Genomic DNA, 115,324 nt, shown 5'->3' on the forward strand with positions numbered 1-115,324 from the left:
CCAATATATGAACTGGGAATGAACAAGGTGGGAACATTTCTTGATTTATCTCCCTAACCCATCAACTCTACTCCCAACCCCCTAAAATCTGCATGCAGGCACACACAAACCCCTAAGTCACTACCTTACATTTCCTGACCTTTTTCCAATCATCATCTCTCCAGCTGCCCCACTTCGATACACACCGATAACAGACACGCATACAGATACTGTTACTGTACAGTGTTAGCTCAGCTGCCTCAGGCTCACCGTGCGAGTCTCTCCACTGGGAGGGATACAGGAAGGGAAACGCACATCAAGGCGGCCCAGTCAAGCAATCAAGGAAAGCAAATACAGATGGAAGACTTGGATACCAAAAAATGCCAGGGAGCCACATATCTAAAAGAAATATTAGCTGAAGGAGTTTCTTTCACTCGTCAAAAAGGTGCCGATGACTCCGTCTGTTAAGATCTCAACAGAAAAGCTGAATGTGCCAGAGATTTAATGCAACTGGCAGATAAAAGAGGAGTGAGATCAGATTAGAGGGAGATAAATATTTGCAAAGAAATAAAGCAGAATTGGTGAAACTTTGAGCAAACGAGGGAGCAATAAATTAATCGAATGAATCTTCATTAATCCCAAAATGGGAAATTGTTTTTGCAGCATAAAGAATCAAAACAGTTCAGTTATTAGTCACTGAAAATGAAGTCACTATATGGAGTTACTGCTGAGGGCAGGAATTACCTGTTACAGCCGGGCTGAGGAAGCCTCTGACTGAACACACTTCGCTGTGACGGCTGTATTTAGGACCCAAAAGCAGCACTCTGGAAATCAGGAACAGTTGGGAATTACTTATTTTCATACCAGCAAAACAGGAACTTGAGCAGTTTGAGGAAAATTGGCAAACAGTTCTTTAGCAGCCCGTAGTAAAGGGAAGGTGCTTATGGGAGACGAGGTAGGCGAGGTGTCCAGAACATCCAAACGCCAGAGACGCTGAAGCAGAACACGTGGTCAGGGGAAAGAAGGCAGGTAAGTTCACCGGGAAGCAGGTCGGACACAGGCAGGGTCGGCAACAAGAGATCAGGGGTTTCATGAACGCTTGCAGGGAAGCAGTAGAACAATCTGGCAAAGGTGAGAGGCTTATATGCAGGGCTGATGAGCCGCAGCTGAGCTTGCAGGTGAGAGTAGTTGGGCTGATTAGGTTGGAGTGGCTGGCAGGTGAGTGGAACATAACTGAGGCAGACGGATAGGAGGGGGGACAGGAAGGATGAACTGTGACACTTTGCTGTCTGATCACCATGTGATCCAGGAGATATGCAACATTTTCTAATGAAGGCTAGCCGCAAATTCAACATGGCAGACTCACCAGCTGTGGCCAATCACTCATCAACCGTCAGATCCAGATATAAGGCGCTCCTTCCTGGGTTCTACCTGTTCGCCAGCAGCTGCATCCCACCACCTCCCCATCTCCACCCGGTGTCTCAAGGTCCTCGGCATCTCCTTCCTTCGTACGACTCCGCCACCAGGTTCGGGTCCCGGGGGGGAAGATATCCAGCATCTATCTCCCTATGCCGGACTTTCAAGCTCACAGCGGTTCAGCTTGCATGTCCTCAGCCGGGGCCCGAGTGCCAAAGAAATCTTGTCAATTGAACCTTGCAATTGTCTCCCTCTCTCTCCGTGTGAAGGCGCTAGCATGGTTGACGCGTCTGTCACGGCGGTGGCGGACCGTGACGTCAAAATGACATATCAGGGATGGCGCTTCCCTTGAAAAGACGGCGCTGCGCTGTGTCGTGCACCAGTCGATTTTTGTAACTTTGTAACGAAAAACCAGATGGACCGTTGTGAGACCAGGCTCATTCAGGAGGTGCGTTTGTACAGGCAGCTGTACGAAACTGCAGTGAAACAGCACAGGGAGCACGTAAACTCAAAACTGGTGCACAGAGACCGGCAGAACTTTGGGGAAAGAGGGAGAGTTCTGTAAGAATGTGTGGAAGAAGCTACGGGACAGATACGTGAAGGCAAAGAAGAGGGCAGAGACTCTGCTGATGCCGGGGGCTTCAAACCTTCACCTCTTTTAACTGAATTGAAAAATTAAAATTATCCAAATACTGCAGCAGTATCATTAATGACAGTGTTCCTGCTCTTCATTGTTTTCTTCTCCACTTTCGTGGTTGTAGAGTAGCGGTAACCTTAACGTAGCAGCGCCACCTCTGTGACGGAGAAAATTGCAACTACTGGCGCATCGACTTGCGCCACTATACATGGCGGGCACGAAATCGTGACGTCATCAACATCGCTCGCGCGAGCAGACGCGGTAACCATGCTAGAGCCTTGAGTCTCTCCAGGTTGAATTATGTTAAGCAGATTTTCTTTAAAATGAAATGAGCCTAAAGGGATGGAGGAGATGTCTGTGGGGATTTTTAAACTAAGAAAAATGGCATCATCTTATTTTCAGCTTTGAGTTCAACATCAAATTAAGCAGGAAATATTTCTCTCATGTTCTAAAGGTAAACAGGTGAAATGTTCAGAAATATACAGCCACCCAGAAATGATACAAAGACATTCAAATTATGTGACTTTGTTCAGTGATAGAAGTTGGACAGTATTATTATTATGCGTGATTTAAAACGACAGAGAGAAGCGCTAATAAACCGATTTCTACTGCAGCTTTCATCACTTTTTCATGTGTGAGGCAGCCATGCTGGATTATGAGGTCGGGGCTGGTGAGGATCCTCCAACTCTTTGAAATGGAAATCTGACTTAACAGAGCATTCTAGCTGAACTTTACCTTCAGGAATTTGGAAATTCAAACTTCTGAGTTTGAATTAAATGCACCACTGGGCTGCAGCTTCACACTGTTTCAAACTCTGCTCTCAGGGATTCTATCGAAGTTTGTCACAGTTTAATTCATGAATTGGTTTGGTTCATGCCAACGTTATTCCATTAAAGGTGAAGAGCGTGACATCCAACACTACTCGTCACATCTCTGTAAATATACAAACCTTCCAGCCCTAAAAACGAGCACAACATCTGGATTTAAAACCAAAGCCCTTGATTTTCTTTCCTTCTATGAGAAGAATCACAACTTCTCCTGTTTTGATGATAATTATGTCTGCCTTGTCAGAACAGTCATTGGGCTGCAGACAAATGGGCAACTTTGCATAATCATATCCGCGAATACTAAATATGTAATCCTAATGAACAAAGATGAACTTTTAAGGGTTAACTGCTTACAACAAAACCGCCTCTGATAACCGAATGTACAGACTGATAAAAAGTAAAGTTGGTCATAGGGGCCAAATAAAAAGAAAAACTCTATAAAACATATTAACAACTGCCTTAAAGCTCAAGTCAGTGTGCTACAAATATATATACAGATGTATATAATCGATAGATACAGTGCAACATGAAAGGTAGAATTGAGATTTAAAAATGCATCAACAAGTAAAGAAAGAATCCCAACGTCAAGGACAGAGCCAGAGGATTGTGAGGGGTCAGTACAAACTGTCTGCAGCTCAGCTAAAGATGAGGGAAATGTATTTATCTGCTAGTAAAGTAATCAGTTTGGTGTGTTGTAGAGTGAACCTACAAGCGGGGTACTTCATGCTCTGTCATAAGCCGCTTTCGGACTGTAGGAACCTTTGGCAGTTCTAATAACCTTTTAATCCGCGGGGCCGTTTTCTCCCATGTTCGGACATACAGGAACTCGGGGCTATCGCCCTCAGTTCCTATAACTATTTCAGCTCCTTCTCCGAGGTCGGGTCTTTTCAGGGTTCTATAGGAACACATCTGATGGAGGTGTTTGGTGGTCGGTAGCTACGTCCCTTGTCATGCTATCACGGCTGAAATGTTTCATCATACGACACAGACAGAACCGGCGGGTGTTTAATAAGTTAAACTTACACGTTGTCTCCTTTGTCTGCAGCGCTCTGCTCTCTTTTCTTCCTTCATGAAACGAAGAAGTATCGCCTGCGCTCGATCCTTCGTCTCCTGACTCTCTCTTTGTGCTCTTCCAGCCTCGATATTAGACGCCTGATGTGATCGTCCATGATTAATATCACCATCATGCAGACCATGAACACGGTGGCCTCCCCGCTCTCCATATTAGCGTCTTGGTGGTGTTTTTTTCTTGTCTCCTTACTTTTACGGGGTTTTGTTTTGTTTTGTTTTGTTGTTTAATGTGGCGCTAAACGGCTAACGTAACACGTCACTGACGCAGACGGCTGCGCGCGGCGCATTAAGGGCCGTGTATACTCTCGCAGCAGTGTGTCGCAGTGAGCTTGTCGCAGGTATGACGCAGTTTGAAGCGCGGTCTGCGCTATGTTAATTCCACGCCACAACGCAAGAGGGACAATCACGAACAAGCTAGGATTGTGGGTGTGGTGGGTGGCGTGTTTCTCTTCCGGTTACGGAGGTCATTCAACAACAATGGCGACTGGACGAATGCTCACTTTTATTGAGATGCAGCTGATCGATCTAGAAATAGAAGAAATATTGCTACTACTGGAGCTGGCAGAGAGGCGAAAGAATCGGCACGGTTAGCGTCACCATTAGCCGGTTAGCAAACCGGAAATACGCATAGTGCAGAGCGGATGTAGAGTTCAGAGGCCTCCTTTCTCTCCTCCCTGTGACGATATCTGCGGCACTGTCTGCGGTCAGTTACAATTTTGGGGAGGTGCACCAGAGGGTCTGCGGAAGGGGGGGGGGCATGTCTGCGTTAACTGCGACACACACGCAGACGACCTGGTTTCCGACCATAAACTGCCCTTCAGTCCCGACCTGGTCCCGACTCATGTGCGAATGCAGACTGAAACAGTTCCGCTGGGGAAGGACAGTTATCAGAACGAAATTCGAGTAGGACAGTTCTGATAACTGCGTTCTTAGAACGGCTCTGTCCGAAAGCGGCTATAATGTGCTTCGGGGGTCGTTATACACACCAATCTTAAAAGAGCCACAACCCACCAAAAAGAAGGGTGGAGAGGATTTGAGTGGGTCACTCCACCACTTCAGCTGCTCTGAAAAGAGGTGCAAAGACATTGGGAAAATGTGTTTACACGTGTAATCAAATAGAATCAATTCTTTTATTCATAGGTACAGAATTTCTGACAATGGATGCCCAAAGTTCTGCGGTGAAATAGAGTGAAATGTGAACAAGAGAGGGGCAGGGAGCCATCGACAGGAGTTGAGAAAAAATATCACTGAAGCTTTGTGCCCCCGGGTCCCCCGAAAATGTTTTATTTAATGTCCGACAGAGGCAGAAGGAGGTTTCGCTTCACAGTCTGGGTCAGTCTGCTCAACACAGCCGGAGGCTACAGTCCTGCAGGACTCACTGGAGCCATGATCTGACAAACACTGAGACTGTTTTCACTCATATTCACGGTTTAATTTAAGATTAAGATTAAACTCTGCTCTCAGAGAGATTAAGATTAAGATTACTTTGCTGTCACGTTCACACGAATGTTAACAAGAAATTACTCCTGCATATTTGACCCATCCAGGTTGGCACCTGTTGAACACACACATGCACACGCTCACACACTCATGGAGACAGATGCCATACACTGGAGCGGTGGGCAGCCAATCACAGCGCCCGGGGAGCATGGGGGTAAGGGTGCCTTGCTCAAGGGCTCCTCAGTCGTGGCAGGGAGGTGGACTGCCACCCCTCCAGCTGTCAGTCCATCAGTCTTTTTGATGTGGGAGTAGGAATCAAAGTCAAATTTATTTGTATAGCACATTTCATGTACAAAAATATTCAAAGTGCTTTCAAACCACCGACCTTCCGGTTATTGGACGACCCACTCAAACCACTGAGCCACGGCCGCCCCCGTGGCTAACCCTAATGATATCAGTAGGGATGGAAATCGAGAACCGGCTCCCAATAGTTTGATTCCGTGCCCAACGATCCGGTTTATAGGTTTTGCTAACGTCTGACGCATTTGCGCGATGACGTCACGTGCACGCTTCGTATTTTGGCTCAGAATGTTTCCAACATGGCGTCGAGGCAGAAGCGCTCCAAAGTTTGGTTATATTTCACCAAAAAGGACGAAACTAGGGCCAGTTGCAACACGTGCAGAGCTGTGATCACATCAAAGGGGGGAAATACCTCCAGCATGCTGAAACATTTGACCACACAGCATGCAGTTACTTTGCAAAAGTGTAAAGTCTCTAACACGCTGCTCAGCGATGGCGGCAACTCTCACGGGGGAGCTCGTGGCACAACGTCTTCCGTCTCAAAGGTCCCAGGTAACGTAAAACTTCCAGGTTCCTTGAAGTTGAAACAGGACTCTCAAGTCTCACGCATTGAGCGTGACAGTCACGCTTTTGGGTCTTTTGTCCCGCACTCCCGCTACACATTGTATTTCTCATGCCGAAAAAAAAAATCTATCGCCACTATCACTATAGAAACGGCAGGAAACAAGCATGGCTCCCATGAGTCTGAGCAGAGCAGTTATTAATAACAACAACACTAAAATCAATATCATTCATTACTGTAGATCCCTTTGATCGAGGCAGGGAAAAGGAAAATAACAGAGGCGAAAATAGATAAAATGGTGGTACACACTTTAAAGTGTTACTGCAAGCAAAACCATTTCTACTATATATATATATATATATATATATATATATATAAAAAACGGGATGAGAACCGATAAGGAACCGAATCGATAAGCAGTATCGATAATGGAACCGGAATTGCTAAATTCTTAACAATTCCCATCCCTTGATATCAGCTCAGATACATGCTCATCTTAAACCAAAACTAAGCATCTTATATTTGTCACCTCATACATTAAAGGTTCAAATCAGTAACCCAACGATAAAGAATACTTGTTAAGTAGCTTTTCAATTGTTGCATTCAGCCTTTTCTTTGATGCAAATACATATCAGTATATGTCCCAACAAATAAGTCAAGTTTTTGGAATTCCTTTTGGTGTCTCTACGAGTAAACATCGTGAAATTGGACCCGAAATGCAGGACTGGAGGTGAAGATGAACTAAGACTTTATGTGAAAAACAGTAGTAAAAGAATGAACAAACTAAAGTAAAAGGACAGACTGAGAAATGGAACGGACAGAGCTACAGCAGTTCAGGAGGGATAGGGAAGAAGATCAATGAACTGGCAAATGAAAACCAAGAGAGATATACAGAGCAGGGTGATGCAAAAAGTGGAAGCAGGTGTGTAAGGGTAAATATCAACAGGTGGGACTGATTGGAAGAAGAGCATCTACAGATGAAGGCAGGAAGCTGTGTCAAAACTAAACAAGAACCAAAAACAAGACATAAAGACAGTTTTTTATTTGTTGGAAAACAGTAAAAATGTCACAGTCCATGGTGGCAGAAGGAAGACCCAGACAAAGGACAAAATAAACCTTATGGGAAAAGTCATTATTTCAAACCTTAAATGGTGTTGCGAAGGCAGTTAAATACCAGGAACAAAACAAAAACCAAGCAAGAACACAGGCAGGACTGACGCACGGGCACAAGTTGCACTGAGGCTCAGACAGAGAAGAATGAAAACCAAGTATATATGCTGGGTGGGTGATTAGGTGAATGGATGCAGGTGAGTAACGAGTACAGGGTGGTAACCAAGTGGTAACATGGTGATCAAGTGAAGAGTCGAGACAACCAAGGAAATCCAGATATCCTGACAGGTAGCACGAGAGAAAACCAAACTCAGAACCTGCCTTATCCAGCCGTCATTGAGCGAGAGGCGGGTCGCCAGTCCATCACCGGGCCACACAAAGACAAAAGAGACAAACGCACTCCTAGGGACAATTTAGAGACACCAATTGACCTAACATGCTTGTTTTTGTACAGTGGGAGGAAGCCACAGAGAACCCACGCATAAACGGGGAGAACATGCAAACTCCACACAGAAAGGCCCCGGCCGGGAGTTGAACCTGGGACCCTCTTGGAGCAAGGCGACGGTGCTAACCACCACACCACCGTGCAGCCGCCCCCACATGAGAAGACTGAAAATACTACTGCAACCTGAGTAGTTTCTGATAAAAAATGGCATAGATTTAGCATCCGATGAAACAGTTTGATCATCAGATCATGCTGGGTTTGAAGTTGGGAACTTCCAGCTATAGGCCAGATTTGTTCAGCCTGGGCACACGCACACGCACACACACACACACACACACACACATATGACAAAAAATAATTAGCCCAAAATGAGATGAGTAAAAAATGTCCTACTGACAGTGATGGAAGATAAAACTACTGCAGCTCAACCCTGCGGTTAGCACACACACTGAATTATACCTTCAGCAACAAGTCGCGTCCTTGTGGCTCCATAAGATTTTAATGAGCGTGGCTGCTCCCAACAGAGCTCATCGGCCCAACCTTGGGCCAACTGCCTCTCCAACATCCTCCATGACATTTCAGAAGCGTTTTTGCAAAGGGCAGCAGAGTTTGTGCACCAGCATGAAGTCGACTGAACCGGTCTCCATAATTGAAGCTGAATTATTTCCATTTGGCAAAATTTAAGGAAGTGGCATTGGTATTCCAGTGGAATTATAATCAGAACACAACACATATATATAGTTTAATTACACACTTTTAAATTAATTGTCTGTCTTTTCATTGATTTAGAGATTTTTGTGCTGGCGACACAATGTTTCTACCTCAGGCAAGCAGCACCTTTGTTTTTACTGAAAATATAAAAAATATTCTTGCAGTAGGTCAAGGTTTAAGTCCCAGCCTGCGGCTCTTTGGTGTATATCACCTGCCTCTTTCTGCCCTCTATCCAATGTAAGAAAAGGCAACCAAAACTTTAAAAAATGTGCATATGGAAACATATTCTCCCCAGGCTGCTGTCGAGCCACTTGCTGCCCCAGAACATCTACTCCAGTGAGTTCAGCCAGATATTTCACAGCGAATCCTCAGCTTCTGCTTGCCTTTACACGACTCTGAAATCAGATAGAGCAAAAGAAGTTGTACAGTATGTATTCAAAATGAGTCTGAGTTCTGAACTATACTGGTTAGACAGTAATTAATGGTACATTTTTCAGATAAAAAAAACTTGTTTCTGATGCGCAAAGCTTAAAGTGAATATCTGGTCTGAGCTCCTTTATTCTCCAGCACAGCCTGAACCCTCTCAGACGAGCTTTCTGTCCTTTCTTTAAGGAGTCTTCAGGAATAGTTCTCCAGGCTTCTTGAAGGACATCCCAAAGCTCTTCTTTGGATGTCGGCTGCCTTTTGTTCCGTTCTCTGCCAACATGATCCCACACTGCTTCAATAATGTTGAGCTCCGGGCTCTGGGGAGGATTCATCCCTCCATCAGACCTGTTGCCACTGATTTTCAGTCCACTTCTTGTGTCCTTTGGCACAGCTCAGCCTTTTCTCCCTGTTTCCCTTCCTTAAGAACGGCTTCCTGACAGCCACCCTTCCATGGAGCCCATTTCTGATGAGGCTTGGGCCAACAGCAGATGGATCAGCTGAAGGTCCAGATGCATCTCTCAGCTCCTGTGTCAGGTCTTTGCTGGATTTTTTCCTCTTTCTTAAGGACATCACTTTCAGATCCTGTTCATCTGCTGTAGATAGTTCTTTAGGCCTGACACTTCTTCTTTTGTCCTCCACTTGTCCAGTTTCCTCAAATGTTTTAAGGACACACTGCACACCATGCTGAGATATGCCAAGTTTTCAGCTAACAGCTCTTTGGGAATCACCTTGTTGCTGCAGAAATCCTATTTTTTGTCTGTTAAACTGTGTTATCTTTGCTGTTTTTCATAGATGCAACTAAAGAAATGGGAACAAATGATGTGTCTCTGTGACAGGCTGCTGGGAACAAAGTGCCTAAAGATCCAATTTAAAATGGCTCCTTTGCTAAGTTGTCTGTTATGTGTGGACTCAACACTGGTTCATCCCTTGAGTTAGGAGCCTTTTTAATGCCTGAATGATTCATAGCTCAGAGTTAAGTTCCTCTGAAAATGGTCAGGTACTTTAATTCCCACAGAATTGGAGAATCTACAAGTGTTCTTGGGATACGTGGATAAGTCATGTTTTCACCACATGACTTTTCACCTGCAGAGGTTCAATGCCCATCATCAAATGTGCCTGCAGCCCGTTGAGCGAGCGTGAGGGTAAAAGCTCGGTTATGGCCCAGAGGTACCTGCTACAGCCCTGCTGACTCAGCACAAAGCCTCTCTCCCTGTCTCAGTCTCTTTGTAGAGAGGCTGATCAAAGCACGGAGCGTGCTCAGAGGATTCACAGGCAGCTTCCGAGCGGATGCGCACGGACATCCCATTATGTTACCAAGACAGGTGCCGAGGGACATGAAAGTGCACACATTGTGAGAACTAACCTGTGAGTGTTAGCTCACTCGAGCATCTCCATTTCCATCCTGAAGGTTCAATTCTGTGCACGTATGAAGATACTTGGGTTTGGAGAGTGAAACTGAATGACGATTATGTTTTTGAAGCATCGGAGTGTGCTAATGGTCTGCAGCCTTCATCTGTAATTAGGATGGCAGGGTCAAACTCAGCAGCGCAGCCTGTTATTTCAGATGAGAATCACAGGATCAAAGGTTTTTCTCTTGCTCTTACTGCCTGTGTATCTCTGCTTAACCCGAGGCGTCCTCGGATCGCCTCTGCCCCGTCCACACCCCTCTGAAAATGCAGAGAAACTGTCAAAAGGCTCTTAAACTCTTAAACTTTCCCCCTCTGCTGCAGCAGAATGGAGTTCTTTACCGTCACAGCGAACAGGTTCAGCCTCGAACTGCTGACCTCTGACCTCACAGATATCAGGACCTCTGCTGTGTCGACTCTAACCGTTTGGTTATTTCATTGGTTATAAGCCTCCTCTTAGATTTACTTGAAATTTGAAATCATTTCTTATTTCTGAAGGCCCCTCTGTCTTCTGTTCATCCTCCATGATAAATTTGCTCGGCTTGATTAGCTAATTAGATTCGAGCGATTAGCTTCTCTACCAACAGGCTGTCCTTTACTTTGGGATTTGGGGAATTTCCTTGATGACTCACTTGCTGTGGCTTTTACGCTTATTTTAGGAGTGGAAAATCACTCCAGTGACAATGTTTTTACAACGGTTGTGTGTGTCGGTGTGTAGCTGTGACGATCCACATGTGGCCGCTGAATATTTTGTCACTTACATCATTCTGTGATGTGTGTATCGGCAGCTGGGAAGTGTTTGCGTAGGTATTCTCTGGAGCGACAGTCGGCCTATGGAGGATGAGCATGGAGGGAGAAAAGAGAGAAAAATGAATTATCTTATGAGTTTCTATTGCTCAAATGATTATTAATTTACACAAATGTGTTTTATAGCTGTACGATTAAGTCAATTACAATAAAAATCAAGTGTTGCGATTCATCAGCATTGACGTGAACTCTGATATCAAAAGAATAAAATATAGAGTTGATAGAATGCATATGATGATAATGAGATATGATAATAATACCGAACATTAAGAAAAAAAACACAAAAAAAACAGCATTTTTTAACATGACAGCCATAATAAAGAGATGCACTGTTAACTGTCATAACTGCAGAATAATTTAGGAAGGTCACCTGTGGTGTACCCCAGGGATCTGTGATCGGTCCAAAACTTTCTTTGCTTTATATTAATGATATTTGTAACGTTACAGATCTGTTCAATCTTATTATTTTTTGCAGTTGATACAAACATGTACTGTTCTGGCAATAATTTACAGGAACTTTTGTCCTCTATTGAAAGAGAGCTAAAAATCCTCAAAACCTGGTTTGGAGTTAATAGATTGTCACTCAATATGAAAAAAAAACTAAATTCATGGTCTTTGGAAATCGAAAAGAAATTGACAAGGACATGAAATTAAAAATGTGTGATGCTGAAATTGAAAGAGTGACAGAGATCAAATTTTTAAGGGTGGTTATTGACCATAAATTAACACGGAAGCTACATGTTAATTGTATCAAAGGAAAGCTTTCCAAGACGATAGCAATTCTGTAAAAATAAAGAAACATATTAAATTATAAGGCCTTGCAAATTATTTACTGCTCACTTATACTTCCTTACACATCATATTGTGTGGAAGTCTGGGGCTCGACATAAAACAACTGTTAGCGCAATAGTTCTCCTACAGAAACGAGCCATACAGATTATTAACAAGGTTGATTACTATGCACATACTCCCCCACTGTTTATGAAATCACATTATTATGAAATTCAATGATCGGGTATATTACAAAATAATGCAAATAACGTATAGAGCTAAATCAAAGTTACTCCCAGTCAGGGATTGGAATCGAGAACCAGTAGTTAGATTCCATGGAATTGTTAATCCGCCTGCCTAACGATCCGGTTTATAGGTTCTGCTAACGTCTGATGCATTTGTGCGATGACGTCATGTGCACGCTTCGTATTTTCGCTCAGAATGTTTCCAACATGGCGTCGAGGCAGAAACGCTCCAAAGTTTGGTTATATTTCACCAAAAAGGACAAAACTAGGGCCAGTTGCAACACTTGCGGAGCTGTGATCACATCAAAGGGGGAAATACCTCCAACATGCTGAAACATTTGACCACACAGCATGCAGTTACTTTGCACGAATGTAAAGTCTTTGATCGCTACTAAGCGATGGTGGCGACTCTCACGGGGGAGCTTGTGGCACAGCGTCTTCCGTCTCAAAAGTCCCAGGTAACGTAAAACTTCCAGATCCTGTTGATTGGTACTATATGAATAATTTACATCTGATATTAACATTTAGTTGACGAGGACTGCAGGAGTGAGGCAAGATCAGAGGCAGGCTCCCGCATACCTGTAGTGACCCCCTTCATCGAGGCAGGGAAAAGAAAAATGACATGAGGCAAAAATAGGTGAATGTCACCGAGCAGTTAATAGATTTGTGGTGAAAGGTTTGCACCCTTTTGCCACGGTGGAAGCCCCTGAATTTCAGTTGGATATTTTGCTGCTTATTGTTTGGCTCAACTGAAAATTAGAATAGATTAAGTGTTGGTGCATCCTTGAAATTAAAGTGTTACTGCAACCAAAGCCATTTGTACTTTATATGTATTATATAATGGGATAAGAACCGATAAGGAACCGAATCGATAAGCGATATCGATAATGGAACCGAAATTGCTAAATTCTTAACAATTCCCATCCCTACCCAGTCAGCATACAAGGGTTTTTCTCATCTCAAGAAACAAAGTATAATTTAAGAAACATGTGCAAATTTACTGTAGCAAAGGCCAAAAAAAGAAATTAAAAGGAGATGCGCATCTGTTGTTGGGGTTTCATTATGGAAAGATGACTTCTGAAGCAATTTCTGAGGGCTAAAAGTATTAATAATATGTGAAGGATTTTGTGTTTATTTATGATTTTGCTTCATTATTCTTCTATTTTGACTGTCACTTTATTGGATACAATTCTGTTTTTATTTGTTTTTTTTTGTACTATTATTATTATTTTCTACTTTTGTACTTGTAAAAAACATGTTGATGGGTAGCTTAATTTTGTTCAATAGGACAGGCTTAAATATAAGCATTATGCTTCAGCCTGTGCCTTTTCAGTCACTTTAAAATGCTATGATTGTACTGAACACATTTGTTTATTGTGTGACTGAATAAACAAATAAAAAATAAATAAACAATAAGACCCAATCTGATTATCTTTCAGCTGTTTTCTTCCTCATCAACACACTGATTAAACAGGAGTTTATTTTGTTGTTTGATGTGAGATGCTCATAAGAAAAGACAGGAGTGTGAATGTGTGTGTCTCTGCACATGTGTGTGTAAATCAATGATTAAATAATATCGTCACTGCCTGGATTTGTTGAAACACACACGCAGCTTCATTCTTGACAGCTTCTTGAATGAAAGCTCTTGAATTTCCATCAGCACGGCAAGGCTGCGTACAGTGAAGCTTAACTGCTGTACCGTTTAGTGTCACTTCCTCGGCTGGTGGCTAAAAATACTCTTATTTACATAAATAAATGGAGAAACCTGATAGCTGAGGGGTTAGGGTGAATACCACACGGGCGCCAATTTCCTGAGCCGGGCCATTTTTGCTGTCCGGTTATTTCCATATCATCGACGCTGACTATCAAATAAAGGCAAAATACCCATAAAAAAGGATTAACATACATAAAGACAACTTATTTTAACTTAACTTAATTTAACTTATTTTATTTCAACTTATGTTTATAATGTCTTGTTTTTGTCTCTGTTTTCTGTTTGTTCCTTATGTAAAGCGTCGTTGAGCATTTGGAAAAGCGCTATATAAAACTTATATATTATTATTATTATTATTATTTACATTGTGCACCAGAGAAAATGAATGATACGGCCCCATAGCTGCTTGAGATCAGCTTATTATGCTTGCAGACTCACGCATGGCTGCAGAGAGGTGTTTCCACAAAGAAACCCCTTTTTCCTTTCATTCATTTCATCCGTGCACGAGTCGGACGGCAAAGTTTCATCTAAATGCAAGTTCTCTCAGTGATATTTAAAGGTGCTGATATATGAAGAAGATTAACGAGTAATGTTTGAATTTTCAATGTCACAAAGGTTGGAAGTCCTTTAAGAAATAGATGCAGCGTACATTAATCTAACGTTTGCATTTACATTCGCATTCACCAGCTGGTTTCCCCTCAATCAGCCTTAAAGGGATAGCATGAAGCTGTATGACATCCCATACTAGCAATATCATTTATGAACATTGACTTACCCCCTGCTGTTCCCTGTGAGCCGAGTTCCAGCTGAGTTTTGGTGTTGACGAAGGTAGTCCGGCTAGTTGGCTGGGGACACAAAAATAAAGCGTTTTGCTTCTCAAAACAATATGCGTTCAAAAGAGTAATACATTTGCATCACAAAATTGTTGTCCAGGAAAAAGTCAGACCTCACAATCGCTTGGTGCTATTTTCTCTCCCTTCGTATCACTTTTGAGAAGCAAAACGCTTTATTTTTTAAACCCCAGCCAACTAGCCGGACTAATTTCGTCAACACCAAAACGAGGCTGGAATTCGGCTCACAGGACGCAGCAGGGGGTAAGAAAATGTTCATAAATGATATTACTAGTATGGGATGTCATACAGCTTCATATCAAAAGAGGCGAACTTTCCCTTTAAGGACAGAAACCACCTGCAGAAAACAGTGACTGTCTGCTCCAAAATAATTGGTTTACCTCTCAGATCGTCTGTGAACATCTCACATGCAGGTAAGGGTGGGTGCGAGGCGTGGAAGGATACGGATGCAGATACTTCAAAAACAAAACTTGGTTTATTTTCACAAAGAGAAGGGCAACATAAAGCGCGGCTGAGCCGGATACCAAGTCCAGTAGAGTTAAAGTCTTGTCTTGTCTTTTCTTTGCCATAGGCATGTTTTGTTTCGTCACAGTTTAGTTTTGGCAACTTACTGTGACTGTGACAGGTGAGGATCTGGCAATGAGCATGAACAAACTGGGAGACTAAATACTGTGGAGGGTGATTGGTGAGTGAGTGCAGGTGATGGGGGGAAAACACAGGTGAAGGAAGTGAAGCTGATGGCAGGGCAGGAGAAAAACTGAGGAAAAAAGTGTCATGGCAAGGCAAAACTAAATACAAGACCTGAACCTAAAACTTAACAAAACTAAGACATGAGAAAAGTAAAACATGGCAAAAACCCACAGACATGACATTCTCATGCAGGTTAAAGGCTGATTTATGCTTCAGACGCAAAGCCTCTGACGCTCGGACGCAGAGCGTCTGCGAGCGTCAAAATCTTGACCACTCCCCCACGCAGAGGCTCTGCGCGCGTTCTCGTGCACCTCAGAAAAATCCTGGCTACGCGACAGACGCACGCAGACCACCAACGGAAGTGCGCAGACAAAAGCGGCTGTGATTGGTCCTCGGTGTGCCTTTCCGGTTGTCTGTGTGGCTTCCTCCTTTGCATTTTCGCCAACTCCAATAAAAGAAGCTGTTTTTCTTCGATGTCGAGCAACTCCAGATCCATATCTTGCATACACTTTTTTTTTTGAAAGATAAACACTTCCGCCGGCGCCGCCGAAGTTCTCGCGAGGGGAAACTGCTGTGCGTCCCGAGAAATTCCAGACCGAGGTTGCAGAACCATAACATGAAAAGTGGTTCGCGACCAGAGCAAAGCAACACGTCAAGACGATAGACGCAGAACTATAATCCGCCCTTTACAGGCTGCATTGTTCAAGACCCCCTCACATGCTCTGTTCCCAAAGTTTGAGGGGCTCGCATCAGGCCGCCGGCTTCGCTGCCCCGTCTGCAGAACTCAGAGGAGGAAAGCCACCTTTGTGCTCCTAAACTCTAAACACCCAATCTTTACTGCACCTTATCTTGCCATTTTGCACCCATCATGCTGCTCCCCAGCACTCAGTATTTTTGGTACTTTAGTATTTCAGTATTTTAGAAGTTAGAAATTAGTTATTATTGTGTTTCCCGGTTCAGGTATTTAAGCTTTTTAACATTAGCCTAAATTTGTGCAATCACTGAACTCTGTGCGACTATTTTCTTTGTTGTTTTAGTGTTTACATTGTTACCTTGTTTGCTGCTCTATGTGCCTTTAATTGCCCTTCGTGGGTTAAATGTGGATTAAAGGCTCAATGTAAAAATGTTTTGTTTTAATCAGCATTCATTTTGACTGACGTTATTGTACACATGGAGCAAAAAGAATTTAATTTCTGTCCCCAAAGGTACAGTTCTCAGAAAAGTCCTTTATAAAGTGCAGAAATAATACTTTATGTATATTCTGTGGAACGTAGGCACAGAATCATCACTGACAACAATAAACCCATATCTGTACTGTAACTGGATCGTTCCACAAATTCAGAAACAAACAGATACCTCAGCAGATTAAACAACATAAACGTGATCCCATAGGCATCCAGGAGTAAAAAGTTGGAGTCATTTTCCAAACTCTGAGAGGAGGCTCAGTATCTCAGACATTAGAAACCTTTAAGCAACACTATAGAAGTTTGTAAACCTTAGAACTATGTGCTTCTGACTCATTTTGAAGTACAATGACCTCAGTGATGCACATCTCCAGCCCTGAAACTGCTGCGACACTGCAGTTTAAACTCTGGTTTCCGGCCCTGCAGACACTCAGTGTGTCTACATGATGAGATTAATTACATTATAGCTATAGTTGGGTTATGCTCCTTATTTGAGCAAGGGTAATTATCCTTGGATATATGGTGGTGAATGAATGAAATCATAGGCACAAAGCATGTCATACCCCGGTATGATAGGTGGCACTGTACCCATTTCAACTATTGCTAATAGAGCCACTTCCTGTTGACCTCTTCACCACCAACAACAACAACAAACTCAGGCATTGGACAAAGATGGAGAACGAAGAGCAAGATGAAGCTACGTCCCTCTACATTTAGTCTGTGATGAGCTGCTTGTTGCACAAACGTGATGCACAACGGAGCATTCTCCATCGCGTTGTTTGTTTGTTTCTTTCAGACGACAACAACAGTAATATCGTCTGCTTTGACTTCCGGGACACGACCCCGGGAAAAAATCTCGAGCATGCGCAGTACGCAAAGTCCAATTCACCACGTGCTTCACCGTCTACAAGCAGGTTTAATTTGACTTTCAACCGAGTTATCTCGGGGTCTTAATCCGACCACGAGGAACCCGATCCGATCCAATTTCTTGTCCGATTAAGGTCTCTACATGAACTTAATAACTCTTATCTCTTAATAAGTCTTATTGTAATTTAGCCAATTATCCGATCCTTTAAGTGCCATGTAACCCCACTGACTGTTTTGCTTTACGGTTGCTTGATATTTTTGTGGGCTTTTGATGGTGTCTTTGCGGCGTCTTCAACAGGACAGCAGATTCATGTGAATGCCTGTACGTGTGCAGGGCTCACATGGAGGTTGGTTTTATGTCAACCTGTGGGAGGAGCCAAAGAGCAAGGTGAAAGAAACATGTAGGCTGCATGGAGGTGCTGTGGTAGCCTGACTACGTCATACTCACGATTCTAGTCAGAATGTGAGTCTGATACCGCTCAACAGAGTTTTGAGTATGGGGCGTGTTTCAACCGAACCAGGAGAAAAAATGCCTCTTCGCTCAATTGGATAGACCTACAACCAATCAGAGCAACGTAGTATGTGACGTAGATTAAGCAACACACACTTGTTGTAGGAAGGACGGCAAAAACATCTTTTGTATCGATAAAAGCCTTTATCGCGTTCCTCTGTTCGTCTTTCAAAATGAATGCAATGTGGAGATCCTGTAGAACAGACTCGATGGCAGAATCTACACACCCTAGCTCTCCAGCGGCAGCCATGTTCAGCTCTTTAGTGACGTACTCGATAATGTCCCTGTTGATCATCTGTCCATCATCGTATAAAGCCCGCCCTGGCAATCTGATTGGTCCGACCAATTCTTGGTCGGGCATAATGATTTCCCAACTGAGCAGAGCCAGACCGAACTTCCCGACCAAATCTTTTATGGGCGGGGCTAAGTTCGGCTGGCACCCAGGCTAGTGCTGTGGTCTGTCCGGTCACTTTATAACCAGATAGTTCCGGGGTTGAATCTTGGCCGGGGATTTTTTTTTATTGGGAATTTCTGTTAGTTCCGTTAAAAGTCGTTTTTTATCTGCTTTTTAAAAGAGTTCACAGATCTCAGGCTCAGCTCCAGAGTCTGGGGCTCACAGTTTCCTTTGGTTCTCAGCCTTGTATAAGGTACAACCCTGATCACATGACCTCAGGAACCTGCTGGGGACGTATGGATGTAAAAAGTATACCAGTAAAACCAGTATCTTAAAGTGAGATCCAGTGCAGCTGAATGTGAGAACTTAGAGGACTTAGTTAGAAACCTCATTATGAACAACCTGCAGATGTCAGACTTACAATAATCCAAACTAACCATTTTCAGTTCAGAGCATGATAAATGGGACTTAACTTTGCAATATTTCTTAAGAGATAAAAACAAGAGATGGAGAAAGTTACCTCAAGGTTTCTTATAGAGGTTTTTCTGAAGCAAACGGGCCAAGAGTTTCCATGACCTTAGACTTCTGTTTCTCCTCGTTAAGCTGGAGAAAGTTACAGATACGGTTCATTTCTGAGAACACTGTTTATACCCTTTTAGAGTACAGCTGGAGGGTCACCCGAAAGAACAGTTTGGTTCAGGGTGCTTCCTGGATTCACAAAACTCCAGGGCAGTCTCTTTTAAAGCTGCAGTCTGCAAGATTTGTTGTTGTCATACGTAAAGTCCTACTTTTTGGCATTTTAAGAGTTTACATGATCTATCAGAACGCTTGAAGTTGAAAACGGTGACCTCCGTAGTCGCAAAATGCAAGAAATGCTTATTTTTTAACCGAAAAATAAAAAGTTATTCAACTTCCTGTCCCGCCCCTTCAAAACACATGAGAACTCGTGCACGTCTACGTGCACGCCAGATGCGCCTACACAACTCCTCATTCATCAACTCACCTGTCATTTGCGATCATGGAAGACACAGTAAGTAGACTAGCCCGAAATGAAGTTCAATAGTCCAGATAAATAAGCGTGGGGACGAGCCTACCTTGTATCGCGCGTGCACAATCGGTGATTGACAGGCAGCAGAGCCCAGCTCGTAACCTGACTGGTTACCTTTTACCGGTCCGGTCTGCAATTTTGTAAACAAACCTGCTGGCTTTGGAGGGACCTAGCGGGACATATAGGGGACCTAGAGAACTCTTTTTTTTTTTGTATTGGGGTATTTAATGTACTACTTTCAGAATCCCCGGACAGTTCCAGGCATTATGCTTGAAAAAGAGTTGCAGACTGCAGCTTTAAAAGATCATTAAAAAAATGCCTGTATTTTCATAGCATAGTGACAGTGACTTCTACAGCACCAGGATAACTGGTCTTCTTTGGGGGAGTCCAAGGCCCTATTCTGGTGGAATTCCAAGAGTAGGAACAAAAAAGTGGACCTTACAATAGTGGTCAATAAAGAACACCATAATGAATAACCTTTCTAATTACAAGAAAAATGTATGAAGACAGAGACCAACGTGGTACCAAACCAATATAAATGGTTACTCCTCAATTATTATGGGCAAACAGGCCCAATTATGTTATATTGTCCATGTATTAAAGTTCTATAATATCGCCTAAAACAAATCTTAAAGCTATTTTATGTGACAGAAACGAGACGCCTTGCAGTTTATGGCAGAAATAAACAGGGTTAATGGAAGGAACCCCTGACCCGGGGGTCATTTTTTGCGTTGCGAAAACACTCGAGCGGCTGGATTTTGATGAGTAAACCAATGTGAATCTTCAGTTGGTGTTTGGTCTGAACGTTGGGAGGTTCTCTGATAGATGGCTACCTCGTCTCCGTGTTTCCTTCCTCTCCACCAGGGTTATTCCCCTTTATGGTCACAGCAGACTTTCAAAAGATAATTTAGCCTCAAAGGGCCACGTTTGCACTATGTATCCAATTTATCCACCATCTTCCATCTTAATTCAGCTGCCCTGGTATTAAGCTTATCAGGGCCTTGTAGTCATTCTCGGATGGCGGGGATGATGATGATGATGATGTATCCCCCCGAGCTGTCGTCCTGGCTTCCCCTTGCTGTAGCTTCTTTATTGTGTCTCATCAATCTCTAGTTGTGGAAGCAGATTCCCCTTTCAAACAGAACACTGAGTTACTTCTTTCTGTCTTTATATTTCCACATTTACGTTAATTTCTGAGCACATTTTCTCATCTTTTTTCTTCTTTGTGGCACTCTTTTTATTCCAGAGGAGATAATTGGTGGGAAGAATCGCTTCAGAAATGCTGTCCTCTGAACTAAGTTCATGGCAATGTGGGAAAGCAGAGGTAAACAGCTGCATACTTTTGGTTCTGCAGGAGATGTCGGTGCACGAACCCTCCCACATAAGCAGAGTTAAGGCTTTGGTCCAGTGGCCTGGGGCAAGTCTTTACTCTCCAGCCCCTCCAAAGGCTCTAAAGCCCTGCAGCTATACCCACTCCCAGGTCCTTTCTAAATCCCTCCATCCTTTTTCATATAATTTTCATAATTCTCCTTCTCCCTGGAATTCACCTTTCCTCGCTTTTTAAAAACCAAAACCAAATCCTTTTATCACTCTATTCAAACTTTTTCCCATCCAGATCTCCTCGTTCCTATCCTTTTTCTGTCACATCCAGCCCATGACTGCGTTTACTTTTCTCTTCAACTCTCTTCCTGTCTCTCTGTGGACGTCCACAGTCCAGTGGCTCCAGCACCACAATGTCAGACAGCCATATATTAACATTTAAACAACCTCAGGGCTCAACGGTGAGCTCTGCTTTAAATCAGTCACATCCTCTTGGAATATTGAGAAAAGTTACAAAACCAACTGGTAGGCGGGCACATGTGTCAACCTTCATGGATGTTTTCCCTTATCATTTACCCAAGGTGACTGTTTTACGGCTGTGTGGGCTTCTCTTTCCCTCAATTTATTTTCTTAAACATGTCTGTTCCTTTCGACGTCGTGAACACACTGTCTGCTGCTGCTGTCAGTGTCAACAGGCACAACGGAGACTCTGCTATTAGAGATGAACGAGCGGGAAAAGTTTTTTGTACCGCTGTTTTCATTTAATTTGTCAAAAGTTTTCTTTTTTTTCTACATAAAATGTCACAAAAACAGAAAACACCCATCGCTGTTTCACAAATGCAAAGAAGAGATGTTAAAATTCTGTTTTGTTTGAAAGCCGAAACCAATGTCAGGCTGTAAAACTGTCACCTGGTTTAGATCGAATATGTCCAGAAAATATTTCTTAATGATGAAATGTCTGCATTTCTGTCAGGTGTTCGGGGCTTATTCAATTCAATTCAATTCAATTCATTTTTATTTATATAGCGCCAAATACAACAAATGTCATCTCAAGGCACTTAGATAGTAAGTCCAATTCAAGCCAATTGGAATTCAATTAATTAATAATAATCATAATTCATAAAATAATCCAATTCGTTCATATAGAGCCAATTCAAAAACAATTTCCTAGCTAAGAAAACCAACAGATTGCACTGAAAACTTTTTGTTTTTCGGTCCAATCTCCCGTCCTGAGCGTGCCTGAGGCGACTGTGGAGAGAAACGACTCCCTTTTAACAGGAAGAAACCTCTGGCAGAACCAGACTCAGGAAGGGTGGCCATCCGCCTCGACCAGCTGGGGTTTGAGAAGACAGAAAGGGGGGGAGGGGGGGAGGGCCGCAGCGGCGGCGGCACTGTAACACCATTCAAAGGATATCTGTTGGAACAGGGAAACACGAGTTAATGACCACAATAATATCACATATACATAAAGAGAGTAAAGTGAGGAAAGGTGTGACAGATGAGGCCCCCCAGCAGTCTAGGCCTATAGCAGCTTAACTATGGGATGTTTCAGGATTACCTGAGCCATCCCTATTCAAGGTAAACACAAGAAACTTGTGCTAACGAAAAAATAAATAATAAAATAAAATAAAGGACCAGACTCAGTGAGTAATTCCCTATACTCCCTATATAGATCTGCTCCTCACACCACAACAACCATCTTTTTACAGCCACAAGCTACCTCAGCCTCTCACCAACTGCACACCAGTCACAGCGGGGTGGGGATGCAAACCCTGGTTCGGGTAGGGGGAGAAATAAAAGAGGTAAGATAAGCGGGAATGGGATTCAAACCCTGGTTCGGGTAGGGGGTAATGAAAGTATAGAGGGTGCCAGAGGTGGAGGCAGAACAAGACACACTAGCAGATACACTATCAGATTCAACAGACCTAACTATAAGCTTTATAAAAAAGGAAAGTTTTAAGCCTGGTCTTAAAAGTGGAAAGGGTGTCTGCTTCCCGGACATTTACTGGCAGCTTATTCCACAAGAGAGGGGCCTGATAACTGAAGGCTCTGCCTCCCATTCTACTTTTAGAAACTCTGGGAACCTCAAGTAAACCTGCAGTTTGGGAACGAAGTGCTCTGTTAGGAAAATATCTTACAATGAGATCTTTAAGATATGATGGAGCTCGGTCATTAAGAGCTTTATATGTAAGGAGAAGAATCTTAAATTCTATTCTGAGATCTTATCACTCCCTAATTAACAGGCTAAACAAGATGGTAAACGTAGCAACATGGTGTCACCTACACATAGAGCAGCTTTGTCTGGATACTTTGGCATCATGTGGAAATACCAGACATAAAAAGAGGTATTTGAAGGACTAAAATTGAGACTGCAGCAAAATGTCCTCAGCCAGTGATGTCACTGCTGTGGAATATATCTCCCACAGTTAACACTCTCTGCAAAAAGTGAGAAACGAGCCTTATTACCTGTGGTTAATACCGTCAAAGGGTGCATTTTAACCCAAATCAAACTGCAGACAAAAATCTTTGTGGAATTAAAGTAAAAATCAAACCTAACAATAACAGACATTTCCAATGTTGCAACACAACTCAATTTCAGGTCTTCTATTGAGAATTCCTGCTTCTTATTTCTCTTATTTTTCTCTTATTCTCTTATTTCTTATTTCCATCCTGGTAGATCCCAAAGGCGGACGTCAGTATTGTTCCACATGGCCCATGTGGCGTTTAGTTTATGCAGTCAGGTACGGCCAATAAAAGAAAATGCATATTTCAGTGGACGTGAGAGCAACTGTTTTGGAAGGGTAGTGACATGTCCACAATGGTGGCAGCTGTACTTTAGACATTAGAGCTGCATGTAGGGTTGGTACTTTAGGAGTCGTATTGAAGGGTTTGAAGAAATGACCTCTATGATTGTTTAAATTGGAGGACTTGGTGGTATATAAAGTGTGACACCCAGGGGCTCCTGACTAAAATGCAGCTCAATGTTTCCACGTCTGCTCCCGGTTTGTAACTTAAATGTCATCCCCCTCATCGGTCAATAACAGTCTACCACGTTTCTCTGACTGCGTGCAGCCCACATACTAACATCTATTACCATGTGGGCTGAGCGTGCTGTCATGGCGTACACCTGGATCAGTCTCCATGCTGAAAAACAGCAGACCAGACCAAGAGGACGAGGAGCAGAATAACAACAGGGGACGATTGTTTTGTGCTTTCAATGTACATGGAATGCCAATGCATGGGAGGCTTTGGCCCAGCTGACCTAAAAGACGAACTCGATAGAGTCCCGATCAGTTTGTGGACATGGAAAAGAACGTGTTGGCTAAATGTTAACACAGTGATGTCCACATGTGGTCCTCGAGGGCCGCTGTCCTGCAGGTTTTAGATGTTTCTCTGCTTCAACACACCTGATTCAGATCAGTGCATCATCAGCAGGCTGCTGCAGAACTTAATCTTTTGAAGAGATCCATTTCATCTGAATCAGGAAACATCTAAAACCTGCAGGACAGCGGCCCCTCGAGGACAGACTTTGGACATCCCTGTGTTAGCGGAACATTATGAGGACAGCTGCTGCACAAAGACATGAGCATGGCGACAGATATCAGCCGTATCCTTGGGCAGAAATGGCAGCAAAAACACAAACTGCAACACAGCAATCTGTTGGAAAAACACGACATTGTTCAACACTTTAAGAAATGTGTGACTTTTTTTAAAGTTTTGGGTTGAATTCTTTAATCAACATTAAGATCAGATTTATTGTCATGCAGATAATTTTACCCATCCACCGATAACACTTTTTTTCGATTTACAATACCGATACTTGGATCTGAGTACTTGCCAATACCGAGTACCGATGCTGATACTTCTACCACAAAAAAATGCAATGAATTGGAAGACAGGTTTCGGTCTCACTAGCCGGACCACACTGTTCCTGATTAGCTCGACATCTTTGCCGCCAATCTAAAAAAATACAACAAAAATGACAAGCCACCCTCTTCATGCAATAAATTGGTATCGGTTAACTTTAACGAGTACGAGTATATTAGAATAGTATCAGCCCGATACACGATACCAGTATCAGTGCATCCCTACATCCAGGTTGGCACCTGTTGAACACACACATGCACATGGCCAGAGACAGATGCCATATACACTGGAGCGGTGGGCAGCCATTCACAGCGCCCGAGGAGCATGGGGGTACGGTGCCTTGCTCAAGGACACCTCGGCCGTGGCAAGGAGGCAATCCTGTTGAGTGGCGAGTGGGAATCGATAACCTTCCAGTTATTGGACGACCGACTCTAACCCCTGAGCCACGGCCGACCTTGCTCATGACCTTCCTTCCGAAAAACAACAATCTGTAAGTGTTTGAAAGAAAGCGACTTCCTGGTCAACGTAGACGATAATTTTGTAGCTCAAGAGTTAGACGTTTCTTTTAGGAGTTGTTGCAGTTATTTGCACCTTTAAATCAATCACCTGTTGATGCGTGACGTCTGCGGAACAGACATAAAACTACCCAAATAAGCACTACAGCAAATGTACTGAAATCTAGAAGAATTCTACAAACTCAAGGCTGACTAATGACTAATATGTAAATGTCTTTCAGTATTTTTCAGATTTTACAGTTTACTTAGTGACAGATTCTTGATCTCAGTGGGAAGGATGAGCACAAAAAGACACAACTTTGCACGTAAAATCAAACAAGCAGAAGCTCGGTACTCTGTGTGTGTGATCAAAAGACAGCGCTGGAAGTTTCCAAGTTGTGTCTTTTCCCACAAGTTCCTCTACAGTAAATGTGTGAAGTAAGACTCAGTAGTGAGAAAGCAGAGAGACAGAAAAAGAGCAACACGATGCCGTGAAACCCCACCAAGGATGATCCTTCATATTTAGTGAGTCTCAGTGGTCTCGTGCTGGCACGGCTGAGTGAGCTGTGTTTGTGTTGCTGCAGCAGTGACAACAATCAGAAATACAGTAGCCCTGCAGGCCTGAATAATTCAGACAGGAGGTGGCGTAGCGGGTGGTGGAGGTGCAGATAAATGGATGGACGGATGGGAGGAGACAGAGAAAGCACGGTGAAGAAGAAAGCCAGCGATGGCAAGAAGTTGAGACAAATTTGAAGATATGGGGACTCGTTAAAAGCAAGCCATTCACACTCGCCCACATACGGAGAAAACAAACCTATGTTTTACTACAGCCTGCGGGTGGGGGTTGGTTATAATCTCACACCCACACACTGCAGGACGAGAAAACACAAAACAAAAAACAAAAAACAATAAAACAAGAAATCTTCTTACTCGTAAATATATTCTGGGCTTCAATAACTGCACACAAAACATTCATCAGCAATACTTCTCCCTTAAATACAAACACACTGCAGCCTTCCTCCTTCTCCTCAATCTCTTTTATTCTGCGCATGCCGGCTCCCTATTGCCCATCACTCACATTGAAATTCCATCTGATTTTGCAATCTGGGAGCACAGCTGTAGAGCTTTAGCATTTACTGTCTCCTCACCCGGCGCAGGGGGGATGTATAGAAACCCAAAATGGAGACTCTTACTGGGGAAATTGTATGCAACCGATATGTAAAGAACCCTGCGGGACTGTGGAGGATGTTTTCAGCACTGCTGGCTCCCAACAATGATGTACAAGTCAAAACATGAAGCCAAAGACTTGTTTGTGCACTTATGAGAACTAATGTTACACAGATGAAACTTAGATGAGGAAGACTGTGAGGAAGAAGGACGATAATTAGTGACTTCTGCCCTGTACTGAGCACTCAGACAGAGAGTAGTGTCCTGGAAATAAGCCGATCTAAAGCAGATCCACAGAGTCCCATTACCAGTGGATGCATTCCCATTAGTGTGAGGGGAAAGAGAGGGGGGGGGGCTTGGTGGTGATAGATTTTAATCTGGACATAACAAGTGATGGACAAATTATGGCAAAAATGAAACACAACACAATTTAGGGCGAACATGGGGTCAATTTTAATTATGATGCAATTTAGGTTGGTAGATTAATAAAGATGAGCTAAAGAGAAGGAAAGTCAATGTCTCATTCAATCTATCCACTGACGTGACAAAACCTATTAATAACTGATGAATGTGATCAAATTAAAGCTTCTTTAAAACACTCTCAGCACAGTAAATCTGACAAAAGGATATTCTTCAGGTATTCTTCATTTCACTCATTTTTTTTAGAAAGCCATTCAAAGTAAAAAAGCTATTTGTTCGCATCATGTGAGCTGCAGCTGCAAAGTCTCTGAATGCCTTCCAGCCCCAATTCCAAACAAAGTCGTGATGATGTGTAAATAGTGTAAATAGCGTCAGGGCTTTTTCCTCACAAACCAACATTTTATTCACAATAAAACAAAGGAAACATCAAATATTGGAAAGGGAAACATTTGACTATTTAATGAAAAATATCAGCTCATCTTGACTCTGATGGCAGCGACACGTCTCTAAAATCTTGTGACGGGTCCATGTTTCCCACTGTGTAGCGTTCCCTCTTCTTCTAACAACATCTGTAAACATCTGGGAACTGAGGAGACCAGCTGCTGGACCTTTGGGAGGGGAATGTCGTCCCGTTCCTGTCTGATACAGGATTCTAGCTGCTCAGCCATCCTGCGTCTTCTTTGTTGTAAATCTAAATGTTGGTGAAAGGGCTGGACTACAGGCAGGTCAGTACAGCACCCAGACTCTTCTACCACGAAGCCGTGCTGTTGGAGTAGATGCAGGATGTGGTTTAACTTCGTCCTGCTGAAATGTGCAAGGCCTTCCCTGAAGAAGTCATCATCCGGAAGGGGGCAGACGTTGCTCTTAAACCTGTTTACAGCTTTCAGCATTGATGGAGCCTTTCCAGATGTGCAGGTTTCCATTGGCACTAATGTACTCCCAGAATCATGTCTGGTTCTAATGCAGAGCTGCCCGAGGGCCTAATGATTCACAGACGTCCATTATTGATTTTCAACCGTCTCCAGATTCTCTGAATCGTTTGATAATATCATACACTGCACATGATGAAATATTTAAGACTTCACTTTCGTATGTTGAAGGACATTATTCTGAAATTGCTTTACAATTTGTTGACACAGCTGAACCTCTGCCCATCTTTAGATTAGAGAGACTCTATCTCCCTAAGTTGCTCTTTTCTGATCTGTTATCAATTAAACCAATTAGTTCCTTTAGTACCACTTAGTTCTCCAGCCTGAACACGTGATGCTAATTAGGACTAATTAGCATCACTAATTAGTTTACACAGCGTCCCACCTTTTTTGGAAATTGGGTTATTTAATGGTGATGTTGATCCAAATCTCATAAATGGCTTTATTTCAATTCATAGGAACGTCCATGTACTTTGTCAGCATGCTGTCTTTCATCTACAAAGGTGTTCCAACGTGATGTTGTCCACTTTTCGTGTTCATTTGACCACAAATGCTGACACGAGGTGTCACGATCATGCTTGGCTGTTGTTTTGTTTTGGTCTCCGAGTCTTAGGCGGGCTGAGCAGGGCTTCCCGAGAGCCTTGGGGTTAGGGTTATAGCTAGCAGAATAGTACTGAAAAGCATGAATAAATACAAATGTATTTACCTTTCCAAGATATAAACGTTGCAATCAGAAACCTGACTGTCTCTCTAATGGAAACAACTGATTAAGGACAACAATTATATCATTTCTTTAACGCCCCAAGTTTTCAGATAAGAAAAACTGGAGAGTAAATGTTCTCTAACGGCTCATTTTCTTGCTATTACCATTAAGCTGTTAGCTTTAACCTGCAATCCATTACAACGGCTCTTCAAATTATTATTTTGTACCCATTTCCGACTGAGGCAGGCCAGCTAATTACTGCTGAAGCAGTCTGACAGGATACCAGTAAGTTTGTCAAGGAACATTAGCTTGAAGAAAATTAGGTTTCCGTTCTACTGCTGTGCATTAGAGCTCTTAACTGACTGCCGAAGGAAAGGTAGGAGGGAGCCGGAGATGGGCCTGTTTGTGTGTGAATGTGTTGATTGATGGCGTGCACGTACACATGTATCTGTCGACAACCGGTCTGAGCACAGAGGTCAAAAGAGTGAAGTACAAACACAGAGAAGGGAAAAAGCTCCTCTTTACCTCCATGTTTCTCAAAAGTGTTAAAATGAAATTGGAGAAATATGGTAAAAAAGTCTGATTGAATAGTTCATTTTTTTATCAAGAAGACTAAACTCCTGGTAAACTGGGACACAATAAACAAAAACCCATTCAATATTGAGGTCAGGTGAAAAAGTCATGTGGACTTAAACCTGTAAAAGTAGTAAAACTTGGATCTAACGACGTCATCATGTACAAAACAGAGCCCAATAACTCCATTTATATTAGTGGATGACAGAAAGTTAACCATAAAGAAACAATATATGTATGCAATTCATTTTTATATCTTCAAATTACTCTAATCATGTAAATTGGTTCACCCAGAAAATATCAGAAACTGTCTCAGTAATAATGTTTAGTAATATATTCAGTTTAAAATCACGTAAAACAAAGAAAATTATAAAACATTCACATTCAAGAAGCTGGAAATAATTAATATCCAGTATTTTTGGCTGAAAAATGTAAAATTACTTACAAAAACTGCAGTTCAGTCAGAACAGCCTGATGGATCATTGCTGCAGAATGATTAGAAATATTGTGGTTATGTGGACATGTGATTTTCATTTAATTTTCTTTCAAACTAAAGGATAATGATGTATTGTTTCAGATCTGAACTCTAAAAAGGGAAAAAAAGGGGAATTAAATAAAAAATATTTGTCTATTTTGAGATTTTCCATCTGTACAATGCACCTTGTTTGTGGCTTCATGTCTTTTTTTATCAACTAAAAGTCCCAAACTTCACAATTCTTCCCACAAAGTTTCATATAAATTGCTAAAAAAAACATCCGCTTGGAACATATTGTGCTGTGGAGTGATGCAGGAAACGCCAACAACAGACCCATCATAATGAAGGGTTGAAAAGGTAAATTGTGTTATTCTGAAGCTTGCAGTTAAATCCGTCAACATTACTCCGAGCGTGACGTCATCTCTGCTAATCAGAGCTAACAAGTCCCACAGAAGTCCGTCCTCAGACGATGGCAGCGCTGCATTAGCGACGCTCGATCTGAGCAAAGCAGCCAAGTTCTGAGACACTAGTTTCTACAAGTCAAAAGCACAGGGATTATATTTGTCATCTCAGATCTGACATGAGCTTCCCCTTTCTGCCCTCTGCTTGTTGCTCTCGCTGTCATGGTGACTGCAGAGGATGGGCAGAGTCAGACGCCCGCTTGCCTCTGACTTTCATCACATGTTCAAGCGCGAGACGCTAAAGCAGTGTGAGAATTTAATGGTGTGAGGGAGCACAACTGAGGCGGGGTGTGAATTGGCTCCCGGTGTGCTCTAGTCATCTTACTATGAGATTCTGCTGCAGTGCATTCACACATCAGCCGTCACTGAAGAATCAAACCGTGATGATGTCATCTATTCCTTTCAACTTTCTGTTTCTGAACCCCTCGGGCTGTGGGGGCGGGGTTTATTTCATTTGAAGGTGAGAGGATTTTATCAGGAAGGAAAAAGGTTCATCTGCTCTTACCCACCTCTATACGAAGAACAGAGAAACAAGCACTCAATTAGCTGATCAACACTATCAGAACACGGATAATTAGATGTGCACATTTCTCATATACCAGCATCTTTTCAAGGATGTTTAAATGAAGTGGAAAGATATAAAAAAAAAGAGAATAAATAGGAAGTAGAGGTGTCTAGCTCTCCATTACAAGACCTATGAACATGTTGTACAACTCCAGAATTATATATTTCTAAACAGACCTATATGATTTGATGATGAGAATAAAAAGAATTTAGCATTTCACAGCACAAGCAAACAAATACTTGTGATTCAAACATATGCATCCCAAAGTAAAGAAATCACTGATATGACACAAATGTTTTTGGCAACTTTTTCCCAGACAAAGGAGCTACCTTGTAATCTGCGTTTCTAAGACAAATACATGGCGCCAACAAGAGAGCTGGTGGTGGAAACGATGGAAAGGAAAGGAAAGGTCAATTCAACTCAGGGTTCGGCAACAGATGCTGGTTGTTCCCAGTCAGCCGTGTCTAAAATATGGAGGAAGTACAACCAAAGTGGGAAGGTTGTAAAAGGGAAACATTCGGGTCTGAAAATAGAAAATTGACAGCTAAAGAAGTTAAAAACAAATGGACAGAAACAGGATTCGATGTTTGTGAGCGAACTGAAAGAAACCGGCTAAAGGAAAATGGGATTTTCACCAAGAAAAGACTAACATAAACCATCAGTAACACCTAAAGAGAAGAAAACCAGGTCACAGTGGGCTGAAGAGAAGCAGCCATGGACTGTGTATGGCTGGATGGAAGTGAGATTCAGAGATAAATCACCAAGGAGATGATGCTGGAAGTTTAGTTTGGTCCAACGAAACATAGAAAGATGACTGGCTGAAGAAAACAAGCTCATTTCCACCATCAGTGATAATATGGGGCTGATTCCATCAGTCTAAAGGTTTAAACCCTTCTTCTGGGAGGACATATCCCCCCCTGTGACATGACCAGGATCTAAATCTGACAAAACATTGACGGTGAAAAGTATTCAATGACAAGGCTTCGTCCCACAAAGCTGATCTGCCACCTGCGGTACAAGAAAGTTGGGCCTGATTTCTGAATAATATAGTTTTTATCAGAGAAGAATTAAAGCTGTCAGAAAAGACAGGGGAGCTGAGAACATTGGTTCCACCATTTCATCTTAGAACAACAGTTTCATGACCATACGTCACAATCTTTTACCACGGGTTGTAACACTACTGTGTATTAGATAAGTGGACAAATGCACCTAGAACACATTTCTATTGCAGATAGTCGCTGCAGGACTAACTTCAACAGCCAAAATTAAAATACTGAGAGCTGCAGGGATGTGCGACACAACTCAAGGGTTAGGTTTGGAGTATTTACTCAGTGGTCTCCCTCTGCCGCTCGATAGCTGCCGTGGAGTTTGGTGTAGAGACCTGAGGGTTGCACACTCGACTCAAGATCTGGCTGGTCATGCTGTGTGTATTAGCTCTTTTGAAGTAACTCAGGGGCCGTGGGAAACTTTGTGGGATGGGTTGAAAGTGGGTGCAATAGACAAAGGGTCCATATATATGTATGTTATGTGCTGCCAGGGGTGGGGTGGGGGAGTTGAAAGATTTTACGGCGAGGGCTGTACAAAGTTATTATTGAAATTATTAAAATTAATTTTCCAAATCATGGCATGGAGGGCCAGGGTTAGGATTAGGACCAGGGTCCTGTGACCCTTAGGGTTAAGGATATGTGGTAGGGGAAGGCATAAAAAAAGAAAAGGTAGGGGGTCTAATTTAGGATATATAGGTTTTTGGGGAAAATTATCAAAACTAGTGGTAGGGTAAGCTAACCCTAACCCTAACCCTTACCCTAATGGAAAAAACAGGGGAGTATGGACTTGTCTGCCACATTATTAGACTTTAAAAATCTTAGTAAAACATAATCAGTGCAGTATTTTTACATCAGACCGTCCCTGCTCAGGTCTGCTCCATCTTCACAGCAGCACTCCCCATGAGTGACCTGACCTACATGTTTAAAATCAGTGCCTCGTTAACCTGAACATCACTGACTGAGAAAATGGAGCAACAGGAACAAATTAAAGAGCAAATAGCAGTGATTTTTATGTCGGGGATGAAGAAATGCGTGAAGGGAACTGAAGCAGATGAGGCGTACAGACAAAAAACACCTGGAGTCCTTGGATGTTGCTGCCAAATCAAAGATGGGTGAGAAACTCAAAAGAAAAATTGGCGAAAAACTCAGGAAAAATGCAGACGGATGAAAATGTTGTCATTTATCAACCCAAAATGTCAAAGCAACACTACAGAAGTTTGTGAACCTTAAAACTGTGTTTCTGCCTTGTCCCATCCACCCATCCATCCATTTTCTATATCTGCTCAATCAAACTGTCGGGTCGTGGGGGGGCTGGAGCCTATCCCAGCCTATCATTGGGCGAGAGGCGGGGTACATATGGCTGGAGAACCCGGTGAAGTCTCACAGCGTTAATAACACCTTGGATACTGAGATTGTGCCAAAGTCTGACCGCAAGGAGGAGGAGAATCACATCCTCATTGTGGAGGGCTTCCTGCTTTACACCTACGGACCTTTGATCGACGAGCTTAAAGGTGGGGTCTGAGATCTTTGAAAAACGGTTCCTGCAAGCTATATTTTTGAAAATACACAACCTTGCCTCTCCCTTCAGCCCACCCCTCGAAACCACGCCTTCAAAACACATAAAAGAAGTCACGAGTCTGTGAACGCGCAGGGGGGAGGGGTGATGGGGGCTGACGGTTGATTGGCATGTCAGAATCCAATAGAAGTAACTCTCATCATTACTTCTATTGGTCAGACATTTCCTCTTGCTACACCCTCTACAATGGACTAAAAGATTTAGTTTTTTTTCCCAAACATTCTATTTTAGTGGGTGCAATGAGGTCGTGAGGAGGTTTTCAGAAAATATGATAAAAAATGCTCCAGAAAACATCACAGACCCCACTTTTAACAAACACTACTTTATTTCCATCCCCTATGAAGAAAGCAAAAAGAGGAGGTGCTGGAGGAACTACCTGGTGCCTGTTTGATGGCCATGTATTTGAAACAGGAGAACATCGACCCTGGACAGGTGGCCAGTCCATCACAGGGCCACACAGAGACAAACGACCACACACACTCCTAGGGACAATCCAGAGACACCAATTAACCTAACATGTATGTTTTTAAGATGGTGGGAGGAAGCCGGAGTACCCGCAGAGAACATGCAAACTGCACACAGAAAGGCCCCGGGCGGGGATCGCTTTGCAGTCGCTTTACATTCTTGTTTTTTTGCTTTGATGACATTTTTGTGGCAAAAAATTAGCAAAACATGAAGGGCCGAATTCTCTAGTGTTACTTTAAGTAGTCACAGAAACTTAACATACTGGATTTGAGCAACTGAACACAAATATTAAAACAAAGAGAAACACATCTTCACCACAGTTCATGAAATCATCACAAAAATGACTGTTCAGTCACATTGAAGAGTCGGGTGGGAGGGGAACACCGATGTTTTACAGTAACTTTAGAAAAGGCCAGGCTGGATTTTAGGACCTCATTTTAGAAAAGACATCACCTTGATGGTAAAACTCCAACATCCACCTCTGCATCAGTGGCACCTTCACACAGATGAAGCCATCCCTGCCATGGACCCTTTCTGCAGCCCCACACCATCACAGACGCTGGCTTTAAACCTTTCTGAGAACAGCCTGGATGCTCTTTCTCATCTTTGTAGAAGCAGACGTCAGTTTTTCCCAGAAGCAGCTGAAACCTGGACTCATCTGCACACAGAACACGTGTCCACTGTCTTTCTGTCCATCTGAGATGAGCTGGTGTCCAGAGAACTGGGCCGTGTTTCTGCACAGAGCTGATATCTGGCTTCCTCCTTGTGTGATACAGCTTCAGCTCACATTTCTGGATGTTGAGTGTTGAGTGGAAATGGTTCTCCGAGCTCCTCCTGAGCCCATGTGGCTGTATTGATCATGGTGGCGTGATGACGGTTTCTCATGCAGTGCTGCCTGAGGGCTCCCAGCTCATCCAGCAGTGCTTTCTGTCCTCGGCCTTTCCACGCTGAGATTTCCCCAGACTCCCTGAATCTTTTCATGATATTCTGCTCTGTAGTTGCTGAAAGACCAAAGTTCTTTACACTCTTGCATTTAGAAATATTGCTTGAACTGATTCTCTAATAAATTTGGCATAAAGTGCTGAGCCATGAGCCAACCTTTTGTTGGATGATCCTTTTATACCCAGTCATGACACCCTCACCTTTTGCCATTTATAATAGAATTTTTCTCTCCTGAATAGATCTATTTGGTCTTCCGTGATAACCTCCACTGCTTTTCTGCTTGTTTCCTCGTGATGAACCACAGCACACAATCTAGTTGCGGAGTCCTTACGGTATCAGAGAAACATTTAAGTTCATTAACGCGTATGACTTATTTCTTTAGTAAAACTTTGAAAAAGGATGTCTTCGTGGTTTGCGACTCAGCTTTTGCAAGCCTCAGACACATCAGCTCTTCTCACCAAAGAGAAACCCAAGGTTAGTTCTGACCACGACCGCACCTTTACTGCACCCGTGACGGTGTGTTTTTGCTGTGACGTCAGCAGCAAAGAGGATGGAAAACATCAATGGCGGCAACAGAACAAGTGAACACGGGAGACAGAAAAAGGAACGGAGAAAGTCAAAGAATAAAAGAGGGACAGCTGGACAGAGGAAAGATAAATAGGAAGGTGAGAGTGTCCCTGGTTCTGATGTCCACATCCAGTCCCCCCTGCCTCCCAGCAGCTACAACACATCACACTTTGATGAAATAAACACACACACACAGGAGGGATGAGCTGGGCCCAGCTTCTGCAGCTCCCTTGGTGAAAAACTGATTTTGAGGTGTATTTGTGTGTGTTTGTGTGTATTTGTGTGTGTGTTTTCTGTGCAGTCGGGGGCTGGATGATAGAACAGCAGCAGCACAGCGCAGCCTAGTGGCAGGAAGAGAAACAGCCCGAGGCATTGGGAGGAATCAGCTCAGCTTGGGTTTTTCTACTTTAAATCAGCTTGTTGGGGTTTGGAAAAACTTTAAGACTTTTTGTTTAAGCAGAATGATGCCAAATCTATGATGGCTCATTTGACTGTAAAATCATGAAAGCTGTTGTTGGCTTCTTCTGCACAGTCATTGTTTTAAAGACCTTACCCAGTGCATGCTGGGCAGGGAGTCCAGTCTATTAAAGCTTGGCAAAATGAGGAAGACAGACTAAAAGATTCTGGGGTCTTAATTGCCACCAGTGGGCAACAGTTTTGTTTAATGGACTGTCTTAAACTCTTGCAGCCTGCGGTTACGCATAAAAAAAATGATAAGAATCCACAGAATCTTAACCTCTCTCACATTTTTACTTCAGGAGTGGGCTCATGTCTGTGGTTTTGAGGATAAAGTCCTCATACTGACGAGCAGAACAACATCTGGCGGCTTCAGACACGATACGATGGACCTGAAAACATTTCTTCAGTGCAAAGCAAGACCTGCGTTACCATGGTAACAGCACATAAAAAAATGCAGCAGCCAGTAGATGGCCCAAACTTTGCTGTTTGTCAGCTTTTTAATGACACATGCATTAGTTATGATTGCTTAACACAGAATTACACTTCTAGCGCTCTCTTCTTCTAGCGAGCTTCTCTGCCTGGGTGTGCTGGAGGCCAAGGAGGATAAGAGTTAAGCTCAGCCGGCTTTGACTTGAGAATATTCAGTTTCAGGTAAATTAAGCACAATGGATGAGATTAGGGGTGTAGCAGCAGGAAATCAGAGACTGTTGGCTCATCTAATTGGGCTAATTTGTGCTTCCTTGTTTCCTCCATCATCCAGAAATCATTCGCAGCAAAGCATATCAAAGGCTGTCTCAAGTTCTTCGCTGCACACGGAGGAGAGAGGAGGCTTATCGCAGGAGCTGTATGCGAGGCTATGATGCTAACGTTTGTTGTTATTTTTTTGCAACTGCATGTCTGAAAGGGGCGTGGCCTGTTAATATTACACTTTAATTTAATTAAAAGCAAATATATAGACAGATACAGCAGCAGTATGGCTCATGTACTCCATATACCGGGTTGAATGATTGTTCGTCAGGCAGAATAATCTTCAGCATCTCATCTTTGTCACACTTGTCGCTGACAGATGGGGTCTTGTTATTGTCTCAAAGTGTTTGCACATTTCTTTGCATTTGTGATTGAATCTAAAAAATCCCCAAAGCTTCAGAAGGTCCCTAATTTGGCTCTGTACTTTGATCCCTCCACTTCTACATGTCTCGCAGGCCTTGCTGCCAAGAAGTGCCAAACAGCATGATGCTCGCATCGCCTCGCTTTACAGCAGGACGCCGACACACAAGTGATGAGCGCCACTCGCTCTGCCTCACAGCTGAGGAGTTCAGCTTCAGTTTCCACTGATCACAGAGAAATTGCCTGCCTCGTCTGATGTGCTACGCTGACCTGATTGGTGGTTGTACCGCTGCAGTGTGTGCGTACCTGTCTGATGGGCTCAGGTACCCGGTAGCGGCAGCACGAGTGTGTAAGGCGGACAGCTGTGTCCAGACTGATCTTGTGGCCCACAGACACATACACTGGCTTTGAACTCTTGTCAGAGCTTCGCAGAGCCTGAATGCAAAGACAAAAGTTTGTTTGTAACTTATCAACAATCATCTCTGTGCGACTGAGCTCATCCTAAAATAACTTGACTTTTGGCAGGGTGTGTGTTCTCTGGAATCGGCCACAACCTAAAATGCTTCCACTTTTTGTGCATCTGCCCTTTGACCCACCTTTCCGAGCACTTTGCCTGAATCAGCAGTGAGTGGGAAGCCGTCTCCTCCTTTTTGCAAAGCAGCAATCTGAAAGAAAACAGAAGAGATTAACGGCGTGCCACTCTCTGCACTTTCTCTTTAACCTCTGAGTGACTCGACTTTTAAGTCCAACTGAAGACGTGCTTCAAAATGTGAAAACTACTCTTTTTGAAAGGATGGCTTTGACTGACAAATTGCAGTAATACTCGCTCCCGCTGACACCATCAAAAAAAGTAAAAATTGATACATAATTCAGCTCTGACAGCTTCATCATGACTTCTGGCTTTTATTAAAAAATGCCTTTGTATCTGTCTTTAATCCATCCATCCATTTTCTATACCCGCTGAATCCGTCGGTCGGGGTCGCGGGAGGCTGGAGCCTATCCCAGCTGTCATTGGGCGAGAGGCGGCGTACAACCTGGAGAGGACGCCAGTCCATCCCAGGGCCACACAGAGACAAACGAGACTCCTAAGGACAATTTAGAGACACCAATTAACCTAACATGCATGTTTTTGGACGGTAGGAGGAAGCCGGAGTACCCGGAGAGAACCTCACGCATACACAGGGAGAACATGCAAACTCCACACAGAAAGGCCCCAGCTGGGAGTTGAACCTGGAACCCTCTCGCTGTGAGGCGACGGTGCTAACCACCACACCATCCCCTGTCTTTAATAAACAGAAAAAAGATGTGTTGAAAATGATGATGAGAGCCACGTGTTGCATCATCCACATCGCCAAAACGTAGCCAGACATGAACGTCTGCATGTTGTACAAGCAGCGCAAAGACCAAAACCGACTGCCTCTAAAGACACAGAACATAGATCTGTATGCTCGTGCCACTCAAATGCACGTCTACATGTTTCAGTGTTTTGCTGCCACGTCTGAGCTGTGGGCTGCTCTTGGTTCTGCTGGTATCGTTGTTGGTCCTTTAGATTTTCTCTACTGTGGCAAAGACAGAAGGCAAAGTGAACGACGATCTGCTTTGTGATGGAGTGAAACTAAGTGTTAAGATAACGAAGGATGTCCAGTTACTTCTTTGCCATTTATTGGTTTTTGGCGGTCTGTCATATCGGTTGTGAAATCGGCTGTTCTAGACCCATCCCGGCTCAAGATAACTTTCAACAAATCCCCATCGATCCTCTTTTTTCAGAGGACTCCACGTCTGTCTGACAGGGTTGAAAAAATGACGACCTACATGGATTCCTCCGATAATGTATAAAACTCTTATGTGACGTTGTTGGGTTGCAAGTTCAGTGTCAAAACACTAAGTACAATCCATCACAGACACCTATTGGACTAATGGTTTTTAACAGATTGTTCTTTATACTTAAAGAGCATTGCAGGTAATTCTTTACAAATATGTTTTACAGCTAAGTTGCACAGTAACAGTGTCAAAATCTAGGGTTCAAAATGTGTCCTGTGAACATGCGGTTTTCTGTGTTTTTGTGTAACATATCAACCAAAGCTTGTATGTTAAATCTAATTCTAATCATTTGCAGATTGAAGTAAAGTGGAAAGGTAACACGTGAGAAGTTGTAGTTAAAGAACAAAAGTTAACATGAAGAAAGAATTAAAGTAAAATTAGTCTCAAAATGGCAACATCTCGCAAGAAAGTTCCTCGATTGGTCAACCGCATCGTCCTTTAACATCGTCATGATGACGACATTTAATGCAACGTCAACATGTTTCCAGACAAAAGTTGTGTTTCAGTCGGGAAATGAGAGAGTAAAAAAAGAGGTTGTGTTATCAATGCTGACAGCAACGTGAATGATGGACAAAAACATTTATAAAAAAAAACACACTGTATCAGCAGCTGCTGAATAGGTGTAACACTATCCTTAATAAATCCATCTTTAAAACAGGACACAACCAAATGAAACATCACCTTTCTGGTCCACAGCTGCTTTTATGAATGAAACTTCATGCAGCAGCTTGCTGCCGAAAATAGAAGCCTTAAATTCTTCATTAAAGGACGACGTAGTCAAAGTAACTGGATCGAAAAAGACCACCTATTTTCTCTATAGGAGCGTAAAGTTTTGCTCTCACAGTCAAAGAGACAGCACAAAGTCAGATGTGGTGACGTGGGCTGCTGTTGACAGGTGCACCGTGGGTTAGGGGCCAAAGCGATGAAAGGAGTTTAGCTTCCGTGATGGATGGGGTGTCTGCTCCACTATGACTGATTACAGCAAGTAGCCAGCAGGGAGACAGGAGGGGCCGCAGAGAGCCTCCATTCCCAGCTGGGATGAGGCCAACAGTGCGTGAGATGGAGGGCGGTTTGGCTGCTCCGATGCCAGAACGCAACAGTAGTCAGAAACACAGAGTCAGTGATCAATAACACACTAGTTTGAATTAGAGCCAAGGCTATCAGTGAGACGGAGAAACAAAGGTGAAAACAACGAAAAGGCAGAGAAAGTGGGAGAAGGAAGGGGACGGGGGACGGGGGAGGAGGGAGGAAAGACCCACTAAAAGTTTGAAGAAAAAGAGGAGAAAAGTGCAGGGGGTGTAAGATCTGAAGGACTCTGAAGCCAAAGGGAATCACAGCTCTGTTGAAGACGCACTTCCGGAGAATTTCTGTCATCTTTCATCGTGCTGCGTCGCAGTCTCAGATGAGAAAAAAGCCACGCTTTATGCTTTTATGCCACCTCAGAAACCTTAAATTCCGAAGTGAAGCAACACACAACAAATGGAGAACAGGTAGAGCTGCACTGATATGGTAACAGACACTTCAATGGGATGCAGAGGACACGTCATTTGATCTGTTATTCACAGACTTTTTCTCAGTTTGCGGCTTATTTCTCTTCAGGTATCTGAACAAATACTTCAAACAAAGACGAGCACACTGGCACATCCCTCATATCTGTTGCTAATGGAGTACTCCAGTCAGCAATTAATAGGCAACAGACTTCAAAAACACATTCTCATTTCCAACTCATCAGTTTTTAACACACCGGGTACCCCTTTACCATCAACAACAGAGGCATAACGTCAGCTACCCTGTTTGAGTCACCCTTCACTTGGAGGCCACTAACCCTAAAGCCTGATTTATGCTTCAGACGCAAAGCCTCTGACGCTCGGACGCATAGCCTCTGCGAGCGTCAAAATCTTGACCACTCCCCCACGCAGAGGCTCTGCGCGCGTTCTCGTGCACCTCAAAAAAATCCTGGCTACGCGACAGACGCACGCAGACCACCAACGGAAGTGCGCAGACAAAAGCGGCTGTGATTGGTCCTCGGTGTGCTTTTCCGGGTTTAACAAGTGTAGCAAACTCCCCAGTCTCTTCCCTGGTCTGGTTCAACGGGTGTACAGACCACCTACACTTCCTCCTTCGTCTTTTCGCCAACTCCAATAGCAGAATCCTTTCTTCTTCAAGGTCGAGCAACTCCATATCCATCTCCATAGTATCTTGCAGACGCGCCATTGTTGTTTTGACCAGGATCAGCGTGTCAGCGGAATATATACACTCCCCCCACCGAAGTTCTCGCGACTCGCGAGAGTCATGTTATGGTTGCAGAACCATAACATGAAAAGTGGTTCGCGACCAGAGCAAAGCAACGCGTCAAGATGATAGACGCTGAACTATAATCTGCCCTTCACCCTACAGGCTGCTGACACTTTGTAGCCTGTCACAGAGACACATAATTTGTTCCCATTTCTTTAGTTGCATCTATGAAAAACAGCAAAGATAACACAGTTTAACAGACAGAAAGTAGGATTTCTGCAGCAACAAGGTGATTCCCAAAGAGCTGTTAGCTGAAAACTTGGCATATCTCAGCATGGTGTACAGTGTGTCCTTAAAACATTTGAGGAAACTGGACAAGTGGAGGACAAAAGAAGAAGTGTCAGGCCTAAAGAACTATCTACAGCAGATGAACAGGATCTGAAAGTGATGTCCTTAAGAAAGAGGAAAAAATCCAGCAAAGACCTGACACAGGAGCTGAGAGATGCATCTGGACCTTCAGCTGATCCATCTGCTGTTGGCCCAAGCCTCATCAGAAATGGGCTCCATGGAAGGGTGGCTGTCAAGAAGCCGTTCTTAAGGAAGGGAAACAGGGAGAAAAGGCTGAGCTGTGCCAAAGGACACAAGAGGTGGACTGAAAATCAGTGGCAGCAGGTCTGATGGAGGGATGAATCCTCCCCAGAGCCCGGACCCCAACATTACTGAAGCAGTGTGGGATCATGTTGGCAGAGAACAGAACAAAAGGCAGCCGACATCCAAAGCAGAGCTTTGGGATGTCCTTCAAGAAGCCTGGAGAACTATTCCTGAAGACTCCTTAAAGAAAGGACAGAAAGCTCGTCTGAGAGGGTTCAGGCTGTGTTGGAGAATAAAGGAGCTCAGACCAGATATTCACTTTAAAGCTGCTTAGAATTGTTCAAACTCAGTTTTTTGCCTTATATAATTACATGTTCCAATGAATCGCTGCACCCATTTCTTGTTTACCCGTTAATATCTAAAACATTGAGGCTTCTGCACGGTGCTGCTGATGATGTGTGGATACAGAACATTCATTCTGCAGTAAATGATTGGTTGAAAACATCCACATAATCTTGATCTATACAGCTCGTCAGTGGCACGAGTCACTGAGCGAGCGAGCAGATCCGGTAAAAACCTAATCTATTTTCTAAAGAGCTCATTTTCTGAAGTCTGGAAGAAGAGATACGGCTTGTGTTTCACACATTACTCCACAGCTAAAGGCTGGTGTTGTTACAAAGAGGTAAATTACAAAGAGCATCAATATGGAATGGGAGGGAGCTCTAAAATCTCACTGCAGCTGACCCAAAGATGGAGCAGCATGGCCAAATCTGTCCGACAGCAGTAATAAACAGGAGGCTGGTATTTGGACAGGGATTGTTTAAGTGGATATGTGTGACTCTATCCTCAGGGTTAACCACGTCTCCGTAAATAAAGATCGATTGCCTTACATGGCGGAGAGGAGATAACATTTTCTGACGCTAATTGCGGGAGATGGAGACGCTCCTTCAGAGAATTGAATTAGCATGTTACACAGACTGTTTGGGTGATAAGCAGACAGTGTATCACATGCTAATTGAATAAGCAGTTGATCAGATGTTTGTTGGATGTTCACATTGGCTCATTTGGAAACTTTGGATCTGCACTCAGCTTTCCAGGAAATGTCCATTACTTCCGTAGAATGGGAGGCAGAGCCTTCAGTTATCAGGCCCCTCTCTTGTGGAATAAATGTCCGGGAAGCAGACACCCTTTCCACTTTTAAGACCAGGCTTAAAACTTTCCTTTCTGATAAAGCTTATAGTTAGGGATGGCTCAGGTGATCCTGAAACATCCCATAGTTATGCTGCTGTAGGCCCAGACTGCTGGGGGGCCTCATCTGTCACACCTTTCCTCACTTTACTCTCTTTTTCCCCTGTTTAATTTCTCTAATGATATTATGTACATGTGACATTATTGTGGTCATTAACTCGTGTTTCCCTGTTCCAACAGATATCCTTTGAATGGTGTTACAGTGTTTGTTGTCCCCTCTTTTCTGTCCTCTCAAACCCCAGCTGGTCGAGGCGGATGGCCGCCCTTCTTGGTTCTGGTTCTGGTTCTGCCAGAGGTTTCTTCCTGTTCAAAGGGACTAATTCCTTTCCACAGTCGCCTCAGGCACGCTCAGGACGGGAGATTGGACTGAAGACAAGTTTCGGTGCTGTCTGTTCGTTTCCTTAGCTAGGAAATTGTTTTTGAATTGGCTCTCTATGAATGAATTGGATTATTTTGAAAATAATTATGCTTACAATGAATTGAACTCCAATTGGCTTGAATTGGACTTTATTATTAAAGTGCCTTGAGATGACATTTGTTGTAATTTGGCGCTATATAAATAAAACTGAATTTAATTGAATTGAATTGAATTCTGTGAAGATTCAACCTGTAAAGATTCTGCATGCCGCCGCTTCCTCCTTTTCCCCTCAGACCAAGATAAGAGCATTTAAGTGCCTGAGGAGTCCTCCTGGAGGCTTAACTCACACAAACTCCATGAAATCTTGCCTATAAATGCATTTTAAGTCCTCTTGTGAGGAAAAAATCCTTTAGATGCTACAGGAACTCCCCTGTTCTCCATCCTGCTGAGCAAACGGCAGCCTGATGCTCGCTCGTCAGGTAGATCTTTGACTTAATTGTTTTTTTTTTTCTTCCCTTACCAGGTCACTGAGGCTCCAGACTGAAACAAAGCAACCATTTGCATATTAATGACATCCAGATTTTGCCGTCCCACTGGTATACTTTCACCAATATAGATATTTGTTCCAGCTTGATTTGTATTCAGGAAGTCACGTTAGCATTAGGAGGCCTTGGCTCGCAATAAAAGTCAAAACGGGACGAAGCAACACAAACGCACTCGTACGGGTAAAGCGATTCTGTCCTTTGCGTCGCCCTCTCTGACATCTCTTTGCTTTTTAACATGAAGCGAATCGACTTTCAAAAACTGAAATAATTCATCTGCCGGCTCTATTCAAGGTTAGCAGCTTTTTTATTTTCAAGGAGAGGCATATGAACTCTGATAAAAGAAGCACTAAATACGAAGCGGCTTTGCATCTTCTTTTCTGTTCATCCTTTCATGTTCTCCAAAGCAAACCACAGACAGACGAGGCTCTGCAGCACAGGGAGGAAAAACGCATGCAGCCTGCAACTCATCCTGTTAAAGTGGCCCTTTGATTCTCACCAAGTGTGACTATAGATGTTGAAGCTTGGACACTCCTGTAAAACAACTTGCTTGTTCTTTCAGCTTTATGAAACGGGACTAGGGCGACGGTCTCACTTGTGATTGGTGCTCCTCGTTCTTATACACTCCCTGCACCTGCAGCAGGTTCTTGGCCACGCCCACACAAGGAAGCCCCGACAGCACTCCCAGGTGACACGCAAGTCCGAACTCTGCAATGGACCCAACAGTAACAGTCAGTTCAGATCTCAGGGAAATTACGGTGGATGTTTGGCTACAGCAAACAGAGCAAACTCGGTAGAAGTGACCTAAAGGATACTTCAGTCTCAGACTTAACAGTTAGTCTGATGAAAGCAGGATTTATTCAGCTTATTTGCTCAGTTTTCTGGGCTCACCCTGAACTTTTGGCTAGAATCTTTCTCACAAGAGACGAGGCTAGAATCAATTTCCTGATCAGAATGAAAATGTTCTGGGTCAACTGCTGGAAAAGAATTTAAAGGGATAGTTCACCTCTTTTCCCATGAAGCTGTATGACATCCCATACTAGCAATATCGTGCATGAACATTTTCTTACCCCCTGTGGCGTCCTGTGAGAAAATAGGATGTAAAAATGATCAGTCTGTGGCTTACTGAGTGGAATGACCCAGAAGTATCAAAGCAGCAGACATGATAAGACCTGGTTGGATCCTCTAAGGATTGAGGAAAGGAGTCAGTGCTTCTTTTATTATCTTCCTCAGCGTCGGAAACACTGAAGCATCCTTTATGAAAAGGAAAGGAGATCATTCTGTTCCATTCCTTGTGGCTGCCGCACCAGATTACTTTGATGCAGTCGTACTCACAAGGATTGATATCAATGAATATGAGGCCAGGAGGGTGAGTGTGAACACATGGATGAGGCAGGGCTGTGACACCTTCACTTATTTGGCTTTTTTATGTTTTTGAATAACCAAACTAGCTTTAGATGCAACATGAAGTATTACTCCATCACTTCTTGTGGAGTATTTACTGAGCAGCTGCAGTTTTACTGATGCAGACCACCTTTAAACTATCATTGGACTACAGTCGTCCTCTCCTAACATCCTTGACCTCGTCGCATTTTCCAACGAGGTCAAGCACAAGTGTTTTGGAAAAGACTATCAGAAGCGGGATCATTTCCATCAATCAATTTAAGACCGTGTTTAAAAGTTTAAAAAAGATCTAAAGGGTTTGCAGACTCTCGAGCACGGTGGGAACTTGTTTGTTACACTGAATATTTGCAACTTATGCTGGATCTCATCTATAAGAAGCCTTTAGGGGCTCGTAACTCTTGTTATAGTCTTCCTCTGAACCCAGCTGAACACTTCTGACTCCAATTACCTCTGACTCCATAAGGCTGGAACTGATATCAATCATCTCATTATCGAAAGAAGGCAAATAAGCCAGAATGCTGAACCACACAACTTCTGTGTGTAGGACCACAGTTCGATAGATGTTAATAAACTAAACCTTCCAGGTACCATAAATATTAGGGGTGGGCGAAAAAAATCGATTCATGTACATATCGCGATTTTTTTATGGGATGATTCTAAAAAAAATAGATTTTTCTCCCCTGAATCGATTATATTACGTCCGTGTCCAGAAAAACTTCATCAATTCATTACATTAAGTTATGTTAAAACTAGCTCACATTTGTGCTGTGTGGACATTTCAAACTGTAAACTTTAAAAAATGCTGTACATGTTGTCTCAGTTGAAATAAATGTCAGCTGCTGGACTGACTGACACAGACTGATGTGCATTGTCTATGGGAACGACATTCATTCTAGAAGTGTATGATTCAACTTGTTTGTTTTTTAAGGAGGAAGAAAATTGCAATTAGTGATTATATCGAATCGCAATGCTTGTAGAATCGCAATTATCAAGAATCGTGATACAAATCGAATCGTGACCAAAGCATATCATCCCACCCCTAATAAATATTGCTGATGATTTGAAAGCAATTAACTAATTTCACTGAAGACATTTTTAACTTTTCATTGCAGGAAAAGCAACAGCAAAATAGTTTTGAATATTTGTCGCCTCACCTCTATAGTGGAAGAGACCATTCCCATCCACAAACACCACCTGTTGACAAAGAGCACAACACATGTATTAATTTTAGGAAATGCCTCATATAATATATATATATATATATATTTAAATACCTGTGTGACTGAGATGTATTGAGATGGATACAGTCAAAAATCATATAACAATGAATGAAAAGAAGATATTACAAGTGATGCTGTTTAGGGCTGAGCAATTTTATCGATACTGCGATATATATCAATATTTTGTTTCAAAAGATTTTTCAGCCGCAAGTATCAATTTTTTTTCATTTCTTTTTTTTAAAGAAAGAAACAACATACAATATACAGAAAAACATAGAGCAAACAGTTGGTCACCTACACATTCATACAGACATTATGCTGATGAAGATACAAGTCGGTTCGTACAGTAATGGCTCAGTGAGCATCTCTTGTGGCCACAAACACAATCCATTTTTCCCAGTATTGCGAATACTTATCGCTCCGTAGACTTAGCGAAGAGGTCATCCTTTCCATATTTTGAATATTTGTCACAACATCTATCCAGTCTGTCTCTGTTGGGGGTGAAGCCTGCAACCATTTCCGGGTTACAGCTTTCTTGCTGGCTGCTAATAATATTTTTAAAAGATATTTGTCTCGCATCAGTAAATGGGGTGCAATATTGCCAAGATAGATTGTGGAAAAAGAGCGGTGAATTTCATCACCAAAAATATTTTGGATTATCCACATAATCTCTTGCCAGTATGGTTGAATAGCTGGGCAGCTCCAGAATATATGAAAATGGTCTGCTAGCTGTTCTCCACAGTTTCTCCAGCATAAACCTCTTACTGTCTCCCCTGTCTGCACATGTTTTAACTTAGGAGTTATGAAATATCTGATCTTCATTTCTTTTTTAAAGCAAACTTTATTGAAAAGTCAGACGTTACAATTAGTGAAAACACAGAACATTAATACAATACAATGCCAGGGGCTCACATTATACAAAACAGTGATAAATTAGTTCATAAAAATGTTATATAAAGTGCATAGCTCTCACGTTTGTGACGTGTTTCATTTGTTTCTGTTTGTCTGGCGGTGTTGTCCTTCCGGTTCAAAGGACGGACCACCAGTCCAATCAGCGACGATTCATGTCAAATCACACTGTCCTCTTTTTTATTTCAGAAAATGATATAAGTGTATCAAATCGAATCGTATCGTTGGCTGAATATCGTATGTCGTATCGGGAGATTAGTGTATCACTACAGCCCTAATGCTGCTACATAAAAACTATCAAACTTAGTGAGGGGGCGCTCATTCTGTTCTAATATGATAAAACAAAATGGAATGAAATGGATATTAAAGACTACAGGTTTCAATCCAAAGATGTCCTTTGCTTAAATGCATTTATACTGCATTTCCTGGACACAAATAGTCTTTTTAAAAGCATTCAATGAGAGCTTCTTAGTACAGAATTTGAGTAAAAAGGAACAAATAATTGTTACAGACAATTAGAATAGTTAACAGAGTCATCTGAGTCTGTCATACACTGAGCAATAATCCATTACTGGTAATATTAGTTGTGAAGCAAATCCTTATCTCACTCACATCAGGTGTAAATCATTGCTGTAAGTGATGGAAAACCGTAATTTTGTCTTTTTATACCGCGCTTAATATGAACCTTAAAGGAACGTTTAAAGCAGATAGAACCAAAGGGCTGGAGCTGATGTTAAAGGTTCTACCTCACAACAAAAAAGAACTAAAGTCCATATTTGTTTTGTCAAACAATAACTTTTTTGGAAGATAGCCAAGATTGAGGCATATCAAAATAAAGTTGTGGGCTCTAAAGTGTTAAATCACATCAATGCATATTGGGAAAGAGCAACAACAGCATGGAGCTTATCATGGATAAGGTAATGATCCTGAGACCCACCATAAATATACCTGATATGCAGGTCGAGATGTACTTGGAAAACTTTTTGTCTTTATCTACAATTTTTGACCTGAGCTCTTCCTTCGGTGAGCAAAGTCAGATAAGTGTGACATAAGTGTGACATAGAGTGTCTGAAAGTCGTCCTGATCTTTGCACCGACTCACCAATAAAGTCCTGATTTCACAGACTTATTTCTGCAGTGAAGATAAGTCAGATTGGCTGTGTGCGTTTGTGCATGTGGCATGTGAAAGTGTGTATTGTATATTTCTGTACACCTTCCTACACGGTGACTGTGAGACAGAGTGGGAGGAAGCGGGGGAGACACGTGGGAAGCGACGAACAGAAGTGAGTGGGAGATGATGATTTAGAGCCGACGGATTGAGGAACAGCGAGAGGGAGAAAAGAGGAGCTTTGTCACAGTTGTCACAGAGTCTGTAGTTCACTCAGTGTGCATGAAGTCAGGCTGGTTTTACACCATTTGAGCAAGCTTTGTAATTCAAAACTAACTAAAATGGGTTTAGTATATTTTATTTATGTTGCATTAGATTTGGTTTAAATGCAGTTGAGAATTTAGAGTGTGTTGAAAACGTGTTGATTAATTGAATTACAGCTTCTAATAGCCAGAATTAAACTTTCCAGTTAGTGCTTCTGGGTGATCATTTTACATGTAAATAATGTCAAAATAACAACAAAGCTGCTGTCTATCAAGTAGACCAGCTGTTTAAACATACAGTCTTAATTATCCATTTTTCAGTCACATTGTCAGACTTGTTTCACCATCTGGCCACAGCCACAGAAAAGATTGTAAAAGAAAGCAGCTTTATTTGTAATTTTGTCTGTATTGATATGCAGTTTATGTTAGCACAGAAGTAAAGGGATATTTTTTTGGCTAACATGCTAAAATTAACATTAGAACTCACAGTTAGCATGCTAGCCTTTTGTCTGCTAATTTTAGCATTGAGACCAAAACTGAAAATAAAAGCTGAACAGCTTTAGCAAAGTTGCAAACAAGAGGTCAACAAACTGTCTTATTATCACCATTAGTTATTGAGGATATAACATTGCAATAAAAACAATGTATTTCTGCAGGAGCATCCTTTAAAATTAAAATAGAAGGACTGTGTAACACGTACACTAAAGACGGCAGATGAAGTTTCAGCATTGCTTCAACAATAATAACCCAGGTTGCCAAATATTAGGATTGACATTTCATTCGTTTTATTCATATTCACGTACAGGCTAAACAACTAAAATGGAAAAAGTGCTAACTTGAAAGCTTAAAGGGGAACTGCGGTATTTTCAACATTAAGCCTCTTTTCTGAGTCGTCTGCAATGTTTTAGAACCCCCCTCACCGCTTTTTTGATGTTTACTGCTGTCTCCGGTATTTGCCTAATTTTGATTCTTCTCAACCTGCTTCAGAATGGCAAGTCATGTGCATGTCCTAAAAGGTCCGTAAAAGCACCATAAACGTCCGTTTTCAAAATCATCAACTCACCGGAGTGGTTACTGGTGTGCACTGGTAATCCATATCAAATTTCGTTGCGAAAAGTTGCTTCTGTCGTGTTTTATTTGACATTTTGTACTGGATGTTCGTTGATATTACTCCGCCACCGCTAAGAAAATAGTTCGAGCATGAACGAGGTGCTTTTACGGACATTTTTGGACATGCATATGACTTGCCATTCTGAAGCAGGTTGAGAAGAATCAAAATTAGGCAAATACCAGAGACAGCAGTAAACATCAAAAAAGCGGTGAGGGGGGTTCTAAAACATTGCAGACGACTCAGAAAAGAGGCTTAATGTTGAAAATACCGCAGTTCTCCTTTAAGAGATATTCATGGATGTAGTTAGCCATGCTAGCTCTGAGCTAGTTGGTCGTCCAAAGCTAACAACTGCCTCACTCCAAATGCTCACAAAGTGTCTTCTCATCTCGCTGTCCGATCAAAAGAGAATTTGTTTCCCAAATTGTATATTAACCATTCCAGATAAATGCTATTTTATTCCATCTTGGGTATTAATTGAGCATTCTGGCCACTTTTAGCATAGTTGCAAACTACAAAAAGAGCCAATGTAATTCAGCAAAAGTGAAAAACGTAAGGCAATGTGGGATGTTAGGAAACTGGAGCTGCATTGGTTGAGTAGTAATAAAACCAGGATGCAGCTATTGGAAAGGTTTATATGTAAACAGTGACACAGAAACAGAAAAAGCACCATTTCATTTCTTCTTTGAGGCAACACGCATGGAAACAAAGCTCCTTTAAAAAGTCTGATGACCATCTGTGTACTCATCGGTATCACGTGTGTTATTTTATCTCATGCAATTGAAACACTACCTTGATAAAGAAAGAGTGAGACATAGCTACTGCTTGCCATCTACTACAAAACTGTTACAAGAGCTCATCAAACAAGGGGAAGATTAATTTCATTTCACATATCAAACAGGATACATTTGTGTGTTCGGGGGCAGACCTGAGGCATGAGCGAAGGCTGGCTCATCTTTAGCCGCTGCAGAGCCTCCAGAAGAAAAGGAGTTTCCCTGAAGGCCAGGAAACCGGCGATGTAGGGAGCCGTCAGGGTCACCATCTGACTGTCCTCATACAGAATCTGGCAGGAAGGGTCAGACACAAGTCATTTCACTACAATGGGATCAGATAAATACTTTTATGGTCCTGAAAGGCGCTTAGACAGCAAGTCTGTGGGAATCTGGGGGCTTTAAATGCATTTACTCCAGTGTTGATGGGGAGTTCATATGCACACACAATCTGTATAATTAGCAGCATCTCCCAGCTGGAACAAAATGAAACATCTGCTACTTTATGAAGAGGTCTGAACATACCTTGAACATCATGCAGTTTATTTTACTAAGCCACCTGGTTGCCATAAGATGTGGACACAGTTCCAGTCTAAATTTTCTCTCTGAGCTTTGAACCCCTGAAAGCTCTCTGCTTATTAGTTTTTTCCAAACCTAAAGTAGCTTAGATGCACACTTATACCTTTGCCACATTTAATATGGATACAGTAACATGAAAAAGAAAGAACACACTCTGTAAATTCATTCATTTTACATGTGACATAACAAAAATACATCTGGTCCTTACAAAATTGTAAAATTATGTAAATAGAATCTCTGATGAGCAAGACCACATGACATATTACACTGTGTTATTATGTATTTAACCAAATTAAGCTAAGATGCAATGCAGAAGCAGTGTGTGAAAAGTGTAATTTTATTTATCATTATAATTTTACTGCTTCCATAGGAAGTAAAAGGGTAAGTAGTAGCCAGATTCTGCTTATCAAACTGACTTTATTAACTGATCATCAGTGAGTGTGAGCACCTCTATAAAAGCAGAAGTTTTGGAGCATTAAGGTGTGTGTTAACACAATGCCAAGGAGGAAAGACATCAGCAACGATCTCAGAGAAGCAACTGTTGCTGCCCATCAATCTGGGAAGGGTTATAAGGCCATTTCCAAACTATTTGGAGTCCATCATTCTACAGAGAGAAAGATTATTCACAAGTGGAAAACATTCAGGACAGCTGTCAATCTTCCCAGGAGTGGACGTCCCAGCAAGGTCACCCCAAGGTCAAAAACCCAAGAGCTACATCTCAGACTCTGCAGGCCTCAGTTAGCATGTTAAAGGTTAAAGTTCATGACAGCACAGTTAGAAAAAGGCTGAACAAGTATGGCTTGTGTGGAAGAGCTGCAGGAGAAAGCCTCTTCTCTCTAAAAAGAACATGGCAGCACAGCTTAGGTTTGCAAAGCTGCATCTGAACAAACCACAAGACTTCTGGAACAATGTCCTTTGGACAGACCAGACCAAAGTGGAGATGTTTGCTCATAATGCACAGCAGCACGTTTGGAGGAAACCAAACACAGCATATCAGCACAAACACCTCATACCAGCTGTCAAGCACGGTGGTGGAGGGCTGATGATCTGGGCTCGTTCTGCAGCCACAGGACCTGGGCACCTTGCAGTCATTGAGTCCACCATGAACTCCTCTGGATACCAAAGTGTTCTAGAGTCAGATGTGAGGCCATCTGTCCGACAGCTAAAGCTGGGCTGAAACTGGCTCATCAACAGGACAAAGATCCCAAACACAGCAGCAGATCTACAACAGAATGTGTGAAGAAGAAAAGAATCAAGGTGTTGCAATGGTCCAGTCAAAGTCCAGACCTCAGCCTGACTGAGATGCTGTGGTGGGACCTTCAGAGAGCTGTGCAGAAACCAATGCTGCAAACCTCAATGAGCTGAAGCAACGCTGGAAAGAAGAGTGGGCCAAGATTCCTCCACCACCATGAGAGAGACTGATAACGTCCGACATTACTTCAGCTCACTGCTGCTGAAGCTGCTGCTACAAACTGCTTCTTTTTGTTAAATAAACAATGACAGAATAAAATGTCTTGTGTTATCTGAGAATTATTTACCTTTTTTTAAGGTAAAACCTTCAAACTGAAAGACTGTGTTTTTCCACATGACTGTATGCAGAATTAAAATAAATTTGAATAGATTGTTTTCAGGTCAGTAATTATACATGTGTTGTAAACACACACTCTGCAGCTCTCATCTATTTTAAGCAGCAGCATCCAAGGTTAACATTTGTCCCATGACAACCTTCCCAGTATCCCATGGAGTACCAGCAGGGGTCAGGGGACAGCACAAGCTGTCACAGCTCTCAGAGCAACAGGAAAAATCATTTTCTGTTGTGCCTCAGATGCTGAAACATCAGACTCAATCACCTTTCATCAAAGCTGAAAGGAGTTTCCACAAATGAGCTGCCTGGGGTTCCAGGAGATGAGCTTGGAGAGTGTTCAGCATGCCTGACATGTTGTCAGCTACCTTTTTGAATATTTAAGGATTGTATTGTTCGCTGCAGTCATTCCCTTCAGCACCAACACCACCACCTGTCTGGCACGCACAGCTTAAAAAGTGTAACATGCTTTCTGAGATGCAGACTCTGCAGTCATGGTACAAGTGAACATGCAGCGCTTTTGTGTCACAAGCAGCATGTGATGGAGACGTGTAAAATGAGAGCATGAGGAGAACAGGATCACATAAATAGATGTCATCTGTGCAACACTTCTTTAGCATCAGTGAGTCCTCGTATGAAGAACGTGGGCAGACAAATATCACGAATAACATGTTTTATAACAGGAAGATGCGTGCAGGTATCTTGTGAAAAGTTGTGGAATAAAATAAGTTTTTAAGTCTTTTCTGTTTCCCTTTTACAAACTTCCCATTTTGGTTTTGGAGGTACTCGCTCCAACTTTTAGTCAACCAACATCTTTTCCCACAGTCTTAGCTGAAGTAGCTTCCTGAAAGAGCTTTATAATTCTTTCCCTTCTTCCGTTTTATCTGAAAAATAAAAAATGACAGCAATCACAAAGCCAGCAGGTAACAAGCTAAAGCAAAAAAAAAAAAAGGAGGAAGCTCCAGCTCTGAGAAATATTCCTACAAAAACCATCACAGGCTTTGACATGTGGAGGCACATGATCAGAGACCTACAGTCAGAAATTCATCATGAATCATAAATCACCTGAGACCAACCAGACAGAAGCAGTGAAATCACGAGTAGTTTCCAACTCGTGCACCAGCTTTCAAAAGTTCATTTAGTCGCAGAGGCTTGTCCCCAAAGGCTGTTGTCAAATGTCGCCTGCAGCCCTCAGACAACCTTTCTGCTGCATAATTCTGTGATTTCCTTTCATTCAAGGTGGAAAAACGACAAAAAAAGATCAGACTCTTTTAAATCGAGAGGAGAAAAACATTTCCCGTCAGTGCAGCTGCTGTTCCTCTCTGCCGCCACTGGGGGGCGACAAAGCTCAGGTCACCTGAAGTTACCAGGGGGTGATGGAGGCAGCTCACCTTCAGATCGGGAAAACTGAGCACCACGAGCTGGGCGCATGCGCGCTCATCATCCCCTTTGATGAAGGAGAGGTCCACCCCGCCGATCCTCTCCAGGCCCGAGAAGCCTGGGCTCCTCTGCCAGTCCTCGGTGTCGTCCTCCACCACCTGCTGCCTCAGACACTCCTGCTCGCTGCATCGGGACACAAGCGGATTAAAAAAAAAAAAACATGTGACAAGTTTGTAATTCTCTAACATAGCTGAGGATTTATGTTCGCATCTGTTGACAGGAAAGTCCACCATCACGTCCTTTGGGAGATAAAATTGAAATAGAGCACAAAACACAAGAGGAGTTTATGTTTGAAAAGGTACATTTTGGTATTTTAAACCTACTCAGGTGCATCGGTTTCTTTTTGATGAAATCATTTTAGGCTATAAAGTTCAAAGAAATACTTTGTTCATCACAATTTTGAGAGTTTGGTTGGTCGCTGACGTTCCTAATCCTAAATAATCCTAAAGAAAAATCTAGATTAAAGGCCAGTGTAATGTGTGAGCGAAGCTACTTCTTATTATTGCTTTTGCCGCATGCTGTTTGGACTCTGGGTCGTGATAACAGAGAGATCTGGGCCAGCGTGTCCTCTGATAAGGTAAATATCAGAAGCAGGACACAGGCATGAGCGCGATGCTGGCCACATACACACAAAATGGTTTCAAAAGGCATAAAAGGATCTAGGAATCTATCGTCCTCTTGTGTGCTGCAGTGGTGATAAAAAGAACTGTTATCCAGAGAATAATTGGGCTCAATGAAATAGCTCATTTTACACAAAGAACTGAAATGTTTCCACTGTTGTCAAAACATCTAAAATGTGAAAAAAACTAAACATATTTAGATTAACTTCTTCTTCAAAGTGTTGGAGAACACCACTCGTATTATGAGGAAGCATAATTATGCAGTAAATAGATCTATTCACCAGCTAAAATAACCATTTTATGTCAAGAACAGCCAACTAAAACAAAGAGAAATTACCATTTTTTTATTACTTAAACTCTAAAAAGGTCAGTCAGTCTTATAAACTGAAAGAAACTCAAATTTCTCTTCATCAAATGCTAAAACATCCAAAGACAGGACGACCTCGGCTGGCCTCTAATGCAGATAATCAGTTTATTGGAGTCACCAGCCTCAGAGATCCCCTCAGATTAGTGTCAGCATGCATCCCTCACAAGGTCCAAGTGGCATCTCAACATGATTCTTCCACCGAGGGAGTTCAGTTAGAGGAAGAAATACGAAAGGGATGAACATTAAACCAGTGGAAATCTGTACTTTGGTTTCATGAGTCTACGGGCTTCTTGATTCCAGCTGTAACGTCTTTCAGAGACAGGAACAGGTGCTGTTTTCTTGTGTGACCCTGTAGGTGACCGATTCAAAACTAAAGGAACGCTTCATCCCCTAAACACTGATCTGGGATCCTCAAAATTGTAGATTTCAAAGCTTTTATCACAAAAAAAATCCACTCTGATGGCATTAAATTGGGTTGGGAGGGACTCCCAGCGTCCGGACCACGACTAGTTTCTCATTTCACTGGTTTCTCACGCTGTAAAACAGCTGTAAAACAGCTGCACAGAAGCAGTCAGGACCAGTTCCTCCACTCTCTGTGGAGCAAACTTACGTCACATTTCTGAGACTGCAGGCGGTGGTCTGCATAGTCGAAGCGGCCGTAATGTTTATGGGCTGAGTTTGCTCATTAGCAACGCATTAAAACTCATTCAATTTAGGGGGATGTGGGATGAGTTGGACCACAAAGGGACATTTATTCCGTCTGCCACCTGATTCTATAGTTTGGATGTCTTCAGATTTGCTCTGAAAAAAAAGAGGAAAACCGCCAAAGTACAGAAAAACCAAAGCATGAGTGAGTTCTAACTTTTGGTACATGGCAAAAACAAGCAGTCAGTTTGTCACATTTCATGAGCTGGAAGCAATAAGTTAATCATCAGAATGTCAGCACATAATTCTCTGTGGACCAAAACATGAACTCTGAGGCCCAGAAAAGGAAGAATCGACATCTGGAGTGTAACTAGATTGAAATCAGCCCCAGTGCACGCTCTTTGATGATGATGATGGTGTCTCTCTGGTCTTCTGCTGGCTCGTGCAGCCCCGCGCGCACACACACTCAAAGAAACTCACTTCATGGAGTCATGCTGTCATCAATGGACTGGTCACACATTTACAACTCAGTGCCTGCTGAGGAGGACTGGAGCTGCTGGCAGAGAGTTACAGCAACATCTGTCAGCTCGTGGAGCGAGCGTGGGTTTTAATGAACCCCCGAGGTGTGCAGACCACAGCGAGAAGCCACAGAGATAAATAAGGTGTAGCGCGTGGAGGACAGAATCACTCACGGACCTTTCCCACTGTTTGACCAGATCTTCTGCCGGAGGAGCGGACACGTGCGTCATCCTACTCACACAAAGTTTAAAAACTACTCTTTCTATTAACATAAATGAAAAACAACGTGAGCAAGAAGAGGATCTGTTTACTTCCGCAAATTACGTGACGACAAAATGAGGAGGAGTCACTGAGGGTAAAAAAAAATGTGTAAATGCTGACACCTAGTGGAGGTAAAGGTGAATTACAACACTACATTTTATCATCTTATTATAAGAGTTTGTTCAGTTCTAATAAGCTTTAAAGTGAATATCTGCTCTGAGCTCCTTTATCCTCCAACTCAGCCTGAACCCTCTCAGACGAGCTTTCTGTCCTTTCTTTAAGGAGTCTTCAGGAATAGTTCTCCAGGCTTCTTGAAGGACATCCCAAAGCTCTTCTTTGGATGTCGGCTGCCTTTTGTTCCGTTCTCTGCCAACATGATCCCACACTGCTTCAGTAATGTTGAGGTCCGGGCTCTGGGGAGGATTCATCCCTCCATCAGACCTGTTGCCACTGATTTTCAGTCCACTTCTTGTGTCCTTTGGCACAGCTCAGCCTTTTCTCCCTGTTTCCCTTCCTTAAGAACGGCTTCTTGACAGCCACCCTTCCATGGAGACCATTACTGATGAGGCTTGGGCCAACAGCAGATGGATCAGCTGAAGGTCCAGATGCATCTCTCAGCTCCTGTGTCAGGTCTTTGCTGGAGTTTTTCCTCTTTCTTAAGGACATCACTTCGTCTTGCAAACAGGGCTCAACTTAAATAAACTAATTAGGGATAGAAATTCCAATGTTATCCGAGATCAAATCTCTATTTTCATGTTTCTTGTACACAACAAAAATGCCGTTAAGCCTTTATCTTCCTCTTTACTTGGATGTTAATAATGCTGATGCTCCGCTGAAGTAAAGGGCAAAGAAGGTTCCAGCCTCGCTCAGATTTAAATATAATCTTCCACAACTCTGGAGGGATTATCCTCTCAAATAATTCATCAGCGAAGCAGAAAAGATTCTCATTAATTATCAAATCATGGAGAGGAAAGCAGCGACATTTACCAGCATCCGGTCCATAACTGACGAGTTCCACACGACAAAAATGACACACACACACACATCTTTTTTTTCCACATAATTCAAGTTTAATGTCTTCAAAAATGTAAAGGCGCCATATTCTCATTAACATGTACTTTTTACACGGTTTCTCACATCAAGGTAAAGAGAAGATATGCAAAGATGTCAGAAAAGGAAGCGAAAGACAGACAAATGTGCCGACAAGTCAACAGTTATAGCCCTCATTGAGTGTACACGCTGCGAGTCAGAAGCAGGAGACGTCAAAGCATGTGATAACACATCTTAGTGCCTATGGCTTCAAAGGCCCATTTCCTAAAGATAAACAGGAAAGAAGCTAAACTGGAGTGTAACAAGAGACAAAGAGAAGGAAAAAGGAAAATATTAGAGCAGTTCTGATCGGACGAACCACCCGACTGAGGTGGTCCGGAAAGATATTCAGTCTTCTTACCCCCTCATACACACTCGCAGCGTCCTCTCTCTCAGCAAAGCATTTCATGTTATTGCAGTTAATGAAACGTGCGCGACCGCTGACCATTAACGGGTAAAAAATGAGCAGATTCATCCAACAAAAACAAGCAAGAGATGTTCCCACATTTTCTTTTCCCCGACAGCCGCCCTCGGTACCCACGGCAACAGCACCCGGTGACCCCTTGGCAACCGTGATCATACCTGCCCTCCACGGGGTCGTCGCGTCTAAGTGAAGTCATCACTGCTCAGAAACAAAAAGGTTGCATTTTGAAATGTTCACTCATACTTTACAGTGGTCACCTTGAAAAGAAGCAGGTATATTCCTAAGTGATGCTTACAAAGGCTAAAAATGGTATTTATTGACACATGGCTCTTAAAATGGCTATATCTTAACTCTTTAAATAATAGATCCATAATCCCATGTGAGCATGCAGTAAGAGGCCACACTGCTTCACCCGTCGAACACAGTCACAAACACGTTTACAGCATCAGTCTCGTCTGAAGATGATCGCAGCCACACATCCCTCCTCTCTGCAGACTCATGTACGCCACACCGATGATAAATAAACGCCACATCCCTTTAAGTTCAGGAGTCAGTGGGCGCCGGCAGATCAGTAGCACGTTTCTTATCTGCGCAGCAGGCGGCGAACAGAAAGCAAATGTTAGCAAAACATTTTAAAGAGGCGGTTTGATGCCTCAGAAGTCGGTTGTGTGGCTCAGCTTCCCTCCGCCTGTGCACGGTTTACAACAAAAAGCTCCTCTGCAGTCAGCACCCTCAATCCTCCACATACGTCTCCATGATAAATAGAAATATTTCACACAGTAGAAAGTCCAACTCATGTTATTGCTATTAGCACGTTGCCTCGCTAAGAGTCAGACCTCGGGTCAAATATTCGTCTAATTGTTCCTCTTCAGCTGCTAAGTTTGCTGACGCTACGTCAGCTCCGGCTGTTTGCGGGTGGCGTTGGACCCAGAATCTGGTTCAGATGTTGACCCCGTCCCACCCACGTTTGACCTATAACGAGCTAACTAAAAACACACAAACCCCCTCCAGTAACAATATGGCAAACACCGCCTTTTTGTGCAAGTGAGACATCCGCGCCTGTTTGCATGTAACAGCACATCCGGTCCGATCAGCCGACGCACGTGAGCGAGGTATGCGCCGCCTCGGTGCTGCGTGAGTGAGCGTTCATGTAAATGCATAAATGTAACAGCGCCTCCAGTGTCTTCATCTGGTTTCGCAGCTTGCAGGATGAAAAATATTGCTTCTTTCAGCCTTCAGCTCCAGACACGCAAACATTCTGCGAATGATCCGATTCAAGCCGCCGCCCGGCAGAGAAACCAGGCACCAAAATATATATATATACGACCCTTTTGTGCAAAAATCAGCCCTTTATTTGTAGTTCTTTTTGCCCCAGAATGTCAGAGCTTTGTCTTCTGTTTGTGCAAGCATGCATCAGTTCCACGGAGACTGGCTGTGCAAGAGGAACAGAGTCCAAAGACCATGATGAGGAGGGGGAGCGGGAGAAGAGTTGGCTTCCACGTCGATGGTTAGGGCAGTAAATGGGGAGATTTGGGGGTCTGAAGTTGTCTGCCACGGGTTTTCTACCTGGAGATCATCGAGCTGGACTGGGAGTGGTTGGAGGAGGTGGTGGCAGCGCTGAGCTGAGAGAAGCCGCTGTGGCTCGACTCCAGGCTGGTCATCGAACCCCTGAGAGAAAAGACAGATCGGTGAGCATGGCGGCTGACAAGAGAATCACACATGAGTTAACTTCACACATATGCGACACCTGAGCAGCTCCAGTCTGCTGAGGACTGACCGAGAGCGTTGTGTGCGCATGACTCGTGCTCATGATGCAGGACCGTGCAGCAGTGGGCGGCGTTCACTCTGTGAGACACACAACGCTCAGGCTGCTAAAACCAACAGGGCCAATCGGGTTTAAAAGGGTTTTACATCAGCCTCGAGGCTCCGAAACTCCTGAGCTGGTTCCAGAACAGTTCCAGGGCTCAGGTTGTAGTTCAGGAGCTGATCTGAGGGCTGCACTACAAAGTGAGACGCGTTGAGGCTAAATTTAGATGATTCTCAGCTGAAGGATGAGAATACACGATATATCCTGACAGTCCAACAAAACGAGTCCACATATAGAAAACAATTAACCAATTAAATCTATTCCAGCCATCTTTGACCCCAGATTACGGTTCCTTGTCATTACGGGACGGTGTCTGAGCTTTGTGTAGCCGAGCAAACAGCAGGCAGGTATGAACAGATACGAACAACTTCCTGTTTGCAGAAATACTGTTGCTTTGAACCTCAGACTCAGGCAGTCTGTGTATTTTGTGCAGAAGAAGCATCAAACGGCACGTAAAAACATGTTAGCCTTAAAAATAAAGCCAGAGTTAACCACCATCGCAGTAACTGTCCTTCCTGGATGGAGGTTTAGCTTTTGTTTAGTGGCTAACGCACAGAAAGCCGGGCTACGTTTGTCGTACACTCCTCAGAGCTTCTGAACTTGGGAAACTTGTGAGTTTGCCAATAGTTTAGTCTCATCGCTGTGCTTTCAGACAGCTTTGACAGCTGTTATCAAAGTATATGTGTGAGGTGGGATGATTTATGCATGTATTTGCTAAACTTTTCCTATAATAAGTTCTTTGAAAAAGGAGACGAGAAGCTTCATAATCCTCAGTTTAATATGCTGAACGTGATTTTTAACAGCTGTGGAACCTAAATCACAACATGCATTTGTAACTCCTCATATAACCAAAGACTGTTGATCAAAAACAGGCGTAGCTTATGTGAGTGTCCACGGCATGTGGACAAATAAGCAGTTCGAATTGTTTCTTTAATTGCACGTGACAAGCGAGGGGTTCTTCTGCCATGTCCCAGCAGGTAAACGCTGCTTTTATCCTCTGTTTTATGTGTTTTAATGTACAAATCAACATCCTGCGGAGCTGAAAATGTTCCAAAGTAACAAATCAAATAAGGAAAAAAGGCTCATTTTGTCACAGCCCCCTGCTGGCCATTACCAATACTGCAGATTTAAGACATTTTTTAAGCTGTAAAGGCTTTTATTTTTTAAATCAGTCTTTGGTTATAACTCAACATAACTCTTTAACCCACCAAAGAGTCCCAAGATTACAACCCTTAACTTACTTCCCTTTGAATGTTTGACACAGAGACAAAAACACTAAGTTCTTGTGTTTTTTTCTCCTTTCAGGGTGTGAGTTTAAACATCAGGAAGTTTAAATCTCCACCCAAAGTGTCAGGGATAAGGACATTTTGTTAGAAGCAACCAGAATGAGCAAGATGATGATCTTGGGTGTCTTTTTAGAAAGTAAATAAAATGAAAGACGAGTGACGTGAAAGGAGGGTGACACTCAGTGAGATGGCGATTAAAATGGAAGAAAAACAAGAATACAAACAAGGAAAAGTATTAGAAGTGTTATTTTCTTGTGCATGTGTGTTCGGATGTGCAACAGCTGAGGGAGTTTCAATGATCTTAACCCAAATTAAAAAATCCCAACAGTTAGTCATGCAAGGACAGTGATTAAGCCAGCGAGTGTAGCGCAAGAATCCTTTCTCAGCACGAACAAAGCGATAGCCTCCTGTTAGCCAATGCTAACGGGAGTCATAAGCAAAGGAAGATGCAAACGAGCATCTTCTTGCTGCAGTAGAAGCTTCGCTGCCACGGAGGGGGCGCCGAGATTAGCAGCCAAAAGCAGCAATGATGAAAGTGCTAAAATAAAAAGGGGGGGCAAACACTGAGCCACTTACAAACTCTGCACATCACAGCAAGCCGTTCTTCACAGTTGAAAGACAGAGCAGGAGGAGGAAGAGGAGGAGGAGGAGGAAGAGGAGGAAGAGGAGGAGGAAGAGGAGGAAGAGGAGGAGGAGATGGGGTAGTGAGCGAAAGAACGGGAACGGATTGGACAGAAAAAGACGGATTAAAGGAGTCAGGAAGGCAGGAAGCATCTTCATTTCACAACTCTGGACTTAGAAAACTCATGATGCTCTCAAAGGTCTTTCATAATCAGGTATCAAATGTCATACGTGGCATTAATGGCAGGTTGCAGAGAGGGATATACTGAAAGAAGACAGGAGTGGAGAAAATGAGCAGTAATAACGGCAAAACTATCACAGCATCATGGTAAAACAAAGGGGAAAAGGTAAGAATATGGACAGAAATCAGTTACAGATGTATGTGTTTTATCTATATTTTCCATGAAACACCCAGAGGAGCTGCGCGTGGGGCGTAAAGTCAGAATGATAGAGGGAAAGCCCCTACATCACAGCCCCATCAACAAGCCTCATGTCACTGGTTGTGGAATTGAGAGAAAAACAAGTAAATATCGGCTCAAATGAACAGCTGCTGGATCAGTGAACCAAGGACATTAACATCTGGTGTCACCGATGCTTCTGAGCTGGAGGCTGATTGTACCTCTAAGAGGGAGTCATCGGTGAAATGATGATATAATACAGAATCCACTGCAAAGTCCACGTTTCATTATGTAAGAACAGCGATGAAACAGCTTTTTGCTGCCGTTTTAAGAGGCTTTTCCCTCGTTTATCTCCTCTGGAGATCAGGTGATCAGGATCGCAGAGGCAGGACAGAAGTGTGACTGTTTAATGAACTCAACATGTTTGACAATCTAGTTACTGAAAAACTATAATAATAACCATGTAACTCTCATCCAAACTGCATGTAGCATAAACGGGAGATGCTGAATAATCTAGTGAGTTATTTGACTAAATATTGTACGATAAGCATCTTTACCCCCCCAAAAAAATCAATCACATCCGAAACAGTTTCCAGTGAAATTCCACATTTATGAGCCTAAATTCCAACCGTCTCCATGAAAATGCAATAATTCACTTTGCTTGCTCCTCTTTTATTTGATATTTGGCTCAATCTGATGAAACAATCGGTTGCACAACAGTTTTTTCCCCATTTTAGACGTTTTTATTTAGTTTTTTTTACAGGTCAAACAGTTATTGAATCGTTGTTTTTATTCTACAACCACCGTGCATTACTGTTATCGCCACGAGTCTGAATTGTATCAGACTCACCCGCTGATACCGACACTGTTGTCATAGAAACACGATAACAGACACCAGTAATAACCGCTGAGCCCGACACTTTTGTGTGGATTAAACGAAGCATCGAAGCAAATAATCTGCATTGAAGATTTTTTTGTAATCGAATTACTCGAGGAATCGTTTCACCTTTAAACGTGTCAAATATCGATGTAATGACTCAGTTCAGTCTTTAATATCGGTCCGCCACCCTTAATGTGCTGTAACAAAAACACCGATCTCAGCAGAACACTGTCGGCATCGTGCGCTACACCTGATTGTCGCTTCGGGGTATTTCCCAGACCATCTCTTTACCCGTTTTTGCAGACTTTGTTCAGTGTTTATGTGTGAAAACAGCTTTTATTTCAGTTCAGTTACCAACCTGAAGTCCTCAGAGCCCAACACCTCAGTGTAGAACATCACTTTACACTTGTGTGACGACACCTGCAGGGTGGCCAGCACGTCGTCCACTCGCGGCAGGTTAGTGGCCGAGCACGCTGGCATGTTGTGAAACTTCCACTGGAGGATGTAGAAACCCGGCCAACGTGTTATATGGGAACCCTGAGGAAGGAAAAGATTTATAGAGTATTTATATTTATAGAGCCTGACAAGGAGAAGGTGAATAAAAAGAAAGGTGATCACAGCTCCGTACCTGCACGCTCTCGCCCTCCTTGCAGGTCAGAGGCGACTCCACCATGCTGTAATCTTGACCCAGAGTCCAGGACTTGTCGATGAGCTGGACGTTGTTGACGCCCGGGGAGGTGATGCCATGCGCTCCCAGGGGGTCTTTACGCGGTGGCTGCGGGGCCCGTTTCGAGTGGTAGATGTTGAAAACGATGTCACCTTTGCACACATCGAAGTCCCAGGTGATGACTGAGGCCGCGTCGATGATCTCAATCACAAGCTGGTCAGAGGTGAAGAAATAAAACGCATATAATTAACCAGTTTTACCGCAGCTACAGGTAAATTATATCAGTTATTTTACAGCGTGACTTGAGCACTAAAGTGGGATTCCCATCATGCACTCCTGAGGAAAACTAACAGTTATTCTAATTATTCCTTCTGCTGATAGGTTGCGTAAAGCTGAGCATAGTTTTTAGGCTCGTTGTTATTATCGTGTTATCTGTAGGAGGTCATACGAGGCAACATGTGGGCGCCAGATGCTGATCTGCTGTCACTGAGCTGCTGCTGGTGTTGCGTTGGAGCTTTTCTGTCTTCTGAACTGAACTGAACTGAGGAAGTGAGACCTGTGCCCAGAGGGATGATTAAATATCACAGTACGTCCGTCCCTTGGTATGAATTATATAACATGAGTCACAGCAGTCAGATTATTTTTCAAAGACCCACCACACGTGTTTCACATCCTAATCCACAAACAATTTGCAAGCATGCGTCCACTAGATGGCAGAACTTTCAACAAAATCTCCATCAGTGACATCCTGCAGCTCTCTGCTGTCCTGACCTACATATTTCTTGTGAAAGCGCCACAGACCCATCTTCCCTTCCGTCTTTGGCGCTGTGTTTTAACCCTCACCTCATGCGGAGCTCCTTTGAAAATGCTGGCGCTCTGGTAGATCGTCTCCGTCCACAGGCGGATATCTTCGTTCTCGAGTTCCTCGCTCGTGCGGTACATTGATTTGGGAACCAGGCCGCCCTCTGGTACCTCACACTGCAGGAAAAAAAGAAAAGAAAAAAAGACGCGTATTCAGTGGTCATATTCTCAAATTAAAGCCTCCAAGGTTGCATTTTCATCCAGTACTCACCATACACTCTCCTCCTAAGAAGTCAGGGATGATCTCCTTGTCGATATAGTCCACGAGACCTCCAGGACCCTGGTAGTCATTGCCTGCATAGATCAGGAACTTCTTGCGGGTATTTTCGTCGATGAATGGGCTCACCTACAGGAAGAGGTAAATGTTGCCATGAGTGACTGGGAGCAAGGAGGAAAAATCAGCTGTTTAACACTGTGCAGAAACAGCCCTTCTTCAGCCGTCCTTCATTTATCTACATCATCAGAAAATTGGAAATATGTTCAGCAATTTTTTGTGCAGTAAAGTTCTGTGTAAACATAATCTGAGGCACAGAAAATACAGCTAAAACAGAGTACAACTCTTATGAGCTTTCTCCTCCAACACAGCCTGAACCCTCTCAGACGAGCTTTCTGTCCTTTCTTTAAGGAGTCTTCAGGAATAGTTCTCCAGGCTTCTTGAAGGACATCCCAAAGCTCTTCTTTGGATGTCGGCTGCCTTTTGTTCCGTTCTCTGCCAAGATGATCCCACACTGCTTCAGTAATGTTGAGCTCCGGGCTCTGGGGAGGATTCATCCCTCCATCAGACCTGTTGCCACTGATTTTCAGTCCACTTCTTGTGTCCTTTGGCACAGCTCAGCCTTTTCTCCCTGTTTCCCTTCCTTAAGAACAGCTTCTTGACAGCCACCCTTCCATGGAGCCCATTTCTGATGAGGCTTGGGCCAACAGCAGATGGATCAGCTGAAGGTCCAGATGCATCTCTCAGCTCCTGTGTCAGGTCTTTGCTGGATTTTTCCCTCTAGTTCTTTAGGCCTGACACTTCTTCTTTTGTCCTCCACTTGTCCAGTTTCCTCAAATGTTTTAAGGACACACTGCACACCATGCTGAGATATGCCAAGTTTTCAGCTAACAGCTCTTTGGGAATCACCTTGTTGCTGCAGAAATCCTATTTTCTGTCTGTCAAACTGTGTTATCTTTGCTGTTTTTCATAGATGCAACTAAAGAAATGGGAACAAATGATGTGTCTCTGTGACAGGCTGCTGGTGACAAAGTGCCTAAAGATCCAATTTAAAATGGCTTCTTTGCTAAGTTGTCTGTTATGTATGGACACAACACTGGTTCATCCTTTGAGTTAGGAGCCTTTTTTCTGCCTGAATTAATCATAGGTCAGAGTTGAGTTCCTCTGTAAATGGTCAGGAACAAGGACTGTACCGAATACGAGTGAAAAAACAGCCAATGTCCAAAGAAAAACTTTGACCTTCAGAAAGCCCGGAGAACTATTGCTAAAAAACACTTTAAAACAGATGATGAAAATTGGGATATCTCACCAGTGTCCAAAGGACAGGGAAGACTCTCGGTGCTCTTAAGATAAGCAACCGTCCCAGAGTCTCAGGGTAGTTTGCCTCCACGACTTCAATAATCCTCAGAAGCGCCTTGACCCCTGGTCGCCACAAGTGACGCATGTTCAGCCCCTCCAGATCTACCAGACATGTCCAACAGCTACAGAGAAGGAAGTGACAGGATTAGTGTGGGTAAACTCATGCCATGCTCACTCTGAAGTGGGCAGCTGCCTCTTTCTGGTCACTTATCACCCGTCACCCTGACATGAGGCGTAAGCCTTGATGGTAAAGCTGGCTAATTCTGAATACTGAGTGCTGCGATGTGATAGCCACTCATAGCTCACACCTTCCTCCCGGCGGAGCTCTTATCCTAGGTGTCAGGTGACAGATACCATCACGGCTCTCGCACTGTGCACTCAAACAGGCCTTGAGCATCATTTCCATTTTGGGGAGATAATTCTCTGGACTCGCTCATGCTGTGCATGCCTAAACGTGCACCTGCATCAAGGCCACAACTGCTGACCTGAATCCAAAGAGCTGTGTGGGTAAAGGAGAACTAATGCTTTTATTATCCTGTCCACTTAATCCTACGACACTGTTCATTTATGACCACTTTTCTAGTTTTAATGAGAAACTAACTCTGCTCTACGATGTACCATATTTTCATCTAGCAGACGGACCTCAATGCGCTACATTTCCTTATCTTTAAGTCTTATTCTAATGGCCTAAAAACAGAAAAACGGCTCGTATCTGTGCTTGAAGTAATTCAACGATAAACGAACTGGGGCTCAGTAATTTTCAGTTGATGATCCGCACCACAGATTTACCTGATGGGTCGACCAAACACCTTGGTGTTCTCCTCACAGCGTCTCAGGCCCTCTTCGTTGATTGACAGCACCTAAAATGACGTGAACACAACTTCACTTTTCCAGCATTTGGTCCTCAACGGCCTCACAATAACATAAATAAGCAGACTATTCATACATGTCATTAATTACATTTCCTGGTGTTGATACAGCTGGGACCTGCCGCCAAACATTCAATCTCTAACCCGTAATCCAACCATTAACCGTCTGACCTATAAACCGACCCACGAACTGAACAACTCTTTGTTTTACGTACATGTCTGAGCAGAGACTCCTCTCCGAGAGCACGCACCAGCCCTTTGGTGTCCATCTGGCCCAACCTCAGGATGTACAAAGGACGGCCATCTGATAGAGTAAAACAAATATTTACATGATCTAACACACTATTTGCAATGTACACAAACGCCATTTAAGTGGAAATGTCTACAATCTGCTGCCATCTGCTCTGGTGCAGGACAATAAGTGAGAAACGCTCGAATGTTCTCTCGACGCCATGCAAACACAAAGAAAAGATTAAATTCACTTTAACGTGGGAGCATGCAAGGCAGAAATTTGATTTACGATCTTCATGCTCTGGTTTGTGAAGAGTGAAATGCCTGCATAGTCAGACTGGCGCTGTAATGTCCTCTGAAGCGACGGGAACATGATATTCTGGGTGTGACTCGACTCTAGGAAGCAGCTGATCCTGTACTCGATAGTGCGGCTTTGAGACAGCCTGCATAAATCTTGTGCATGTGAGACACCAGGGTCTTCATAAAGCTACCTCTGTCATGGTGATGCCAGCCTCCGGTGTAGTAGTCCTGAAGGACCTGTGGAGAGTTCCAGGTCTCCAGCAGGTAGTCCACCTGGTGCTGCTTCCTCCAGGTCAGAGACTGGCACAGTATCTCTCGTGCCTTATCGATGTTGAAGTCTCTGGCCCTCAAGAAGCGAAGGATGTGCTCATCTTTAGGGATCTGAAAAGAGAGTTGGAGGCGATTTGTCAACAACTGGGTGAACATACAGTTCTTCTAATTAAGCAAAGCGTCAGATATTTACATTTGTTAATACTTTTCAAGGCTTTCAGATTGCATTCGTATCCCAAATGCACACATTTTAGGATTCTAATTGATGATTTATTGTCTTTGGTGCCTGATATTCACCAACTGGTGGAAAAATATACACAATTCAGCTGTTTTTTTCCGTTAGTATTGAGTCTGTGCTGGACTGTGGCGATACAGTCTACAAAGGGATATCATAACAAGCCTTAAAGCATCACTGTACATTGCATTGGATTTGTCTGGTTCCTCAGTGCTACTTTGATGTGAATTTCTAAAGAGAAACAGTAGCACCTTTTTAGGGGAACCTGATAAATGAAAAAGGTTAAAAGTTTTCCTCTTTGCTCCCAGGACTTGTGACCTATTAGCCATCATTAAAGCCCCAACTGATTTGGGAAAGTGGGGGTAGATCTGCTGCTCTGAGTCAGCCGTGTTTGAGGAAGCTGGTTTCATTAAACAAACTAAAAGAAGATGTAAATGATTTGGCAGCAGGCTGCAAACGTATGGCCGACTATAATCTGACCCGACCTGTGATGACTGATAATGATCTCATCTGATATTCTTGTTTGTTGACGTCTCTGCAGTTTACCCATAAAACACAAAATCACAGTATGTATATCTCTGTGTAATAACGCCCGACTGAGATGCTATTAAAAGAGACTTTTTAATCTTAGGAGTTCCATTTTTAATGGTTGAATAAAAGGTTAAATGAATAAGCACGTTACCTTTCCCTTGTGCGTCTCCTGAAGCCATTTGCGAAGTCTGATGAGACAGCTCTCCTGCAGGGGGGTCAGGTCACCCAGGTAACGTTTGATATAGTCTGCATCAAGCTTGTCTGCTGCCAAAAAAAAAACAGGATATTAATCAACATCGTATTAATTCTGACAGGCAAATCAATGTGAAATATGCCTTTGAAACAGAAATAAACTGCATCTGTGCACATGGTTGAGTTTTCCTGACACAGTAACTGCGTAAAGCTCGAGTCTAAAAGTGTCATTGTTGAGAAAAATGATGAATTAGAACTTGAAGTAGAAAGAAAACAGTGAGCATGTCTTTAATAAAAAATAGAAACATGAGTATAATCATGGAATAGAGCTTATTATAGATATAAAAAAAAAATGTCCTCATCTAGGCTAATATGTTGATGAAAACTCCTCACATAATTATTTTGCTGTACAAACCTTCAGGTGTGCCGGCCAGGATATCTGGAAAGTTGTCCGTCTGAAGTGTGCTGCTGTCCTGCTTTGCATCCTGAGAGGCGCCGTCTTTGGCTTCGGTGGCCTGCGGGGCAGAAACGGCGAGTGTGCTCGTGTGTTTGGGGAGGACAGGTGAGCTGGTGGAGAGGCTGGTCGGCCTGGAGACAGCGCGGGAGTCGGAGGAAGGAGTCCAGCGGGGCACGTGAGTGATTCCTTCATCTTCGAGTTGCTTCAGGTAGAACTCGATGATTTCTTTTCCCTGTGAGAATACAGATGGAACAACACGTGTGACGCCACCTTCATATGAAGTTTATTCACATCTTAATGCAGGGAATGTTTCCAACTGACGTGCCAGTGCACAAAAACACACAGAGAAAAAATAAAAAGGGAAGGATTCAGCATTGCTGAAGTCTGTTCCAAATAAAAGATGACTCATTGGTTTCACAGTAAAACGGCTCTTTTCAGTCTCTACTTCTTGTTCACATCAGCTCACTTATGCAATTACAGCATGAGATGAAGTGACTCATGGTTAAATGCCACAGACTGATCAGAGTTCTGCATTTTCCATTCAGCAGCGTATGTTTCTGTGTCCATAACGACAGCTCGTAAAGATGCACACACACGCACCTTTTTGATACTGCCGGCATACTGCTTCATAGCAATCTTTTCCACCGTGCTCTCGAAGCCAAAGAAGGACTTGATATCCAGACTGGCGGTCTGTTCAAAGCACGTCCAGTCATCATTCTCCGGGTGGGCCTGCACACACACACACACACAGACAAAAACACACCGTTTCTTATACTGTATACACATGCAAAGGCGAGATGACCAGGTTACTATGGTAACCACACACGATTCACTGGATGATGACGCACAAAGAGAGCAATTTTCACACTGCGCTCTCTGAGGGGGAGTATATGTGCCAGTCTGTCCGTGTAAAATTAGCCAAATCTCTGGGTAAACAGGACACAATATAAAATTAGAGCTTCTGCAGAGAAGCCAACCCTGAAGGCAAAATGCTGGTGGCTTCATTACGAGTGACAACTGCATTGCTTCGGCTTTAGGCCGGTCCATTAGCCGTCTAACTGAGCTGTCCATCCCGGTTACACAGTACCTGATAAGTACCCGGTAAGAACCTCTGCGCAGCCTTGGACCTAAAATTAGCGCTGCAGTTGGTTGGGAGCTAATACGATGCGCTTGACCTCATTGACTCATAACACATCCATTTATGAACGAGCAGATCTGGAGTCAGAGTGGAACAGAGGAGTGGGGGTAGGAAAAGGCGAGACTGAGGAGACCAAAGTGGGCACACTCATTAAAGTGACGTCTGTGTTGGCTGAGGAATGTTAAAAACTCCTAAAACCTGCGTCAACACACACAGCTGTGAGTTAGTGGGTCAGATACTGACCGAATAGCAGCAGGTCTCGTGGATGATGACCCTGTTGGAAAAGGTCTCGTTGTGGGACTCGATGTGCAGGGTCCTTTCCTTTCTGTTCAGCGTGTTCTTCTGATTGAAGTAGACGTAGTCCACACCTGCGATCTGTAAGCCAAGGACAGCGACTCGCGTTACTCTCAAAGCAGCGATAAAAAAAAGTGAGGAAATTACAGCAAAGCTTGCTGCTTATGATGCACATCTGGTGCAACAAACCCTTTTGAGAAGGCGCGGGGCATCCACGTCCAGGGCACAGCGGCGCTCGACCTTCTGCGTGGAGCCATCTTCGCTGGTCTCCTCGTCCATCACGTCACTTCCCACAAACATGGGGATGAGGTGACAGGTGGGGAAGCGGCGCTCATAAGCCTGAAGGAGAAAGAAGGAACAAACTCGTATTGATGCAACTCTTTTTAAACTGGAGAGATAATTTTAGGGTTCAGGTTTCGTTCCATTGAACAAAGCAGAGAAGAAAAGAGGTTTCAAGGACTCCTGAGTCATCGCTCTACGTATTCAACTGTGAAACCGTTGTGGCAGCAGAGGCTCTTTGCCCAAATATATGTGACAACCCACTCAAATATTCTTATTCTTTACAACCCAAAGCAGTGAAATCTGTTTCTGTGAGGCTACATGCAGCTCTCCACCCCTCTCACACACACACGATACATCAGCCTTCACTGCTTAATGCAAACACACCCAATGAATCACACAATCAACCCTTAACCAGGTTTAGCTACTTTTAGACCTCTTTTCAGAACCCTGTCACCTTTTCACAACGAAGCAGCCGGCAAAAGACACAGCGACCGTTTGAAATAAACCTCAATCTCTTCCTCGTGCTGCTTCAAACAGAGAGACCTCATATCTCACTGCTTTACAGACAACACATAATTCCACCTTAAATGTGGTGGCCGACTTCTCGACCGCAGAGAAAGGACCACACAACAGCTGACAGGCATCATGTCATAAATAAAAATGAATGAAACTACCACATTTCTTCAAATAGACACCTTTGAACAGCTTATGGGTACCACACCTTTATTGGAGACAGGTCTTTAACTTGGTGAGAATCTGCACTGTAAGCTAACATTTAGACTCAACAAAACAGAGAACAGGCTAACAAAGTGTTAGCTGAACAAGCTGTCGACTACAGTCTCCATACCTCACGCAGCCTGAATTCAACAGGACGGAAACGCCCACTCTTAGCAGGACTTTAATGGTGACGTGCAATTTAACGAGGCGGTTTAAAATCGAGGAATCAAACAATGACTTTGACTGACGCTTAATCCTGTAGAACATACCTAAAAGAGCATACTTATTTCATTTAACCGATGAGATAAAAGGAATTTTGACTGGGATTTCTCATCTTTGGTAACTACAGGTATGCTTTTTCCATTTCCTCTCTTCCTTCCTGCCCAGCCCAGTAAGTATTAGACGGCTGGTCACATGTACTGGTATGTGTTGGTCACACCACTCCACCAATATCACCACATTTAGAATCTCATGCTGTGGGAAAACGCCGTCCTTCATGTATTAAATAAGCTCGTTTAATAGGTTTAATAAGTATGTGGAAAGGATCTGCAAAGAGAAAAGCTGCTATTGTTGCATCTATTAAAAAGGGCTTAAAGGGGTTGTGACAAAGTTGGGAAAGACGGGTTGCACATCGCCCAGTTACATCATTTAAAATCCTTTTTAAGTATTTTTCAAGAAGTGACGGAGAGGAGAACTGCGCTGCAACCAAAGCGGAGGGGAAACAAGAGTTCCTTCAGCTTTAAACTGGCACCGAGACACAGCAGAACTCTTTAATTAATTCACAACAAAGGGGCTCAACACATAATAGAAACGCTTGAGTCTCATAAATGCAAAATGCAGGCAAACTAAGCTTGTGGCCTGGCTGGCTTTGAGGCCTGGCTGGTTGTTGAGCAACGGGGGCCCGGGGCTGGAGCAATGTGCAGCAACAGCACTCGTATCTTCACGTTCCATCACCACCCGTTTTAATCTGATTAGCAAGTTTGTAAAAACTGGCAAGTCTGCACAGCCTGGGAGTCAGCGTTAAACTGAGGGATCCTCATAGCTGAAGCAGGAGAGTTATGCACAAATCCAACCAAAAGAGCAATTTTTTTGGATATTTCAATAGTCCTTTATTGTGACAACTTGTCTATTTGGTGCTCAAATATTCAACTTTATGACCCATTTCATAAAAACTGCCTTTGTCAGAGCAGTAAAAGAGTAGGTTTAGACGTTTTTTCATGGCATCCCACTGCCAGGAGCACAGATGCACTCAGCTGCCCACTGACCGAGTGAATGCTGAGCTCTGTTTTTCAGCCCTGATGCTCTGGAACACTGGGCGTATGGCTTTGTCCTGCCGTCAGCACAACAGACCGACTGTAAACATCAGTTTGACCCATTAAAAACAGCCATACATCAACCACAAATACCATGAGTCCTCAAAAAAAAAAAACCCAGTACATTTCATTTTAACAATAGGCCACACGCTGTGCAATTTACTTCACAGACCGACACCGTTTTGTTTTTGTTCCTGTTTCACTCGACGAACAAAAACTACTCCAAACAAACAGCTTGTGCACTGAAAACTGTTGAAACAAAAAGGTCCAATCTGGTCCCATCTGACTGGCTTACAGGTACTATCAGTAATAAACCGGAACTTCTCAATATAATTGCGAATTAACAATTTAATACATTTTAAATCAATACGTGGTCAATTTTAAGACACTAATAATGGCAGTGAACTGCAAAAATAATGATTTCATAGGTCTTTGAGTTCATAAGGTTCAACAAAACAGCTCGTGTGGGTATGTCAACTCACCTTTAACATACAAAAGCTCCTTCACACACATAAGATCATGCAGCGTTCGTCATGGATGACTCAGAATACACAGTACACAATACACAGCGTGATGCATGTGTGCAAAACTCTGAGCAAATATTCAGGTCACACTCAAACTATATTATGTAAGTCTGTATTGACATGCTGTTCAATGTTGGCAAACAAGAGGGTGGGAGTGTGTAAACACTTCAAATACTCTATTTAGAGATAATTTTTATCGTTTCCTGCTGCCTCTTTTTCCAGAGAATCATCGCTGATAACTGGAAGGATGATAAGTTGTGAGCTTTAGAAACAGGTAAGTGAACCTAAGATCCAGGTTCACAGGTGTTCAAACGACTTCCATTTTTGCACCAAAAGTACCGTGTTATTTAGGCATGTGAGCAAATCAAATCCTTTCTGATTAGCAGTGGTCACATCTACCATTACCTGCCAGGGGATGAGCCTTTAAGTGCCATGAAAGGATTGCATCACACTGTGTGACGCAAGCTGTGGTGGATCACAGCGTCTGATCATCACAACATTCTCGGATAATTAGGTTAGCAAAATATTTTTAATATATTACGCTGCTATGGAGGACAGAAACTGTCAAAATTCATAATGCTAATGCACATAATGCTAACGCAGCTAGCCTTCCAAACTGCCCCTGTAATTAGCATAACGAGGCAGAAAATCGTACGGAAAATGGACACCGGGACAAGTAAAAAGAAAATATGGAAACGGGGGAGAATAGAGTGAGCTGCTAGCTGCCTTAAAAACAGGTAAAAAAAAAACGATCAATCTCGTCTCTTTTTGTCTGTGAGTTGTTGCTGTCAGTTTTAGAAGTTTCACGTGAAACATTAAAGTCGGTAAACGTGCGTTTCTGTAAAGAAAAGTCAATTTTTCCCACTCGATTAACACACCAAATTAATATGACTCAAGACTGAATGACAATTAAACAAACCTTTTCAACCTGTGTATAAAATGCTAAAGTAAGCAGCCAAACTAAATGGTGGAGCAGGCATGGGTGGCACCTCCATCCAAACAGAGGTGGAGAAAACACTCCACCACAGTACATTTTATTTTGTCCTCTCTAACAAGTCTTTCCTGCACTGTAACACATGCACAATGGAAGCGAAAGTCTTACAAAACAAAATCTGATCAGCCTTCCAGTCCAGCTCAAAGACCATTGTTTAAAAAAAAAAAAAAAAAAAAAAAAAGAGTGTAGGAACATTGCTCTCCGGTTGCCACGGCGATGGGATACATTGAACAAACCTCAACCGACCAAGCCATGAGTAACAGCGCCAGGAATTTGTATTCCCAGGGACGAATGAGGAAAAAAAAATAGAAAAACAATAGACGGTTACCTGGTTTTCTTCCTGCAAACATAGAAAACTGTTTCCTCTCTGAACAAACAGGCCGCGGGTACGGAAATTAAGACGCTCTCTGCACAGGAAGGGAGATTCAGGAAATCTACGAGAAGGAACAAAGGGCTCCATAATGCCTGTGAATGTGAGTCATGAACTACCACGAAAAGAAAGTCCCAACATGCAGCCAAGCCATTATTAAAAAGCTCAAATATAGATGCATTCAAACTCATTCAAAAGATTGAATGTTATGCACTGGATTCAACTCGATTGTTTAGTTTGCAGATCAATTACAATCCTAATGTAGCCTAGAAATCTAGACGCCCCTAGCGACCGCAAATTGAATTTGCTCCCGGGCTAGTCTAGTCACTTGTGGTTGTTTTGCGAGACTGAAAATCGAAACTTAATCAGGCCAATCAAATGGTGAGGAGCGGGGTCGGAGGCTGGGCTACCTAGTGACGACAGAGGTGCTAAGTTTCAGTGTGCAGTTCCAGAGAGAGGTAAACAATGGCTGCGCCCAGCGAACACTCTTTCTATTTGGCTTTGGCAGCGACTAGAAGATTTAGATATACAGTTTTCTTTGCGAGACGAACAGATAACTGCACTTAAGTTGTTGTTTTTTTTAAAAAAGGATGTTTTCGGAGTTTTGCCCACCGGGTACAGTAAAAGTTTAATTTACCAGCTTGCTCCGTTGGTGGGACGACGCATGGGTCTCCACAACCCGCTGGTGGTTGTTGTGTCACCCCTTTTGGCACTAATGGATGACCAGCTACAGGAGGCCGAAAAACTTGGACTTAGAGCAGCACAACTTGGCAAAGGCGACCCGGAGGAGATCCGAAGCGGCCGGTGCCAGTTGGTGTACGGGAGTCCGGAGTCCTGGCTTAACAGGGAATGGCTAGACTTGCTAGCCAGCAAAGTCTACCAAGACAACCTTTTGGGACTTGTGGTGGATGGTTGTTGCGCCATCCTATTGCGTGGCGTTGAGTGCAGAGGCAACTTAACAGACAACCGTTTATCCCGCCCACACTGCTATCCAGCATCACTAGACCCCTGTACAGCTTTTTGCTGTAGGGGTCTGGCTTGCTAGGCTAATCCTAATCCATAAACAAGCAGCGCTACAGATAACTAAGGAGCCACATCCTTTATCTGCAGTACACAAACATTTTACAGTATTTTTCCTGTTGTGAGAGAACATATTTAGCTTGTAGTGAGCGTGTGAACGAACAAATGCACATCAAGCCTGTACTTGATTCCTCATATTTTGTGTAAAATGGCTTCAGTCGTAACATCTACAGCGTCCCAACAATATAAAAATGGAATTAATTAGATATCAAGCAGAACACGCCCTCCAACCAGAGGCAAAGCAGCTCTGATGCAATGTTTTTCCTTAAACCTCTGCAGTTGCAGCAGGCATCAACTAACTTAGTGTTGAAGTTTGTGGTGCATCAAGTTTTTCCAAGACTTCACATCAACATGAGGTTTGCAGCCAGAACAAAACGGCACCAACACCCAAGACTACCCAAGTTTTTGTTCGCCTGTGGCTGCCAAACCCTCCAAAAGAGAAAGGAAAGTAAAAATCCACTTCATGGGTTGTATCTTAGAAACGACCGCTTCTCATCAAGTCAATCCTGCAAGTGAGATGTGGGTTAATCTGAAAAAAGCCCTCACACTTCCAGAGAACTCTTCTAATTTCCTCAGAGGAAAAGCCATATCTCTGAGGCTTATGAGAATGGTTTGCATAACGGAGACAACAGCTGCCCAGAGGTCAGCCTAGACTATTTTTAAATAGCCCGGCTGGGAAAATGGGAACATTTAAGTCGGAGGCACTTTTAAGATTAAGACACTTGAAGAGGAGAGCTTAGAGACGATGTCACAACAAACCAGCAAACGCAGAACGCTGAAAAGCAGCAGTCGACTCTGTCTGAACTGCCGTGAATGAAACATTGAGTCGTGTTCTACTCACTGGGTCACAGTGGAGTAAAACTGTGTCTTTTCTTTCTTGTAGCAAACCATTTGGTGAGTATAACTTGCACTTTATACAGAAAAAAAAAGAAGCATGTGTCTGCTTGTACTTCCTGAGACGCTGATAATGATGCCAGCAGGATGCAGCGTGTACTGTGCTGCAGCATCTTTTGATTTTTCTGAATCTGTGTCGAACAATTGCACTTAAAACGCGTGTTATGTAACGTACATCACCACCGCTGATGTAAGACACTAACAGAGCCTGGCTTTAAGCGAGGGCCACTGGTGGGACGTCAGTTAGCCTATGTTTGGTGACAAAAATCGTTAGGTTGTTCCCACCAACCACCTCAGGCAACTCCGGGGCCTTAAACTGTCAGAAACGTCACTACAACGGCTCAGATCACGCAATACACAAGTCACACGCGTGACTCTGCTGGGACCTATCCACCGTGTGGATGCACGTTATTGATTAGGACGGCTGGGTCGCATTTGATGCTGTCTGGTGGACAATCAGTGGAACATAAACAGCAAATTAGTTATCCAATTCTGGCTATTAACCAAACCGAGTCAAACCCAGGTCTTTTTCTTATGCGCTCACATTTAGAGCTTCAGATCAGTATTTATAAAACCATTCAAAGTGTAAATCAATCAAGCTGCTGCAACAGGATGAACATATATTCATAGTACAGCCCAAAAAGCAGGCATTTCAATAACAAACCATATATTTAAACCCCTAAATGAAGAAATTTCTTACTAAGATGTGTGCTCTTGCAGTTTCAATATTCAACAAACAGCCCAACTGAAGGAAAAAACACAATTCTCTGCAACTAACTGGGCTAACTTGAGGGCAAAATATACATTTTTGTCATCAGTCGAACTCTAATCATGATTAATAGGGCTTATCCGTGTCTCTTTTAGGGCCCAAACAAGCCTGGTCGAGAAGGCTTTTCAAGAACGCTGGTTTCACTGTGTCTCGTGTTACATCTAAATAAATACGTTCAGACAAAGCAGAAGAAGAGAGAGCCGCTGGTGAGGTCAGGTTAAGTAAATAAAAACCACTCTTTTAAAGGAAACAAATCCTTCAGCAGGAGCTTCCACGTCCCAGTTCTCCTTAGCTTGGCCAACCAGTTAAACAGCTTTAGATTATGAACGCCACAGGGTTTCCGTACTTCAAGCCTTCTTTATTGAGACGGTGCAAACACTCCATTTGCAAGGGTGTTAAACAATTAGCTGCATGTCAGATAAAAACATATATATAACAGTTGCTATCCTATCGAGCGAGAGACAAAATAAAGATGTAATGTACTAGAGTTATCTAGTGAATAAGGGTTAATCACAGCCCCAGAGATGAAGAATTTTCTCAAATTGTCAAGTCCAAAACCTCCACGCCAAGGTGCAGACTCGGTTAGGAGTAGGAGAGAGAACAAGCTCTTGACTGAAAAGATAAAACAATAGAGTCTTTGGTCTCTGCATGCCATACCCACATCTCTCCTTCCACTGAACTCACTGCTACAGCCTGCTTTGTAATGGCAGAACTGCCTGGAACAACCAACAAGGAAAGAGGAGGGAACAATCTGCCAAGAAGCCAGACCTCCACAAAACCTGGTGGGCCGTGCTTACATTTGAGTGCTTGGCTACACATACACGGTTGGATTGGTTTGTGCAGTAGGGAGTTGAAAAGCCGTGTCGGACATCAAAAAGTCCTCAGAGTAAGAACTAGAAACGCTGAGGTGTCGGGCTCAATTAACCAAACGATGCCTTAAAAAGTCAGCTGTACCAAGAGCAATAATTATAATGATTCTTTAATGGTTACAATTAGAGGATCACAGAGCTCCTACAACAGTGGGATCACTTTCAGAGGATCAGGATGAGTCACGAAATGATTGATGGCCAATTATCACTCATATTGTTTGTAGTAAAATGGATTAAAGCTGATTAAAGCAGCACTTTCTGACTACTTTTTATGTAACCGGTAGAAAAGGACACTTTTACTCTGAAATCATCCATTTATCCATCTACTTTCTATACCAGCTTAATCTAATCCTATCCCAGCTGTCCCTGGGAGAGAGGCGGGGTGCATGCTAACACTTATCAAACATCAAATTAGCGTATTTACCTGTCACTCAGTATGAAGCGCTGACGCTGATGGATCCTCTTTCCTCTCTGACGACTGCTAGGATGTTATCAAACTGATAAGAAATATGAATAAAGTCTGTTCTCGTAACAGAGTGGGGAATCCTGCTAACGGCAACCTTTCCAGTTATCTTTCTCCGTCTTTATGCCACATAGAACAATAAGCAGGTCATCAAAGTCCACGTTGGTGGCCGGGCACAGCTTGATCTGATGGTTTATTAACGTTTACAGCTCAGCACTGCATTAAGACTTCATTGTTCCTGTGGACGGCCTTAAATCCGTAAGCAAATTTAAAAACAAACACCAAAATGATCCCAAAAGATGGACGTGAACCAGATTCTGGGGGTTAATCTAACCGAGTTTCTGTAAAAATGTATTAAATCCTCATCCTACATGGAGTCTAAACCACACTGCTACATATGAGCAGCGAGTTACAGGAACCTGGAGCATTATTAACACCAGGAGTAACGGTAAAGGAAAGAGGGGAGCTGGCAGGGCATTCATTGCTGCTTCTTCGCCTTCTTACACCACAGTTATAAGATTACTAAGAGGAAACGCTTAGATTTGTTCAGGAATTGTTGCCATGACGACTATTAATGTCCTACAAGCAACAAGGAAAGATTTTAGAATTAAAACTTTGGCCTTTATTTGAACTCAAAAGGCATCCAATCGAGCCAAGCTCGACATTTAACATCATATCGCTGCAAGTGAGGAGAAAAAGCTTTGACAAGCTAAAGCATATCATTAGAGAAAGATGCCAGCGAGCATACAAATCAGCTGTCACAACACAACATACACACCAACGTCACTGCCGCTGCCGCACAGATCTGAGTCACTATCCACTGCCACACTGACTGCAGAGTAAACCACGCTAAAGGGTCAATTGTGTAAGTATGTGCACACACATCCATCTGTGTCTTGCAGAGGGAAGCTGGCTGGGGGAGGGGAGCCACGGAGGCAGCATCTCAACCTTGCAGCAGCAAAGAAAATTAATGAATGTCCTTAGTGATAAGTGAATGAAATCACATGGTGGTGACGGCACAGTGCTACTTTGATGCTTGTTGAGGGAGCATGCTGCACTGTAAGCTCATCCTTCTGAAGCAGGCCGTGATTTAATTATTTTTGGCAAACAACAGAGTAAGTGAATTAAGCAAAGCAGGCAAAGCTCTGACGGTCTGATTCAGAGAGGCGGGTGGACAGGGATGGGGAAAGCTGATGATACAAGCTCACATAATAAAACATTTCACCAAAGCAGGCGCACAGAATTTCCTTTGTGACATTATACCTCCCTTGAGAGTTCAAGCAGAAGTGCATCGTCTTTCATTCCATTATCCTCTGCTCTCTTTTTCTGTGGAAAAGTTTCCCCGCAACAAAATGACCCAATTTCCCTGCTAAAACAAGCCTAACATGAAGGAGTGTTTGCTTGCAGAAGCAGCCGCCTGCAGCAGTAGGACCGTGAAGGGATGCGAGCCACATAGCAGCCAATAGAGTCAAGCCCAGAAAGCTTCAGAGATGGAGAATTGGGTCGTAAAAGCCTTAACCAATCCTGGCCATAAGTGGGTCAGAACATGGTGGAACAGGATGACACCCTGGCAGAGCTGCGCTGCGCTGAGCCAGGCTAGACGGAGGGAAGGGGGACAGCGGGATGAGCCAACTTTAGAAACATTGGCTTAACAGTGCACACTCAAAATAATTGGCTGCTGAGTCAACGTGGAGAAAACAAGTTATAGCAGGAAGGGGGAAATATGTGACAGGTGAGTTTAAGCGTTATTCAACCAACTAACTGGGAAAACAAACAATGGCATTCCGCCGTAATGTTCTTAAGATATTTGTTCTGCAGAAAGCTCACACAGCTCATAAGTATTCCTGGCTGATGCTCCGTGAATCAGGGAGTCGTGGGAGCAACGCAGAGTAAAAACAGGGCAAACAAAACTAACACAGCACAGATGGGAGTCCAATTCAGGTGACACAGTTCTGTAGATGCAAAAGCAGAGTAACAACAGGTCAAAGACAATCTCACCCCGCCGACAATCACCACTGTCCATCTGGACTTATCTGATTAAACCGGCTTTATTTAAATCTTGTGTTTCCCTGTGCTGGTGCTGCTTCCATCAACCTAAAAACATCCTTTATTCAGGAACAATGAGGTGAGAGGAGGTGCACAAACAACACTGGGTGCACTGTAGCAGCTTCCAGACCAGTTTCCATAAGTGTGCATAGTGCACACTTTAACCATTGCACCACAGAGGGTGAGACACTAAAACTTAAAGAGAGCCTCAAATTATAGCCCAGAAGCCACAGTATTTACAGGTAGCTAACGCAGCCTGTGACCCTTTAATCGGCCCCTTTTGTGGCTTTCCTGCTCCATGTTTTTTCCCCATCTGTGGTTATTAAACCGCACGTCTGCATCGCCTCATCTAAGCTCAAATCCTGAGAGCATTTTGAAAGCAGTCCAGCTTGCTTCTGAAACCCACTTGACTGTTATAAGGAAACCATTTCATTTCTAAAACACGTATCCATTTCTGTGGCTCCGACTGACAAAAGAGAGTTTAGGCAATAAGAAGGAAATGTCTCCTGCTGCTGAGGGTGCCAACATGCCCAGCAGACATTAAACTAAGACAGCACATCCTGTTTCCTCCGCTGCAGAAACTCTGCTGGGACGGGGCAGAACAACAGCACTTTGTGGATTAGTCAGACCCAAATGTTTCCATGGAGCAGGTTCAGCTAACAATAAGCTTTGATGCACAACATTGCCTTTCTCTAAAGCGTGCACATGAGGGACCGGAAGCATCGTTACCGTCCTTCGAGCTCAGCTGTGGCAGGTTTAAGTTAGTGGACATGCACTAATCCACCCTCTGTTTTTATTGTTTTTCTCCTCGTGTGACAACTGAGGTCCTTCATCTGCTGCTTTGTGCTGGAAGCTTCTGTCCCTCCAGGCCAGAAACAACAGGAGGGGTGTTGTGTTGAGCTTTCGACATTCCACTGCGACTCCCCGAGGACAGACCAGAGGCTACGAGACTGGACTGCTGCAATAATGGCAACAACAGCATCAACTACGTTTCCTGTTATTGAGACACAGCGGCAGAAAACAAGGGCCTGCTGTAGCTGAGGGAGATTAAAAAAATAAAATAAAAAAAATGTGCCGACACGTTTCCTTACTTCACTTTTATCCATGCAAAACAGAGCAAGAGACGAGAATAGGGTTTCCACAGCAAAAATATCAAAGATTTTTATATCAAAGAAACTCTGATAAACATGTTAAACATGTTGAAGGGTTAACCAATCAAATGGTTTTTACTACATGTTTCCAGAGGCTTTAGAGTTTCCTAGAAAACTGTCAGGCTTTAGAGGCTTTTTTAAATAAAGTCTTGAGCATTAATGGGTAAAGGGGGGGTTTACACCTGTAAAATGCACATTAACCCAGGTCAACTAAAGTCTGTGTTTGGTCGGGTAAAAAGTACAGAACACAGTTATCCAATAAGGGCAGTAAAAGCTGTCTGTGATGCTACGTTCACAGTTTTATGAACAAATCAGAACAAAACGTGTTAGCGGCGAGTTATTCTATTCTTAAAAATAACCGGATGCCAATGTAGCTTATGTGTAGATTTATTTCTACACTTGATTGTGCTTTAATCTGCCAAAAGTACTAAAAGTCCTGAGAACACTCTGCTCAGAGAGGGCACAGTGACCCCTGTGAACAAGGACATCTAAAGGGCATCTGAGAGTACGCTAAAGGTTGAGCCAGAGGTAGAAGGACTTTGATAGCTCCCGTCAGTAAGCAGAGTGGCTCCTCAGGGCCATGTGAAGAGTTGCTGCATTTCATCCTGACTAAAGGAATGCATTCAAAGGCTCAGGCAGAGGAATCTCGAGCCTGGGTTGTTAGCCTCGAATTAGTAAATCGGCATTTCAACGACATGACAGTGTCCAAACAACAGAGTCAAGTGCAGAGAGAGCACCAAATTCCTAAAAGCAAAATGTCAACTATCATCGATCACTGGATGGAAGCGAGAAGTCATATTTCAAAGGCGTCTGAAAGAGAAAGCTAAGGGCTTAAATGCTCAGACTATTTGGAACTGCCCTGCAATGGCTGCCTGATATGTAAAACCTTCTTAACACACTGACAGACAAAAGTATCGCTGGCACAAAGAGGCTGATTCTTGTCAGCACAGTGCGTAAAACAGAGCATTGTATCATATGACAATTTCCCACAAACCCAGGATGTTTTCTATACTGCGCTGTGGCAATGGTGACACAACAGCTAGAGGAAGTGAGAAGGGAGAAGTCGCAATCACTTTTCAGTAAAAGAGAAAAAGAGAGAGCAGAGTTAGTGTTGTGACGCACCATCAAGTCTGCTCTGCAGTATCTGCAACAACACTGCAGAGAAATGTCACATAAAAGCAAGAAATTCACCAAACGGGGCTCCAAAGAGTCAGAATTCTTTCTCTAAATACGAACATATGAGCTACAGGTACTGACTGTTCTGTGTTTTATAATTATGTCACATTACACAAGCACCTTATTGGTTTCCTGCCCTGTTTTAAAAATACTCAGGGTTCCAGATGTGGGTCATCTCCAGCTTACAAATCAGTCTAGCTTGCTATTATCACCACTTCCCCCCTTTGGCAGCACGAGTTGACTAAGGTGTAGGTACCAGCCCTCTATTTATAGCTATCTGTTTGCCCGCTGCTGAATCCAGGCTGTGCTAAAGAGATTTAGTGCTCCTGCATTTACTCCTGGATCCTCCCTCGTGCCGGCATAGAAAGCTGATTTCCATTTAAAGAAAATAGCACCTATCTGGAATACTGAGCACTTAAAGCATGAGCATGCTGAGGTGAAATAGCACCACTTCAAAGTAACTTTCAAGTCATTATAAGTTTAAATTAATCAATCATCTGGTGAATTTGAGGTTTTGGCTTAAATTGATGGTGGTATAATCAGGCCAAGAACATTTAAATAGCAGCTGAGACCATAGAAAGGTATCTCTAAGTTCTGTAAACCATTGATTCTTCTCTGATTGCAGTTTATAAAGCAAAGTATTTATTATTATTCTTCATTTTAAAGATCTGGTATAAATAATACAGAATTATGGTTTGAAAGAGAATAAGAATGTCTTCTAAATTGAGTCCCAGAGCCTGCGTTGTCCTGACACTAAAGCAGGAACAGACTTTACACTGCAGGCAGCTCAGCAGTGAACCCTGTCGAACACCCACCAATCCCTCATCTACTCGGGTAAAGAGTGAGAGTCAGCTGGATGTGGCAGAGCAGACACAGAGAGGGGAAATTAACACAAGCCTAGAATTTAAGACACAGAGGCACAGATGGCACAAGAAAAAGCTGCTGAGCAGCAAAAAGAAAGAAGACAAACATGCAAATCAGCCTTCAACATGAGCACTCTGCCTGGAGCTTTAACAAAAGCACACACAGGAAACCAGCCGGCCCGTGCAAAACACTGAATTTTTTATGCTGCAAAAGGACTACGATCACGGCGTTTAGCCGGTCCTCTGTTTGACGTGAGGCTTAGTGTGCGAATGTAAGGTTCACCACCTCAGAGAGCAGCGACATTACATAAAACCAGAGAGTGGTTTGTGCTACAGCCAGTGTTATTCTTCAAGTTTGAGAATCTCTAAAAGCTCATCTGCAAATGTTCGGTTTTGTTTGCTCAGACATCAGGTGTGATGGTGATGCAGCAGCGTAATGTTAGAAGCTGTCTCTTCTCAGCATGACCGCCCACCCACCAGCATTTCATAACTCTGCACCTACGGCATGCAAAATTCATGTGAACAGAAGGTTGACAGCGGCGACAGGTAAACATACTTACCGCCATCACCAGCTCGAAAGGATGCTTGTACACCCGCACGGGCGACTGATACTTCTGCACCATGATGGGGGTTACGGTATCACCAACAATCTAGACAGAAATAAGAGCAAACCAATCAGAAAAGACATTTAAAAATGACAATCAGAGGTTTTTCATTTCTCAAAAGCAGAGGTGGGGCGATGCATCTGATTTACTTTTGCCACTATTTCGCCTGCACGTGCCTGTGTGACACGAGACAATTATGTAAAGGTGTGTTCTGGCCGTCGGCTGGAATTATGCAAGGTGGTTGTGTTATGGTCTCAAACAGCCCAAGAAATAAGAACACTGTGTACAGTGCGGAGCTGCAGAGGGAAAATCTCCTGAGCCGTGACCGAGGAGCTTGCTGATCAATGGATGCAGCATTTCCCGCTCGTTTATCAGATAGCTTCACCGCCGCAGTGACGTTTTTAACTGCAAACTACGGGGGGAAACGACTAAACTAAGTTCAGCTGCAGTCTCTGCTAAAGCAACACATCACAACAATGCATGAAATCATTTTTTAAAAAAGCAGGCTCTGCTCATTCTTTAAAATGTAAGCAACACATTCCAGCATGTGACGTATTTTCTGGCCTCCTTTCGAACGTTCCAGATGTAAAAAAAAATGTGTAAAACCTTGTTGTGGAATGTTCTGCATGCTGGAAGATAAGAAGGGTGTTTTTACAAATCAAGCTATGCGTTTACCCTGAGTATTTCTGTGTGGGTGCAATGTGTAGCTCAGACTTCATGAGTCGTGATGCTGCCCGGCGTGCTGTTACATGTTTCTAACTCCAGCTCTGCTGCGGGGGCACGTCTGCGAGGACGGGAGTGAGGCAACTCTCTAAAAAACAGCACAGTGGCTCTGAGCTACAACACACAACTCTATGAGACAAAACAACACTGACGAAAACACAAGAACAAAGTCAGAAAAACTGTTTTTATGTTTACTGATGAGGCTTTTCTTGTGTATTTTTTTTTTTTTTTTAAACGTTCTTGTGTTTTCTGAAGGTTTTTTGTGCTTATTTTCTGTCCAATGTTGTTGTGTTGTGCACCTCGGGGCTAGCTTAGATCAGGATAGACAGACTATAATAACCAGGCTAACAGGCAACTAACACGTATCCAAAGTTTCTTCTTTAAACAACACTTTACTACTGCAACAAGCAATTACCGTCATGATTCAGCATCGGTTAGCGACTTCAAAGACAGGCCAAAAGAGGACAATTACGGCACCTCAGTATGTGTAAACCAGAAGACTTTGATGACTTTAAACAAGACATTCAGCAGTGGGTCTCTGTCTGAAAACATATTGGATTCCATCTCCTTATATCTAACAGCCTTGTGTTTACAGGCACACTTTCCTGATAGTTTTTAGTTTGGTCTGCTTTTAGTTTTTCGTTGTAACAGGAACTGAAAGCTGCTTTAAAAACAGGTTAGACTGAACACTCCTAGATCAACATTACAAGTACAACTAATTATGAAAATGAGAGACATTTAGTAGATATTCCTGTTCAAACTCAACTCCTCTTGGGGGTGGTTAACAACATTTAAGCAGATGACAAACCAAACTCAGATTTATAACCACAGCTAATGTTTATAAAGGGAATTTTTCATTTATTTTTATTCCCAAACAGGGTGGCGCCTTAGAAATGATGCTGTTTGACTCACAGACTTTAAAGCCATTTATATATGGACACATTTAAAGGCAACACGTGTTCTCCATGGTGATGTCCAACTAAAGACAAAACAGCAAAAGCAATAAACAGTTGCAATTATTAATATTAAAAGACACAGACTTTCCCAAATGGTAAAGTATAACACTGAAGTGTAAAGCAGCCAATAGATGCGAAGAAGAAACGGTTACAATGAATAAAACAGTTACTGTAAAGAGTGCAATGTATAATGCAAATAAAGGAAAAATAACTGCTGACCAAATATTGCTTTACAAAATGTTTAAATAGCATCAGGGTCAACAAACCTCTCAAAATGTATGTCCAAATCTTATTTCTATGACAACAGTTAGGATACCTGAATGAAATTAAAAGGTACCGTTATCAAATGAGCATTTATGTAATGGCCTAATTTTCTAAATTCCTTTAATAACTTGGTCACAAATGCTGGCGTTGCGCCGCGTGAACTCCTTAACGTTAGCTAACACAATAACACTTCTGGCTGATTAACACTAGCCAGCATGCTATCGCTGACTTTACAAACCGGCTTTAGCTCTACACAAGTCTCATAACCGGTACTTACCGGTGACTGAACGAGGTAAATAAACGTGGACTGGTTTCGTCTAGTTAGTCGGTGTTTCTTCTGGATGGGCAACCGGAGTGAACTCTTGCCATTCCTCTCCTCGGGTCTTCACTTCACCGGGTCCGCAGATAATAGTTAGCTTTGTTGTGCTAGCTGGCCATGTAGCCGGGCTACAAAGCTAAGAAGCTAACCGCAGAAGTTCGCAACACAAAAACAAACGCGGCGAAAAAACTAAATATCTCAAACAGCCTAACGTTCAATCACGCCGTTAGAGATGAAGTGTGGTACCGGAGGACGGCGGTGGAGCTACTCTCTGTAGTCCTCTCCTCCCCTCTCTGTCATGAATCTGGTCTGACGCCGTGGCTCCTCCCCCTTTTGTAAGCTCGGTTTTTTTCCATCTCTCTCTGTGCGGCGCAGTGCTGCGTTCATAAAAACTCACCGACTGATCACATCTGTTTAGCTGAAGGACAAACAGCAGAGGACAAGCACCGATGAGACAATCTAATAACCAGGCAGAAATCAAATTAGGCTCTAAGGTTTATGAAACACGGAGTTAATAAGGCTGCAGACATAAGAGATGAACACAAATTATGAGCTGCTTCATTATGCAACCAGCTCAGCAGCAACCAGATTAATATCATATGTTTCCAAGGCAGTGAAATAACATTGCTGGTGTGTTATGCTGTGCATCCAGAGGTCATGTATGTACAGCTGTGTCTTTAGTCTGACCATGAAACATGTAAAAGGGCTGTGAACTGTGCAGTGGGCGGGGCTTAGGATCAAATTAGCATGCACATCTCCAAAGAGTTTGGATACCATATTAAAGCAACACTTGAGAAGTTTGTGAACCTTAAAATGACGTTCTTCTGAGTCATTTTGACTCTGATGCATCTATTATGCACATCCCAAGCCTGAAACTGTCCAGGAGTGCCCACGGGACAGCTGAGATACCGAAGTTCACGACTTTGCTTTATGGTCCCCTGACAAATTTTTTTTTTTTTTTTTTTTTTTGGGGGGGGGGCGTCTTTGTTACCTCTTCAACATCACAACAAATCAGTGTGTATGGCTGTAAATATGTAGGGCTCACGCAGAGATTTTTTTTTATAACAGTGGTGTTGCATCACACGCCTGTAGGAGGAGCCAAAGAGCAAAAGAAGCCAAATTCGCTTGTGTTACTTTAAAGGAAACATGTGAAACAAAAGACAAAAGACTTTTTGTGCTTGAGAACATCCATTTGGACGTCTGGAGCCACGACCAACCCGTGAGGCCCCTTAGGCCTGAAAAATGATCATTCAGTGAGCCTTTCAGATTCGTACATCACAGGACCAACTAAATTCAGCCTCCCAATCCTTATCTCCACCCAACTTCCACTTCAGTCTGCGTTCGCTGAACCTCAGAAGTGGAAGGATGAAACTCACTTGCTCTTCGTTTTTGCTTCTGCTCATCAGCAGTTTCATAATTCACCCATAAAAGAAACGAGATGATAATGATCTCCCCCAGTGTTGAATGTTTTATATCTGCTTGGAAATACAATTTTTTTCTTGATTGGAAGATGGTCACCGATTTTCCAATTGTCACTGAGCTTACCACCCTCTTATGACATTAAAACAAACTTAATTCAAAGGTAGCATAGATAAATATCATGGCATATCAAACCCATACGTGATGGAGGAATGACATGGTGATTCAGACTGATGATTAACATGTTCAGTGTCCCTGTGGTGGAGTTTTAAAAGCCTCAGCCAACAATTTAATAATCTCAAGCGGTAAAATTACACACAGTAGGTAAATGTAAGTATTAATGAATACAGCTGTTTTTGTATCACTGTGGTGGGTTGTAATCTGAGCTGGGAGCTCTCAGGCTTGGTACTTTTTTCTCTCTGAAACAGCAGTAATGTGCTTCAAGATGCTACAGATCTCAGTTAAGACACACTGGAATGGAGTAAAGTTGGTCAAATCAAACTGCTATGAGAGGAGCTGTAAATGTTTGAAAGGAGGCTGTTGTAGTGTATTTCTACGGTATTTCATCCAAATCATGTCACAGACTTCAGAAACTACTCAGGAAACATGGTTAACCTGTGAAAAAGGTGTTTAGTTGGTGTCCTTCAAAGAGAGAGGACAAGAAAAGAGAGCTGGTTCGGTTAACATAATGGAAACTACAGGTTTTCAGCCGCGATGTGAGTTCATCCGAATAGCACGAGTAATTTGACACTTGGCAATTAAATGTTTCTGGAACAGCTGTGTGTGGTTTCAACATTATTTCATGCACAAGAGAGCTCACGTGGCTCAGAGATGACACACAGCTGACCATCGAAGTGAAGAATGAAACAATGAGGCCAAAGAAAGCTGAATCCATCAGGAAGACCTCCATGTTTGAGACAGTCTGCACAGAGAAGAGCTGGAACATTTGCAAATAATGTTTTAGTCTGAGACCTTCTTTATGAATGGTTTATTTTGGACAACTGAACCTCAACGGACTCACAGCACAATGCAAACCTCTGACTTGAAAGCAAGAAAAAAACCTCTACAAGTAACAGAAGTTATTTAACAAACTTAATTTAAGCGATGGAACAAAATATCAGCCCTCATTGAAGTTAACAAAAGAAAGAAAAGCAGCTCATGACGCAAAACCCACGTCATTTGTCATGACAACATGGAGGTGCTTGTGTTGTCACATACACATGTACAGCTGCCATACAATCACCATGACATTTATTGATATTTTTACTGCTGTTAGATGCAACAGGATGAGCCCTGAGGTGTACAGCAGAGTTCCATCAGCTCAGATTGAAAAAGTAAAGCTTTTCTGAACCCTTAGACTTTGTGTTTAACTGGCTACAGTCACGTAAAAAAGAAAATCACGTGATTCCACTATGTTAACATTTATCTAACAAAGTCAAAACACAGAAGCAATTTATGAAAATCTAAGCTGATCCAGCAGCTTGTAGCAGCAGCTTCAGCAGCAGTGAGCTGAAGTAATGGTTTCCTGTGTGATGTTATCAGTCTCTCTCATGGTTGAGGAGGAATCTTGGCCCACTCTTCTTTCCAGCGCTGCTTCAGCTCATTGAGGTTTGCAGCATTGGTTTCTGCACAGCTCTCTGAAGGTCCCACCACAGCATCTCAGTCAGGCTGAGGTCTGGACTTTGACTGGACCATTGCAACACCTTGATTCTTTTCTTCTTCACACATTCTGTTGTAGATCTGCTGCTGTGTTTGGGATCTTTGTCCTGTTGATGAGCCAGTTTCAGCCCAGCTTTAGCTGTCGGACAGACGGCCTCACATCTGACTCTAGAACACTTTGGTATCCAGAGGAGTTCATGGTGGACTCAATGACTGCAAGGTGCCCAGGTCCTGTGGCTGCAGAACAAGCCCAGATCATCAGCCCTCCACCACCGTGCTTGACAGCTGGTATGAGGTGTTTGTGCTGATATGCTGTGTTTGGTTTCCTCCAAACGTGCTGCTGTGCATTATGAGCAAACATCTCCACTTTGGTCTGGTCTGTCCAAAGGACATTGTTCCAGAAGTCTTGTGGTTTGTTCAGATGCAGCTTTGCAAACCTAAGCTGTGCTGCCATGTTCTTTTTAGAGAGAAGAGGCTTTCTCCTGCAGCCCTTCCAAACAAGCCATACTTGTTCAGCCTTTTTCTAACTGTGCTGTCATGAACTTTAACCTTTAACATGCTAACTGAGGCCTATAGAGTCTGAGATGTAGCACAATTATTCACCCCAAGGTTTTTGACCTTGGGGTGAATAATTGACAGTGTTGTGGAGAAAACCTCTGCAGCCTCTTATGGGAAATTTATATACAGGAACAACATTGAAAGATATTACATGGCAGCTTGTGAGATCCTCTTATACTTCCTGATAACATTCTGTGCATGCCTGGCCAATCTCTGTCCCGTATCACTATGTCTGCGATTGTCACACTATCTTCCATCATCACCTTGACAGAGAACATTCTGACCCTAAATAATATGTGATGTCCCCTCCCACAACAGCTGTCCTGAATGTTTTCCACTTGTGAATAATCTTTCTCTCTGTAGAATGATGGACTCCAGATAGTTTGGAAATGGCCTTATAACCCTTCCCAGATTGATGGGCAGCAACAGTTGCTTCTCTAAGATTATTGCTGATGTCTTTCCTCCTTGGCATCGTGTTAACTCACACCTGAATGCTCCAAAGCTTCTGCTTTTATAGAGGTGCTCACACTTACTGATGATCAATTAATCAAGTGTACTGTCATGTGTTTTAATGTAATTTTAAGAGCTTCCGAGACCAGAAAAATTTCTATTTTGTCTGGATATGTGAAACATTGTTGACTTTTTGTTTTACATGACAGCAAAGCAGTCACAGGTTTATTCCTGTTGATCTAATTCCACTTAAATAAAAGAGCAAACATAACCCTTTAAAGCACTATCCATTATTGAATTTCAGATTAGATTAACTGAAGCATGAAATCTTGATAATAAAAGTCCTCATACTTACGCTGTGGTGTGCATCGTTGAGCTGTTCAGCTGCGTCTTTAGGTTTCATGTCCCTTCTTACGTGTGTGACCTGGGCAAAACGCCAAGCCCTCAAGTGTAAATGGACACAGTCATTTTAGGCCACAGGTAATCAATACTGGTGTTGGAATCTGATAGTTACCGTCACGTAAAGAGCTTTGCCAACAAGTGCAGGTTCTGCACGCAGTATGGATGAGCTCATTTGGACGATGGACATTCAAGCCTTCTGCCACTTCTGCTAAAAATTTAAACAGGGTTTGAATGTTAAAGTAGCCCCATTTCCTCCTCATCTTGCTTGTCCTCATTAATGTTTTACGGTGACTGGATAAACACTCAGACTTTAGGTAAGATACACATAATGTGGTGAATTTGAACTCTTAACCTGCTTGTGGTTTGGCTTCTCCTACATCTTGCCAGTTAGGACAGACTGAAGAGCCACAACTACTCGCTGCTACACAGATACATCAATCTCACAGTCTGGGTCTGCTTTTAAAATCAGCTTAACGTGGTGATATATGTGAGTGTGAACCAAACCAAGCGGGTCACATTGATCTAATTATTTTCTGGTGTGAATTATTCAGCCGTTGTTGTCAAGATGGGCTCAATTGCAGAGTGATGACGCAGTCTGATGCTCTACTGCCATCTAGTGGAGCAGATGTGGAAGAGCCCTCCAGATAAGCCACAGCTACAAACTGCAGCACGCTGTGAGTGTGCACGTTTACATTTCTGTCATTGTGTGAGCTGCTTGGTGAATTTTTACACACATTCTCTTTTCATCTGGAGCCACCAGCAGGTCAGAGTTCTGGTTCATCCAGAGGCATATTCACCTTTACAGATGGATCATTACAAAATCTGAAACACTCATGTTGCAGGGATAGACTAACATTAGTGGTTTCAGGTGAAACATACGAGTAACCATCCAGAGCTAACTGTAACGCCTTTGCATGAGCTAACTTTTCATCAGAGCAACATTTAAATCTGAAACTGTGACTTGTGATGGAAAAACAGGCAAAGTTAATGACCTGTTTATCAGAATCAGTGCTGTGGTTGGTGCTAATGAACAACCTGCTGCAGAGTGGATAATAAACGTAACAGATGCTAGAAAAGTCAGTGTTCTAAGAACGCAACCTGTCAACCGAACTGGTGAAGGGACACTTTCTTACAGAAGAATATAAGCTAAAGGGTACAGAATAAATTAAAGATAATATTCTGTGTATATTCCAAACAAAGGAGATAAGCAGGCAAACAAGGAACCAGATGCCAGAGACTACAGTTAATGTGAGGAACAGCAAAGATCTGAAAAGAAAGGAACAAAACCAAGGAGCTTAAATACACATGAGGAATGATGAGACAAGATCGTGCAGCTGTGAATGATTGACAACAGGTGAGTGTGAAGGAAACTGGGGACGAGATCAAGGCAACCGAGGACGTTTAGAGGAAATGATTCAATCTAAAGACCGATGATCAAATGCAAGGAATAAAGTTCAAACAAAGTACCAACGAAGGACACAGAACCAGCAAACTACAAGATAAATAGAAAAGAGTAGAAATCCAAAGGAGAGAAAACACAAAAAACATGGATCATGTCACTTTTTGTCTGCATAACAACTAACATTCAAATCTTTTCAGTTCAAATGTTCAGCTTTTTTGATGAAAAATGTACTTATCTAATGATGATATTATCATTTTATCTACTCATTGCTATTATCATCTTATCTACTCATTGCTGTAGGTAGGTAGGTAAGTAGGTAAGTAAGTAAGTAAGTAGAGGTAATGGCTGTCATCTTCTCTGGCCCTTTAACATGACATCGGCCCCATATCATCACTGATGGTGGAAATGAGCTTGTTTCCTTCAGCCAGTCATCTTTCTATGTTTCATTGGACCAAACTTAAATCCCAGCATCATCTCCTTGTCCAAAGCAGATTGGTGATTCATCTCTGAATCTCACTTCCATCCAACCATCCACAGTCCATGGCTGCTTCTCTTCAGCTCACTGTGACCTGCTTTTCCACACTCTCTTTAGGTGTTACTGATGGTTTATATTTGACTTTTCTGGATGAAAAACCCATTTTCCTTCAGCCGGTTTCTTTCAGTTTCTTCTCAAACATCGACTCCTGTTTCTGTCCATTTGTTTTGTTTTGTTAGATTTTCTATTTTCAGACATGTTGCTTTGGCTTTCTGACTTCTTCCTTGATCTAACTTTATGTTTCACTTTTACAATATTCCCCTCTTGTTTGTACTTGCTCAACATTTTAGACACAGCTTACTGGGAACACCCATCATATTTGGCCCCATTCTGGGTTGACTTATCTCCATGAAAAAGTTTTATAATCCTTAATCATCCTGATGCAACAGCTTGTGAAGCTCTGCAAGAACTCTCTTTTAACTGCAGACTCCGTAAGTATTTTGTTTTAGAAATCCAAATAACAAGGCTTTTTATTAGTTTAGTCCTCATGAATATGTGGTTAGAGCTGCACGGAGGCGTGGTGGTTAGCACCATCACCTCAGAGCAAGAGGGTTCCTGGTACAAATCCTTGCTCGGGCCTTTCTGTGGGGAGTTTGCATGTTCTCGCTGTGTATGCACAGGTTCTCTCTGGGTACTCTGGCTTCCTCCCACTGTCCAAAGTAAGCATGCATGTTGTGTTGACTGGTTATTCTAAATTGACCTTTGGAGTGACTGTATGCAGGTATCATTACCATCCTTTCAACTTCATCGCCAAAATACAGTCAGCAGAGGGTCTTCCGGAACAAAGACAAAACTCTAATCTCGGGTGGTTTGAACTGATTCCTTTAAAAAAAAAAAAGACATAGACAAGTGAAGGCCACTGTTTTAATCTGGTTTTGAGATAACAATTTCAAGCAGACTCTGAGATAACATAAAGAAGGAACCAGATAAAGCTAAAAAAAAAAAAAAAAAGAAATTCCAGATATAAGGAGTTTTGTTCTGCCATCAGTAGTTTGATATCGACGCACCAGTTCCCACCAGACAACCACGAACATTATTAGTTACATTGAGCCCAGATGAGACACGGAAATATCCTGCAGGTGTGTTCGAGCTGAGAGCAGCATGAGAGCAGGAAGTGGTTTTTCAGCGTCTGACAAACTGATCTGAGCAGGAAACGCAGGCTTGCTTCAACAGGAAACTGATCTCAACAGTCGACAGTCCAAACACCCACAGGTAGCCCATAAAAAGTGGATACAAGTGGATAGTTAGATCCTATTTCTAATATTATGGTTGCAGCCAAACTGAGTCTATAGCCCCCTGTGGAATACAACATCTGTAATAACCACATATGAACTTATAAACATGAGCCCACACATCTCAGTGATCAAGATAGAGTTTTGCTGTATTTTGCTGTCAATGAGTACCTTCGTAAATTTGAAGTGGGTATGAACTTCTAAAGCCATATTTTCATAATTCAACAGCTCTAGATCTGAGAGACAAACATGTTTACTTCGGGATGAAGGTGGAGCTGTTAACCACCAGCTTCAAACCTGTTTTGAATCTGACTTTGACCTCAGCATCTGTGCTCATTGCTTTATGTTATGCACAAATAAAAAGCTAACTTAAACATAAAAAGGGAACGAGAAGAACAGAGGAGGGGAAGTATTGACTGAAAACATAAAGAGCAGCCAAAAATAATGAGATTTTTAGAAATAGGTTAACTTCTCTGTGTCATTTAATGAGGAAGCAAACGGCCGTTGTGAAAGAAGAGTTGGGTGCTGCAGCAAAGCAACCACAGGCAAAGCTGCTACTCGCATGTTGTTGACGGATAACGTCTTTGCAAGACAGGAAATGAGAGAAGCGGAGAGACAGAACGAGAGTAGATTTGTCTACCTTAGCATGCACAACCATCCACGAGAGAGGTAAATCAGAAGGGAAGTAGCTTGAAGTCTCCTATGAAGGCAGTTGATGCAACCTTAAACAGGAAAGAATTAAGACAAACAATCTGCAATGGGCACTGCGGAGAAGGATTCAGAGCCTGCAGCTCAGCCAACATTAAAGGAGCGGGGATCCCCAGAGAAGGAGAAGGAGTCCCCTGTTGAGCCTCCTCAGACGTCTGAGACCACCGACCCCCTCTACACGTACAAGTGGCATACCGGCTCCAAGGGAACTCTCAACGAGATGAAAGAAGAAGGAGATGGAGGAGCAGCTTCTTCCACATCTACTGTCGATAAGATTCAGAAGGCCTCCAGCAACAAATGGAGCAAGATGCAAAACTGGCGCAAAGCCATGAGCGAGGACCCCGTGGACAAGAACCCATCCAGTGGGAAAGGTGGAGAAGGAGCCAAGCCTGATAAAGCAGCAGGGGGGACCAGGAAGAACCCGTTCAGAAGAGCCCTGTCGGAGCCTCCCGGGTCCCTTTTGTCAGCTCTGACCCCCTCCTCCAGCGCTGCCAGCTCAGCCCAGCCGGCTTCATCCTCATCTGCTGCTGCTGCAGAGGCCCCAGGGGGTCCCTCCACTGACCCCTCACAGAAAGGAGGCGGAGGGGCGCTCTTTAAAAAATACCTGATGACTGTGACCCAGAAGCTCAAGAGGCCCAGGCTGCAGAGTCGCAACAGCACGCAGAATTTACAGCCAGGTAGGAGCTCGTAGTCTGAAACTCAAATGTAGAAACAAACTGTTAATCACATTATGTCAAATTATGGTTGTATGTGAGTCCCCATGAAAACGTGCACCCAGCATTGTTTTTCAAATTGCAAATCGCTCACCTCATGTTACACGTAAAGAATAACCAGGGTACATGTTAGACTGGCTGAATCCCAATATGATTTCTAAACATAAATGTAATATGTTTAAGATTGTTAAACTCAATAAATGCATGTAAACAAACCCTAAAACTCAATGCATTTATGTTGGGCAAATACATCTCTATTTACTCAGTCTAACATTTGCCCCAGTTCTTTTTCAGATCCAGTGACACACAGTTCTGGGTGTGGTATGTGAGACTATTTTAGCAGTAATATGTGAAAAATGCATCTGAATTTAACCCCCAGTCCTAAACTTAAAAACTTGACATAAACTTAAGAAGAAACTTAATATTTTTTAAAAACAGATGCACAAACTCAACACACGACTGGGTTGACATTTTGCAAAATGTGTAAGTCATTCATTTACATATAAATAACAGGAAATATAACTTTGTTATCACCTTCCACTGAAATCCACGATCTCTAAATGAGCGATTTGAGGGGAGAAGTTGGCCTTTTAAAAACATAGTGAAGTTATTAGCATGTTTCCCAACATGCTATGATTGAGAGTTGTCTTTGAATTAATACAAATTTGGCTGAACAGATCGGTTTTAAGCTCAAAGTGGCAAAACTGATATAAATAATTTCCTTTTTTGCATCATTACTGAGTGATTTTGTTACGTTGTTCAGTAGATACAGTAAGGTAGAATCATGGCAATGTTTCAGCAGAAACTGGTTGGGCCTAGTTATGATGCAATTAGCATGAAAATGCAGGAAAAAGGCTAAAACACAGGTCTTAGTTTTAAGTTTAAAATGACCGAGAATGTGAACGCAGCTGTGACTGCTGCAGCCGTGCTATCAACATTTGTGAGAAATCCAAAAATAAATGAAACTTTCAAGCTAAAGGGCAGTTCCTAGAGAAGTTAAAGGACCTTAAAGATCACCGGGTTGGCCCATAAGTGAAGCTAAACTAACAGAAAATGTAGCTCAAGTAGTCCGAAGTTCTTGCAGTCACGAAAGCTGGAGAGGCTCAAGAAATAAAGACGAAACAAACACTGAATTCTGCATTAATGTGAGAAGCAGGAGTGGATGCGTTAGCATTACAGTACTACCCCTGACAAATGTATGCAGATGACATAACTGAGCCTACGGTCTGAAGTACAGCTGGCCTCATTCTTTGTGTGTTTTGTGCTCATCATTTTAACCCCCTTTTAAAAGCTAAAAGACTTCAGCTTAACTCCAGAGATCCACACAATGATCATGTGTTCCATAAACCTACAGAGAAATTACCCAGAAATCCTGTTTATGTGTGACGGAACACATAAAATCAACTGAGAGGGAATTCAGGAATACAACAGTACCCGTTTAATCCATCGAGATACATCAAGATCCCCTGTACGGTGGCTGTCATTCGGACCACTCATACAAATGTCCAGCGGTTGTACTGACATCTAGTGGCACAAATTACAGATTGCAACCATATAATTGACCCCTCAAACTAATGCTGTCTGGACAAACGTGAAAGCAGCACTTTAATGCCAGTACTACAGTAATTTTCAATTACAACATGTGATTCTACATTAGTGAACGCGTGGTTGTGAATTTTATATCATATTTCTGCCTGAAAGTCACCCAAAATGTTACTCAATGAAACTTTGAGGCTGGTCAAACTTTTCTTCTATGGACACGTCAGAAACCTACAGAAAAGTCAATCCACATCGGGACAAACTTAAAGACTTCAAGATGTTTATAGGTTAAAACACAAAGATCAGGTCAGAAAAATCCTCTGTCTCTTAAAAATCACGTAACAGAAGATTTTGTATTTGGGCACGAGTCTCAGCTGCCAAACATCCCGGAAAAGGAAATGATGTAACCTCCCCAGTGACCACTAAACTCTCTAACTAACTCTCATTTAGCCATGAATGTGAGCAGTTTAGTCCTTATTTAGTCCTTAATGTATTACACAAACATAGATAAATGTTTAAGATGCACAACTGAAGTCTGTAAATCCCACAAAAAGAAAAAAGGATTTTCATGTTTTAGTTTGGTCTGGATGTCCAAGAACCCATTTTAAAGTGTAAAAAACATGTAATTACTTTGTTCTGTTGGGAGGAAATATTTGTTTCTATGGATGCAATTTCAATGCATTCATGTTTTAGATAAGATTATTCTAATATGGAGATAAAAAGCTGAATACTATCAACAAGCAGAATATCCTAAAATCCTCAAAGTGAGCAGTATGACATAGTGGTGGTGCTACGAAAACTTACGATATGACGCTTGTAAGGAAAAATCTTCAGTTTAATTTTAGAATAAGACAATAAATACAATCCTGGTGAACTCTGGGCTGAATATTTGTTTAATCACTGCCTACAAATACAACCTGGACGTCTAATAAACTTCCACTTTTGAACGTACGTCCCATTCAGCTGAAGAATATTCAGTGGGTTAAACAGTGTGTGTTTTATTGCATGCCCTGACGATTTCCTTACCTAAACAAATGGTTCTAAATGAGTAAATAAGCAATGAAACAGTGACCAAATCCTCAGTACTTTACTTTAAAACATCTGTGAGAGTTTAACTCATAAGATGTGAGGCCACAGGTGTTTTGTGACTATGTCACAAGATGCAGTGACTCTGTGTTCTTCTGTGCCGTGGACACAAAACGATGAATGAAGTTTTCGTCACCATTTCACATTTTGCTGTGAGACTGATCGGATTTGTCCTCATGTTCATAGAATCTGCAGATGGTAAAGGAACATATTAGTGGGACAAAAACCCACAGAAAATGACAAAGGAAATGACTCTTCAGTGGTCTGTTTTATTTTCTGAACAGCCTGTGATCAGACAAGTCAAACAGACTGGTCAAATAAATCAAATAAAAATCAAATAAAAAACAATCAAATAGTGTTTGATTGGTGCCTTATTTCTTCTTTCTGTATTTACATCGTGGTTAACTGTAAAAATAAGTAAACACAATAAGAAGAGAGCCACAGGATATGTGCACGTCAGCCTGGATTGTCATGAAATAAGATAAGATCAGTAACGGGAGTGACCAAATGCTGTAAGATAAGAGTCATCGGGCCATAATTACCTAAACTGAAAAACAAACAGGGGTTTGCATGTGCTTCCAATTATCTGGAATCTGTAGATTAGAAACATGGCATCAGCTCCTCAAAGTGCAGAATGAGTTCAGAATATGAGCACTGAGCCTTAAGCATGAATGATATCAACGTATGTGTGCGATGTCCAAACAGATGTGGGAGAGGTTGAACCAGCAGCTGTCTCCACTGAACTCCCCAGACTACATTGGGTCCCACCTCAGGAGGTCCCACTATGGGACATCGGCAACTGCAGCCTTTTGGATGGACAAATTCTCATCTCTCAGGAGGATGAGGTACCAGCACACACCTACAAAAGAGCCCAGACGATTCAAAATCCCCAGAGTGGTCTTATTTTTGGATGTGTGTGTGTCCTTCTAAGCACACTGAGTTGCCTGTGGTATGAAATCCGCTATATAAATAAAGATGCCTTGCCTTGCCTTGCCTTCTCAGCCAACGACGTGGATCCGAAACCGTGTCAGCAGCTGCCTGTCCAACCCCAGCATGCAGAATCTTGTAGATATCGACACAGGTCAATACACACACACACACACACACATTAATCAAAGTTAGAAACAGATTTATAGTTTTTTTTTTAGATGCAGCGAAGCAAAGCACGACCAGCATAACTGCCTCTGGCATCAGCTCTAACTATGATTCTGCACACAGTCACAGAGGAAATAGCTGAATGTTTATTCGTGTGAGTGACTGTCAAATTGCTTCCTCTGCGAGTTTTTTGAGGAAGATAGTATCATAGCTGAGTGTTCTAGCTGTCCAATGACTACTCGCGAAGAGGAAGAAGAAGAAGAAGAAGAAGAAGAAGCACAGGGAGGGGAGAGTCGTCTTGCTTCTACTCAGCTCAGACACTTTGCTTAGAAGAAGCTCCGAAGCTGCTCTGTGCTGTTGAAGTGATGATCCTTCACTGATTAGTCTGCTTGGCTCTGTCAGGAGCGACTCATGTTCATGAAATGCTGAAGATACAGATGCTGAAGTAACAAGACTGTAACACACCTTCGGACTAAATGATGGGATTTAGACGCTGGATTGTTTGTGGTGGGGCTTTGGGTAAGCAAAGAGAAGAAATCTGTACATGATTAAAGAAGAAGAGACACTACGATGGATTTAATTTCTTCCACTGGAAAGATTTTAGTTAGAAGAATTACTGTTTGAGAAGTTTGCCTTTTGACTTACTTGATACTATCAGCTTCAAGCTAAAAACCACATCCTGAGTTAGTTAATCTGAGTGTATTACTTCATTGGTAAATGTTTTTCTCAGTAAATGTGTAGAAATACGTGTTGTCAGAGGCGCAGGAGCAGAAACGCTCATTTTACCGGACAGGTTTGATAAAAGAGTGTCAAAAGAAGCAGAAAATTTGACTTTTAGGAGCAGGGAGTGCACATCTAATGACAGCCAACTCCCATCAAAGAATCTAAATTCTTCAATCAACGCAGAGCAGACATGATTAATATCTGAGCTATTATAGTGTGACCTTCACTGCTGGGAAAAATGTCTTTGTCTTGTTACCTGAAGCTGTGGAACAAATGACTCAAACTGTACTGCAAACATAAACTCCAAACAGAAAGGACAACTCAAAAAATGGTTTATTTCAGCGTCTGTAAGTGCCTTTGGATCAACTAACCCATCTCCTCCTGATCCTCAGAATGTAGCCCCGACCCTGCGGGCCAAGCAGGTGGTCCTCGGCAAAAGAGCCAAGATGGCGGTGTGAGGGTGAGCGTTGTAGGCAGCACAGATAATATCTGTGCTCGCAATGTATTTCCTGTTGATGTAATATTTAATTACACTCATGCGCCATGCCTGCCTCCTTCACCCTCAGGCACTGATCAAACGACGTCTTGACAAAGCCAAAAGGAACAGCGCCTCCCAGCTGACCCCGATTGGACCAAGCAAAGGAAGCAGGTAAAACGTCTTTGAAGGAAAAGTCCATCGGGTTCATACGTGTCCAGCATGTTTATCACCTTAATTCAGCTCCTTATCCTTCTAATTCGGTTTAGCACAAAATAAAGAACAGCCGAGAAGGAAGGTAAAATAATTAATTGGTCGCAAATGAACCAACTGGATGAAATTCAGGGGGACAGACATCAAATATTCACCAATGGATTCAGTTGGCATGAACAGCTCAGACCTCAACAACCTCAACAGACTCGACATTTCATCACAACTGATCTCTAAATGTCTTTTATGTAACTAACCACGACATAACTGAGTCATTTCATCCCAGCTAATTCAGGGAAAAATCACATAAAATGTCCGTTTTGTTCATTTTATTTCTTGTTCTGGGGGAATTAAAGTTATATTTTTACATTATAACGGGAAAAACTAAAAGTGAAAACTTCTATTTTGCAAATTTGAGGCCCAACAAGCAACAATTAAAAAGTCTTCTTTCAGGATAATACCAAAAAAATGTTTAAAATACACATTTCTGGGTACTCATTATCTATCAAATTCATACCTAAACACAGATTTTAAAACCTTTAGAATGTGAAAACACAGTTTTACAGTGATATCTGTAGAATAAAGTTTTCACCTATTCGATTGTTGAATAGCAAACAGCAAAAAAAAATGGTTAAATACTCTTCAAATTCTTTATTTTTTCCAAAGGCACTATAGTTCCCGGGACTCTTTGTCAATCCCAGTGGGCGCAGTGGGAAGCCTGGACCTGAGTGCCGACACCAGCACTGTCATCAGGCCGGTGCACAGCTCCATTTTAGGCGAGAAGTACTGCTTCGAGGTAAACCGTGACCCGTGAATATCTCATGGGAAAAATAAAGTTCCTTCCAGTAAGGCTGAGTCAGTCCTGTTGGCTTTAATGCAGTGGTCTCAAACTGAACCGTGAAAGGGCCGGTGTGGCTGCAGGTTAAGACCTTCAGTGCAGACAGTTCAGTTGATTGAATGAAACAAGTCAGCTGTGCTGCTGAAGGGCTGGAACAAAAACCTGCAGCCTCACCGGCCCTTTCACGGATCAGTTTGAGACCACTGCTTTAATGTGTTTATAGGTGATAAACTCAGAGAACACCCACTGCTTTGGCTGCACCTCGCTTGCTGAGCGCGACCGCTGGATTGAAGACCTGAGACGGGCCGCCCAGCCCAATAAGGTGAGCCATCAGCCATTTGTTCCAAAAAAAACCAACCTTATTACACAACATCAAAGTACTGATTAAAAGATGTAATGCTGAAATCTTCACAGGATAATGTTGAGCGCACAGAGAACTCTCTGAGTCTGTGGGTTAACGAAGCGAAGGATCTGCCACCCAAACGGCGTTATTACTGTGAGGTACACCTGGACGGAACGCTGTTTGCCCGCACTAGTAGTCGAGCTGTCGGCAAGCCTCCCAATCGCTCCAGCCTAGCTGCGGACGGCACCACCGGCTCCTCAGGAGGGCTGGGGTCCAGTGGAGGTGTGGCTGGAGGGTGTCAACTTTTTTGGGGCGAATTCTTTGAGCTGGACAACCTGCCCTCTGTCTCCCAAATCAGCCTGCACCTTTTCCGCGAGGACGACCCAAAGAAAAAGCGCCACTCTCGAGATGAGTCCAGCCTGCACCCACTGGGCAGCGTGGCGATCCCCGTGGCAGATGTTAAAGGGAGGACCTATCAGGAGAAATGGTACCCCATCACTCCATACAAGGCCGCAGGCACAGCGGGGAACAAAGAGCTGTTGGGGCCACAGGCTTCTCTCCGCATCAAGGCCCGTTGCCAGAATCTGAAGGTGCTGCCAATGGAAAAATACAAAGAGTTTGCCGAGTACGTGACGGTGAATTATGTAGAAATGTGCAGAAACTTGGAGCCACTTCTAAATGTGAAGGAAAAGGAGGAGCTGGCAGGAGCTCTGGTCCACGTACTCCAGAGTATCGGCAAAGCCAAGGTGGAGGATGAGTGTTACCTCGTATACAGCTTAGACACAACCTGGTTTAAAAAATGGGAATAATCACACGTGTGTTTTTTCAATTGAACGCTTCAGGAATTCCTCATTGATCTGGGCAGCGCCGAGGTGGAGCGACTTGGAGAGAAGGAAGCGTTAATCTTCAGAGAGAACACACTGGCCACTAAAGCCATAGATGAATACATGAAACTTGTTGGACAGAAGTACCTCATTGACACGTTAGGTAAGGAAGAGGTAAAGGTGGGAATGTGAATTTGTGAATTTGACTGGTGTGTTTTCAACAATGTGTTTTCTCTTCGATCAGGGGACTTCATCACCCGTCTTTACGCCTCAGTGGAGAACTGTGAAGTTGACCCTCTTAAATGCCCTCCCCCTGACCTCACAAACAACCAGACACACCTGAGGGAAACCTGCGAGGAGGTGGTGCAGAAGATTGTTGAGATCCATGGGTGAGAAAAGACAGCTTATTGTGGAAAAACAAAAGCAAATCACAACCCGTTTGGCACAACTGATAACTGATACCTCTCTTGTCTGCAGACCTTTTCCTGAAGAACTAAACAAGATCTTCTCCAGCTGGATGGAGCTGTGTGAGGACCAGGGCCGCGCAGAAATTGGCCAGCGTCTCATCTCTGCCTCCCTCTTTCTTCGCTTCTTATGTCCTGCTGTTCTCAGTCCGTCTCTTTTCGGCCTGACACAACCTTATCCAGAACCAAACACCCTGCGGACCCTTACCCTGACCGCAAAAGTCATCCAGAATCTGGCCAACTTCACCCTGTGAGTGGCTTCTTCTAACGTTCTATCCAAGCAAAATACACAGAGCTTAAAGAGCGTAATGATTATCTCCTAATGTCCCTGAAGTGGTTTAAGTGAATTCAAAGTTTTGCTCCCCTTTAGGTTTGGTGAGAAGGAAGAGTACATGCTCTTCATGAACGAATTCTTGCAGCAGCACTGGGATGGAATGAGGTCCTTTCTGCAAACAGTGTCAAGTCAAGACACTGAAATTACAATGTCGTCCTTTGATGGCTACGTGGATTTGCCCCTGCGTTTAGCTGTGCTCCATGGCCTGCTGGTGGACATCATCTATAAAAAGGACAAGGTAGGACAGAACCTGAGTACTTTTTAGTAGCCGCAGGGCTGTGAAAAGTCTTCATCCACCCCTCATTTCTTTATATTTTCTTCCAAGCTGCCAGAAGAACTTGTAATCTTCTAAAGTGGTCTTGAACAATAGTTCTCCAGGCGTTCTGAAGGTCTTTCAAAGATTTTCTTTGGACATTGGCTGCATTTGTTTTCCGATTTTTATAAAGATAACACAGTTTGACAGACAGAAAATAGGATTTCTGCAGCAACAAGGTGATTCCCAAAGAGCTGTTAGCTGAAAACTTGGCATATCTCAGCATGGTGTGCAGTGTGTCCTTAAAACATTTGAGGAAACTGGACAAGTGGAGGACAAAAGAAGAAGTGTCAGGCCTAAAGAACTATCTACAGCAGATGAACAGGATCTGAAAGTGATGTCCTTAAGAAAGAGGGAAAAATCCAGCAAAGACCTGACACAGGAGCTGAGAGATGCATCTGGACCTTCAGCTGATCCATCTGCTGTTGGCCCAAGCCTCATCAGAAATGGGCTCCATGGAAGGGTGGCTGTCAAGAAGCCGTTCTTAAGGAAGGGAAACAGGGAGAAAAGGCTGAGCGTGCCAAAGGACACAAGAAGTGGACTGAAAATCAGTGGCAACAGGTCTGATGGAGGGATGAATCCTCCCCAGAGCCCGGAGCTCAACATTACTGAAGCAGTGTGGGATCATCTTGGCAGAGAAACAAACGAAACAAAAGGCAGCCGACATCCAAAGAAGAGCTTTGGGATGTCCTTCAAGAAGCCTGGAGAACTATTTCTGAAGACTCCTTAAAGAAAGGACAGAAAGCTCGTCTGAGAGGGTTCAGGCTGTGTTGGAGAATAAAGGAGCTCAGACCAGATATTCACTTTAAAGCTTGTTTGCTCTGTATTTTCCTTGCTGTATTTACATTTATGTTTGCATGAATCATTGCACGTATCTCCTGTTTTCCTGGAAATATATAAAGAAAATATCAGAGGTAGTTCAAGACTTTCACACAGCCCTGTAGCTGTGAAGGTTTGTGACAATTTGAGTATCTTTAGTTTAAGTTGACTGCTCACCATATCAGTTTAGAGGGTTCAATTAAACACATCGTTCATGTATCACAATAATAATCACATGGTTTTATACCAAATGAGACCTAACTTGTTTCTTTTTTTTTCTTCCTCAGGACACAGTGAACAAGCTGCACCCTCTGCCTTCAATTCTCAACCAGATAACAGAGTCACTGGGTCCTGAAGCACATCGGATCATTGTAAGCAGGTATGTGAAAGACCTACATCTTGTGTGGCATCATAAACTTGAACATACTTTGGTACATGTGGCTAAATCAGCCTTTAATTTGCAGCCAAACTGGACAATCCAAGCCAGTGTATGTTCCTCCTAAAGACTTGAGCAAGTACAGTCCTCTCCAGTCGTCCCTCCAGCAGCTTCCTGTGGACTCCAAAGGAGTACGAGACAGGTATGATAAGCCTGTAAAAACAGGCAAAAGCATTAGTTATTATTGTGTGGTAAATGCTGTTTTTGTAGTACTAATTTTACTAGAGACAGCTTTGTGCCTCCTGATTTGATGTGTGTTTCTTTACAGTTTAGTATTTTTGTCACGTTTCATGTTTGAAATATGTGTAGGTTGTTATTTCATGAAGGGAAGTGTGGCAATCCGTCAATATTAAAGTGTGTAAGCACTAAATATGCATATTTCTCTCATCCTTAACCGCATGTTTTACACTCTTAACCCTAACATTTTGCAAGTAAGAGCAAAGTACTGTAGAAAAGTTTCAAAAACATTTTGATTGATGGGTTTCTTGCTTGAATCGGCGGTCTAATACCACTTCCCCCAAGGTATTTTTGAAAGGAGCTGGAGCTAGATGAAGGCTGAAAACTACAGAAAAGAGAAGAAAAATGCAAAACAAAAAGTGAAAAAAAAAGAAAGAAGAGAAGCAATGCAGAAAAATTTAGTAGAAACACATTTGCTAAGGTTTCAAAAGGCCTGAAAGGTATTTTTGAAAGGAGCTGGAAGAAGGCAGAAAAATACAGAAAAGAGAAGAAAAATGCAAAACAAAAAGTTAAAAAAAATGAGAATGGTTATGGTATTTATGTACAAATACCATGTTTCAAAGGCCTGAAAGGTATTTTTGAAAAGAGCTGGAGCTGGAAGAAGGCAGAAAAATACAGAAAAGAGAAGAAAAATGCAAAACAAAAAGTTAAAAAAATGAGAATGGTTATGGTATTTATGTACAAATACCATGTTTCAAAGGCCTGAAAGGTATTTTTGAAAGGAGCGTGAGCTAGATGAAGGCTGAAAACTACAGAAAAGAGAAGAAAAATGCAAAACAAAAAGTGAAAAAATAAGAAAGAATAGAAGCAATGCAGAAAAATGTAGTAGAAACACATTTGCAAAGGTTTCAAAAGGCCTGAAAGGTATTTTTGAAAGGAGCTGGAGCTGGAAGAAGGCAGAAAAATACAGAAAAGAAAAGAAAAATGCAAAAAGGACTGGCAGTTGGAAAGTAATGCTATGATTCAGAGGCTTCTAATTCAAAAACTAAAGTTCTGAAGGTTATTAAAGTCATATTGGCTGAAAGAGGACAAATTTTCCTACGTTTTAATGCTAAAATTATATCTGTGTCTTAAAGATTTTGGAAACAGTGGCAGATTAAAAACGTTTTTTCTGAAGAATCCACTGTCAGTTGGAGCCTCCACTGCACACGAACATTCCGTGTCATTGGAATGCATTGCAAACTCAGAAATCATCAAGGATTTTACTAAATGTTTAAACTGTGATAGTTCAAAATTGTCAGAATATTTTAAAAAGCTGCATTATTCAGTAATAGCTGAATGTCTTGTGAACCTTTTAAAGTTTGAATGATGTCTCTAGCTGAAAGTATGCTGAAGTAGTTAAGTTTGAAAAGAGAAAGCTTTTTTAATGATTTGAAAGGTTTTACCGCTACTTCTAAATGGAGGAAAAATTGCACAAAAACCTTTATATTTTCAAAATTATAAAAGTCAGAAACTAGAAAGAAATTACCAGTGACACAGACACATAATGATGTAAGCTGAGTCTGAACGAGGGAAAATGAGCCTGTAGAATGTGGTTACTCTGGTTTACTCTGTCATGAGTCAACTTAGAATCTATTTAACTGGAGCACTCATACCTCTTGTAGATGAAAATCGTGTTCTCGCTTTTGTCTCTACCCACAGTTCATGAGCGGCTGGAAGTAAACTGACCCGTGTCTAAGTATTTGAGTAATTCCCATTCAAGTAAAGGGTTTATAGTTTCTCTGAACAGCTGCACTGAAAGATGAAAATAGAAGTTATTGACCGTGGAGCGGGGAGAGACATCATATTGTTCAAATTTGGGGATTAATGACAAAGTTCAGACAGATGCAGCTGGAGCATTTAGTGGTCAATACAGATATTGATTAGGTTTTCAGACATAGTTGTCACCAAATTGACAAATATTCAATTTACAGGAGAACATAGAAAACATCAAATGTCGAAAGTGGAAATATTTGATGAGAAATACTGTCTCATGGCGAATCTGACGGCAGCAACACATCTCAGAAAAGTAGAGACAGGTTCATGTTTCCGCTGCTAACAGAGCTGACAACGAGCTGGATGGTCCCTCTCCTCTTTAGTCTGGAGGCAGCGTCCATGATTTTACCATTTACACACTCACAGCGATGAGTCCCTATGAACATGATACCTTTTCTAATCCATGCACGATGTGTTGTTTACTAAAAAAAACAAAAAAAAAACAATTATAAATAAATGCTTGATACAAAATGTGTACAATACAGATCTTCTCTTTTTTATCTGCTTGTTCTTCAGTGATGGAAGAAGTCGAAGGAGCATGAGAGAGAGGAAGCCAGTCACCAGGACTCAGAGCGCTCCACACAGACGGCCCGATAAGAAACAAGCCCTAAAGAGGCAGACGAGTTCTGAAGCTCTGCCCATACCCGAACAAGAACCAGAGGCGGACCCCAACCAGCCACTTATCTCTCCACCGAATACCGTGAGTACCAACAAGCTGTTTATTTCTCTTTACCCTTCTGTAGCTAAACTTTGTTTAGTTGAATAAAAGAATCACAAACAAAGTCTTTCATCTTCTTTCTTCAGGGCATCAGTATCAAGCGTGCACCTGCACCAGTTCCCTGGATCAAAGTCAACCCCAACAGGGAGTCGAGTGAGATAAAGGCAGAGGATGAGCAGTTCAACTTACTGGACAGGGTATGTTAAGCCAGACGGCCACAAAAGTGACCCACTTCTGGCTCATTCGTTCTTAACTTCATTTGTATAAACTTGTGAAACCCAACCAGCACACTCAAGAGCTGTCGGAGCTCCGTCTGGGGATAGAGCAGGTGACGGAGCGCGAGCTGGACATGGCGAAGCGTCTGGAGGACTTCATCATCCAGAGTCAGGACCAGAACGCAATGCTGCAGGCCGAGGTCAGTGAGCTAAGGGACATGCTGGCTGTGAGAGAGGAGCAGCTCGCCAGCGCCACCTTCAGGTGAGGTTTTATTTTCTGTCTGGAACTTATCGCCAGTAAACAATTTGATTCCAGGATAATATTTGTTGCTGGTGGGAAACGAGCATCTCTTCTGTCTGTGTCTGTTGCAGGCTTGGTGTGATTGAGGAGGAAAGGGAGGAAGATGAACGGAGGCTAAGTGTTGCCGTGGCAGCAGCCGAGAGAACGAATGTGCTGGTAAGAAAGGCAGAGACAATTATCACTCAGGGATAAAGTGACGAGTTCTTATCGGGCACAGTTCTTTTTTTATTTTTTATTAATCTAATTCAACAACACTGAAGGCTCTATAAAAAAAAAGTTGGGTTTCCAGTTTCCATGTGTCAGGGTTGTGGGTTGAGGGTGAAGGGAATGTAGGGCACGGATGCGGACTTTTCAAAAGAAAAACTGGATTTATTTCACAAAAACAATAAAGCAAACAGAAGGCGCGGCTAAGCCGTTTTCAAAAATGTTACTGAGAAAACAAAAGGACTTGGCATGGCAAGAATAAATAAATACTTAACTTTACGACGAAGAACATGGGAATAACGGGAAGCACCGCAGGTAGGTAGGTAAGGTAATTTGGGTAAGAATCTCACACAGAAACACAAAGGACTGAGAACTAAATAGGGAGTGAGAGTGATTGGGGACAAGGTGCAGCTGGTGGGGAATAAACAGGTGAAGTGAGTGAACTAATTAACAGAGTGCAGGGAAACTAAGACATGACTAAACTAAAAACTAAACATGGACTGAAACTCAAAACCTGGACATGAACTGAACACCTAAAACATAAAACTTAAAGCATGAGTCCATGGGCATGACACCATGACAGTTTTCCAAAGGCATCTAATATCAGTATGAACATGCAAGACTTAAACTTAAACTTTATATAATGTACTGAGATGCTAATTTATGTTTGAGCGAGTTAAAGCAACACCAGAGAAGTGTGTGAAACCCCAAAAACCGTGTGCTTCTGACTTGTTTTGAAGTACTTTGACCTTAGTTATGCATATTTCTGGGTCTGAAAGTGTCCGGACGTTTATGGTGCTTTTACGGACCTTTTTGTACATGCACATGACTTGCCATTCTGAAGCAGGTTGAGAAGAATCAAAATTAGGCAAATACCGGAGACAGCAGTAAACATCAAAAAAGCGGTGAGGGGGGTTCTAAAACATTGCAGACGACTCAGAAAAGAGGCTTAATGTTGAAAATACCGCAGTTCCCCTTTAAGGGGCCCAGACTGTTAAAACACCAGCCGGATGTTTAACTCTCCAGTCAAAAATCCCATTTCTGTTCCTCCTTCATATTCAGGCTCAATAAACTCTGTCACTGTTTCTCCATCGTTCAAGATTTTAGAGCCTAACTTTCGGCTAATTTTCATCAAAGTTAGTGAGAATATTTTAGTAATGTGGGAAGAGATGATGGTGCATTCAGAGACAAATTGGGAAATTCAGCATCAGACTGAAAATGATCAAAGAACACCTGTTAGAGGTCAGGTTAAACAATATAACTGCTGTCAGTAGAATAAGAGTTTTTATTTCCCCTTTAGGCACAGCGAACATGAACTTTACATGGGTGGAGATAAAGATGGAGGGGTTGAATACTTCTCCTCTGAACTGGGATTGTAACATTACCCTGTAAAGTGCCATGGGAGCATCTCTATATAGGTTTATGAGTCGGTAAAACACGGGAAAACTTTTTCTCTTCATAAAATTATTCTCCTGACCCGTTTTTACCACTGTTATATTTCCATGAAGCATATAGAGCGGGGGAAGAACCTTTTTCAGGAGCTGAATAACAAACTTGACTGATGAAACTTTGTCCTTTCGCCGTGTTCGCAGGAGGAGCAGTTTGCAGGCCTCGTGAGGGACCTTCAGCAGCTGAGCGAGGCCTACAAAAGCAACCAGAACAACACACAGCACCCTGAAAAGCCACTCATTAACAGCAACTGAACCCCGACAGAGGAGAAAGGTTCAGCTTTAGTCTTGTATAAATGCACATATAGAGCACACGAGTGTGAAAGTTACAGGATTTATCAGCATTTTTTTCTTCCTTCTTCTGTATGTCAGCTTAAAAAGTGTTTCTAATCAATAAAAACAACAAAGTGTCTGTCTTTTCTGTTTAAAAATCAATCATTACAGGTGTCGTGGCGTGACATGACACCTGAATCAATGATAAGTATCTTAAGCTGGGTTATGGTTTGTGGTGGAGAGGAGAGAACCCAAATCAGCACTCTGGAGGCAGATGGAGAACTCGACTGGATGATTTATCAGAAAACAGAAACAAAAAGCACAACAGACGGACTGTGTTGTATTTCCTGAGGTTGCGAGGATCTGACAGAGTGAGCAAAGCCTCGGAGCTTAAACACAGAGGGATGCTGATGGGTGAAGGGAGTGCAGTGTGCAGTGAGGAGGGAAGCCAGGCGAAAAGACACCTGAGGAAAACTACGATTAATGGCAAGATCTGAACACTGAAGGCAGAATGCAGGAATAAAGAATACTAAGAACACATAACAAAGAAAATAATAAACCAAAGGAAGACAAGACAAAACCAGGAAGTAATGACAGGTGGTGTGGCGGTTAACACCGTCACCTCGCGGCAAATTGAATCCCGACTGGGGCCTTTCTGTGTGGAGTTAGCACGTTAGCATGTTACTACTCCGACTTCCTCCAGATGGTTGTGTGTCTCTGTGATGGACTGGTTGGTCCAGGTTGTACCCTGCCTCTCGCCCAATGACAGCTGGGATAGGCTCCAGTCCCCCCTGCAACCCGACAGTTGGATGAAGCGGGTATAGAAAATGGATGGATGGAAGTCTATATTTGATTTATTCTTTTAAAATTAAAAAAAAGAATAAATCCACATTTCCACATTTCCACATTTCGATACGGAAAGGGCGAAGCTGATGACATGTCCTTCTACAAATCCCGTAGTTTTAAAATGGCGGAGCGACATGGAGACATTCATTGGGGTGTAACACTGTTATGTACATTCGCATGCTGAATATAAAGAATATAAGAACACTGCACTTTTGTGATGGAGGTAATTAATAACGATTGAGGTAATACTTGTGAATGATAAGACTCAAATTTGTTAATAGACAACGTGAAATATTACACATTATAGCTTTAAGGAAGTTTTAAATAGCTCAAAGGGGTAATTGACTCTGCTTCGTGTCTGATTTCCGCCCGTGCATCAACCAACCAATTCACTGCCGGTTATTTCCGCCTCACCGGATTGACACAATAAACCTCGACTGCTCTGACAGTTCACGACTGGTTTAAAGTGCGTCCAGCCGCTGGCGACATGTTTTTATTCCACGTAAGAGATACACAACCCCTGATGTGTTTGTCAGTGGGAGGAGGCATCGCCTCAATGGAGGGACGAACTGTCCAAACAATCAACGTATACTGGGTCATTAAATGCTGACAAAATGAGTGTTATTTCCTTTTTTACAAGCCTCTGAGTGTGTGTCGATGAACTCTCCCCAGAGTTGTGTGGATGTGTGTGCGTGAGTCGAGACGGGCCTCCAAAAGGATTTGACCCGAGGCCTCTACTGCGAAGCGGGATGAGTGGCGTGGTAAGAGGACTTCAGGTTCAGCTCTGGATTTTCAGTGTCGCAAAGCTGCTTCAGCTCTTACCAGGTTGTATCGCCGTGGCAACTTGTTCTGGAAACCTTACTTCCTCCGGAGCAGCTTAGGCTAATAGCACCGCCTCCTACTGGAGTCAAAGACCGATTAGGCTGTTTGACTTTCACTCGGGAGCATCTTTATTGGATGTGTTTATGTAGCCTAAAACAGGGATTGGTTACTCTAAAGAGTGTTCCTGCTGACTTTTAAAGATTTTTAACTCATAGAAAGAGATTTTTTGCCTTTTTTTTCATAAATTATATGAGTGTGCAGTGTATCAACTTTGCAAAACTGCATCATATGATGTCCGCACGTTCAAATACCAAAAATCCACATAGATCTTATGAAGCGTTTCTAAGAAAAAAACTAAATCATTCGACAACTGAAGACCTCTTTGTTCAGCATTTTACAGCCCAGATGATAGAAAAGGAACTTTGACATCTACTAAATGCCCTCTAACTGTTTTGAATCTCTTTCATGTTTGTTCTTTTGGAGCATTTAGAACAGCCGGTATTAAATCTGACAGAGTAAAACTGAAACTTTCTCACATGGTTTAAGAGTTGATCTGATTTTAGACTGTGACTGGTGAACAGATGACAGACCCTGCTCCACCCGTTTCACTAACTGCAGAGTGGGAGGAGTTGGCTGACGTACAGATCTTTAAACCTCAGCGCCATTTGGTTTGAATTTGGTTTAAGAGCTGTGTTTTTGTGAAGAAAATAAAGTAGTTCTTAAGTTTTTAAGCTTGTTTAGAGTTGTGATTGTTAATCACTGTAAATATCTTGCAGTTTAAGCAGTTTTGTGGGAGCTAAAAGCCCTTGTTTTGGGGGGTTTTCTCCCGTTTTTGGACTCAGGATGTCAGCTCAGAACTATGTCGTTGGTTTCTTTTTCTTTATTCGGTAAGTTTAGGCTGAATTGATCATGTTTTATTGCTGTTTTGGATTTGCTCAGCACTGAGACAAATAAACTACTGTTTGAAATTGGAGTTCTGTTGTGCAACTGGCTTTTCTTGGGATTTGAGGGAGAGAGGCAGATCGTGTAATACCTGTTATTGTTTCTCCCTGGACAGCAATGTGCCACACAGGAACAAAACAAAATACCTCAACCGTTTCCTGGTTGATGCACAACATATTCCGTAGCTTCAACGCTGACGTTCACCATCTGAGACGGCGTTGTTGGTCGGCACGGAAACAACCTTTTCATGGTCTGTGGGTTAAGTTGGGTGTGAATTTACATGTTTAGTTTTGTATTCTGGTTCACTTTGCTGCCTTATTTGTAGTTCATGCTCCCTCTGTTCATTTCAGTTAGTTTTGCTTCCTGCCACACAAGGTTTCTGTCATCTGTTCTGCACTCAGTCATTATCTCCGTCAGTTTAAATACTAGTTTTCTCTGTTCAGTGGGAGATCTTCAGCTACACGGCCATTTTTTGCTGTTGTTAATTTCCTACCTTATCAGCGCCCTCGGTTCTTTGCTTTATAAATGATCAGAATCAGAGCATCTTTATTGGGATTCTACAAGTACAATGAAACCGAGGTAGAGCTTTCAGATTCGGAGCTATAAAAGAAAGTTAAAAGAATAAAAGCCAAACAACAGATAACAACTGACGGTAAAAGAGAGGGCAGAGTTAAATAAAGGTATAAATCAATAAGAACTGTAAAAATGAACATGTAAAAATACTGCATGAGCTCTGTGATGGACTGGCAACCATCACAGGGTTTATTCCTGCTTTAATGGATCTGAAGCCCCTCCCTGAGGGCAACAGATCAAGCAGATGGTGCTCAGGGTGGGAAGAGTCTTTGAGGATGCGTTGGCTCTAATAAACTAGAGTACACGAGTTTTTGGGAAGTGCTAATGACCCTCTGGAGCATTTTCCTCTTAGCAGCAGTACTGTAAAATGACACCTGAAGCCTGTTCCTGAGGATCCTTAATATCTACAACCGCTGATGATGTTTACGGTCCAGGTCAGGTCTTACCCGATGTGGGTACCCAGGAACCTGAAATATGAGACCCTCTCAACGTAATGCTGACTGGCTGAATCTACGTCTTATTTCTCCTAAAGTCTTGTTATTCTCTGCACACTGGGTTAGGGTTAGGGTTATGTATGCTGTCTCATTTATTTCTGTTATGAAATCAGTCGTGTTGTAATGCTGTTCAGTTTCATAATCTTTTTGCATTTGGGTCCTATTCTCCCACCATAGATCATGACACCACCCTGTTGGGTGTGTGTCAGCCCTGTGGTTTGTTTCCTATGTGTTTTCAGACAGCAGAGTAATAGTTTAGATCTACGGAAAGCTCAATAATTTGTCTTAAACACCATCTGGCTGTAAGCTGACTTGGCGTTAAATAAATGCTGTTACAAATGCTGCCAGGTTCTAAATAAGCACCACCTAGTGTTTAAAAAGTATAACATCAGGTGTTGTTTAAAGCAATACTATGTAACTTCTCAAAAAGCCCATTATGGAGCTCCCCCTACAGGCTTGGAGGTAATGTACGGTTACACTGTCGTAAATACAACACCCTTTCGCTAAACTAGCGAGTCACTTTCCGAACACAGTGAAACATCAAGCAAGTACAACACAGCACAAAGCATGGCAGCAAATAAGCTATTTACTAATCCAGCAGAAAGGTGGCTAGCTCTGAATCGAATTTGTATCCAAATGTTTCTTTCAGCTCTCGCCAATGAGTAAAAGCTGTTCCGAGAGCAACTCTAGTCCGGTCTCTTGCTTTGTCGGCCTCTCTCTTTCTCTTCCTTGCTTCATCAGTCAACGTCTTCTTCTGTTTCTTCGGTGCCTCTGCCATGATGATCGTACTGACAATGTTGCGCTAGCTTAGCCTTATACCTGGGAGCGTGAGAGGGGTCTATTTGTTTTTGCGGTAGGTGTGCCAGAAAGCAAGTCAAAGTACTTCCGCTCAGCTCCCGGGCCGGTCCAGCAAAGTTACATAGCGCAGTTATTCCAACTCAGACCCCCGAAGGGCATAGGAGACAGGCCAATCGTAATATTAAAACTCATTCTTGCCGCACAATTTTTTTCAAGCTGTTATTTCAAGGTAGAAATGTTACATAGTATTGCTTTAATAAAGCCTGGTAGCATCTAATAACTATATACCACAGGTTTTCAGCGAGTAAATAACAAGAGCAAACCTGACCGATATGAACTGATCCTGGTCCTGTCATTTGTTGGAGAAAATCCCATGTACTGGATTTAATGTAATTGTTGTTTTAAACCAGTTCATACATATGA

General features: G+C 42.7%; 3 protein-coding genes across 8 annotated transcripts; 1 reads left to right on the top strand and 2 right to left on the bottom strand.

The window, feature by feature from the left end:
- Positions 1 to 6,621: 6,621 nt before the first annotated feature.
- LOC142379328 (endonuclease V-like) lies at positions 6,622 to 56,195 on the bottom strand. 2 transcript variants are annotated; one of them, XM_075464468.1, is made up of 10 exons: positions 56,054 to 56,195; positions 53,677 to 53,848; positions 50,283 to 50,417; positions 45,902 to 45,941; positions 43,939 to 44,051; positions 37,145 to 37,213; positions 36,855 to 36,983; positions 14,643 to 14,712; positions 11,092 to 11,161; positions 6,622 to 8,893 (listed from the first exon to the last, which is right to left on the bottom strand). In XM_075464468.1, the coding sequence occupies exons 1-10, from the start codon at positions 56,146 to 56,148 to the stop codon at positions 8,884 to 8,886; spliced, it is 903 nt and encodes a 300-aa protein (XP_075320583.1). In that variant the 5' UTR covers positions 56,149 to 56,195; the 3' UTR covers positions 6,622 to 8,883. The 2 variants fall into 2 exon arrangements, with proteins under 2 accessions (XP_075320583.1, XP_075320584.1); XM_075464469.1 differs by lacking the exon at positions 14,643 to 14,712.
- Positions 56,196 to 57,182: 987 nt separating this feature from the next.
- LOC142378665 (SEC14-like protein 1) lies at positions 57,183 to 86,992 on the bottom strand. Of its 4 annotated transcripts, none has more exons than XM_075463440.1 (17): positions 86,657 to 86,992; positions 84,392 to 84,481; positions 70,510 to 70,659; positions 70,270 to 70,401; positions 69,489 to 69,617; positions 68,847 to 69,120; positions 68,391 to 68,500; positions 67,395 to 67,584; positions 66,888 to 66,976; positions 66,593 to 66,663; positions 65,754 to 65,925; positions 64,442 to 64,576; positions 64,213 to 64,347; positions 63,331 to 63,582; positions 63,061 to 63,239; positions 61,380 to 61,406; positions 57,183 to 59,318 (listed from the first exon to the last, which is right to left on the bottom strand). In XM_075463440.1, the coding sequence occupies exons 2-17, from the start codon at positions 84,452 to 84,454 to the stop codon at positions 59,213 to 59,215; spliced, it is 2,214 nt and encodes a 737-aa protein (XP_075319555.1). In that variant the 5' UTR covers positions 84,455 to 84,481; positions 86,657 to 86,992; the 3' UTR covers positions 57,183 to 59,212. The 4 variants fall into 4 exon arrangements, with proteins under 4 accessions (XP_075319555.1, XP_075319554.1, XP_075319559.1 ...); XM_075463439.1 differs by having other exon boundaries at positions 68,391 to 68,503; XM_075463444.1 differs by lacking the exon at positions 61,380 to 61,406.
- Positions 86,993 to 94,885: 7,893 nt separating this feature from the next.
- Positions 94,886 to 110,565, top strand: rasal3 (RAS protein activator like 3). Of its 2 annotated transcripts, XM_075463445.1 has the most exons (19): positions 94,886 to 95,740; positions 99,107 to 99,246; positions 99,404 to 99,482; positions 100,612 to 100,679; positions 100,786 to 100,868; positions 101,571 to 101,700; positions 101,966 to 102,064; positions 102,157 to 102,831; positions 102,928 to 103,072; positions 103,154 to 103,298; positions 103,387 to 103,623; positions 103,744 to 103,945; positions 105,127 to 105,218; positions 105,304 to 105,417; positions 107,784 to 107,967; positions 108,072 to 108,182; positions 108,272 to 108,462; positions 108,573 to 108,657; positions 110,298 to 110,565. In XM_075463445.1, the coding sequence occupies exons 1-19, from the start codon at positions 95,113 to 95,115 to the stop codon at positions 110,406 to 110,408; spliced, it is 3,519 nt and encodes a 1,172-aa protein (XP_075319560.1). In that variant the 5' UTR covers positions 94,886 to 95,112; the 3' UTR covers positions 110,409 to 110,565. The 2 variants fall into 2 exon arrangements, with proteins under 2 accessions (XP_075319560.1, XP_075319561.1); XM_075463446.1 differs by lacking the exons at positions 94,886 to 95,740; positions 99,107 to 99,246; positions 99,404 to 99,482 and adding an exon at positions 99,546 to 100,015.
- Positions 110,566 to 115,324: the final 4,759 nt, after the last annotated feature.

Source organism: Odontesthes bonariensis, chromosome 4 (assembly GCF_027942865.1).
Source record: "Odontesthes bonariensis isolate fOdoBon6 chromosome 4, fOdoBon6.hap1, whole genome shotgun sequence".
In the NCBI taxonomy this organism is placed as follows: domain Eukaryota; kingdom Metazoa; phylum Chordata; class Actinopteri; order Atheriniformes; family Atherinopsidae; genus Odontesthes; species Odontesthes bonariensis.

Bases quoted from the DNA above. Each gene is read 5' to 3' on its own strand.
- LOC142379328 (XM_075464468.1), bottom strand. From the start codon at position 56,148: ATGTTAATAGAAAGAGTAGTTTTTAAACTTTGTGTGAGTAGGATGACG. The intron at 45,942-50,282 runs GTCTGCCCCCGA...CTTTGTCAACAG, and splicing joins AGCCTTCGCTCATGCCTCAG to GTGGTGTTTGTGGATGGGAA. The intron at 14,713-36,854 runs GTACGCACACAC...TTGTGTCCCCAG, and splicing joins TACCTGAGCCCATCAGACAG to CCAACTAGCCGGACTACCTT.
- LOC142378665 (XM_075463439.1), bottom strand. From the start codon at position 84,454: ATGGTGCAGAAGTATCAGTCGCCCGTGCGGGTGTACAAGCATCCTTTC. The intron at 69,618-70,269 runs GTCAGTATCTGA...GTGTGTGTGCAG, and splicing joins ACGAGACCTGCTGCTATTCG to GCCCACCCGGAGAATGATGA. The intron at 61,407-63,060 runs GTTGGTAACTGA...TCAACTGTGAAG, and splicing joins TTGGGCTCTGAGGACTTCAG to AACGGCTTGCTGTGATGTGC.
- rasal3 (XM_075463445.1), top strand. From the start codon at position 95,113: ATGGGCACTGCGGAGAAGGATTCAGAGCCTGCAGCTCAGCCAACATTA. The intron at 100,869-101,570 runs GTAAAACGTCTT...TTTTTTCCAAAG, and splicing joins GGACCAAGCAAAGGAAGCAG to GCACTATAGTTCCCGGGACT. The intron at 108,183-108,271 runs GTATGTTAAGCC...AAACCCAACCAG, and splicing joins AGTTCAACTTACTGGACAGG to CACACTCAAGAGCTGTCGGA.